At 42.4% G+C, this 143,824-nt stretch overlaps 7 protein-coding genes across 11 annotated transcripts in view; 1 reads left to right on the top strand and 6 right to left on the bottom strand.

The window, feature by feature from the left end:
• The window catches only part of LOC117963065 (acetoacetyl-CoA synthetase-like), a 29,141-nt gene extending 24,759 nt beyond the window's left edge, over positions 1-4,382 (bottom strand). Inside the window, exons 1-4 of the mRNA XM_059032784.1 lie at positions 4,114-4,382; positions 2,710-2,813; positions 1,968-2,088; positions 423-536 (exon numbers count right to left, since the gene is read on the bottom strand). Of these exons, the coding sequence (XP_058888767.1) occupies positions 423-536; positions 1,968-2,088; positions 2,710-2,813; positions 4,114-4,249 (475 nt within the window). The 5' untranslated portion in view covers positions 4,250-4,382. The remainder of the gene's footprint in view (positions 1-422; positions 537-1,967; positions 2,089-2,709; positions 2,814-4,113) is intronic.
• Positions 4,383-6,179: 1,797 nt separating this feature from the next.
• Positions 6,180-13,619, bottom strand: LOC117426950 (BRI3-binding protein-like). Its single transcript, XM_034902100.2, has 3 exons — positions 13,001-13,619; positions 11,522-11,624; positions 6,180-10,965 (listed from the first exon to the last, which is right to left on the bottom strand). The coding sequence occupies exons 1-3, from the start codon at positions 13,178-13,180 to the stop codon at positions 10,550-10,552; spliced, it is 699 nt and encodes a 232-aa protein (XP_034757991.2). The 5' UTR covers positions 13,181-13,619; the 3' UTR covers positions 6,180-10,549.
• A 195-nt stretch (positions 13,620-13,814) lies between these two features.
• On the top strand, positions 13,815-41,365 carry LOC131739351 (RING-type E3 ubiquitin-protein ligase PPIL2-like). Of its 3 annotated transcripts, none has more exons than XM_059032781.1 (20): positions 13,815-13,994; positions 14,203-14,252; positions 14,706-14,751; positions 15,263-15,325; positions 15,585-15,636; positions 18,815-18,866; positions 20,240-20,331; positions 20,541-20,630; positions 20,898-20,973; positions 21,104-21,264; positions 22,320-22,395; positions 22,792-22,898; positions 26,301-26,390; positions 27,349-27,382; positions 33,136-33,253; positions 33,605-33,661; positions 38,150-38,222; positions 38,668-38,730; positions 39,506-39,648; positions 40,264-41,365. In XM_059032781.1, the coding sequence occupies exons 1-20, from the start codon at positions 13,963-13,965 to the stop codon at positions 40,385-40,387; spliced, it is 1,599 nt and encodes a 532-aa protein (XP_058888764.1). In that variant the 5' UTR covers positions 13,815-13,962; the 3' UTR covers positions 40,388-41,365. The 3 variants fall into 3 exon arrangements, with proteins under 3 accessions (XP_058888764.1, XP_058888765.1, XP_058888766.1); XM_059032782.1 differs by having other exon boundaries at positions 38,668-38,732; positions 39,498-39,648; positions 40,264-40,404; XM_059032783.1 differs by lacking the exons at positions 13,815-13,994; positions 14,203-14,252; positions 14,706-14,751 and having other exon boundaries at positions 16,735-18,866.
• A 15,093-nt stretch (positions 41,366-56,458) lies between these two features.
• LOC117426862 (protein yippee-like 1) lies at positions 56,459-70,479 on the bottom strand. The gene is made up of 5 exons (XM_034045003.3): positions 69,738-70,479; positions 65,531-65,816; positions 61,607-61,650; positions 59,941-60,049; positions 56,459-59,460 (listed from the first exon to the last, which is right to left on the bottom strand). Exons 2-5 carry the CDS (start codon positions 65,645-65,647, stop codon positions 59,371-59,373), a joined length of 360 nt encoding a protein of 119 aa, XP_033900894.1. The 5' UTR covers positions 65,648-65,816; positions 69,738-70,479; the 3' UTR covers positions 56,459-59,370.
• A 6,501-nt stretch (positions 70,480-76,980) lies between these two features.
• LOC131739350 (mitogen-activated protein kinase 1) lies at positions 76,981-99,321 on the bottom strand. The gene is made up of 9 exons (XM_059032780.1): positions 98,860-99,321; positions 85,780-85,962; positions 84,021-84,210; positions 83,565-83,681; positions 82,928-83,042; positions 82,168-82,299; positions 81,353-81,462; positions 81,033-81,160; positions 76,981-80,508 (listed from the first exon to the last, which is right to left on the bottom strand). The coding sequence occupies exons 1-8, from the start codon at positions 98,991-98,993 to the stop codon at positions 81,044-81,046; spliced, it is 1,098 nt and encodes a 365-aa protein (XP_058888763.1). The 5' UTR covers positions 98,994-99,321; the 3' UTR covers positions 76,981-80,508; positions 81,033-81,043.
• A 2,333-nt stretch (positions 99,322-101,654) lies between these two features.
• On the bottom strand, positions 101,655-113,261 carry LOC117427651 (protein phosphatase 1F-like). Of its 2 annotated transcripts, none has more exons than XM_034045831.3 (8): positions 112,825-113,261; positions 112,047-112,290; positions 108,899-109,011; positions 107,196-107,398; positions 106,472-106,660; positions 106,193-106,336; positions 105,669-105,762; positions 101,655-105,563 (listed from the first exon to the last, which is right to left on the bottom strand). In XM_034045831.3, the coding sequence occupies exons 2-8, from the start codon at positions 112,217-112,219 to the stop codon at positions 105,256-105,258; spliced, it is 1,224 nt and encodes a 407-aa protein (XP_033901722.3). In that variant the 5' UTR covers positions 112,220-112,290; positions 112,825-113,261; the 3' UTR covers positions 101,655-105,255. The 2 variants fall into 2 exon arrangements, with proteins under 2 accessions (XP_033901722.3, XP_033901721.3); XM_034045830.3 differs by having other exon boundaries at positions 112,829-113,259.
• Positions 113,262-114,711: 1,450 nt separating this feature from the next.
• On the bottom strand, positions 114,712-131,104 carry LOC117427695 (DNA topoisomerase 3-beta-1). 2 transcript variants are annotated; one of them, XM_059032779.1, is made up of 18 exons: positions 131,086-131,104; positions 129,717-129,880; positions 122,620-122,751; positions 122,419-122,525; positions 121,858-121,932; positions 121,242-121,438; positions 120,432-120,588; positions 120,217-120,330; positions 119,927-120,017; positions 119,321-119,475; positions 119,056-119,161; positions 118,577-118,723; positions 117,935-118,108; positions 117,437-117,565; positions 116,835-116,984; positions 116,390-116,490; positions 115,393-115,594; positions 114,712-115,268 (listed from the first exon to the last, which is right to left on the bottom strand). In XM_059032779.1, exons 2-18 carry the CDS (start codon positions 129,784-129,786, stop codon positions 114,805-114,807), a joined length of 2,571 nt encoding a protein of 856 aa, XP_058888762.1. In that variant the 5' UTR covers positions 129,787-129,880; positions 131,086-131,104; the 3' UTR covers positions 114,712-114,804. The 2 variants fall into 2 exon arrangements, with proteins under 2 accessions (XP_058888762.1, XP_034758331.2); XM_034902440.2 differs by lacking the exon at positions 131,086-131,104 and adding an exon at positions 130,715-130,823.
• Positions 131,105-143,824: the final 12,720 nt, after the last annotated feature.

Below are 143,824 nucleotides of genomic sequence, written 5' to 3'. Positions count from 1 at the left end.
GCTGGGGGGACACTGCGCCAAAATACACAGCTCTGCTGAGGCTCTGTTATACAAGCACTTAACTCATGAACGGTTTAAAGTAAGTCTGTTTCAAATGATTAAATACAGTTTGGGAAGAGCTTTATATTGGAGCACATGAACCACTGTGTAAGTACATTGTAATAACTGGGTAATTATCAGTGTAATTGCATTGTAACAACCAGGTAATTATCAGTGTAGTTTCATTGTAATTACATAGACATGCACTTGTGAAAGGGGTCTTGTTACTTGGTGTAACAGCCATTTCCATGCTATACCACACACTTAATCCCCTGGTAGTTACCATGTAAGAACAGGAACTATTTCTAGTTTATACTTTGTTATGACATGGTTGTAAGTGCCCTGAGGTCATACTGTGTGAGGATAAAGAAGAGCTTCCTCACCGACCACTCTGTCCCCCGTCTTCACCCCCATTTTCCTCATGGCAGCAGCGTAGAGCGCGACGTCCCGCCTCAGCTCCCTGAACGTCACCTTGGTGATCTCCTCCTTCGCTTCCCCTGCGGGCCACAAAGAGGGGATCAGGACCAACAGCATGCCAGCACTGACAGCATCCAGTGCAGGGGCTGGAACTGCAGTGTACCAGCTAAACACTAACCTGTGTGGCATAGCCAGCTGGGCAAGCAATCGTCTTGCATTCGGAAATTGCTCTTTGCATATAACTTACACAGCCATATTGTGCAACACAAACAATTATAGAGTATCAAAGACTAGAAGTTTAGTCTATAGCATGAGCACACACGCACGCACGTGCACACACACACACACACACACACACACACACACTAATGACAATCCGAACGTACACCCAACAAATCTAAATAATACACAAATGATGCATTTTGCTTCATGACATGTCAGCAAACGTCTGATTAAAAAGTTCCACATGCCACATTCACCTGGAGTATTATTTTATAATCAATTTAGCATTACAGGGTCTGATTAAACCAGCTAACAGTCTGTAATATTCTGCTCCCCAGTAACAGTCTGGGTAAAATCAAGTTATGTTTAACTCCTGGAAAGCAGCGTAATTAAATCTGAGGCCCAGCTGCAGATACACTGCCAGCAGGAATGAGTAAGTCTGCACTAAAGCTTTAAATTGAATTCAAATTCAGTAGATTATCGTAAGTAATCTGGATACGCTGCAGTATTCTATTTAAAACCACACCATCTTGAGCACTGGCACTCTGCACAGTATGCACATGGAACTTATATTCATTTGCACCCATCTTAGCTATTTCCATTTAATCACTAATTAAAATGACTGCTATCTGCGCAATGTACTTTACTAGACGATACCACTGAATAATTGTTATAATCACATTGATGTTGTTTTTGCATTGAATGGGGAAAACAAGATAAACCATCAAACAAGCATGTCAAGGTACTGCCTTCGTATCATCTCAGAATAAATTTCCGCAGTGTTGTTCATTTGAAATAGCGAGTACATGTTATTTTCTTTTTACTGGCTGCTTTGCCTTTTTTATCAGATAATTGCATAGATGCTGAGTGGTTATCATTGTACTTTTTCATATATTGCAGGTGTGTGTTTTTACATAGGCTGTGCCAAGGTGCTTTGGGCTAAGTTTAGGAGCTGCTCTTCAGATGTAGTGTGGCTGGCAATTAGAACGGAGGAGCAGTTTCTGAACTCAGGTCAAAGACCCTTAAAGAAACAGAAGGGTTCAATTCATTGTTATAAAGAATCACTCAGAACCACAGAGAAGCATGTAATTTGAAGCTACTTACTCTTAAATACTTCAATATGTTAGGTAGAGTGGTTGTGAGCTTTGATGCCCCAGAGACTTTTGCTCTTGTAACTCAAAACAAATATGCTGCTGTGTTACTTTTGGAAGAAAATTTAAACAAATATATTGCAGAGAAGAGCCTTTCGTTGAGCTCTAACGTGATGGACTGTGATCCCACGCACTCACTTGCTGCATACAGAGCTATTTTGTCCTGATCCTTGTGCTTCAGAAGATTCTCGGCGTAGTTTAGCTGGCTGCCTCTGAACCATTCAGGAACGTCAGAGATTCTCTTTGTCCGGTCAACCACCTGTGAATAACAGAAGAGCCTGTGAGCTGCTGTCCTGGAAGGGAGGGTTAGAGGAGCGGAGGCAATGCCTTATCTTCACATCTCAACTCTGTGGCTTGCCTCTTGTGCACAGCCTTTAACATGGCATTCTCAAGCCTTGCCAGATCATTGTGCTGTAAATACAAAACTGGTCATTGGAACGTACAAGGCTGAGGAGATGGCCAGGATAAGTCACAGCTGGATTCAGGTTGATCAAACCAAGCCCTGACTGAAATATGTTCACAATGATGTGCCTAACTTTGATGCCCGTTTTTATCTTTTATGAAAAGATAAAAACGGGCATCAAAGCTAAAGAAATGCTGATACTCTTTCATGAACAGCATGAAATAGAGTCCATGGAATATCATGTCCTTGTGTGGGGTGGAAGACAAAGTCATTTCTACGTGGAGCGTGTTCAGGATGTTAACACACACGAGTGCTGACAGATGAAATAAGTTCCAGCGTCCTGATGAGTTGTGACAGTCAAGGCTCCGATATGATGGCTGCTGCCTATTTCTGAACAACCTTGCAATCTGACAGCCCATATAAAACTCTTCTCTAGGAAACCAAACTAGCAGTCTGTCTCACTGAAAACAGACTCACCTCCTCATACATGCGGGAGCACACAATGCCACAGAACCGCCACACCTCCGCCCAGAACTCAGGGTAGTTCTCCACAGACCACTGGTACAGCTCACTGTAGTTCGCTGGAACCACAAAACAAAGAGCATCAGGCTCAGAATTGGAGCAAGTCCACCATCCTCCTTTTCATTAAAGGTTTTGGAGAAAAATGTATTACAGTAAATGGGACAACAAAAATGTAAATACAGTTAGATCTTAATAAAAGTCCACAAATATCATCAAGGCTCTCCGGTGTACCAAAGAGTTCACAAGTGTATGGCAAGCTCTCTGTTCAGACTTACTGTAAATCCATCAGTATTTTGTTAACATGCAGTGTGTCAGCAGTATCTTGACAGTAACCAAGCTTGACTGTATCTTCAAGCTGCACACTAAAGGAATGTGTTACCCATTCATACACTCACTGATTTACAAGGCATGGAATGCCACTGTGTGACCAATTCACTTCATTTGCATACAGTAAGGAGTGTTTACACAGTCCCTGTCCTGTAGATCAGGCTTGGCTGATTGATCAGGAATAGCTGGCAGCTGCTGCACTGGAGTTATTCAGAAGAGTCTGCTCCAGACCAGTGCTGCTATTGCAAAGTCCTGGAGAGAGATATTACTCCACTGCAGCGCTGTGGTTTTACTCTGCTGTCTTATCATTTCCAATGGAAATTTATTATTATCAAGATTTATTTTAAACTGCAGAAGAAGCTTATCCTCAGGTATTGATGGCAAAGCCTGCAAGCTAAACTAATGGGGACATGTTTGTAAAATCGATTAGTTCAGTTTTATCAAATGAGAGTATTTATGTAAACCTGTTTATATGATCCTAATAATAAAAAAATGTTAAATCTTACGATTATGATTCTTATTATACTTGTACTTGCTTGAACCAAAGTTATTGTATTTATCTTGCTCTTAATTGTATTATTACTTGTACTGTGATTCTGAAATGTATTTGCTTACGATTGTAACTCGCCCTGGATAAGGGCGTCTGCTAAGAAATAAATAAATAAATAAATAAATAAATAAATAATAATAATAATAATAATAATAATAATAATAATAATAATAATACTATTATTAAATAATACTTTAATATTAATTTTGTTGCATGTTCATTTATTTGCAAAATTATATTTTTTAGATTCGACCTAATAACTCAGAAACATACAATACAGTACATTATTAACACTAAGATTATTAATGCATTAATACAGTCTCTAAACAAAAACAAAACAAAAAAAAACATGATCTCATTTAGCTTGCTTGTTTTCAAGAACCCAGGCACCAGACGACAATATAAGAATAAAGCGCCAGAGCTGACATCATTCATCGTGTGCTGTGCATGCTGACGCTACACTAGTATACTTCACCACTTACCCAGTTGCAATCCAAAATCTCTGTTCACCTCTGACCTGAATTTGTCCATCTGGGTATTCTTCTTGGAGTCTGGGTACCACATTACCTTGGACTCCATAATCTCCTCGCCCATTGTTGTCTTTGTGTCTCTGGACATGATGGCAGTAGCCCTGGAACCTGGATAAAACGTTTCTCTCGGGGTAGTATCAGCTCAGATCAGACCCAACACTCCCAGGTTCCTGAAAGAAATGTCACCGCACTTCCTTGACAAGCTCTCAATAACAGCCTCTGTGTGACAGCGCGCAGGCCCCGCCCCCGAACCGCCCCGCCCCGCCCCGTAGAGCGCAGAACCTCCACAAACACACGCTACCTCCGTGTCCCTCCCCATTGAGAAATAGACCGGTTTTATTTGTCTAAAATGTCTCACAGGGAGTTTATATAGCGAGCGTTTAACTAAAAGCACAGCAAGTTTTACATAAAATACAAGGGGGAAAATGACGGGGAATCCCAATAGACCTGTAACAAGTTAATGATACGACTACTGAAGCAACTATCGGTTATATGGACGGATAGATAAATGGATATAATTCTCATGGTGCCGACATGGTATTTGAACGTCACCATAACAGAAAGTAAGATTAGGAGTTGTGCAGTATTTATTGTAATAACGTGGCAGTATCTTTCTCGCACTTCCATCGGGTCCAGCAAGGAGAAGCTCTCTCAACACAGACCGAGCGCCTCAGCCTTGCCACACGAGCAGCGGAGCGGTACCGTTCAGCAGCGCACCACACTCACACGCTGTGCTGTGATTGGATGAAACAAACCTGGCTCCACATCAGCTGAGAGTTCTCGCCTTGGGGGGCGGGGCGAAGGAATCAGAATAAAATCTATCTCGGCCAATACAAATGGACGGATGCTGTGAATGCATTACCTAATTGTTCTAATAATCAGAGGGGGGGCGTGACCAATCAGAGTACAAGAATTGGCTAGACTTTAGGGGTGTGCCCAATCACGAGATACTGCTGCATTCGAATGGGCGTTCCTTGTTGCTTATCTTGCAGCTCCAGTCAGAAGAGGCCGATGACAGGGCGTGAGCCGTGAAATCAGAATGTTACGTGGAAGTAAGAGTCTCTGCACACCTGAATAGCCTTTAAAAAAAGTCGTAAAGAAGCACTACAAAATTAAACGAGGGATACATCAAATGAAATAGCAATACAGTGTCAGAATAAAAACAAAAATCTCATTTAGTCTTTTAAAAGCTCACCTTGAGCCCAATACCTGCTGTCATATCAAACTTGGACCTCACATGCGAGGCCGCTGTGAAAGCATTGTGAAAGGGGGTCTCGCCGAGCCAAAGCTCACAGTGCATTGCAACAGCAGTGGCAGTCCTAGATTAGTGCCAAAGCAGCCATTGAGTAATGCGTTATGCGTTATGCAAGAACTATTGGCACATTCTGAGCTCTACTCAAATGATCTAACCAGTGACAGATCTACATACATCTATAGAAGTAAAGTGACTTTAAAGAAGTATGAAACGCCATTCAACCCTTAACAACCTCAAACGTCTGCCACAACATACTGTACAAGGTGAAGGTTCTCTGAAGAAGTTGCAGTAGCCATGGTAAACGGGATTCATTTTGGCTTGCATGCCCTATTTCATTAAAACAGATTCTGCAAAGCTTAACACATTCCCAAGCTGGTGTGTTCCTTAACAACTAACTTGGAAGCATAGAGCTGTGAAAAACCTGGCTTTCACATTTCTAACATGGATATTATATTACATGGCTACATGTCACACAGGCTAGATCAACCAGTCCTACTTTTATTACTACAAAACCTGAACCAAATATATATTGTTTTACTTACCAAGTTGTTTTTACTAACTTACTTTCAAAACACAGCATAAAAATAAATGCCCATTTTAAGAAGACCTTCTTACAGGTGCCAACTTATTACCTTGTAACAGAAACCAACAATTCCCACAGAATGGGTCTTCTGTTTTTATTATTTGTTAAACCAAATATCATTATGCATGAATATCAAGTGAAAAGAACCATGCTTAAACTGAAATGAATATGGATGACCAGTTATGACGTTAAAATATTTTTATTTTGTACTTGGACCTTTCAGCTTTATTGTACAACAACGTCTTGAAGTAACTGAGCACGTCCAAACTAAAACAAAATCCACTCCAAAGAACTGCACCTGCACATCTACAAACAAAATCACTCAAGTTACAGAAAAGTATACACACACATATATATATCATCAAATTACCATAAAAAAAGAAATCACAGAAGTTAAAATCGACTGATGTTTTTCAGAACTGTTCAGACACCACATTTCAGAGCTTCTGTGAGGAAACAGAAAGCAAAGACTTCGGCCAGATTGAAATGAAATGTCCTCCACCAGCAAGTACATGATTCAGAGCTACGAAAACAAGTACACTGGCATTATTATTATTATTATTATTATAGAAACATGACATTAAATACACACGCTCTCATCCTGAATTGTGCTGAGAAATGTCTTCTAAAACACTACCCTAACTTGTGTTGGTAGCTGTGCAACTTCGGTATCATTTGTTTATAAAGAACATGTAGCTTTTAGGCAACTTGCACTAAAAAAAACAAAATAATAATCCATACACTATACACGCTACTCAAAAATACTGCTCATAATAAAACAATTCACTAGACAGGGTGATTGAGTGTAAAGCAATCCTTATTGGCAGCCCCACACATATCTATCTCTAATCTACCTGACAGTTTACTGACTGTGCTGTCATTACAACAGTATTGTTAAAGAAGAAGGGAGGGGATCATCTGCATGCTTCTTACTGGCATCATCCACAAAGTGTCAAATCGTTCATTGTGCATCTGTGCTTAAACTAGTAGCTGCTGCATGGAAGGGAAGCCGTTATCAAATGTATTGGTGGGGTCATCACACCTACACTGCAATACTGTTTGTGGTGTATGCATGTGATGCAACTTAGCCATGAAGCTGAAGTTGATGAAGAAATACTTAATGGTAAATCTTTTACATATTAATAAATGCACACTTGTGAATTCAAACCCTAGCACGTATTTAAGGCCAATGCTGTCTGTTGAAAAGGCCTGGGACGGACAGGCACGGTTTCCAGTGTCACGGGGACAGTGTTGAATTTGTTGCTTTGAGCGACACGCCTTGGGTTGTCATGAAGTGGCACCGACAGCTTTTAATGTCCCAACATCCTCTCTGCCAAGCCGCCCTGGACGGTTCTGACAGGTATGAAGGAAATAAACAATGCACTAATACCAGAAACACCCAAACAACATGAGGAACACAAGATCCTAAAGCCGTCTGCTCCGGAATCCATGCTCTGTAATCCCTTTAAACAAACTGAATCTGGGTTCTAAAGCTCTGGTTTGCTACAAGTGCATTAGCTGGTGATTCCAGTTCTTACCACAACTATAAACTTGATTAGCGTATTTATTTACTTTTAGTTTGTTACTAAATTATCTAATAAACATCCCCAATATCCTGTGATGTATGGAATGTGTGTCTAAAACATGAAACGTTATGTAAAACAACAACATATACGGCACGACCATGCAAAGAATGCTTGTGAATTACAGCCTTTAGGCAGATTACAGTAGTGGCTGGTTTCACATGTCCTGATTGGCATTAACATTACCTTAGGTAAGGTAGTCCAAGACTAGAGATAACAGGGGGCTGTGAAACTAACAATAGAAGTTTAAATATGACAGATTGCATCTTGAGTGGACCAGGACAAGGTTCTTACCAGTGCGCTCAATAGCTTCAGTTACTGTAGTCACGTTTCAGCGCTTTAAAACACACATCTTACCAGTGTACTGAGTACAATTATCAAGTCAAATCTGAGTACTGCATAAAGTGATCAGAATTCTTTCTTTAAAAAACAATACAAATGATACAGAGTACTAAAAACAGCTCCCCCCCCCCCCCCCCAAACTAAAAACTAAGCTAATTACGTCTTCAAGACGATTACAAAAGATGCAAACGATTGCTTTGTTAAAGGCAGCAATTAAACAGGAGGATGCCGCTGCTCTGAGAATGCACACACGTACATTTACAGGCATGCAAATAAATACCCAAGGGGTTGTAAATGCAGGACGCAAACAAATCTTTGTGCCTGTTCAAACTTCAGACACAGCCATCATCACCACCATTGTAACCGCGACGGTACTTCAGAGTTCGGAACATGCATTTCACAGGTTTAATGACGTGCCAGGGGAATTGATTGCTGTGTCAGTTCTAAAAGCAGTGGATCTTACCTGCTGTTCCCTTGCAAGTGCACTTTTCCAATGCGGCTCGTAATTCCATTCACGTTGATGAATTTGACTCTTTGCACGTGACCCAACTCCTACACCCCTGAGGGGTGAAAGTCAGGCTTGTGACTGTGCTCCTTTAGCTCCGGTGTGCATGAGAAGGTTCGTAGTCAAATGTAAAACAGACTCACATCTCAATGCAATGTCAGCTATACATCAAGATGCCCCTTATAAAACATGCCTTGTAAAAGTTTACCACAGTATTTCTGCAGTTCTTCCTCCATGCTTTTCCCATGACTAGACTATGCATTTACCACAGCTTACCCTGGTTTGCCACATTTGTTGATATTCTTTACCATACCTTGCTGGTCTTCACAATGCCTACCTATGCTTTTCCATGCACAGTGCTTTATTACGCTTTTACTGTGATAAACTTTTATAAGGGGTCTTCATCTGCACAAATTAAACACTGACCAGCTAAAGGAACAAAACATAGCTGCCCAAATAACAGAATACAGTAGATGCATGCTGTCAAACACATACACAACATCAAATTACAGACCACTCATCTCTCACGTTAAACCACCACAGAACAAGCACCCCAATTCTGAGACACACATCAACTCCTCTAAGGGACTCGGGCATCATGTTGGAAGGCAATGTCCTATTCTAACATGGACGGAACCCTAAATATCTATTGTTTTACCCCCCCCAATAGAGTGCCACCTATCTAGGGTTAAGTGATAATAAGATACACTGTGATTTGTATTTGTTTGTTTTTTTCTCCCTGAGATCAACTACTGTCTTCCAACATGGCTGCAAGATCCCTTCCCAAAGAGATATCTCTTCCTGATTCGAGAGATATTGCTATGCTGGGACAGCCACAGTCCAATCAGACTGGCGTTTCTCAGTAATTCCACATTGGTCACAATAAATAATATTTCAGACTACAGCGTTAGAAATCCAGTGTACGTTTCAAGCTTAAAATAATTGGATTCCGGTTTAGTCACTGGGAGATGTTATGGGTTTGATTATGCGGTGTGTGAGTCACCTGCTCCTTCAATTGATGTCTGCTTGAGAGCAGGCCTACACTGTAAAACCAATGCTTTGTGAACAGGAGGCAAGGTTATTTTCAGCTACATTGCATCTGGCTTCACAAAGTACCTTTTTGACCTCATCCAGGGGGGGAGCTGCTCTCCAATGACATCATAAAGAACCCCCCCAATTATAAATGTGTTGTGGGGACAGCATCCCCCTCAATTTTTTTTTTCTTTTTACATTTTACATTTAAAACAAGTACAAACTCTGCTTAAAAAGACCACATGACATGACATTCCAAAAATAAAAAGATACTATTTAGGACTCTATTGTTTGATTTGACAGAAATGCTTCAATACACCTAACACATGGCAGGCAGATGCTGGTGTGAAGGCTCTAGATACTAGTGTGCCAGTTTCAGACTCGGTAGCTAAATAGACAAGGACCTACACAACGAAGCGAGAACAGCATTTAAGAGGTTTGCAATACTGGTGTAGAAAATAAGACTCCCACTTGCATAGCCATCTGTGCCTTTCCATGTAATCCAAGAGCTAATAGTTTAAATAAGCTCGTCGTAAAACCTGGAACAGCTCAAATTTCAATACAAGGGGAGCTTTTTCTTCCATCCCTCTATTACAAAACATTGTGCCTTTTAATACCAAACACAAACATGTGCAATCAATCTTCCAGTTCTGGTTTCAGAAACAAGTGAAGCGGATATTTCTATGGACAGGATCTGTCTCTAAACCCAGCAGAGATACTATTTTACTGGAACGACTGGTGGACACTTACTCAAGGATTGCTCAGGTTTTCGTGTGCGCGAGTGTTTGAGTGTGCGTGTAGTCTATAGAAAATTCAATGTGCCGACATCTAGAAAAGTGTGCAAGCAATACAGAAATACTACTCTAAGAAAGAGGTTGTTTTTTCACATTACTGTACCTAGCAACTCCAGTGACTTAAATTGTACAGCCTTTACGAATCATGCACATGTGGTCTTTGTAACAACAACTATTAATGATCATTATAATAATACTACTACTAATACTGCGTGGCTTTGCTTGTGGCCGGGGGTCCACCTCACTTGTCTTGCTGGTGTCGGAGGGAGCAGAGACCCCCGCCCCGCTCCCTCATTACTGCTCGCTGGAGTGGTCCAGGCTCTCGATGACCCGGCTCAGCCGGATGTTGAGCAGGCGGATCTGGCTGTCCAGGTGGTCGATCTTGTCCTCCAGGGTGCTGCCCCCCTTCCTCCAGTAGGAGCCCATGGGGCCGGTCATGAAGTAGATGGCCATGACGAAGCAGAGCGGCAGCACGGCCCGCTCGGGGTCCCCCTCGAACTTCTGCAGGATGTAGAGGCAGGACAGGGCGAAGAGCGCCACGCGCACCAGCCAGAAGAATCGTCCGAAGGCCACGTGGAGGAGGTAGAAGAAGCAGCCCAGGAAGAGGGAGAGGAACCAGTAGGCGAGCAGGACCGCAGCCACCAGGAGGAGAGCCCTGGCTGGAGAGCTGGCCACCGAGGCGGGGCTGAAGTAGTGACTCAGGTTGGACGCTGGAACACAGAAACACACAGCCGTTACCTGAAGGAAGCACAGTCGTGACGTTGCACGATTTTACTGGCTCGCACGGGATGACATCATTGTACTGAAGCACGAACGTCCGTACGGTTAGGGGTCCAGGGACGGACTTAAAAAAGACAAGGTCAATCATCTACAGGTAACGACCCCTGTGAAGAAAGTTAGGCTATTACAAACATGTGTTTTTGGCTCCAAACTGTAACACATGTAAAGTGGAATGGGCCTTTTGGGTATGCATTGAGGTTCTATTTTGCCCAGAATCGCTCAGACTGATTGAAATGTATATTGCTGTTTAAGGCAGGTTTCAAGCTTGTAGCTTCGACAGCATCTATGTGTGGGATATTGACCTCTCTAGTGGGAACCTGATTGGTTGAGCCAGTCTCTGGGGTTTGAACACTGAGCTCGCTGCTCGTGCTTCACAGAGTGTATTAAAGTGGATTGCAACACAAGGTATCCCTGCTGCAGGGACTGAGGTGGAGCGAGGAAGGCTCTAGTGCCTGGAACAGGGCCGGCACAATCCACAAAACTTACAGTCGATCCCCAAGACGTCCAGGAGGTCAGTCCAGATTCTCCAGATGGTGTCCAGCAGCACGTCCACACCGTGCACAAACCGCTCCGTGGTCTTCGAGAAGAACTGAGGAGAACATGCAAGAGGGGGACTTGAAATTCAGAGTTCATTCTCGCGAGAGCCCGCGGGGCAGGCAATGCTCTATAACTAGGGCTTCTGTTTTTATGGTTTTATTCATTTCATTTTTCGCTGCTTACTTTTTAGCTATTTTCCAGTTAAATGGGGCTTTTGCTTTTTATATATTGTATGAAATGTTTGTTTTCATTTACTTTCATTTTTGCCACAATTTTCAATTCTGTTTTAAATTCCACGAGCGTGTAAATACTGTGTACTGTAATATAGCTTTAAATCTCATGAGCAAGAACATCTCGTTTTAAATCTCGCAAGCGTGTTCCAGTCCTCCAGTAGAAATGCCACTCAGTGCGAGATACATGTCAGGGACACTGCCCAGCTGCACTGGGAGATGATTTTTGTTCAGGTGTTATTTCACAGGGAAAGGGGTCACGTCAATGTGAATCGCGTTACCATGTCCAGTGTTTCCGGTGTGTTTATTTGATATACACCGACTTTTTTCTTATCTGGGGTGTTTTATCGGTTAAAACCGAAAATCAGAAGCCCTCATTATAACTCTGTATAATTTCATCTAGGGGAGCTGCAGGAGTATTTATGAATATTTCTCTGTCGGATTTGCTGCACGGTGCTAAAGCTGCAGTGCATGTCAGTGGGGTGTTATTAATTCAACTTCCAATAAAAAGCAGGAATGTGCTGGGGGGGGGGGTTAATACATTCTCACAGCTTAACTTTTTCTACTCAGACTCTTTTGGCTTACTTTTGTGCACTGTTCCATAGAACATCATCTAAATGATATACTGTATATTGTATGTCAGGATCATTTATATTTCCCAGAATATAGCTGTTGTTGTTGTTTGGTGACACAGTTGTTAATTCTGTGGTTTCCATAATAGAATACAGTGACATCGTGGTAACTCCTTTACCACAACACTCTCTCTCTCTCTCTCTCTCTCTCTCTCTCTCTCTATATATATATATATATATATATGTATATATAATTTTCTTTTTTAATACAATTTAATTAATTCGTACTTTATTGGTCTACCTCAGGCCAAATAATATAATAATGAAAAATAATAATACAAAAAAAATGATAATAATAATTAATACTAGTATTACAAATTGAAGATACATAAAACACACACACACACACACACACACACACACACACACACACACACATTTTTTAAATATATGTATTATTTCTCCGTATTTAATAAACGGCATGCATTTGGTCGCGCATTCTATGAATATCCATTTCCTGACTGTGTACAGACTGAAAACTGAAACACCCCGAATTGCAATGCTTGCAGGTCACCGGCGCACTGTTTACTGCTTTACTTCATTGTTACATACAGATGCACGTTTACCTTATGCAGTCCTCGGATATTGTCCTCTCCGAAGATGTTGCTTAGGGTTTGGTACATCCCGTTCGCCGCCCTCCGAAAACTGTTCTGTGAGCTGGAGCTGCGATGGCTCCTCGCCGCCTCCGCACAAAGCAAGCCGGTCAGCAGGACAGTGACCACCAGCAACAGCTTCACGCACTTCATGATTTGCAAGATGCACAATCAATTATTTTAGTTACAAGTTACGATAATTAGCTGGACCCAAGAGACTGCACAATGCTAACCCCGGAAGAACCTGCTCCCACTGTGGTTACTGGTACAGACACACAGCCTTCCGCCTTGCTTAAGAATCGAAACCCCTCTCTGCTGCCACCTGTCGACGACACCACACCTGTGATGGCACGGTGCAGGTGTGGAATAAGAGTACCTACCACAACAGCACCTTACCTATCACTCTGCGTCAAACTTCAAGACATCCAATCAGACCTCTACTCCAAACGCGTGTCACCGAATCTATGTAGTGTGTTACAGCAGTGCTTAATTTACAATATCATTTTACAGACAGTGGAAGCTGACATTCATCGCTTGCATCCGTATCAGTAAATGCAATTCATTATAAAACAACGACACCATTCAGTGCTATTCACAGCGCACACACATTGTAATAAATGAAGATGCTTGTGTTATGTCCGCGTTCATGAGTTGCTTGTGCTGCATTTGCAGTTCGAAATGTTCTCACCGTGTCCCCATCTACTGGTAAAAACGTTGCGGAACTCCTGTTTCATGTCCGAATATCAAGCCGGGTGGTTTCTTGTAACACATTGTTTTTTAAATGCACTCCGGAAGTTCCGTGTTGTGTCGGAGTGCTTGATTTTATTATCGTTATATTCCGAGTTTGTTTGGAGCAGTTCATCGCCTTGCAGTAGCGGGATAACCGTTCTGTTACAGTATATTCTGCCGAGGAGTGTATTTACGACGCCGGCAAAATGGGGAAAAGGCAGCACCAAAAAGATAAAATGTGAGTCTTCTTTGTTGACAAACGTGTTTTTAAATAACAGTACATCACGAAACGCTAATGTTATATAATTCCTATACATCTTTGTGTACGATAATATCGACAGATCAACACATGACATGCATTGTGTTAGACAGTCACACACCACGCTGTACTTGCACAGTGTTCCTGCGGTTCAAGTTTGTTGATGTAACTTCTGTTGTCTTTGCAGGTACATCACGTGTGCTGAGTACACTCATTTGTACGGGGGAAAGAAACCAGGTACAAAACGAAATGTGCTGAACTTGATCAGCTTTATTCACACCGGATATTATTAAGGCAGATGTTACTGCCAGTACGGAAGCGGATTCTGCCAGTAGCTGCACAAAACATTCTTAATAAAACCGCCCGTTTCACTTTCTCAAAACTCAAAGTCAATTAAATATGTGTCTGTCTTCCGTCCTGGTGTTAAGCTACTGGCAGCGGTCTTCTGGGGACTTCTTACTGGCAGTATGACTGTACTGGTAATAGTGCTACAGCTGTATTCTGTTTTCCTATACTTTTGTAAATACGTTTATAATTTTATTTTCCGCATTGTGTTGTCTTTATATTAATAAAGGTCAAGGATGAGAGATGTGGTAGAATTGTGTGTTTGTGAGTTAAGCGAACCCTACCCGCTGAATGAAGTGTTTTATTCCACTCACGATCCTTCATATTTTTTTTTGCCTCCTCCAGAAATTCCAAAATCCAATTTCAGACGTTTGCCTTTCGATCACTGCAGGTCAGTGAAGATTTATCACAACGCTTGTTGTGTCTTCCATACCTATATATCAATACTCCACCGCAAGATTAGTTTAAAATACTGAAATAAACGAGTACAATTCTCTAGCACACGTATTATTCTAATATTTCTGTACACATTAATATCTCATAGCTATCAGCAACTTTTTACTAGATGTTTATTGAAGTGCCGTTTTCAGTGATATGAATTCTTGGCTAAACCTGCTCTGTGTCACTTATGCAAATGAGTGCGTTAACAGGAGTGCTGCATATACATGCCGCACAGTACTTAATTAGCACCTGCCAAGGTCATTAATTGGCAGGGAGTAAAAAAGCATTTTGAATGAGTGGCAGGCAAATTAACATGCAGAATTGATTTCTATGAACAGCCATCAGTCTTTCTCATCCTTTCTGGTTTTATTTAAGTACATTTGCAGAGTTGAAGGTGGGATGTATTTCATTTGTTTTGTTGTCACAGTCTGTATGATCGTTGATCTCTCTCTACTCCTCAGTTTGTCTCTGCAGCCGTTTGAGTACCCCATGTGCACACCTGAAGGGCAAGTCTTTGACCTCCTGTAAGTGTCTTACCTTTAAGCTCGTGTGTGATCAGAGGAATACCTTTAGCAAGAAACTAGAGCATAGAAATGCAAAATGGGGAAAGCAGTGATCCACTAAAAGAGCTCTCAAAAAATAAAGAAATGCATGGGGAACTGTGCAGGAATGTATAGAGCAATCCAGAGTTTTGTATTGCTTGACACTGACTGCCAGTATGATCGCTGTAGAAAATGTGCTGGACACAAATTAATCTGATGGTTCCTTTCCTTTACTGTGCAGGAGTATAGTTCCATGGGTTAAGAAGTTTGGGACCAACCCAGCCTCCGGAGAGGTATGTTTTGCGAGCGGAACTTTAAAACGCTTCTTGCAATGAGTGAAGTAAAGCACTTCATTGATGCGTAAGAACCTATTGCACAAGGAGTCCTCGGTAATCTGAAATATGGATAAACACCCTCTTGTCCACTAGATGGCGTGGGATACCCTCAAATACACGCAGTAAAAGCCGTCAGATATGAGTGTTTGCAGTACCCTACAATGTCGTTTTCAGACTCCTCTGCAGCACCCCCTACAGCTGTACTAGCTGAAGGCACTGAAGGTTGTATTCTCCTTGAGTGTCTGCAGCTGCATGTTTGCGGCTGTGATTTTAGCTGTCAGGGTAAATCTTCCTCCCTCTCTGCAGCTGCATGACAGGGAAGGCCTCAAGGCCAGAGACAGACAGTAAACAACTGAAGCTTTTCAAGCACGTGACTGCTGTGCCAGGAGACGGTCCTTTACCATGTAGGTTACCTTGAAAACGACACCAACGCTCATCTTTCCTGCCTCTATTTTTGGACCTACTAACGGAGAAGAAAAAAAAAAAGAAACCTTTTTATTAGGATTTCTGCGCTAGCCAAACAAACATTTGATGCCATAAGGGACTACTCTCTTAACATTGTACTATGAAGGTAAAATAGCACCGGACAATGATGCCGTGAGGTATTCAACTGAGACCATGAAGGAGGGTCACAGTGTCTTGTAACAACTCAGAGGAGTGAACAGCTTATTATTTCTTTAGCTGATTGCACTGTGACTAACCTAGTAATAACAGCCATGCTTCAATGGCAGAGGGAGTGATGTGTCACCCCCCGGTCAGTTTCTTATTAGACCCGAGCGAATGTAATTGTGTGTAAGCTAGATTGTAAATTACGAGCGTCTAGAGCAAACCTCTGTCTGCAGTCTTGCAATGAGGTCAGCGCTGCAGGGCTGTATATACTGGGGCTAATCAGGCTTGTAGTAAAACCTGGAATGGGTGAAACTGCTATGCAATAGCAGTCTTATTTCCATCCCTGTTAGTTTAAGACTACCATTGCATAGCAGCAGAGCCAGTCCAGTGTGAGCCTGATTAGACACACCTGATCCTAGTCTGATGCACCATGCATCTTTTCTGCAGGTACCTTTCAGTGAAGACACACCGGAGAACATGGAATAGCTCAAACTGTCCCCTGCTGTCAATTGAAGAGATCTTGATAGTTATTGTTCTCTGTATTGTTTTTTGGGTGCTTTGGTGGCTCAGCTGCTGGTTTGAAAACACGAGGTAACACACAGTAGCATAAAAAGCGAGAAGAGGAGAAAGGTAGATGCCATCACAATGGCATGTGAGACTGGATTTGGACCAGACTCTGTACTCCAGGGTTCCCAGACCTGTGCCCTGCTATCACGTAAACCACGGGTTCATTTGAGACCAATAGTCTGTATCACGGAGTGCCAGCTGCTCTGTTCCACTAACCCCCGGGGCTCAGAACAATCCTGCTTTGTTTACCCGTGAAACACGACCACAGTCTCTGCAGGGGTGATATGTGCTGCAGGGCAGGCATGCCGCTCTAGATGTCTTGGCTTGATTAGGTGCTCTACAAGCCTAACTCTTGTTTTTGTTGTTGTTAATACTTGTTTAAGAGTGTGTTTGGGCCAGTGCCTGCCTATCACAATGTTTCCTGAGGCTGAGATGAAGAGGGCTCATGGGTACTGTGTGATTGAAGCCAGGCTGACACCTGCTGGCAGAGAGGAGTAGCCAATAGCAGAGACGAGAGGGTTCAGACACTTCTATCAGACTTGAACAGCTTCCATATCCCTCTGCCATCCTAAACGCATATATTATTCTACCCATAAAGATATTGTCTCCTTTATCTGTACAGTATTTGAACAATGCTGTGCTTTAAGCTGTGAAATATATATATATATGCATTTTAAATCAATATTTTTCTGTGTTCTGATCAATTAGAACCCCTGCTAAAGGTTCTGCTCACTGTTGCGTGTCCCTCGGTGCTGGGTTTACGTATGTTCTGGTTCCAGTTCTACCTTCTCCTGGTATTTAAAGACATTGCGGGGGTGATGCAGGTTACCAGCGCTGCTCTGCTGTAGTTTGATGCTAATCTGAGACCAGGAATGACGTTAAACTTTCCCTCCCTCCCTTCTGTGTGCGATTTTGCTGCATCACGGTTTCCATGGCAATTGAACAGAGTCATAATAACGGCTCTCTGGGTTGTTAAATGTTCTGTTTTTCAGTGAATCATTTATTTGTCCTTCATGGTAATCAAAAGCAACAGCTCTGAGTGCTGTGGAAGAGAAGTACTGGTATCAGTTGGAAGTTTTTGCTCTGTGGAAAGACTTGAAACCAGAACAACGTGTCCCTTCCAGTGTGCTAATTGTATATCAAATGCATACAGAAAGGAAGTTGGGTCCATTGCTAAGAGGGTAGTGTTGCTTTAGCAGGAGAGGCTAGTTATCTCCATGAACCCAAAACTGAACCACACACTGCCATGCCTCTCGGACATTGCCTGTATGTTAAATAGATGATGGTCTGTATAACCCTGCTGAGGTTAAGTCCCTCAAGTCCTTTTGAACTGTATGTTGTCTCCTTGTCAGAAGAGCATGACTAGGAGGGGTCACACTTTGGCTAGTGCATGGTATACAGGGCTGAATGCATCTAGTTAACTGAGACAAGGGGCATGATTTTTCCACAGGGGGGGCAAATTGCCCAAGTCGTACCTTTTCAGTTCGTCCATAGTGGAATAAATAGACCCTGGTTTTACTGAATGGATTTTTACAGCTGCTGACTGCAACAACACTTCTGAATCCGCTTAATTTGATCTTTGCACAGAATTCTCTGTTTGCTGTTCCTCAGATCATCTCCAGGTTTGTTTACAGCAGTGCCTGCAGCTTAATGTGAAGAAAAGTGGCTTCACACATCCAGCGTGGGCCTCGAGTCTCAGGAATAGGGTTCATCCAAGTACAATCCTGGGGCAGGTTGTTCTGAGGGAGCAGTGCATTTCATTGCTTTCATCCCAGAGATATTGTGTGATGGGAAAGCTCTGAAGTGCTGTGGGGGGAGGGGGATTTATTAGGGTTTCAATGTAATATGAATGTATTTCAAAGATTGGAGTAAATAATGCATCAGTAGCATTGTCATCTGCCTCATGAGAACTCGCAGTGTCATTATTAATATGCATGTGCTATATTTATTTATTTTTCAGAAACTGGAAGCAAAATCACTTATCAAACTGAACTTCTTCAAAAACAGTGAAGGTACCTTGTATATGTATCAGTCCCTCTTGGAATGGCATTTCTTTTAGTTTAGCGTGGTGGTTAAAACCATGCCCCTTAGCCTCCACCCACTGAATACTGAACTCTACAGATCCCTGTGTGTGCACTGAGAAACGGTTCTTCTGTGATTTACCAACCTTACAACAATAACTGCATTGTATCTGCATGCATGTGCCAGTGTAATACTTTGGAATCTGTACTGCACAGCGCAAATAAATTGTCAGTTCTAACGCTGACCAGATAATTTTTTGTATTACTATGTATTATATTATTATGACAATACAGAGTCTGTTGTATACAAGTGAACAAAAAAGACAGCAGGTTTCTGTGTGCAGCACACATGTTTCTCAGAATGACACAGTTTACATCACAGGTAAGTCAACAGCTCCAAACCCTTCACTGTTTCATCCTGGTCTAGTTTCTGTATTCATCATAAGTGTGAACACACACATACGCACTCCCGTTCTTCAGAGAAACCGAACATCTCAGCTCAACATCAGAGTAAACCCTGACAGTGAGGAGTACGGCCCGCAGTGGTGACCTGTGTGCCATCGCTGTAGCGGCTGTTCTGTACACATCTGAAGCGTTTCACTTCTCGTTCTCTCGTACTGAAATCCCTGTGGGTTAGCAGCTTTGCTTCTCGTGTCTCAATGGGATTCCTGCTTGTACAGCCGGCAGGGCTTCCACAGCTTCCACTTGCCCTGCACCAGATACAGCTTCAATTCAATTCTAGAAAAAGAAATCCAACCGAGCTAATGTAAGGTAGAAATAAGTAACTGGCGTGCGAGAGAGCCAGGCTGTGAATTATTATAAGCTGCAGTAGTTAATATGCAGTACAGGATTTTGTAACAGGTTGTTTTCAGGGTATGTATTTTGAGCCAGGTTTTGGTATGAATTAATTCGACACAGCTGAACTTGTGATCTGCTTCACTGTTTTAGGTGATACGCTGATACCAAATCCTGCAATGCGTTTGATTCTAGGTTGGCTTTTCTTAATGCCAGTAACATAGTAGTTAACTAGTTAGATATATCTGAATTCTCTCTTTTATTGTACCCGTCATTCTCCAGTATAGAGTACCCATGGGTGTGCTCTTTGAACCACACCCCGCTAATACAGAATGGTTAACAGATGGAAATAAGACTCCTATTTCATAGCAATGTGATCTATTCCTGCTTGTACTATGTTCAATAAGACACAGCTGAGAGTTTAAGACACAGCCAAGCTTGTTACCTGTACACTGTGGCAGTTATGACCTTGAATGGATGACTCTGCTGTGCAATAGGAGTCTTATTTCCATCCCTGTGGTTCCTTTGCTGGCTATTCACCAGATATTTTTTTTTGCATACATTTTTAGGAAAGTACCACTGCCCCGTCCTCTACACAGTGTTCACAGACAACTCTCACATCGTCACCAACAAGAAAACTGGAAATGTGTTTTCTCACGAGGTAATTAGTCTTTTTTTTTTTTTTTTTGGCATCTGTTGTGACACTAATCTAAAGTTTCAAGCGGCGTTTCTTATTTTATATATTAACTTTGATAATGTCGTGTTTCGTTCCTTTTTATATATTGTATCTTCCAAGTTCTGTTTGTTTTTGAATCCCCCTCTTATTGGAAAATTGGGATTTGAGAGCAGCGCTTTTGTTCTCGTTCTCAGGCGGTGGAACAGCTCAACATCAAAACCAAAACTTACAGGGACCTGCTGTCGGACGAACCCTTTGCAAGGAAGGATCTCATTACTTTGCAGGTGGGTGCTTTCAGATCTTCAGAACACCTTCACCTGCATCGTTGTAGCCCTGCTGTCACTTCTGGAGGTAGCAGGCTCTAGTTTAATGATCTAAACCATGGCACTTGTGAACACTCCTACTCTTTAACTGGTGCTTTCTCCCCAGGGTGATCTACTGAGTCTTTGTTTGTTTGAGGGAAAAAAAAAAAAAAACGACAAAACTTCACTGGTATTATTGAAAGAGAAAATGTATTGCTGAATGTGTTGTTTTTTGTTTATTTTTTACAGGATCCTACAAACCTGGACAAGTTCAACGTGTCAAACTTTTTCCACGTTCAAAACAATCTGAAAGTTACAGATCCAGGTAAGGTTTAATTCAGCGTGGCTCTTTTAGGAGCGCTGTTGAGTCGGTCTTAATGACCGAGCGGGACTCTGCACTTTGCTGACTCTACTAGGCTTCAAAGCCGCTGGTGATTTGCTTCTCTGTGTTGCAGATGAGGAGAAGGCCAAGCTGCACCCAGCGTACCACCTCAAAACCACCAATCTGGAGACCAGGGAGACTCTGGCTGAGCTCTATAAAGACTACAAAGGGGACGAGCTGCTGGCCTCCACCATGAAGCCTGCCGAGAAGAAGAACACCGACAAACTGAACGCGGTAAGAAGTCGTCTTGGACACGGTAAATAGATTTTTCTCTGTTGCTTTATATGGGGTGGCAGCGGCATCCTCATATGAGGTCTTCATGCGTTTGCGTATTGCTTATGATTTTGAGGCTGCTTGTGCACAAATTCAAAAAATAATAGACATGTTCCCTTGTAGAGGAATTGGAGCAGAAGGGCTGGATGTGAACAAGAAGAGATAACGGCTGGTCAGACTGTTTGCTTTAAAAAATATTGAAACCCATCAACAACAAAAAAAAAGAATTGATTTAGTGACAAATTTAGTGTAGTATACAAAACTACTCTTTTTAGTGGGAATGTTCATAGATCACCAGTTTAGTTTAATAAGCCTATTGTTCTTAGTGGCCCTTATGAATTTGGAAAGGATACACCCCCCCACACACACACACACACACACACACACTGTACACACTTGTATTACTAAAGGGAAAGCACAGACTCCAAGGATGGAACATACCCAATCTAGAATGTGTCTTCATGTGCAGTTGGCAGTCTCGGTGATTTACTGCATACTGAATCAGATGCTTGCATGGAGAGTGCAGGATTTCTAAAGCAGATGGATCACAAACCTTCATTTACAAGCTATAGACTGGGATGTGTCCAGTAGTGTGTGTGACTGATCTGGACTGACAGGTTGTTAAGTAATTGGACACCATGACCCCATGGCCAAAACCGCAGGTTTCTATATTTTCTGGAAAAGAAAACAAGACAGCATTTGACATGTGCTGATGAAGCGAATGCATTAGAATATTGTTTTCTCTTCTGCTTTTATATTATAATAATGGAAGTGACAGAGTTAATCAGAGGAGACACATCCTCTGGAGCCCCATGATGTTGTGTAGAAGCAGTGAGCAACCAGGGTTGGGGTCGATTCCTGCGTTTTCAATTCCATTTCCAATTCCTTTTTGGAATTAACAGGGACCTGGAATTGAAGACCAGGAATTGATCCCAACCCTGGTGGGGACTTACAGTAAATGAGACCGGCACTGAGTCTCTCTCTCTCTGTCTCTCTCTCCCTCCCTCCCCACACAGGCTCACTACTCCACAGGAAAAGTTTCAGCTTCCTTTACCTCCACCGCAATGACACCTGAAACAATCCAGGAAGCAGGTAATTAGCTTCGTTGGTTTAATGAACTGCGGCAGCCTCTTGCTGACAGCTAGTGACATCAGCCTTCATTTTAACCAGAGCTGTGCCGGCCTCGTTCTGGACTCTTGACTGCACTGTATGACACTTCACACAGCGCTGAAGCACAGGACAACAACCATTATGAATATTGGCTCAGTTTATGTTTTCCTAATAATAACTTTGAAACTGTATTCATTTACATGTCTAGTCCTCCAAACTTGTCTGTTATAGTTGACACTTTTGTTTACTCCTGTTGCATATCAGTATCAAAATGCTATGCAAAAGGAGTTAAGTAGGCATGGGTAAGAAATAGGAAAAATGTGACTTCCATTCTGCAGAATAAACTGTGATTTATATGATGCATGTATTTTCTTTAAGATGCTATTGCGGATGACACCGTGCGTTATCAGTATGTAAAGAAGAAAGGATACGTGCGGCTACACACCAATAAGGGGGACCTGAATTTGGAGCTACACTGCGACATGGTAAATGTATTCGTGTTGAAACTAAATAAATGTCATTTCTGGGCAAGTCTGTATGGAGAAAGTGAGTATGAACATCTGAAGTGGGGTAAAGGTAGTTCCCAATAGCAGAAGGACCCCTCCATATCCTCTCTAGGAATCTCATACAGCAGTGTGTGGAGGATCTGAGATCTAATGGACAGTGAAATTAACTCGGAATACAAAACCAAAGCCCTTTAATGGTATCTCATTAAAGATGATCACTGATAACTGTACTGCAGTGCTCACAAGCATGCCTTCAGTCTCAGTGTTGAGGATGTTGGGTTTCTCGAATGTCTCAATTAATAAAGCAGCTTTCGAGATTGAGGGCAGGAGATGGGAGGTATTTCAGCACTCTGTCCAGGGTGGGGAGTTGATGGCCTGTTCATCTCAAGACAATACTGACTTTCCCAGGAGGGCTGCATCACAGTCTGTAGCAGTCTATAAGCAAGAACTTCGCTGGCTGTGTTACTTGTGGAGACTGAGAAAGTTCTAATTAAGAAAAGAAGTAGAGCCAATGTTAGCCATTAATTCATCAATACATCAATCAATACACCAATACATCAATAAATCAATACACCAATAAATATCCTCCCAGGGGCAAATGGAGTCGAAGTGTCAGAAGTAATGGAATCCGTTAAGATCTTTTAAAATTAAACTTTGCAGGGCTGTTCTGGGTATTGGGGAAAAAAAAAATACTGATCAGAGATCCCCCTGCCATAAAGGCTCTCGCTCTCGCTCTCTCTGTTTTGTTTTTTAATTGAGTTTGATGTATAATTTATCTAGCAGCTATATGCAGCAGCGAGTGACGGTGTGTCTCAGTGACCCAGTTAGTTGGACCCCCTCTTCAGCCGAAAGCTGGGGCGGCACCCTCGCTTTCCTGGTGTTGTCTTTTCTAATCCATCAAAGTAATCTCAGCGATATTCTCAGTCGGGGGCCCATGCTGTTCCAATTTTTAATAAGCAATAAAACCGCTAAAGTCCATCTCTTCCAGAATTGCCAATAAGGTTAAATAAATGGATTGCTAAGCTTGGCATGCTGCGTCCTTGAAGTTGTGCACATTTTAACTGAGCATGTTTTAATGTGTTTTTTTTTTTTTTTTAGCAAAGCTGATGGGTTTTACTCTCAAGCCCATTTGATTGTCCATAAGCGGCTTGGTATTTGTTCGATGGCAGCACATGCAATTTGTTTGGTTTTGTGCAGTGCTGTTTTAACCTCATTATTCTTGTTTACTTGCCTAATTAGTTATTAATAACTCTGCAGCTCTGCATCACACACTGGAAACATGTCAGGCAGTGAAACTGTCATGATCTCTCCGAGCGTGTGGAGAAGCATTCCTAGGATCGGTGGCATCATGTGATCTCCTTATCTGCATGGGTAAATCCAGTGCCACAGCTGTCATTGCGTATTGTCTGTATCGAAGCAGGCCAGTGCCTTGAGGTTCAGAGCAGGCAGTGGTCCTTTCTGGCTTGCCTGCTCTCAATTTTCCTCCTCGTTCTTGATCTGCTTGCTACCCCCACATGCATCTTATTGCCCAGAACAAAGCTCTGAAGCCCAAGCGAGTCCCCGCTATGTAGAAACAGAACCACTTGTCAGTTTCTCTGCAAACGTGTGGGATGAGAACCCTTCTCCTGGATTAAAGCCGTGAATAATTAAGATCTGGGTTGAGTGCTCTGTTGTTTTCAACAATAAAGGACACAGTATTTGTAAAATGCAGTGATGCACCAGTCTCCCCCACCACCACATCTTGTTTAACAGTAATGAGATGTTGAATAATATACATCATTGTTTAAAAAGAGGCTGTATTGAAAAAGAAACCCAACAAAGCATAAAGCCTTTCTTGTGTGCTGGAGTCGGCTTGCCAGGACATGGCTTTAGTGTTTAAGGCAGTTGTATGTATTTCCATATGCAGTCTATTACTGTAACCTGTAAGGACGTGCTTTTGTTTTGAGACAGTAAAACCTTCCTTGCAACCATGGAAACGGCTTGAGCCTGTCTCCCCCCTTGTAACAGTGTGCAGGGTATTCATAGCCTTTGTTTTTTATTGGCTGCCTGGCTATCCAATCAGGAGGAAGAAAATGTCTTGGAGACTGTAGAATATCCCCCCCCAGCTGGGCTCATAATTGCCCTAGTATTCGAGGGGGTCTGTAAATTAATAATATTGTTATGATGTTAAACAGACCTGTGGCATTAGACCTTTGCTTTCTGCTTGGCATCAATTGAACGATTCCTTTGATTATAACTCTAACCTTAAGTTACAACTGTAATTTCTGAGCATTAAAAAAACGTATATGGGAACTGTTGATTTTATCCCAAAATCTGTTTTTAAATCTGCTGAGCGGGTGGGGGCTGTGCTTTAGTCCAGGAAACCTCTTAAAGATTTTATACCCATTTGTTTGACTTCACCGCATATCGAGCTGGTTTTTGATCTTGAGTGACTCAGAGTAGGCGTTTTGGTTATTTTATTCTGATTATCAGCTTTGTGCTGGAGGGCAGACTGTGAGATCAGAGACGTCTGGGACTAAATTAGCAGCAAAGCTTGGAACCGGGTCTTTTTTGAGGACTTTGCCTCTGTGCCTGTACTAAACAATGCCATTGAAATCCGCCGGCCCCAGACTAAAGGAGAACAAAGATACTGGCTTTCTGTAAAGGAAGAGCAAGCCAGCAGTGAAAATGTCATTGCTGCAACCAGGTGCTGCCACACCATGAATAGTTTCTAACAGAGGGCGGGTAATACGATCTTATCACTAGTAGTACAAAGCAATATCTGGAGTTACATGAAACTGGAAGATGATCATGGTCGGGTATGGAAGTATAACTCCTATTGCATAGCAGTTTCACCCATTCCAGATTTTAATACGTGCTTGATTAGCCCCAGTGTATAGGTAACGAGCTGAGGTGTCTCTTCTTAAACTCAATCAAACTGCTAAGCAATGGGGCTCTTATTATCAGGTGTACTTGGTGGTTCGGCATGTTTCTGAGAGTTGTGTTGAGGTTCACAGAGGCGATTCAAACTTTCAGACGTGATGTGATTACTGAAACAAACGTATACATCTTCAATCTACTACAGAGACGTGGCATAAGTACATAGCCACCTACGAACCATACATAGCACAGGCAAAATGAGTGGGGTTAATCCTGTGAGGTGCAGCCCTTTGTCTTACGCAAGGCAGCACCGTGCTTCCACATTGTGTGGACGAGCTGAGCTATCCTGGTGTGTGGGAGTGCAGCCCGTTCCAAATGTTTGTTTGGCTTCCAATGTAAGATTAATATTAATAATAACAATCCACAAAATGTCCTTGTGTGCGTTTGCATTGATTATGAAATGGTCGAGAAATGCAGTTGCTTTTTTTTTTTTAATTATTCATTTTTTTATTTTTATTTCAGGTACCAAAAGCATGTGAAAATTTCATTAAACTGTGCAAGAAAGAATACTACGATGGCACCGTCTTTCACAGATCCATCCGGAACTTTATGGTAAGATAAATAATAAAATAATCTCTGGAACCACACAGTGTTGTAGCCAAGCAATGGTACCTTCCAAGTGAGTAGAGTTTGTCAAAGGAGAAAAACAAACATGAATAACATTGAAATGTCTAATCCGCTTATGAAGCAGTTGAGAGAGCTCTATGGGAATTATAGTAACATGAGTGTGTTTTGTTTCATTTAGAATCATACTCCCTGTCTCAAAGCATGAGTGAAGCATAGCAATATGCTTTGCATTAGTCATGCAAATTCTACATAAGTTTTTCTGCACACCTGCTAAACAAAGAGAGGGCTGCTTTTGTGTAAGCGTCTTGATCAATGGAAACGGGTAATTCAAAACAGACTGCAAGCCCAGCGTCTGTGTGGTGTTTGTTGGGTGCACCATTTAAAACACACCAAGAATCTGCCCGTAGGCAAAACTTGAACAGTGACGTTAATCTCAGAGACAGACAGGAAGCCTTAAATTCCTTTGTTCTTTTACATTTGCATTAATTTAAGACTGACTTCACAAAGACCTGTTAACTGATATCAGAAGCCGTCTGCATCTTAACCAGGCACAACCATCAGCGACTATGCAGTGCGTGACTCTACACACTGCTGGAGCATAAAACATTGAAAGGCTGGTCTGAGGACATGATCTATAGAAATCTCCCTACTTATTCAATGATAGTGATCAACATGATCAATGGGACCTGGTTCCTCCTTACTGTGCTTGTGTTTTCCTATGGAAATGAAAAGCTGTTGTCCTTCAGCAGTGGACGCAGCTCGTAATAAAAGGCTTGACTGTATTTGGACAGGGGTTAGCAGCACAGTGGCATCGCTTCCTGAAGGTTAATTGAGTATTAAGTTAACACAACTAGGTGAAAACACATTGCTTCTGTGATGATGGCTTTGTGTCTGAGAGGCAGCCTGCCGCTCATCTGTAGTCATTTTATTCTGTATTCCCCAGATTCAAGGAGGGGATCCCACAGGAACAGGAACAGGTAAGACGGTTCGCTTTTCATCACAGCAGTTCTTTGTTCAGTGTCTCTTACCCATCCTTGCTGTTTATCGCACCTACAGACCAGACTACATGTGTATCGCTACGTGTTGAGAAGCAGTACTGTATGCGACAGCCTGCTGGTTTTCTAGATTGGATTTGCTCTATTCAATAGTTAACTAAATCCAGGCATGCTGTAAATTTAAAAGGCACGCTATCCTTTTATTTGCTTTTTTTTTTTTTTTATGCGTCTCAAATGTGTTTTTATGAGAAGGAAATATCCTACCCCCGCAAAGTTTACATTATTTTTTTGGAATAATTCACTTTCATTCTAACAACACTTTGTCTCATTAAAATGCTAGCATGCATTCCACCAGCTCAGTAATGCTAACTGTTTGCAACAGTTTGCAACATAAGACCACTGTACCTTCTCGTCAAACTTCATTAAATCTGTTCGAAATCACCTTTTATTTATTAGCGGTTAAAGACTTGATGCCAAGGATAATGTTGCTCAGGACGGGGTGGTTTAGATAAGTCTTTTTATCTTACAAATCTCTTATTGCTGCTTTTAGTTCTCGCTCTCATTTTTTCCTTCTAGTTTGACTGCTTTAGTGGCATGTTCCTTGATGGAGTCCATAGTAAAATCTTCAAGCACTCTGCTGAGCATCTTAAAGGACTGGAAGATCATACGTTCATTTTGTGAAGCTTGCAACGAATGCCGTGCAATCAGCAATGCTTGCCTAAATCTCTTGGCAATGAAAGGCATGTTTTTAGAATCCCTAATCAGCATTTGAACTTCCCCACCCAATTGCTGTGTCTCCCGTGAGTCACATGAGTAGGATTATGGGATTCCCACGTGATTCCAGAAACAACGAAATCACACGAGCAAAGCATGGGGCAGGCAGAAAGACGTTCCTCGTACGAAGCTGCTGTTTTTGTTGTTGTTTTTTCTGTAATATGATTACTGCGCTGGGTATTTGCATTTTATTTCATTCCAATCTGCACGATTATAACTGATGATACACTGTGGTCTTAAAAGCGTGGAACAGCAATTTGGATATTCCTCCAGAGTCATCCAAGGCAGTTTTCCAGTTCTGTTCACTTGGTTTAGCATAGTCAGATATTTGTATTGGTCTAGGCAGGGGTTACTGATGTGTTTTTTTATATATATAGATATTAATGAATATAGGGGAGTGAAAAGATCTGCAAACACCGCCGTGTTGCTATTTCCAGGGCTTACTAACCTAGGATCAGCTTACCTAGCCTTCAGTTTGAAAACAGATTTACATAATTAAGAGTGATGTAACGCTGGGGTTGATGGGGTATGCTACTGGAAAGAGTAGCCTAGATGCTGACACGCTGTATGCAGAGAGCCTTAGTGTGCAATACACAGAAATAATAATAAACAGGATGCATTTAGATCTGTGAATCATTTCAGCAGTGCACCTGTGCACTAGCACGGTATAGGAAAGGGAGAAGAATCAGAATTCAAAGTCTACCCATTCCCACAATGGCCTGTAACAAAGTTTTTTAACACTGTGCATCCTAATAACGTCCTAGTTGCTATTTCTCTCTTCTGCAACATTCACGCTAGAATTATTCAGCCACTGTTAAAATGAGTGAGTGAAATTTGCTTTGCTTTTGACATAATGCAACATAATGTTCCAGCAACAACATCTAAAGCACTAACACTTGTATTTGTAGCATACATGCGTATATTGGAAACGGTTGGGAACTCTGAAATGCTTTAAACTTTTAAAACTAAAGTTTGAGATTCAGGTCTTTTAAAGGAAATCCTTTGTATGAACAAAAAGGCTACATTTAGGGACCAAGAAAAGTGCAGCTTTCACAGACAAGCAGTCTAAAAATAGAGATGAATTTATATTAATGCATAATGGAAGCCACGCTGAAGTAGTCTCTACAGGCAGAGTTTGCTTAATTAAAAAACAAAACATCTTGTAATTGCACTTGTGCAGCTTAAGTGAAATCTACAGATAGAAGCGTCTGCAATCACTGTTTGTTTCCCAGGCTGGGAAGGTCAGAATGGTGGGCAGTCTGTGTGATGCTCTGCAGTGCTGGTGTCTGTCAGCAGGTTAATGCATCTCCTCACCTGTTAGAACGTCTGTCTGTGTGGGAGTGAAGTTCTCCAGCCAGTCACTCTCCAATTCTTGCACGAGGGAAGCAGGGTTGTATTGATGAGTCCAGGCTCCAGGCTTCAGCTGCAAGGTCTAATCTAGCAGTTCCACCTGGAGCGGTGTGTAAAGGCTTGACAAACATCCACACTCTGTGTAATAGAAGAATTCTGTGCTCTTTCCAGAAGCCATTTCATAGACTGTGTTACCTGCTGCTAGAGCATAAAAAAAAAACATCTGTCTTTAATATTCAGTTAAAAAGCGAGTTAATGGCCTATAAAAGACCATTTACTTCCTTGGGCACTGTTACAAGCTTCACGTTTTGATTGCACGGCTCTGACCTCAAGTGGCTGTTTTTTCTCGGACCGAACAAAGACGTAGTTTTGTTGCAAATTAATTTGTGCAGAAATTTTTGAACCTTAACTGCAGTGTTTGTTTTTGATTGATCAGTTACGCTTGTCTGCAGCCTCGCAATTTGAAGTTGCATAGCAGTTCTTTGTTTGGGCAACATTTAGAATAGACTAACCTATGCATGGGGCATTTGTTTATGAATTTAAGGCTAGGGAATTTTTTTGTGCCCCCTCCAGGCAGACAGACAGCCTGTTCCATAATAATCACATGCATCTAGGTTAAGTCAGCTGTGGCTTAGGCTGCTAAGGATATGCCTCCCAGCTGCTCTGTCCAGGGGGGCTCCACTTGGTTATAGCCAAGCCCTTTTTATCTCCACGGCTGATCTAATTATCTCAATGCATTGTATGGTAAGAGTAGCGGAGCCCTATCCCCGAGGTCGGTCCAGGACTTTTGGAGTCTCAGTATCAGTTAGAACTCCAGATACCCTGCTGCTTTTCAGTCTCTCTTGGCTGCTAAAGTCTTGGTTCTAGGAGTTTATTTTGTGTTATTCCCTTTTTGTTATGAAAGGTAACGTGCCAGTAGAAGTGATATTGGAGTCACGTTATCTGGCACTGATGGTGTTGGGCAAGCTTACTCGCCGATCAGCAGGCACAGTGTTAGCAGTCCATAAATAACATGGTTATCTGCATAGCTGTAAGCCTTCGAAGGTTAGGACTTGGATTCTGGACTTGCTTGGATTGGCCTAAATCTGATCGGTTCAGTCTGATCGGTTCATGCAGGGCTGTTCCAGATGGTCACAGTCTTAATCCTTTGGCTCAGAGAGTTTTATAAAATGCTTACAATTAGGGTAGTACCCATTGACATTTATCAATGAGTGAAACTGTTAATGTATCATTTCAATATAAACAATCTCTGCAGAACAAACCTGGTTATGCAAGTTGTGAAGCAGATGTTTTTTTATTCAATGGGGTGTGGCTTCGCAGTTGTTTTTGGTTCAGTAGGATCGGTGCCTTTCTTTTCAGGATTACTTTATCGGATCCTGGTCTTGCAAGTCACAACGTATCTTACATACATGCAGAGCAGTGATCCCTGAATGCCATTTTTCATTTTCTTGTTCCCCTTCCCAAGTAAGAAAGCATAAAGTCGCTGAGCTAAACATGGAAAATAATTTAACTTTGGAAAGTAGTAATCTATTCAGGTTTGGTGGCTTTTTAACTTGTGGTCCTTTCTTGATGGTCCTTGATGAACTGAATCACTTCAAACTGTTTAGATTTGCTGTGTCCAGAATAACTTAAAGATTTAATGAACCGAGGATGTTTCTAATTGCATGCAATTTGCATGCCAAAACGACAATAAATATTGCAGCACTTCAAAATGGAGATTATGGGGTAGCAAGACGAATGTAACGTGCTGGTTTTCTTTTCTGTGTGAATCCACCATTTCTGCCTGTTCATTCTCAAGCAGTATTTCCTCTGTGTCTCAAGGAGCCTAATGCTTTGGTTCTGTAGATGGGTTGGGTGTTATTATAGCAAGATGTTTGATACTGCCAAACTGCCCAGACTTGTACAAATATTTTTTTCCACCCAAGTTTACTGGGATCTTGGTTTCTCGTTAGAGTAGAACATTATGGGAGTGAGCCAACCTTTTCTTTTTCCTTCTGGTGTGAAAATGGGAAAATGTCAGGTTTGTCATAAATAATGCAGAAATGTCACGAGGGAGGTTTTATAGCGGCATGCTGCATTTAAAACTAAATTGCAAAGCTGTAAAATCTCACGCTGCGCGCTCTTCAGTTCGGAGAACCCTGCAATAAAGCTGGTTTTATCACCTCGCTCGTTTTACCAAGGCTGGCTTTATACACGTGGATTCTGGAGCTCACTAACCCTTTGTTGCATGCAGTCTGGTTTGCACAATCTGTTTGTACATCATGCCGTACCAGGGCTAGATGTTAACTGTAGTTGTAATTATTCACAATGGCTTGCAGCTTTGTGTACAACGTGCAACAAAGAGTTATACAGTGCTAAACTAACACATCTATGGTTTCAAGGTCTCCCTTTGCTGGACGAATATATTCAGTACTAAAAGTATAGATTCATTGAGCCCATGGTACAACCCAAAACTATTGAGCATATGCAGTGATTTGAAACAGAAGCTGCTAGTCTAGTAATTCTGTATCCAACCCCCCCCACCCCCCTCCCAAATAACCTTGCCATTTAAACTTCAGTCAAAGACTTAGGACTTGAGCCTTTATGCAAGCTACCACGTCATTGATTGCTAACCAGTGATTATTGATTCAGGAATTAAACCACTGACCATATGCCCAGTTCTCCACTGTACTTTGTGGATTGGACTGCACTGCCACTTTTCTGAATATCTTCTGTCACTTTCCATGTCACACTACTGTCTCCCAGATTAAATCTATCATAGCTTCGAGTGCCTGCTGGCACATAGCAAGATGCGTTATTCCTCTTGCTGATGTGACACGCGGTTCTTCATTTGGAACCTGTTCTAGAATTCGACGTTTACGGTAATTGAAAGAAATAGAAACAGTGTTTGTGCCGTCCCTGGGCACCCTAATGTGTTTTTGTGTTGAACCTCCCTGGTCTTACAGCAATGTGAGTTTGAACCCGTCCCTGCACCTCTATTGTGCAGAGAGCAGGGGGGACTTTAATACCTGCGGAGCAGCATGGAGGAGAGGACTGCTCTATATTGTGGCACCCTCAGAGATGATTGTGATGATAAAAAAGAACTAAACGTTGATGAGAGTGCAGTGAGGTGGATAGTGCAGCTAAGGAATTATAAAACCTTGGTCTCTGCAGTGTTAGAGCCGTCAACACTGCTGACTTCTCAAATCGGTCTAGAGGGGGCGAAAAAAAATCAAAACTCCACTCAACACAGCAGACAAGTCCTACTCTTGGACGTGCCTCTGTGTCATTTATTTTCAATCTTTTTCTTTTCTAACACTGAACTTAGGACGTTTTCTTTTTGTAAAGTTAACTAGTGCTGAAAGAGTTCAAATGGAATCCATGCAAGGACAGAAGAAAGGCATTGCAGTAACGTAGTGGGTTTGAAGGGCATTTTAAGGCATTGCAGTAATGTAGTGGGTTTGAAGGGCATTTTAAGGCATTGCAGTAACGTAGTGGGTTTGAAGGGCATTTTAAGGCATTGCAGTAACGTAGTGGGTTTGAAGGGCATTTTAAAGTTTGAATGCTTGTAAACTCGTCTCCTTGGCTCCCTCTCCAGCTGAATGCTTGTGTCTCTTGGTTATTGGTTTCAGGTGGGGAGTCGTTCTGGGGAAAACCTTTCAAAGATGAATTCAAACCCAACCTCTCGCACAAGGGCCGCGGGGTCCTCAGCATGGCAAACTCGGGGCCAAACACCAATAAATCTCAATTGTGAGTCTTTTTAAACCCAAACCCATCTTTTAAATCCATTGTTCTTGGCTTGGCCTCCCAGAGCACTGTGTTTGTGTAAGTGTCCCCCAGACTCCCTCAGCGTGCTATATCCAGCGTGGGAACCATTGCAAAATGCTCCTGCAGAGCTCAAGAAACAGTCCCAGAGCGATGCATGACAGTATTACTAATTCAAGTACTAGATCGTGTTAGCAAGATGGATGAACATAAAGCAATGTGGGACCCCCCCCTTAGCAGTGTGTTCAGATTATTTATTGCATGTGATTCGATGTTCATTTTTCCACGTGCATGTTGTGCAGCTTTATATTAACAGTAACGCTACTCTCTCCACAGCTTCATTACGTTTCGTTCTTGCACCTACCTGGACAGGAAGCACACGGTGTTTGGGAGGTAAGAATTCATTCACGTTTTATTTTTTTTTGTTCTGACGGATGAAGCAACAATAACTACTTTGAACCTGAATGAATGAAACAAAAAAAAGAAATACTACAATATGCTGAGAGAGATAAATCCATGTAGCATTATAAAGCTAAAAATCTTTACAATTCAAAATGTTCTGCATCAATCAGGTAAATAGTTAGTTTGTGATTTTGTTTGTGACAGACGTGGCTTGAATCAGAAATCGGTTACACCTACAGAAATATTCAGCACCACTGCGAAACACAGTAAAAACAAACTCCATTCAATTCTAATCTAGCCAAAACGATAACAAGTGCTGCTAGCTATATTTGAGTTTATTTGAGGATAAATAACCCTTCATTTTGAAGTGGGTTTTCTGTTTACTTCTGACCCCATAGTCTCTAGCGGTCTGTCTGACCCCATAGTCTCTAGCGGTCTGTCTGACCCCATAGTCCCTAGCGGTCTGTCTGACCCCATAGTCCCTAGCGGTCTGTCTGACCCCATAGTCTCTAGCGGTCTGTCTGACCCCATAGTCTCTAGAGGTCTGTCTGACCCCATAGTCTCTAGAGGTCTGTCTGACCCCATAGTCTCTAGCGGTCTGTCTGACCCCATAGTCTCTAGCGGTCTGTCTGACCCTATAGTCTCTAGCAGTCTGTCTGACCCCATAGTCTCTAGAGGTCTGTCTGACCCCATTGTTCTACATTGACTCATGCTGCTGGTATCTAGAAGAAAGAATTGGGTGGTTCTGTTTTGTGTTGCTGTGTTTACTCTGGGATTTCACACAATGCAGAGGATACTAGTTCTCTTTATCTGGAATAGGTTTGTTTGTTTAATGTATTCATCCAGGATATGCACCCCCATCGGATATGCATCTCATATAGGGTGCTCATGGAGTATTCACAGCATCGAGCTTGTTGGCTTATTTCAGTGCCATCATTGTCTGGATCCTAAATAAACCTCAGCAGCCAATGCTCCCCATGGGGAAATCTCTGCTGGACCTGTGTGGAGACTGACCAGTAGGGGTTGCTGAAGCATGATCATGTGGCCTGTCCATCAGGGCTTGAAACTGGCACTAGCAAAGAGCTTGTTGATCATGGGTGGATTATTATTATTATTATTATTATTATTTATTTCTTAGCAGACGCCCTTATCCAGGGCGACTTACAATTGTTACAAGATATCACATTATACATTATTTCACATACAATTACCCATTTATACAGTTGGGTTTTTACTGGAGCAATCTAGGTAAAGTACCTTGCTCAAGGGTACAACAGCAGTGTCCCCCCACCAGGGATTGAACCCACAACCCTCTGGTCAAGAGTCCAGAGCCCTAACCACTACTCCACACTGCTGCCCTCCACTTTGTTAACCCATCTTTTATTGAGAAGTGAAGCTGAGATGTCTATTACACAGTGCATGTGAAGTGCAGTCTAATCCTCCTGTTACACAGCATGGTATAGTTTAGATAAAGCAACATCACTAAGTGTTCGTTTACAGAGTAGCGGCAGCAGCCAGTCTTATTACATGGTCGTTTCTTAATAATAGTTGACAGTCCTCCTCAATAGTACCCTCATGGTCACTGGCCAAGCCACAGTCTCTCCTTGTTTAAATAGTGTAGATGTTGATTATTATGACTCTCAAGGCATACAGCAAAAACGGATTGCATTTTTGAATGAGGTGCAAGATTTCAGGCCAGCACGTACTGTACTGTACAGTCTGGGTGGATAAAGTACACACATGATCAGTTTCTTGAAAGCTGCGTCTCAAGTGAGCCAGGAGGTAGAATCTGGAGCAGCTGAGTATTTTATTTCTGTGGCTGCAGAGGCAAGACTGAGCATGGCCCTGGGTTTTTACACAGGGCCTGGGGCTGTGTGCTTGATAAACCTTCCAGCTCCTGTTTCTGTGCCCTAGTTTTTCATCTGACAAGAGTGTCAGAAAAGGCAGATGCATGAGAAAGAGCTAAAAGTGCTTGGGTAAGAAAAGCACTCCAGTAATGAAGATGTTTCCTTGAAATACATTGGATGCATGTTTTATTATGTATGTGTGTGTGTGTATATATATATATATATATATATATATATATATATATATATATATATATATATATATATATATATATATATATATATATATATATATATATATATCTATATATATATATATATATATATATATATATATATATATATATATATATATAATTATATATAATATATACCTCCAGGCCATGTGTTGTGTTTGTCCTGGCCCTGTGTTTCATTGCCAAGCTGTGTGATAACCAGATTTATGAGATTAAAACCTGTGTTTCTATTGGCAGGAGTCCAAAGCCACTTATAAAAGCAAAGACAAAAGGCTTTGGATCGTGATACATAGATTTGAGTCTAATTTGTCTCTCTTCTCTGGAGGCGGCTTTATTAAAATGATAGAAGTTGTGGGCTGATATTGCAAAGTACTTGCAGATTCAAGTTTTTTGTTTTTTTTATTAAATTATTCTGGGATAATCATTTATGAAGGTAAAACCTGAGGGCAAGAAACCCAAAGATACAAACTGCACCATTTTGAGTTGAAAAATTAACTGAAAATGAATGCTACAAAACTTTCTGCCTTTCTCTGGTCCTGGTGTCTGTGCTGCTCTTCATACGGTAGTAGTCTGGGGTTTGCTTTTAAAGGCTTCTGTCGTCTCCTCTAACCTTTTGTTCCAGGCTAAATCGCTTGTTCCCTTCACCTGTCTTACCAACCTCTTTAAAAGAAAACCTACCAAGCTCTCCTAGCTCTAAACTGTTGAGAGATCCCACAGAGCGGGAATCGTCAATTACAGGAACCATACCTAGAACAGACCACCCTGTATAGAGACCTCTGCTTCCTGGTTCAATTCGTTCATTTGTAATGTTGATTGACCTCTGTGTATATATATAAAAAAAACACTTTAACTGTGGGGTTAAAAGACAGATTTTACTATTGTAAAAATAAAAAAAAATAGATCTGCCGTGCCAAAAAGCATTGTGTGTAAAGCAGTGAGATAGATGGATAGTGTCTCAATGTTCACCCTCCTATAAAAGGACATGCCTCAGTATTGCCCCTTTAACAAAACAGTAGGATCGATGTTCCTGGGTGGGTGTGTGTGTGTTTTTTTTTTTCCCCCTCTCACTCCTGTTTGAAGTTATCATGTAGATGCTGGTTTTCAAGACATGCCCAATGCCTGTGATCCTTGTTTTGTTTTTTTTTATTTTACCATGCGATTATTCTACCCAGGAAGAGCCTGACCCTTCATTGAGTACGTTTTCGGATTCCAGAGGTTCGGCGTGAAATATTTTCTTACCCGGTGGTGGGCTGAGACGTGTTCTAACAGTCCAGTGAAATCCAGTGAAAGGATGTAACACCTAAATGATAGCTGAAGGGGTGGAATGGAAACACAGCTTCTGCAAGACTGTGGGTTAGCTTTAGCCTTTAGCTTTCAGTCCAGTACTGTGGCTCTTTCAAGCGGGTCCTGAATTATTCACTTGGAACAAGGCCTTGGACTTGATAAGCCACAAGTCAGTGCCTCTTACCGAGGTCCTTCACTGGCTTTACAATGTTGTTTTAAGAAGGGAGTCTGCAAACATATAGTTTAAACTCCTATGAATGGATACACGTTGTTTTAACTTCTGAACAGAAATAAAGGAGTGGCCAAAAGATTTAATCAATGGCCTGCTTTGCTGTGAGAAGGCAGTTGTATTAGATACACTCAAATACATCATGTACAAATGTATTACAGCGAGGATTTTTATACAATATAATGAATTAATGACATGGTGTAATCACTCGGTGCCATGTTAACAGGACTGCTCCGTGCCAGTTTGCTATTTCAGTGGCACAGAGGACCCCGCTGAGGGGGGGTCTTTATTCCTCTGGCGCTTCTATGCTCCAGGCAGTGTGGGAGTGGTAGAAGAGCAAGCCGGCTGTTCTGAAACAGACGTGCCTTTGTCTGACATCTGATAATTCTGCCTTGTCGCTAAATCGGGGGAGTGACTCTCGTAACTAGAATATTACAGAGCATTTAAAACGGTCAGCGATGTGGGATGGTCCGCTGAACCAGAAAGTCACGGCAGAATGTTGTACTGGCCAGCCATTTCAAAACAAGCCTGGTGGCACCACTGTTTGCTGGTGGCACAGAGGGGAGGCTGGGCAGGACTCAAATCTGAGACTTTGTTAACGGAAGTTTAATTTCTGACTTGCCAACGATTTAGAGGGGTGTGAAGTATGGGATTTATTCAAAGGCTATGTGCATGTTAAATCTCTTGTTTTAGTATTGTCTTGTCATGGCAATGCTCTGGTGTGATGGATATCTAAACTAAACATTTGGTAATAAAGATGATTTCAGTTGAAAGTTAAAACCCCATTATCTTTCCTGCAGCAAGAGAAATGGGGTACAACAAAGAAAGCGTGACATACAAACCCCTTGTTATAATGAATGTGATGTTTTGTGTTTTCTTGCAGAGTGGTTGGGGGTTTTGAAACAGTAACTGCATTGGAAAACGTGGAGAGTGACCCCAAAACAGACCGCCCAAAGGTATCAATCAAAACAATTGCAAAACCCTAATTAGAGGGGGGGGGGGGGGTCCTGGGAGAAATACTGATTCTTCCTTGTGTTGGACCGTCAGTCTTTAAGAAGCAGGCTCTCTCATGCACTCAGGCCACTTCACCAGTCTGCTGTTTGAGAAGCAGCTACAGTTCAGCCTTCTCCTTGCTGTGTCGATGTGGGGGAAGCCGGCGTGTCCGGGTGAGCTTCTGGAGATCCAGTACAGGCACAGTGTTTACAAACTGCAGCACCTCGCAGGGAAAATACATTGTGAGAAGAAAATATATTGTTGTTGCATTGACCGATTTAGAATTGTACAAACTTCCACCTTGGAGAGAGATCTTTTTTTTTTTTCCCCCCAGAGATTAAGTAAATCTCCACACTAATCCCTTAAGAGCATGTATAGATTGTGATTGATTGTTTTTTATCTTCCCAGTCGGAGATTAAACTTCTGAATGCGACCGTCTTCGTGGATCCTTATGAGGAGGCAGATGCCCAGGTTGGTGTTTTGATTTGCCTCCTGTGTTTCAAACATGCAGATACACAGAGAGAAAAACAAAGTCAGCTTCCCTTCAGCGCAGCTGGTAATGCAGTCCTGTTAACTTGACATGTCAGAAACTGTCCGAACATATGTGTGCATTGACCTATCACGCCGTGACTGGTTTCAGTAACACTGATATTCAGGGAGCAGCGTTGGTGCTGCATTTTTAAACAGGGTGCGTCGAGTCTCACAAGACCAGGTGCAGTGCCAAGCACCGGCCTAGACTGGCAGCAGCTTATCTGATCTGACAGACTGCCTGTTCCATTCGTGTGTTTGTATTGGGTGTTAGGAAGATTTTAGAAGCTCTTTAATATTATATAATGCCGGCTAGGACCTGTGCACGCGTGACATTTTGCGTAATTTTGTGATGAAACTAAGCATTAGTTATTATAATCTAGATCATGGTGACTTTTGCCTAAATTCTGGCGTCTGATGAGCTGAGCTGATCAAGTCTTAAGAGTTTGCAAAAATAAAAATGTCATTTGGAAATTCATGGACTCTGTCTTGGAAAGCACTTGTCTGATTTTGATGAAACAACGCCATAAAGAGTGCTATTGATATCCATGCTTACGTATTATATACTTGAAGGTAGATGACAGTTGTGTTAGACTGCAGGATTAAACATTCATGTAAGGTGTGCACACAGAAGAGATGAAGTTGTGCTTGTGCCACAGTTCTGATTGTGAAAGGCGCTATATCAATGTCATTTGTTTGGTGGTGTTGGTGTTGTCAGATTGCAGCCGACAGGGAGAAGACTCTCCAGGAGGAGGCGGAGGAGAAAGCCAAAGCGAACCCCGTCCTTCCAAAGAGCAAGGACAGCCTGGCCCCAAAGACCTACCGGCCCGGCGTGGGCAAATACATCAACACGGTTACAACGTAAGGAGCAGAAACGCAGGGGGGGAGGAGGAGAGAGCGGAATGAGAGGCTGCGTCATGGAACTGCATAGAGCTGCTCACCTCAAATCCTCCAGATTGCACTAGTCCAGCCCTTGCATGTGGTGTCAGCAGTGGGATGTCTTTCCCCATTCCGGATAGAGGATGCCAGTCAAAAGAATTGGGAAAGCAGTTTCCTTGTTGATGCTAAGAGATGTTTTGTCTCCAGTGTGTGTGTGTGTGTGTGTGTGTGACCTGCCAGTATACCTCGTTAAGGAAACAAACTCTTCTCTTGTGTACCGAGCTGATCATTGTGATAATGTGGGTCAGTTATGCTTCTGGTGCAAACACAGGATTGTTTCGCTGTTCTGTACACCCTCCCTGTTTTATGTTTTAGTTTCGTATCTACATTTTTCCGTTGCTGTTGTGTAAAAACCATGCAATGAAACTTTTTCAAGGTAACGATGAGAAAACAGGATTCAAGGGAAGGGGATATTTCTTGCACGGCAGCTTTGCAAAGTGGCTCTGATTTTTAGGAATGTCTTTCTAATTTAGATTTTTGAGCTACTCCTGTAGATGTTAAGGGCTTTGATTTTGTCGTTTTTGATTTGTTTCCTAGTAAGCGGACGGCCAGTTCAGAGGACGGTGGCCCCTCAACCAGCGGAGCCTCTGCCTCTGCAGCTGCTTCAGCAAGCAAGAAGCTGAAGGGAAAGACAGGCTTCGGGGACTTCAGCTCCTGGTAGAGCAGGGAGAGACGTCCCTGAAGCACAGTGGCACACAGGGAGCAGACTGCAACTCGGGGATAGAGGTGACCAGTGAGAGACCTTTTCTGTAGAATAAGGTCTAAGAAAATGTATTGCTATATATTTTTATTATTTTTTTATTCGTTATACATGGAAAGAGAATAGGATGTCTGTTATTAAAATTCACTTTTTCTGCTTGCAAACAGGTTTTTTTGTTTTTTTTTGATGAAAGATCTAATAAAAATGACATTTTGGAATTAGTTTCCAGCCACTGTGCTTGTTGAGTCAGACCATGTTAAATACAGGCCTCCTAAACCTTTCTGAGGCTGTGGTGGTTAAAGCTGCTGCGGGGAGTCCTGGGGGGGTGTCTGTGTCACTGCCGGGGTCACGGTGCAGCCCTGTTTACAGTGAGAGCTGGTGACAGGAGCGGGGAGTACCCAGCCCTGCCAGCACCCCAGGGGAGGGGTCTCTAACAAGGCATGAATACCAAGCAGCACTGCACAATGCAAGCCTTCTTTAAGACACTCGCTTTTAGTGTGTTTTTTTCACTGTGTTTTTTTTTTTTAAAAAACATCCAAGTATCTCATTTTGCTCTCATGATTTTAAGTCCTGTTTATTCAAAGAAAGCCCATTTGAAATCTGTGAGTTCAGGGTATGTCTGGGATATGAATTGAATTTGTTACGTTTGCAAAAAAAAAAAAAAACACCTCCCTTTTAGAACCTATGTAGATGTCAACAAGAATAGATCTTTTAACTGTTCAGTCGTCAAATACAAGGCGTTGGTTTAAGCCCCACATTTATGAATATATCTCTTTCCCCCCGCATATGTTTTTTGTATCCTAATAAATGTAAGAGTTCATTTATAATAATTTCTACAAACCTGTTTTGGTGTAAACTTGATCATTTGTATAGTTTTGATAGTCGGATCGTGTCATTTTTTGTTTTATTGTGTACTAGCAATAAAACATGTAAACCATCCTGTGTGTGTTTTTGGTTTTCTTTTATCCAACAGAAAGTACTTTAGCTCAAACTCGTCAGCCAGTGATTGTTTCCCTTCCTTCTGGAGAATGATTCAGCTCCTGTTCCTTTGTCTCCTGCTTTGCTTCACTTCATGTAATCGGGAGCTCTCAAACTCTGCTGCTGTCTGTGACTCAATTAAACTCTCATTACAAGAAGCAGCTCAACACTCTCTCTGTGGTTCTTTATTTCCATGTGTCACTTTAAGTTTAAGCTTCAGTGACATTGTAGCCTGTCCCTTTGATAAAAAGGATTGCATGAATGGTTAATAGCATGTGCCGCTGCCATGGTGCATAATTGATGAGAAAGCAAGTTAAGCTGCTTCCTCTTTGCAGTATTTGCATAGGAACAGCAGTACTGGAGAGTGAGACCATGGCTGGAAGTATCAGGTTATGAAGTTTGGAGAGGAGTCGCGAGAGACTGAACACAAGCCTTGAACCCAGTGATAGACAATCAGAATCGGGATTTTCTGGCTAAACCGCAGCGATCCCTCTTTTATTGAACAGGCTGATATTGCATGTATTAAAATAAAAGGCTTCTTATACAGTGAGGTACAATTCATCTTCAGTGCTGTCAACGTGACGGTGTTAATCATACTGCTGCATTTTAGACTCTCTGAAATGCATGCAGCGAAGTTCTAATGTGCCAGTTGAGTTGTGATGTTGCACCACAGCACTGGTGAAGGTTAAACTGAATGGATTGGATTCCCCCAGCCTTCAAACACCTGGTTTCACAAACACTGTTGCACCCACTGCATAGAGACGACACTTAAACAAACATCACTGTTTCCTTATCTGCACAGTGCAAATGTGATTGTTGAACGAAAAGAGAATATACCAGCATGGCACCCCTTTTGTTGTATTTTTTTGCATCACAGTAGTACATTGAAAGTTCAATACAGGCAGTTTTTTGTCCTGCTATTATTCGAGAGCTGTGGTAACTCGCTGATTGCTCGCTTTACTTGTTTGTGACCCCCGTATAACAATAGCCCGATTTGTTGTTGATGCAGAAGGAAGTTTCTAGTGGCGTAGGTCCGTTGGCGTCACTGGCATGGCCTTCATGAATTAATGCTGGGTGTTTGACACCAGCACAAGGGACACAGAGAGAGAGAGAGAAGGCTGCTGTCGACAGCAGCACTGCAGCTGAAGGCTTTTCTTTCCCGCCATACAAAAGGTTGTCTGGAAAAGCTGGCATCAGCTGCCGTGTGATGACTAATAGTAAAAAGCAATCTTTGTTACCAGTTTAGACGTGTGGAATATGATTTAAAGTGATGCAGAACTTTTTTTTTTTTGTTTTAAATATACCATTGCTTCCTTGTGCAGTTCATTTGAACTTTTTAAAGTTTCATTTTAAGTCTTTAACGGAAGTTTATGTGGTATGGTTCAGTTTCAAAAGCCTGGGGAAAATGCACATTCACTTTCTAAAGACTTGCTCTCTAGAAAGTCATAACTGTTTTACACAGTCCCAAACCCAGCAGGGTTTGATGTGAGATCATACAGATTTAGTTTTTTACATTTTTTTTATTTTTTTGTTAAGATGACAAGCCTTCGTTGCCAGTTGTATTCCTCTTCAAAGTGACCGCTTTGAGGGTTAGAGCAGAGTAATGCATCGATGAACATTAAAACACTGACTTGCTTTGAAAGGAAAAGTGCACATCAGGACAGCGATGCTTTGCAAATGAATCTGCCTATTCCAGTGTTCACTTTCTCAAGTCTCTTTCAATAGAACCCTATGCAGTTTGAGGCACCTCACTGCCAGCCTGGTCGGAGGGGTTTGACAGTCAAACTGCATTCCAGCAGAACTTTCTGTGCCGGCTAGAGATGTCAATCAAGAGCTCTGAATGGCAAGGGCAACGTGCTATTAGATCCATTGTTTCCATTATCTGCTAAAAAAAAGAGTTGTCCTCCTGACAAAGCAATGCACACCTTGAGCGGTTTCAGAAGATGTGTGCTTCATCTGGTGCGGCTGCTGTTGCTGAGGGGGAAAGCACATTAGAAAGTCCAGCTGCATCTGAAACACACACCCTAAATTCGAGCTTTGCACTTTCCTTCACGGAGACCCGACACCCAGTGCGCCTGCGTCTCTAACTTGCTTGTTTTTATAAAGCCTTTCTTTTGTGCTGAATTCAACATTTGTAAGAATCGGTGTGTGCCAAGCACAGCCTGAGTTTGTTTAATTTAATACTTTAAGGTTCACTCAACTGCCTGTTAATGAGGCAAATCATTACCAGCGCTTGCCATAGCCCAGCAAAAATTCCACATGGTCTGCGTCACAGTTTCCATCGGCTCGGTTTTCTAGTGTGGGTTCCGTCAGTGAGCTTTGAACCTGAATCAAGTCTAAAGATGTGGACAGGTCAGAGGTCAGTGCAGTGGGGAGTGGGTGCTTTCTACAGACGTGGCAGCAGTGTCTCCGATTCAGAGGAAGCGGGCACCCCGTGGCTGCTTGTGTGTGACGTTTGGTCTGGTCCAAGTCTGGGGTTGTGTTCGTTACACTGAGATCATGAAGAAGGGTGTTTTCCTTCTGCATGGTCACATACCCAGAGTGTCTATCAGGAGCGAGCGAGACAGGGCTGAGTCACAGCCTCGGTTCCAGTCGGGTGTGAGGAGTGTGGAGGCAGGCACACAGGCAGGCTCTGTGTTAAACTTGCCTTTCATATTTTCCAGCTCGCTGGTTTGCCAGCCTTGAGTGACACCTGGGTACATTAGTCACAGTTACAGCTCACTCAGTTTACAAAACTTTAAAAAGGTTTTGTTCAGGACATGTTTGCTAATTTAAATCAAGATTACAGCTGAAGAAATGTTTAGAGAAGGTTACAAGTTTCTTAGCATTTTTCAAAGATTCTTAACCCAAGAGAATGTGTAAAAACAATCTTCAACAACAGTTTTGAAAAAAACAACTCAGTCCTTTGTACTACTGTACGATAAATCTAATCCCTGACTGTCCTTAGAAAAGACCAAGGCTCACACCTGTTTGTGTTAGTTTTATGAAACAAAGCTGAATTTGGGATCCAGGTCCTCCAAGACAGTTTGGGACAATTCCTTCCACACATTCACATTTAAAGTCAGACATTATTGCCTAATATAAAAGAATTTTGGCAATGCAGAAAGTTCAAATTGAAATGATCATTTTAATATGCAGCTCCACCTCCTAACACACCATTAACATATGTAGAGACAATCGTACAATGAGGCAATTTCAGAATCAAAAACCTCTCGCTGTCAGGCTGGAGAAATGACTCCGATATATAGGAATGACAGGGGCTGAAAAGAATAGCTTTTGCTCCTACTAAGATTTCAGGGTTTTTATTTTTATTATTACTGTTATGTATTACTATTATTATAACCTGCACTGTAATTTAACCCTGTGCTTGTATTCAGGGGAGGTGTTGGGCTTCAATCTCTAGTTAAGTGTTTCTAATTTTCCACAAGCACTTCATCACTGGTCAGTTAATTGTCAGTTTATCTTTCCCAAGTCCTAAACATTTAATGCACAGGCCTGAGCGCCTGGATAAGCAGAAACCAAGCAAATCTAATGGAAAGCATCTGGCTCCCTTCATCTGCTGGGGTACCGAGTTCAAACGACGTAAAGCAGACCTGTGTGTGACTATTTCCAAGCTTTATAAATAGCCCAGACTGAGCTCCACATCTGAGGTAGTCAGTCGTCTCCATATTGACGGGGCTGTAGCCCCTGGCTTATCTCCAGTGCCCTATCACTGTGGCAACATCAGTGCACCCAAACACAGATGCGTATCTAATCTGAAGAGACAGGGATTGGATTTGGAGGTTCGTACACAAACTTGCAGTCAGGAATCTAGCTTACGAAAAATATCTATTCACACCAGGAACTTTTTTTTTTTTTTTTGCACGTTTAGCATGCTTGTGTGAGTAAGTAACACCTACAGTTCTCAGGTTACAGCACTGGACAGTTCTGTCCACAGGCTCCAAAACCTAAACACCCGAAGTCTGGTAGGATTTCTACCTCAGTTGGTGCAAAACGTACATTTTGAGCTACGTGGTCTGTGGAGAGGTGTGGTGGAACATGCAGGCTCTTGCTGGGCAGTGGCTGTTTTGAATGTGGGTTCAATCGCATTCAGAAGCTGCTCCCTGCACTGTGCATGCAAATAGCTTGCAGATGCTTCCGCCGTCAACAGAGAAATCCCTGAACTGTCCGAGGACTGGAAATTAAACTATTCTTACACAGCCCGGCGCCCACAATACCCAGCCCTCCACTGGGAGAGATTGACTGGGGCTGGGGCATTTGTTGCCTGTATTACCCCACTACTCAGACCCCTAGTTGTTTAAGTGTTGTTGCGTTCTTAAAACCGCTTGCATACATCTGATCACACAAATGTAAATTGCATCTGTTGGTCTACCTTGCATTACCCTTTCCCATTTGTTCCATTTCCAGTTGTATTCCTGTTGGAAGTCAAGGCTTGCATCTTCTCCTTGCATTCAGATGCGATTGTATCTGAGTCAGTTCCTGGGTAAGGTCGTTGCTGCTTTTCTTGGGTGACATCATCCTCCAGAAATAGAAGGCTGGTAATGGAACACTGCTGTGAAATCACACAGACACTCTCTGATTCCCAGCGACTTCTCTTCCAATGTGCCTGCAGTGCTGAGAACTTGGAGTCGTCTCCTATTGAGGGGGCCGCTGAGTGAAATTTATTTAACAATTCTTAAATCAGGGCTGCTCACAAGAAACAAAAACATACAGCTACGTTTGCCCCAGGGGGAGAAAGGAAGGGCGATCGCTATCGGCAATTAATACCCTTTGTCCTTGTTTCCAGGATCATTCACATTCCTGATTCCTGATTCATGTTTTCTTGTGTATTTCATGTCTACCAAGGATACATCAGATAGATTATTCTTAACAAGATCTGGGCAATCCAATCTAATCAGATTTAATGTTAAAAGTTTGCCTCAAGCTCAGTTACACAACTCAATCTCCTGCTTAAAGATCCCAGGTCATGCCCAGTCTTGAACAGCCAGAGTCAGTCAGACAAACAGACAATAGGGAGAAACAAAGATCCCAGCCACCCTCCCCTCCTATGAACTCAAGGATCTGGGCAGATCCCAGAGAGTGCGCAGCCACTGATTCATGACAGGAGAAGAGCTGTGGTGAGATGGATCTACACCCAGGGCTGTAGGTCCAGCTGAAACAAGCAGAGATAAGAGAAAACCCAATCTGACAGATATGGAGAATCAGTGGTGGGCTTGGGGACTTGGGTGAAGTTGGAATAGAGATTATTATGGTCTTACTTGCAATTGCATTATATTGGGAAATGCTGCATCTATTTATGGAGAGCTAGCAAAAGGAAAGGGTTGGGAAATAACTTCTTAGACGACTTGGAGCTCTGATATAATCTGCAATGCCAGCTTAGCCCAGTCTATTTGCAAGCAGCAATGCGACGGGTGTGGTTTCAGTTCTCTGCCCATGCAGCTGGAGAACATGAGTGGAAACACGTGTACAAAGTGACAGCCTGCCTGTATTTTTAAACATGCATCTGTGTACGCATTCCAGATTGACTCGTGTTCTGATCCCTTACCCCAGCTATGAACATAACAAATACCTCAAGCACCCAGATACCATGTACACTGGCAAGATAAAACATACGATGCATGATACTTAGGGAAAAAGCCATTGGGGAAGTAAAACTGTGAACCCCACGATACGTTTGCTCAAATGTGACCCCGACAAAAATGATTATCTTCATAAAGCATCTGTAGATGTTGTCACCACGTTAAATAGCAGTTAAATCCATAACGATTGTGGAAGTACAGTGATGATTGCTCAGTGTTACGACACCTCGTGCACTGACACTCATGTGTGGATTGGATGTGTGTTACTCATGTACAGAACTGTAACTGCTTGAACACTGAACTCGGTTGGCCATATGGATCCTGGCTCTTGCAGTGCATTCTGGTACTTGTAGTCCTGCATCAGATAAAAGCACAGGGAGCCCGCAGCCACATGGTCTCCTTGTATCTCTGACAGAGACAGAGAGATTCAATCTTAAAACACAAGCAGTGAAGGAATACTGTTTCTTACTAAATCAATGATCAAAGTCTTCTGGATATCACAGAGGCTGCTGTCTCACCCCAAAGCTAGAATAACCCATTGTTTAATGTTTACAACGGGAGCAAAGAGCCCACAAGGCCACTGCTGATTAGATCAGTGTGTTGACAAATTCCACTCACTTAACTGCCTGACAAAGGATGTGTTTCCAACTGCTTCCTGGCACAGATCACACACAGCACTGTTTGATAAACACACATTCAGAAACGGGATGGTGCTCCATCTCTCACTTGAAAGTGTAGCATCAGTCCTCCATAAGGAGCTGTTGCCTCTGTTGTATGGTGAACATGCATTCAGTCTGCGCAGTGTTTGTGTTTTAAACATACATTGTTAACCATGCTTTGCCACATTGCATGCATTTGGTGTAATCAGACAGACCTTTAGCATTAATTTTTGTTCTTTTTTAATACACAGCCCTGGGGTTTCAAATGCAAGGTTTGGATAAATGCCTTGGCTGAACCTTTGTTTTTCTGAAGGTGCAAGGCTGTCAGTGTTCCTTGTTTGTTAATAATGGTCATTAGAATTCCATTCCACTTGGAAACATATAGGAGCAGCTGAGTTTAATTAGATTGCAGTTCTTTTTTGTGTGTAACCTTGTTAGCGCTAGTACAGTACATGGCATACCAAAGCTGAAATAAGACTGCCAATGCAAAGCGGTTCCCAGGAGGCAGTCCACATCTTATTAGGAGCAGGCGACGTTTTATTTCAGGGGTGTCAGGACGCTGACTGGAGAGGTCAAAGTAAAACCTGGCAAGTGCAAAGCACGGGTGCAGTATACTGTTTTGACACCATATTACCATGAATCTAAAAGCATTTCACATTGTGCAGTTCCTTTACTGGTCTTCACTGTCCTCTGTTATTCAGGTCATGTGGTTTTACAGGTAGTCAGAATTGGGGAGAAGAGAGCAGCGGACACATAACTGTCCTGCTTTGAAACAAGCCAACTTCTAAAAGAGACTGACAGAAGGGTTCTGGATAGGCTTCACTGTGTCTTCTTAACATCTGACTGCCCTTTGGTGTCAGGCTGCAGGGGAGGCGTGTCATGTTTAAGAAAGATGTGTCTGTGTCGTAATTATACAGCGCTTTCCATCCGTGGGTAAAAGAATCTAGGTCAGAAAAACACGTCTCTCTGAATATAGAATGAGCCATTCCTACAGCCAGTCCTGTTATTTATAGCTCCGTCAGGATATCATTCATCCTTCTGTATTTGTAGGTCACTGGAGGGGTTCAGTTCACAGGGGAGGCACTGAAACAGGGAGACACCCATCCACTCCCTTCCTCAATAACAGTACCCCTTCCGTGTTCCAATCCACACCTAATATTGCATTTCTAACTTCCCTGACAGCATCCGCCCCTGTTATTAAAGTGTAGGGTGGGACACACAAACGTCCTGCACGGGAGCCTCTCATCACAGAGCGGTCTAGTTGTACAAGTCATTAAGCTCCCAGTGTAAGAGAAAGCCTGGATTTATTGCACACACACACTGTGAAACTACTCCTTCCAGATGCCAAGTACACTTCAGCCTCATTATACCTTGAATGCTCCCTGCGTCTACAATCCTGCAGTGAAAAGCTCTCAGTCACTTTCACCCCAATCATGCACACTGTACAGCGACCATGGGCACTGCTGCTGCTGGAGTGCTGGCAGGATTCATTGGCCTGGAGGGGGCCATTCAACAGCTCACAGTTTTTCTAAAATAAATCACCATTAACAGCATTCATCAGCTCAAACCCAATTGGTGGGCACCAAGTCACGTTAAACAGACCAGAAAGGACTCCCAAATCATTAGCAACTCGGGATGCAGAGTCATGGTGACTGTCAGGCCTCCAGAGTCCTTCATCATGACGTAATCTCTGGAGAACCTGTCTAGAACCTGTCTAAGCACAGTGATTCGTTTTGTGTACTAACTCATTCTATTCCTGCTAGATAACCATTCCGAGTAAGTGTATGGAATCCAGCTGGTGCTGTAAACGGCTCTAAAGGTTTGGTGCAGTATAAACCATTACAGTTTGCGTCTGAGAAGGTGGGATATCCTGTTTCTTTGTGAGCACCTAATAGCATTTAAAAGGTTTTTTTTTTTTTAATTTACAGCCCAATTCAATTCAACATTTAGCTGATTTTGTCACGAGTTCATGCAATAAACAAAGCACGTGTGACATTTCAATTCAATAAATATCATCCATTTGAAGGGGCTTGTTTTACTTCAGGTTCTGTTGCCCGTTGTTTGTTCCATTTAGAAAAGCACACACATTATTGTCATTTGCAAGGCTCTGTAATCTGCGAAGCAAGGCAAGGTCAGGTTCTCTTGAAAAGGTCAGGGTGTATTGACTGAAATGCCAGGGGAACTAAAACAGATGATCAGAAGTCTGGAGCAACAATTAAAAGAACTCACTTTTGTTCAGTGGATGAGGTCGGTATTCTGTATGCAACGCTAGCTATAGCCATCAATAGAGAGGCTTTATATTCGCAATACTGAAGACTTTACTGCTGTACTGTTCCTTAGAGACTCTAAATGCAATGTAATGCTTGATTCAGCATAAACTAACTCACTTTTCTACTTTACCATCTAAAGAAAAGCCTCTCTTAAAATGCTGAAAGCTGCCGTTATTTGCAAGGCGATGTCTAATTAGTTTTTATTTGAATGACTGTTTCATTATTTCATCAGGGTGAACTGCAAGGGACACGCTGTCTCCTTCAGCTTAGTCTCCAGACAGAAGGATACTTGCTTGTGGGTTAGCTTTTAGTTACCGTGGCAACCTCTCCAGCGCTCTCAGAGGTTAAATATATCTGTAATGCTTTTGTGTTTAACCTCTTCTGTAATGCAAGGCTGTGTGTGGTTGCTGAAACTGCTGCGAATCCTTCGTCCACTGGAATAGAGCTGTGCTTCATAGAAGCAAGGGTGTTCCCAAGAGGCCGTTCAAACTAAAGCTCCCTGTCTGATTGTGTGCTTATATCTATTCAGCAAGCACAGTGTGACTGGAAAGGGAGCGTTGCATCAGCGTGAGATATCAGTGTTTTGTTTTCTCAGTAAGCTCTAGTTGCACTGGATCAGATGAGCACGTTCTTGCTACCGTGAACACACATGAACCAGTGCCTGCTTTATTCTTGTGCACAGAGGGGACCAGTTCCCTGTCTCTCTTGGTCCCAAAGGCACGTACAGTAAAACAGACATAAGCTCCAGTTGTAATGCCTTAGCCTGTTTCTTTACACAGCTCAATGCAGACATTAAGGCGTGCTGGTGTAAAAGCAGGTTCCCCCCCTGGTCCCTGGGGCTGGTCCTTACAGAGACCTTCTCCGTGCCTCTATTGTCTGGAGGCTGAGCCTCACGTGCAGCAAGTCTCAACATGCGTAGCAGCAGCCTGCTTGTGTGCGCAGCTGGCTTTCCCAAACAGCAGTTGATAATGGGAAGCAGACGCTCCTGAAGCAATGAAACCCACACGGTGCCCATTGCAACATCACCGCCGAGCGGCCGGCAGGCTCGGGTTGCTAGGATACTTCATATTTTGAAATTAGGTATCCATTAAAAAAAAAAAAAAAACACATGCTAATCTTCCAGCCATATTGCTGTATCCGTGCAGCCTTCTGTTTGTCTGAGATTTAGAGGATTAGGCATTGCCAGATACCCGGCTGGGTGCCTTTTTTTTTCTTTTTCTGGGATAATAAAACACTTGATGAATTAGAAAGGGAAAGTCAAATCTAATTATCTGCATTAAGAAGAGGAGGTGCACGCTCTGCATTGTCGGTTCGAACGCGTCGTGAATGACTCTATATTATTATTATTATTTATTTCTTAGCAGACGCCCTTATCCAGGGCGACTTACAATTGTTACAACATATCACATTATACATTATTTCACATTATACAGATATCACATTATTTTTACATACAATTACCCATTTATACAGATAGGTTTTTACTGGAGCAATCTAGGTAAAGTACCTTGCTCAAGGATACAACAGCAGTGTCCCCCACTGGGGATTGAACCCACAACCCTCCGGTCAAGAGTCCAGAGCCCTAACCACTACTCCACACTGCTGCCCTTACAGGCAAAGCGTACCCCCAAACCTCTGAAAACCTACCTATTAATGCATCTAGAAACATAATCATTGCTGTGGTTTTCAGGCAAAACACCCTCTGAATTGTATTTCATAAGCTGCATATGGTTTCACGTAACCTGAAGTAAACTAGGCGTTGGCATGCCAACCACCTCAGGATATCTGCACTAAACAATGCACCTGCTTCCATTCAGAGGAAGCTTTCAAAATGAAAGTCAGTCATGAATATTATACACAACAGCAGAGTACTGACTCCCTAAATGGAAGCCTACTTATTTTAAAACACAGTCCTTCCAGCTGTGTATTTTTGACATAGTATTTTTTTTTTTTTTTGTGTTCCCTGAAAAAAAGGACAAGGGTTGGAACGGGCCAAAATGAAATAATCAGATATGCGTCACACTCTTTTAACCGTCACTGAAGTCAAAGTTTTATCGGGTCGGATATGTGAGTGCTGACTGTATTAATGTTGTATTTTAAACATACGCTGGCAGTGTGTAACAGTTACGTTTATTAGAATCGATTACGATGGGCTGCTGCGTTCTTTTTTCTGCTGGCTGCTGGAGAAAATGCTTGGGGTAAAACGTTAAGAAGATATGAAAAGAGGTGTCAGTCAGAATCGAATAATACGATTCTTCGACTGCAATAGACGGCATTAGGCCATGGGTTGCATACATGTTCGTTTTCAAAATGGCAGTCAATGTGTCTGCACTGAAGTGTATTTTTAGCCCTGCTATTTCAAAGTGATTTCCCGGTTCAGGTGGGTATTTTATTATGTATTTGTTCAACCTGTCAAAGATTTACACTGTGAGATAGCAATGCTGATCTCGTTTTCTGTGACGTTGTTATACTTTTATTGCACAATAAAGTCCTGCCAGCTGTAGATATTTTTGAAGGCAGTTCAAATTTGACCCTTATATATAAAATAGTGCACAATATTATCACAATGAAGAAGGCAACTGCTTGAATGCAATTCACTTTTCTTACACTGCTGGGTGCAATTACAACTTCAGTGCCAGATAAAAGTACCTGCAAGTGTTCCTGTAATCTGCTCAACAAACCAGTAACTGCGACAAAGGTTCCTGTATGCTAAAGACAATGCACAGTAATATCCGTGATTGATTATCAACCTTTTACAACGCAATGGAAAAGTAAATAAACTGGACACAATGCGAGGAATTAACAATAAATCCCTGAGACCTAAGGATCTGAACGAGTACAAAATAAATCTAATTTACCAAAATAAAGTAATTTAGTGAGCGATAACAGATTTTAAAAACGATGCAACTTACTAATTTCTACCCCACACTGTTCATGTCAGCCTGCATGGTTTAACAGCTGAAGGAAGCAAACCGTCTAGTCTTGAGCAAAGAAGGGTAAGTGAAGACTTGACAAGAGTGAGGGGGACTTGATCAGAGGATCGAAAGTGAGACACGGGGCAGGGAGAGTGATGAGGTTATGCCGAGCCCAACAGATGAATGCTCTGGGATGAATCGGCTACTAGGCACCGGAGCAGCATTGATGGATAAATGGCCTCATCGCATTCCTAACTTCTCTTGTGTTCTCTGGGAGACAGGCAGGTGAAACAATGATATAATATATGAATTCTCTTGATTGTTATATAGACGTGATCACAAAGCAGATAACTGGTCATGACTCATTTATCCCAAAGGGTTGGTGTAAAGCATGGTGCTGAAAATAGAACTGACAGGATGATTAGCTGCCAATGATCCAGGAGCTTGAAAACACCTGCTTGCACATCTCTGCAGCACCGGCATCATCAACCTCGGCAGCCACACTGAACTGCAATCTGAACCTATCCTAACACTAACACACAGGAGGGGATCCTAACCCTGACCCTGACCCTGACCCTGACCCTGACAAGAACATGGGCCAAACTCTTTTGAGCCAGAGCCTTTGTTCCCAGTGTGCTCAATAAGCCATAAGATTTCCCATCCCTTAGCAAATTACAAATTGGGCCTGCCCCCTGTGAAACCCAGTCTACTGCTCTACCTGCTCTGAATGAGCTGTCGATATAGAGCACTTCTGTATGGTCCTTTAAACAGGGGCAAAAATGAGCTTGGACTATACAGTACTTTATACTGACCATATGGAATTATTAATGCGGATAGACTTGGTGCATATGTTTCTTATATGGAGAATCCTGCTATATTCCATGCAGTGGGGAATATCCCCTTTACACTGTAAACAATGGAGAATGAAATCAAGTTAGTTTGTTTGTTTCACAAACCCACCCTGATTACAGAACTGCAAAGGGCAAATGTTTTGAGTCTGGTTTAGGGATTGCTGTGTTCCTGTCTGCTCCCAGTAGAGTTGTTCGGAATTGCTCTGTGCTGTAACACTTCCTGTAATTTAGTGGTGTTAGCCAATCCGTAAGAGAAGTGCAGTGTTTCCAGACAGGAGGTCACAGAGCGATCGCGGCTGTAAGCCTGGGTCATAGACAGGATGAAACACGCGGGGTCTTGTGGTGCAGCGTTTTAGAAACGATAGGCAAACACTGTCAGGGCTTCATTCTGCCTCTAACACCGAAGACAAATCCAATTTGCTAACACTCTGACCTCTGTTACTGCTACCCCATATTTGAATTTTTCACCAAGAAGAACCCACCCATCAGCATGTCTGGTCTGGTTATTCATTTACCAGGTACCCCTGAGGAAGAGGAAATCCAGAATTACAAAGCAGGTAGTGTCATCATAGCACATAGATACTGTACTGGGAGTTAACTGGGAGTCTCAGTCAACTGGGACCTGGTTGAAACAGTCCCGACGGGAATGCACTGGAATTGTTTTTGTTAATATACTTCATATCAGAAGCCCTCCCTTATAGCTCACAGTGCTACAAATATAATGTATATCAACAATAGACGATCACAGCCTCAATCCCTGGTGTGCTTGTGTGTTTAATGACATGAAAAGAATAAAGCAGATTAAAAAGCGCTGGATCTGTACTCCATCCTGCCACACCTCATCGGACGTGATAGATTTGTCGGGTACCGTAGTTAAGTCGCAGTTCTAACAGGAAGATGCAGATAAGTGTGCTCGCCTTTCCCCTGCGAGTGCTATGATGATGTCGTGATGATGTCATGATGACGTCATGATGATGTCCTGGCACTCGCACTGAGCCCCTGCTGTTTTTGTGTCTCAAGCAGCTTCAATAGGATTGTTTTTTCCCTGAGGGGGAATGCAGGTCTGGGTCTGTTAAATAAGTGGCTATTACTAACTGCAGCAGAAGAAACCCCCACATGGCTTTAAAAACAACAAGAGGAGCGGGCAGTGATTCTCAGCCCCTCCGAACAGAATGGTGGTCGCTGGAAATGGCTGGAATTTCAATTCTGATGTACTACTTCCCAGCACCGCTAATGAAAAAGTCAAATCATTGCCATTGAAGCCAATACCCTTAACTAGACGTGGAAAAGCCCTGGAAACACCACATGAATCTGCATGTCATTAAACCTCTTAAGCGAATCCCCTCCTCGCAAGCTGTCCTGTCTTGTTAATCCTGCTCTGTGCCGCTTCTCGTAGCGCTCCAGTCCAGTCAGTCTCTCTGGAATGGGAATGGGAGTGGGAGCTGTGACATGCTGGCTATTTTAGGAATTTCATTCCCCCCACAGCTGCAGCCCTGTTGGAGACCTGCCGTTGCTACCCTCCTGGTAAAAAAAAATGCAAGTAAAGTGACTGTCAGTATTTTTTCATTAGACAGCACTGTTAAATAAAACAATTCTTTGACTGGATGTCTAAAAGGCTGGACAGAACCATCCCACCCCACCCCACCCCACCCCACACCAACCATACACCACACCAATTAGCATCACAGTGACGAACCAGAGGCATGTAATGAAATTAGGGGCTGGAGATGAAGAAATGTGAAAAGCCTGTTCTGTTCTGTGACCCAGCAGATTTTTCACTTCCAGCATCTCAGTAATGCTGAGCAAGTGAGATCATCATAACCCTGTAAGGTGTCCTAGCACAGTGGAGAGACGTGTATAGCCGTGTTCGAATTGCTAAACGCAGTCTTCATAAAACGCTTGGCAGAAAAGCAGCTGTTTATTTTAAAAGAGGATTAAAGAAAAAATGAAAACAATGACCAGCCTCTATTTGAATGTAGTTGGAAAATGAATTCCATTCCAGTGTGTTCCAGTGGCATGAAGTATGAAGTGTCTGCTGTATGAAATATTAATGGTTTTCTGAAAATGGCAGGAGGTTTTAAAAACAATGTGGCTATAGTCTCTTATGAGGCTTGACAGTGCGGTAGGGACAGCTTTGCACAATTACTGCCACTAAAGGGCTCAATTGTTTTGGACCAAACTTGACCCAGAGAATAACAGAATAATGCTGTGGAGCAATTATAAAGCTAGTATCTCAAAGTGTGTATCATTTAGAAACCAAAACGTCAATCACACACACACATAATAAAGGTCATATGTAAAAGTGAAGGGGCCTAATAAACAAACAACTTGTAAAACAGAATCACGGGGTTGCTTAAAAACAGGCTTGTCTTACATTCAATGTTAGATAAGCTGGTTTTTTAACCTTTGTACACAAAAGGCTCTATTTAAACAAGCAGTGTTCAGATCTGCTGCCTTTTTAAATCAACTGAATATACCAAAGTAAAATCTGAACAAATCAGTCAGTTTTGGAGCAATTAACTCCTGTCCTGAGCTTTGCTAACCAACTCAAAAAAAGAAGCATCCCGATTTTCCTTATTCTTCTATTTTCATCTAGCAAAAACTTCTCAACTGAGCATTAAGCTTGTGGACTCGTTCATTTTATCACAGATCTGTGTTTGCGTGTGTTGTCGGGTGCCAGTCCCATAGTCTCCCACATTCAAGTGCCGTTTAAACCCCTGTCTGCATGCACACTGACGACTATTCAAACATTATTAGTGCAACTGAATTAAAATGCAGGATACCATTGAAAGACTTTATTGTGATATCTGAAATAGATACAATACAGTGAAAATATTGGACAAATGTGACATACATTTTTACTAAGACAGGTAGCATAGCAATGTAGCCAAAAAAAAAAAAATGAAAAGAAAAAGCATATTTATTTTTTGCATTTAAAAGAAAAGAAATCAGGCACGACTCAATATAATTATATAAATACAACATGCTTTAGACCTTATAATATGTTTAACAGTCCTATGAAAATAACACTCTTCAAACTTACAATCTTTTCCTTTGCATAAAACTGCATCTAAGGTTACCTTGTTCTAATTCTTTAGTGACATTTGCTATCCTGTACATGAGCAGATCTAAAGCTTCAGTCAGTGTCACTACACAACAATTAGAAGTGAATCCAGCTCACCTTCAAGTTACCCCATGTGAGAAACAGTGCTGCTTGCTAACAGATTCTTTACAGCCATGCTATGAAGCGCTAGATTTTCTTCTAATTGCAATTAGAAAGGGAATTTTGTAAAGCAATCAAGATTGTCAAAAATTCTATATGATATACATTTCACTGATGTATGCTTTTTTTTGTATTCACATATTTTAAATGCATGACCACGATACACATCATTTTGAATTCAGTCAAATTGTTTTACAATGACAATAGCTTGTCGATTTTTCCAGGACACTGTTTCCATATATGATTTGCTAGCACCCTCCAATTTACTGCCAATGAAAAAACCAGGAGAAACCAGCTCACGGAATGTTCATTTGGTTCAAGAAAGAGCCAGCTAATGCAATCTGAATTTCACCCAGGAAAAAGCCGGAAATCCCTGCGCTCACTATCAGCTCCGAAGAAAACAAAACCATAGTGTGATAGCAAACGAAAAAAAAGGTACAGTAACAAAAGTGCTTGAAGTTAGGGAAGTGAAGGAACTCGCCCAGTAGAAATAGGTATAAAACTTTAAATATGTTCTTATTATATGTACAAAACTCTTACAGGGAAAATGATTTTCAAAGTTTTTTTTTTTTTTTTTCTTCTTTTTCGTCTGTATATTTTTCAAGTAGTTTATTTGTTTGTTTGTTTTTATTTGTATTTATTTTATCTGTCCTGCTGATAAAGACCAAGTAACCAGACTGGCCATCCTATCCCTCAGCAGTCTGCAACACCCTTGTTTCAAATTCACCAAAAAACAGAATCAGTATTTCATCTCTGAAATAAAACATGCAGGCTTACTGGAACTACAAGCATGTGTCACACCATTAAATACACAATGCAATACATTTTACCCAACCCACCCCCGAACAAACACCACCCAATTAGAGAGGGGGACACACATTCCACTTGCGTTTAGTACTTTAGCAACTTTCAGCATGGTTATTAATAATGCTGAGGTTATTTAAGAGAGACATTTTTCAACATACTGTACGCGGTGTAGGTTTTGGTGAATGAGCCCCAAGAAAGTTGCCCTAAATCTTAAATTTCTCAGGACATACAGGTCATGCACTGCACAACAGGAGACAGGATCTTTTGAAGAGGCACGAGGTTCATGCTGGATAGAGGCAAACACAGAATTAACATTTACACAGAAATGACCATTCGAATACTCTGTTGAAACAGTAAAGTGCAGAAGAATAAAGTCAAGGTCGAGAAGAAGCTTTTTCTTTATACAAAAAAATATATAAATAGCAGCAGAAGTGTTGTAAATCTTCGAGATAATTAGTCACATTATGTTTTGTATTTGTATTTAGTGGCACAGAAACGCCTGCATGTTTCCAAATGAGGGAAAGGAGGCAACTTAGTGTTTAGTTTTTAAGAATGAAAAACCAGGCAATGCTTTAAAAGGGCAATAATGTGAAAATGTTCTATTCTACCAATGCTCTGCTCCTTCAGCATATTTAGCACAGTTTTAAAACTACAGGGAGATGATTTTTTCCAGCAACCAGTCAACCCATAATTTAGTTTTCTTACAATCATTCAATCATTAATGAAAAGGCAAATTGAGACACTGAAAAAGACTGACGGAGTCGGACAAAAGGGACAGACATTTGCCTCTAAACTCTCATGAAGTCATGACCTCAGCAAAGTGCAAAAGGAATAACTGCATTCAAGTATGCCGTTTCTGCACCGATGCAGGGAAATGCTTTACTGGGGAAAGCAGTTCAATCGGGTTCCCCTACTGTCCAGTGCATTTATTTTAACTAGTACTGCTGCTGCAACATGGAACCAGCCACAAATGCCATTGAAACAAGGTTAGTTGCCCAAGTACCCACTCCTGTTCATGTCACAATTATATAGGTGTTGTAATGTGTAGTACCAGGCGTGGCCACAGATTGCACAGTCAAGAAAATAAAGTAATACATGGTACACAGGGGATATCATTAATACAAATACCACATCACTGCAACCCCCTCCCCATCTATAAAATACTATCAAGTGCTACATATTACTGATCCCTCCCTAGCCAGCATCCGAGACGGCTGCTCAGCAAAATCCCATCATTACACTGCAAAGGAAGCATGCACAGCAACAGGTAGAGATACGACAGGAGTCAAAGGAGAAAAATGCTAACCAGTAACATCAGTCTGCCATCAGTAAGAGTCTCTCACAAGAAATGTAGACATTCACGCACTAAAACCACAAGGTATTGTTTGTGTCTGTTTTCTAGGAAAAAAAATGGTCATGTGACAATTGTTTTGTTTGAATAGTGGTTCAGATGTAACAGAATAGAATACACCAAAAGCTGTAACTGGGAAGAAAGAAGAAGAAGAAGAAGAAACCACAAGGGCTCAAGTGAGCCAACAGAAGAATCAGTTGTGAGGCTTTTCAAAGTTCTGCGCTGAGCCACCTGAACACATGTGTCTCTGTCCACTGGGTCTCTCTGAAGTCCTGGACCCAAGCAGTTCTCAAAAAGAAAAGGTCTCAGATTCACTCCCAGCCATTATCCTTGATCATGTGAGCCAATTCAATTATAAACTTTCCTTCCTTGTACTTCTGACTGCTCTCAAAGGCATGCTCCTGAGGATTCAAGACAAAACAAAGCATTATTTACAGGGGGTTTACAAATGGAGTCCACCTCTTAACACCTTTTTTTTTCATGCTTCCAAAACAAAACCTTTTAGTGAGTCTTTACTTGTACTCTCCCAAAGCTCATGTTACTACAACAAAGACTGTCCAAGCAAGTCCTGTTTGCTGGTAACCATTGTTTTATTTTCTTCTGAATAGTGGGTTGTTAAAGGGTGAACATACAGTCAGCTATTGTTTAACTACAGATCCATGACAAACATTATAGAGGCTGAATCAACCCAGGGTGGCAATTGAGCTTACAGGCTAAAATCAGCACTGAACAACTGAATACATGGCTACAGACTTGTAGTCCAAGCCTGGGGAAAAAAGAAACCACCCCAGAGATTTTGCAGTTTAATATTCATGACTAAACTGTCTGACATTAGAAATCAAACTGATTAATAACCATACAGTAGTACGAGGTGTACTTACATATTTCCAACCTAAAGTGGTTTTACAGTTTTCACAGTAGATGTCGGCTACAGCGTGTAACCCTGTTAGAAGGACTCTCTCTTCTGCTGGCCCACAGCCCACGTTCACCCTGCACATGAAAGAGGAACACTGTTAGGCTTGAAGAGATCCCACAGGGTAACTGGGTTACTGCAGCAATGAGCAGCACACAGCTAGTCAGACAACCTCTTCTGCCACTATGCATTGAATACTGCATTAGAGAAGGCTTCAAAAGCAAACCTTCAAATCACTGTTAAGACAATTCAACCACCAAGTTCAGGCCAGTGCAACATTCACTCTTAACACATCTGCTTTCTTTTATTTGCTGTGCTGGACCAAGCCTTTGTCATCGTATTGTCACGCGAGCTTTATTGAAATCCTGTGATCATTTTCAATTATAAACTAAAACACACTTGAACTCGGACACCTTTTCTTAATTTCCAAACTATACAAATGTAATCTAGTAATCATGTGCTCATATGACAGATATCTAGTATGTAAAGTATACTGGAGTGCAACACCCCCTACCCCCAGTTTAAAAAAGGGGACTTATCAAGCACTTGCACCCTAAGCGGTCATATTCAATTAATATTTAAGGCACAAGATTCAATAAATGGGTATTGGGTGGGAGCTAGATTAGTGAAGAATTGTTTTATCAATGTGTGATAGATTATATATACATTGAGATTATATATATATATATATATATATATATATATATATATATATATATATATATATAGCTAAACTAGAAGGTAATGAAAGTTTAGTGTGTTAGTTCTTGAAATACAAAATATTCTCTTACCAGGTTATTCACCCATCCTCCAGGTCTCTGTCGGTCCATCCCTTCATAATTATGTGTATATACTGTAAAACGCTAACCATGCAGAAAAGGAGATACAGTATTCAACACGACTAAAATGCACTACCATGGAGGTACTTTTAATTGAGTTCCCTCTCAAAACAGTTCTCTATCCAAAAACTGAAATAGATTGTAAATGAATTTAGCTCAGCCACTGACTCATTGTGTGACCCTGAGCAAGTCACTTAACCTCCTTCTGCTCCGTCTTTCGGGTGAGACGTAATTTAAGTGACTCTGCAGCTGATGCATAGTTCACACACCCGAGTCTCTGTAAGTTGCCTTGGATAAAGGCGTCTGCTAAATAAACAAATAATAATAATAATAATAATAATAGTTGAATATAAACAAAATCCTATCTTGAGTTCCCTAATTACAATTGCAAACCAGTGATCGGTCCAACCTCTTATTAAAAACTAGACAAAACTATTGGCAATAACTGCTAGACTGCATTCATTTTGCAAAAGCTGAATTAATGCTTGATTTGTATTTTGGATACAGCACACCTGTCTAAAATATGGCTATCCCCACTGTCAAAACAGTGAACAAAAAGCATAAAACCTAATGAGTCTTAAATTTCATTCAAAGAGAACAGATGTGGGAGTGTTCCTGAATCACTGGCCAGAACGAAATGCTTTATATGCAAGAAATAGAAATCTTCTGAAGCAAAGTTACTCAAATGAAAGTAATAATAATAATAATAATAATAATAATAATAATAATAATAATAATAATAATAATAATAATAATAATAATAATCAAATGAATGTCCAAATGAGTGATACGTACACAGAGTTGAAGAGGTAGGCTCGACCTTGGCTGCCCTGGAACGACTAGAAAAGGAAAGAATAGATCAATCAATCAATCAATCAATAAAGCACACAAACAACACGCTTCCATCACGCTTCCAGCATAGCAACACACAGCAGGCATTCTTTAAATGGACAGGAAGAAAATGCCAAAAAACTTACTAAAAGTACCAAATCCTTCCCTCAGATCAATCCAGCTCCTGGCTTAACAGTCCTTTAGACTGAATGTCACCTCTCCAAAACAAAAAGGGTTTTATAGCAACTTTGTAGCACTGTAGTCTGGAGATGGTAAGCAGCAGTGGCCTTGGTACAAGCAGCTGGCACTCTCGTTCAGTAACACGGTGTGCCGCTAGGACCCGGAGGAGCTGCACGGCACAGCCGAGGTTTGTTTTGGCTTCACTGCCTGGCTTCCTGCCAGCATGAGCATTACAGAAACGTGTGCCGTTCAGCATGTATGTAGGCTACATATTTACAGCAAACAGTCTTTCTAAAAACAGCCCGTGTCCGTTCAGCATTTTTCTTCTTCAGTTTGAGAGCTCTAAAGAGGGTCAGGCACCAGCTTTATTACCCAGTCAAGCGGCAGCTATATTTTAAAGTAATCATGGTTTACTTAAACCTCATGATTCAAATGCATTTCTACTATAGACAACAAATACAATATACTGATGACTGTAGTTAAATCAGGGAGGACATAGCAATATAATAATAATAATAATAATAATAATAATAATAATAATAATAATAATAATAATAATCACCCTTACGGTTATGACCTACACAAACAAACTTGTTTGGCATAAACCATCTTGAGGGATTAGCTGTATAAATGGCCTCCATCAGGAGTCTGAATCATCAATCTGATTTATAATGAGCACAGAGAAAGGAAGCACCTTCATAATCTGCTGTCAGATGCAGTTTCATCACCTAGACAAAAGGAAGTCTTTTTTTTTTTTTTTTTTTTTTTTTTTTTGCCAAATGGTTTTTGAAAGATTTCCAAATCAAACGGCTGTCTCAAAGCATGACCCTTACAATGAAAGGAGACTGAGAACAAAAAGAATATTTCTTTGCATATTTCATTTGATATTTCTAAATGTTAAATTAGTCCCAGGATCTACTGTCCACATTACTCATCTACTCTTCTCAAAAGGTAAGTTACAGACTGCAAGTACAGTACAAGGCACACTGATCTCTAAAGGTGTGTTTTAATTTGTGGTATCCAAAGTGTGACGGGTTGTAGCAGCAAACACCACAGAATACAGGGGGGAGTTTAACTGAAAGAAAGAAGCTAATGTGTTAACAAATAAGCCACTTAAAAAATGAAATTGCTTAGCTAAAACAGATTCATTGAATAGTGCACTATGAATTTGCTAAGTGGAGTACGTAACACTTTGTCACAGGGATTGGATTCTAAACTGGTTTTTATCCTTTGGTCACCATGACCCAAGCAAGCTAGCTTAAATCGGCTTTTGTAATCCACTACAAAATTAGCTTGAAGTAATGCTAATAAAGCAGACAGCAGCTCTGGTTATCCCGTGCCTTCTTAACCCTGTCAAAGGAGTGGCAAGAAGAGAAAAACTCTGACTACTTTGGAATGACCTTCAGTTTGAACCTTCACCACTGAACAACACAGGCCAGTCTCTCTGGGACACTGATTCAGTAGTACCGGGAGATTTGCTGCATCTGTAATATTGATTATGGATAACTGAACAACCGCACACGGACCTCTCCCCTGGGAGCGTCACCCCTAAAATCAATAGGTTTATAGAGAACTGCGTTCCATTAACTTGTTCATCAGGAGACGGAATAACACACCAGAAAAAGGACCCCTTCTTTAAATTTCCATTTGTCCTGAACTAGAACACAACTTTATTAACCAACTACCACTACGAGTAGTTAATGGGGTGAAATATACTCCATGGGGTTTTGATCAACAGAAATCAGAACGTGAAATATTACAAAAAACGATCATTGTGTGAACAATCCACACCCAGCCAGGGAGGAGATTAGAGTTTCATGCACAGAGGCAGGGTGTTCTTGTGTGACAGAACTCAGAAATAGCACTGTGACGCTTAGGAGAACAGAAACCTGTATTTCTAGATACTTCTGCATCTATTATTTGGCCTATACTGTTGAACTATAAACAGTAGTAGGTTCAAGAAAAACATTTTAAAAACCTACATACAGTCAAACTGACTGAAGATTTTTTTTTTATTGATTTAAAAGAAGGAGGGAAGCAGGAAAATGTTAATTAAATCATGTCGCTTTTATTTCCTGCTACACCTTTATCCTGGACCCCTGCTTAGGATTGTTTGAAAGGAACACAATTCTAATAATATGTCACCATTTCCTACGCTTTTGTTAATTCATCAAAAAAAAACAGCATGAGGTCACAACTTCAGGTTTCCTCTAATCAGAAGGGATGGATCTCAGCTATCTATCAAAAGAATCACCCGGGATTCTCACAGTAACAGAGCACATAGGGCCCTATACACAAAACTGTTTTAAAAACTGGGGTTTGTGATTACAAATATTTAACAGTGCTTGAAAAATGAGAATAAACTTCTGACTGCAAACTTCATTTAACAAAAAAAAAAACACACATTGCTTTCAGGAGTCCTTAAAGTCCTGTGCATATGACCCATATTGATTGTATTATTATTATTATTATTATTTATTTATTTCTTAGCAGACGCCCTTATCCAGGGCGACTTACAATTGTTACAAGATATCACATTATTTTTACATACAATTACCCATTTATACAGTTGGGTTTTTACTGGAGCAATTTAAGTAAAGTACCTTGCTCAAGGGTACAGCAGCAGTGTCCCCTACCAGGAATTGAACCCACAACCCTCCAGTCAAGAGTCCAGAGCCCTAACCACTACGCCACACTGCTGTATTACATCATTCAATGAGCCACACAGATCTATTAATAAAACATGAAATTCAAGACTTTGCAGACAGTGAAGGATCAACAAAGCTAAAGACACAAAGCCCTCTATCCGTGGCTGGCAGCTTGCCTTGAAGCTGTCCCAGGGTCTCAGTACTGGGTTAAAGGCTAATTCAGTCTGTATTTCCTGAGCTTGTGCTCTACTCTGTGGTGCCTTAGTGAACAGACTCACCAAGCACACTCAAGACATCACTAACCACTGTCCCAACCTTCAAACGGCTGTTTCAAATGAGTCTGTCAAACCCAGCCAGTGCACACCACCCCCAATCTGGCAGGATGATGGACCAATTGGATAGGTTCTAAAAACAATGTGTGCCACTTGCACGCATTGTTAAGAGAAAATAAAAAAGAATCTGTAAATTAGTTTCCAACATTTAAAGTCAATTTGCTGAAGCCAATTGGAATTGTTGTTATAAATGCATAACCTTTCCTGAGAAATAGTCAGCCTACAGTTTTATTTATAGGAGTATGTGTAATGACTATTTAGTATGAAGAGTAAATTCTCTGTGCAGTCAAAGTCAAAATGGACAACACCCAAGACATAACCTTGCAGCTGTGTCACGTTCATGCTTCAGACACCCGTTGCATTTGACTTGAAGCATGTCCAAGTACCTTTAACACAAACTGGATGTGAGGGTTACCAAGAAACTCAACTATCTTTCAAATGAAAACCTGCATAGACCAATCAATAGACTATTCATGCATAGAGTCAAGGGTGAAGTTCACTTTCCCTTGGATTCAGATGTTAGTGTGTATTATCCTCCTACCTGTAAGAAAGCTTGCTAACCCCAGAGTAGCATCACCATGCAAGGTGAGAGAGAAAGCCAGCAGCCCTACAATCCAAACTTACAAATCAGTAACATCAATTAGAAAGCCCTGGCTCACTAAGGGTCAGTTTCAGAGAATTAGCGTGCAATGCAGTTTGAAAAGATCAAAAACAAAAGCAATCCCTACCTTTGAGATGAGCTCATCGTGGTTTGCAAGATGTGCTCTGCAATGGATGCAGCTGTAGGTCCTGTGACAGTTTGGCAGGTACGCCTGAAAAGTCTTGGACTTTGTCATCTTCACCATTTCAGTGTGTGGCTGCTCCTCCTCGCTGAGCTCCGGGCTGGCACTCGAAGAGTTACAACTCTGCTGAACTTGCTGACAGAAAAAACACTGGAAAATGCAAGCAAAAGCCGTCGTTGTTCTGGAGTGGGTGTGTGGTACGGTCCACACAGACACCACAGGAGAAATAGACCTGCCAAAGAAAGCAAACAAAAAAAGAACGCAATTCATTCTTCTGCCATACAACAAACACTACATGCAAACATATACATATACATAATATACATATACATAATATACATATATATATATATATATATATATATATATATATATATATATATATATATATACACACATACCATTTCTGAAAATGTTTTTGAGCTATCCCTGGTTCAAATTGTGGATCAAAAGGAATAAAAAAAAAAAAAAAGTGAATTGTACTTTTGTATCTTGTTCTCCAGATAAAGAATAAGCCTATCAAGTGACAAATTGAGAAAATAAGAGGAGTCAGATGTTATTAAGCACAACTTGAATACTGTGTGTGTTTGTCTTTGAGCTGATCATGCTGTGAACAACATCTGCCAAGCCAGGGCACATTTTCTGAAGGACAAATCTCATGGTTAACCATGACAGTGTGCTACTAAAAAAAGATGCTATGAAATGCATGTAGATTTTTATGATGCACCACCCTAACTTTAATAAATAACAGCACAAAGGATTCCAGGTACATCTCCTAATGAAAAGCAAGCACATCAAGCAAACTCAATAATAAATCTGTCTAATCTTACAAGATTGGGGAAACACAGACGTAAATAGGAAACTCACACTAACAGCAAGTACATGTACAAGCTGATGTTCCACAGCACACAAGCTGACCTCTGCAGCAACATACTGTGAAAATGAGTAACATTTTACTGTTTCCTGCATAAATGTGCTACTTTGGTTTTCTTGCACTGCTTCACACTGAAACAGATCAAAGTCTTGAGCTCAGACACAGACCTCAGACAGGCTGCATTGACTTGCATTGTGCTCATCTTGCATTGCTTTGATAAACTACAGTAACTCCTACTATAAACAAACAAATGCACCTCTACCTTGCAACCTGCAGGTGTTTTTTTTAATTGCTCATGGTTTGTCAGAGGAGTGGGGGCCCTGTGAACACCCAACAGGAAACAAGTACAAAATACTTCTTATCAAGTGAAAATGACTGTCCCACTCAATATGTGGGTTACTTTCTAAAATGCAAAACAGGAAGCATGTCTGCAGACAACAGTCAGTCTACGCTGCAAACAATAACAAGTGAACTTCCGCACACAGAGCACAATGAGACGGAAGGCAAGCACTGCAGTGCAGATACAAGGTCCTGTCTCAATCTTCCCTGGTTAACAGCTCGGAAGGGATTTTAATTACCATTTTATCTTTTAATTAGCAACTCTGAAACATGTTTAAAGGATTTAAGCAGTTTGGCACAGATTGTTTTCTTACAAAGCACAAGTATTTTGATATAACTTGTTTAAGTAGGTGATTTCTTTACCACATCCTCATAAAAAGTCCCAAGGACCTCCCATTGCTCTGCACTGTAATGCACAGAAAGCTGTGAAGCAGCCATGCTATATCCTCTGACACCAGAATAACTTCCTCTGTGTGGCTCTGCCTCTTTCAGCAGTGACTTTGTCTTTGTGTATGTATATTATTTTAAAAGTGCTGCTGTTTATATCAGGACTCATGTCAGTCTACTTCCTCTTTACAAACACACCATACAAGGAAGCAGCCACACACAAAAACAAAGGCATGCATGGCGAATAATTGACAACAAATACATGGCTACAAAATACCAAAGACTCAGCCTGGTACACATGAGCGACCAAAGCACACATTACCACAGACAGCCATGTGGATTAGCAGGAATGACCTGACAAGTGAATGTCAAGTTAAACATTTTAATAGTAAGGGAAACCCAAATAAGCTATAGACCACAATAACTTTTTTTTCCCCAGTTGACCGATCTATCTATTTTAAAACTACTAACTCCCAACTTGGGTTACACCAGGTTATATTTACTCCTGCATCACTTCCAAATCCAGTTCCAGGCTTTCAACTAAACCAAGCAGGGCAGGTTGTTACTGTATTTGTGGGATACACAGATACAGAATGAATAAATCCCTGCTGGTGCTCTGATGAGGTCTCTGCTGTACACACACACTACCCTAGAATGTACTGTAATCCCTTCTGACTGCAATATCCTCCTTGAGGCCTACTGAGGAGCTGAACAATGCAAAAACTTCATCCCATGGACACTGTTACAAGCTGCGCCTGTCATTCCACACGAACGCACACCTGTCAATAGCACGTTCATTGCACACGCTGAAATTCACCGCACTGCTCGCTCAAGTGAAGTTTAATCATTGTCTCCGTGGTGTGAATATAATACTTTGTTGTTGTTGTTATTAAATCCTGCATATTTCCTAAAACTAAAATATTATGTTAACTATATTACCCTCTATACAGCATTTACCATCAATACCCGACACCTTTTGGTCATAACATTAACTTTTTAGTGTTCACGATGTCCACACACTGGTCACTTCTTCATAAGACAGGCTCACACTTACCGCTAGCAGTGATCCTGGTTTGGAGATGTAATTAGTTTTTTAAAACGGAACACTTTCACACATGAAATCGGATTGTTCTTTGTGGCGCTGCAGCTCAAATACAGCCCGCTGTATCGAGTATCTCCGGGTCCAAGCCTCGAGTCGTGATCCTGCTGGCTTGAGACACGCGAGCATGTCCTTTTCTGGTGCCTTTGTTGTTCCCTTCTTTGTGTCTGATTGCGCCTGGCCTGGATGCTAAGAGACTGACGTCACTATGGGGGACGGATCATTGCGTGATTGAGACGCAGATATCCAATCAAGTAACAGACGAGGCGGGATAATGCCTGCGATGGTCGCATACCCGGATATGTAAACAAATACAGATTGAAAGCATGATGATCTTGTGCAATAGAGCCGCGCAAGACAAGGCACAGCGCATGTAACCCTTACTGCAGTACGGGCTGGGATTGTGTCAACTAAAATACATTGTGTTTATACATACGTTACGCATTACGCAATGCGCCATTGTTTACAAGCTTTGCTGCGCGGTTTGTGGTCTCTCTTTTAAAATCCTCCTGTGTGTGTAGAATCCTTTTACAGGTCGTGGAAGTGTTGTTCGTCCTGGAAATACAAAGCTGCAAATCCTCCTCCACCGGATTATCTAGCTCGTCTGACATCTGCGTTGTTAACATGCCTAAGTACCGTTGCTGCAGTTGCACATGGAAACCGCGTATTTGTTTGCTGGGCACACAGTTACCAAGGCACCTACTGGCATTTACAATGGGCTCAAACGCGTTTTGTTTAAACACCAACAGAGGTGATACCCCGATCATGCTGTGTTTATTAACAGATACTGATGTGTTGGCCATTTTGCGATTGTCCGATTGTGTACAGTATTTATTACAATATAACCATGACAAATCTCCCGCATTTCAATAGGTCTCGTGTTTCTGATGCCACTGTATAACTAATTCAAACATATTGTACGCTTACCAGTTTATTCTGCATCTGGATGACTGGCTAAGTTGACTGATTAAACCTGCATGATCGAAAGACAGTGGATCGGATCAAGACGACGTCATGTGTTTGTATTGTGCGCGCTACCGCTGCTTTTATGACCTAGTTCACACAGCTACATAAAAACACTGCAGCCCGTTTCTCCAAACGGCTCATTTAAACCCCCCACCGCGCATACAGATCCAATCCCCATCTCATTACAAATATATCATCGCATTTCCTAAATTACTACACAATGAATGAAGACAACAAAGCAATTCGAGCTTCTCCGGAAAATCAAAACAGCGCTATAAGACACCAGGAATGTATAGCTACAAAGATACTTGACATGCTATCGACTTCACATTGATAAACACTTCAAAGTGTAAAGCGTCATAGCTTGTATGACGACCCCCTTTTTGTGACACCCCTTTACATTACTTACCAACGTCGTTTTTTTTTTAACCTCCCCGAAATGTGAGTTCTTGTCCAAACTTGTGCATATGTAGCAATGCTATACTTACGCTCAACAAATGTCCTCTTCCTAACCGGTTCCAGAGAATGCTTTCTCGCCTTTGTTTTGGGGTTTTTTCTCATTTGCGATGAGCAGTACTGCGGTCCCCAGCAGCAGAGATCCCCTCTGTAGCGAGCCTTCCTCAGTGTCTCTGATTACATTTCATACTTCTCCTTCTCCAGATCCCGACTCTTTGATTCATCCACGATGGTCTCGTTTATTCTTGCTGTTGTTTCCTCTCTGTCAGCTGCTGTCTCCACCTTTGGTTACTCTCATCTATCTAGCGTTTATATTTTTCCATTGGTCAAACCTCCTGCTCCCTAGCACTGCAGGCTATTCCTCTGATTTATTTATTTTTAAAAACAATGATCTAATCTTAATAAAAGCGAGGTTCCACTTTGAAAAAAACAAAGCCTCCAGAATTGCATTCAGTGAATAGTCTTATACACACGTTTATAATGTTCCCCTCGTATATTCCCCCCGTTTTCTGTTTTCCAAAGATATTTCATGAAAGAAATTGTTTTGTTTTTTTCTGCCCTTCCTTCGGGTCCTCTAAATCAGCCACGTCACCCAGCACCCCTGTGTATTTTATAATTAACTGGTCTCTAACACACGGTCGTCTGTTAGTCGTATTATGTGAGTTATATGAAGAGCGCCTCTCGCCTTGTCGTTTTGTTTTGTTTCTCTGCCGATCCGTTACATTCGAACTTGTTACAAAGAAGCAGACAGCGCGTGGTGGTCCGACCTACCCCCCAACCCGCAGCCAATAAGAACCGGAGTCATCTCCGAGGACCAATCGCACAGCCTGGAACTCTACTTCAGTTGAGCTCTACGACCAATGACGTGCGCTCTGCGGCCCGAGACAATGAATCCTTTGGCTTGTTTTTAGCGACGCGCGCTACCGAGTGAAAGACACGGGCTAATTCCCCGAGGGGCGGGGGCGCGCATTACGTGCGAACGTGGTTTGGGTAAACAACAGGCGCGCCACCGACACGCTCCAAATGACAACACAGTCTTTCAGTATTGTCCTAGGCTGCTGGACGCGCAGTCTTTCAGTATTGTCCTAGGCTGCTGGACGCGCAGTCTTTCAGTATTGTCCTAGGCTGCTGGACGCGCAGTCTTTCAGTATTGTCCTAGGCTGCTGGACGCGCAGTCTTTCAGTATTGTCCTAGGCTGCTGGACGCGCAGTCTTTCAGTATTGTCCTAGGCTGCTGGACGCGCAGTCTCTGCATTTTAACGGGAACCATTATGTAAAGCAGAGTGTATTTTAAAGGTTACATTCATGTTAATAGAGGTACCAGTATTTAATTCTGGTTCGTAATATATTTTTTAATATCATAAAGTAAAACTCATAAAAAAAAAGCCTGGTGAACAAACTATTTAAATTTAATTTAATGTATTTGACAAGAATACGTTGGTTAAGTCAGTTTAAAGACCCTTTACTGTAAAAAAAGAAAAATACTTAATAAAAGCTAACCACTGCTAACAACCACAAGTTAAAAATCAAATGGTCTAATTTATAGTCGGCTGTACAATGTTATATTATATGAATAGCTGTTTATTTGTCTGGTATTGCTAGCATTCGTAGGCCACTAGTTGTAGTACATTCAGGATGATTCAGAAAGATCCATTCCTATGGAATACCTGTGATACTCGTGATACCGGTGTTAAAAACAAAACCAAATTACAATCCCGGTGAATATAAGATGCAGAGAGAGACAGAGAGGACTCATCATGAAGCATTGATACCAGGATGAATTTCCTGAGGGGGTGGAGATTCACAAACTAACCTAATGTTCAGATGTTTCTGTGAATCACGGTTTACACCAATGAGCCTGCCTTGCCGCTCGCTGGCTGTCACTGGCACCCTGCTGCTGGGCTCATTATTTTGAGGGTTGAGATCTGCAGACTCTTCACAGGCAATTGTCATTCACTTCACTGGACGGCTGGCTTGACTGCGTCAGACATAAAGCAGCTGAATGAAAGCTCTCAGCTGAAAACAGTAACGCTGACAAAGCAGCCGGGCCGATGAGAAGGGTACTGAACGGCATGACAAGGACAGTGGAATGCGTGCACCTGTTTTAGTAAGCCCAGTTCCTCGATGCATGCTCACTTGTTTTTCGTTGCGAATGCTATCAGCTGCAGGTGTGCATTCATGCTGATCAGCGTGCTTCTCACAGGTGATGTTCTGAGGGTAATGCTTCAAGGAGCTTTCTCCGCATCACGGGATGCAGCAGCGCTGCTATTTCGGGAGCATTAGTCCAGGTGGCCGCATCACAACACACAGGGGATTTGACAGAGAGACGTGCTCTCACGAGGCTTTACAGCCAGTGCACAGGGAAGAGGCTGTTACTGTGCAGCACAGCAGCGCCTCCCAGTGTTCAGTGCGCAAAACGCACAGCAGGGTTTCCTCGGAATATTTGTTTTGTTTTGTTTAATATCCAAGATGAAGACATTGAGAAAGACCACAAATTGCTTTGCTTTTCAACACACACACACACACACACACACACACACACACACACACACACACACACACACACACAAACGGATAATTCTCAGTAGCTGTAAAAGTCCCACAAAATGTCACATTATTCTCAAAGGACATACAAAGAATCTGATCCAAGACTTCAGAAGAATCGATTTCAGATTACTTTACTAGGAAATGCATGCTTTAGGGGTTAGCAGACTCGATGCAGGTTTGCCATGTGTAGTGAGTGTTTCCAGCAGCAGAGGGCGCAGTTGCTCAGCTCTGTGATTTCTCAGTGTTCTGTCTTCATTGATACCAGTCTGTTTTTGATCTCATCTCAAGTGATGCAGTGTGTTCACATTTTGGAAGTGTAGACTCAAAGGTATTAAAATCCCATTTTCGTGCTCCTAATCAGGTGTAGTACCATTGTCACTACCACCCTTATCACTGTTTAGTACCACTGATGATAAAGGAAGCAGTAAAATGGCCCTGCAGGCAAAGTGCAAAACAAGAGATTTAAATCTAAATCTCCCAAAATATTATTGGACAGTTGAGCAAGAGACAGGACAGTGATCTTGGCAAGCTAGATTTTTTTTTTTTTTTTTTGCAGTTAGCTTTCCATTTTTCAGACTCAATAGCTAATGCACACAAGTGTGTCAAGATGGCAGTTACTAGATGGCAGCGGCTGGCATTATGCATAATGTTTTACTGACAGTAACCTGAGTGGCACTTAAAACATTACCTTGGGTGAATGCATTAGCTTGGGTCAATGCATGGGCCCGATGTTAACAGACAGACAGCAGCGTTGTATATAAAACTCTGTTCTTTATGATCTGTTTTTCTCTTGCACAGATCTGCTGTTCCCACAGGACAGATATTCGGTCATCTCGTACATGACACAATACATTCCCTCTGTCTTGTAATGTCATGAATGAATACCTATTGCATTGCTGAAGCACCCACAAGCACCTGGATAAGAAAAGCACAGTTGCTGCAGTGTGGGAAGCAGCGACTGCTCCGTTGCCCCAGCCTGGTGTGACTTACATCCTAGTTACTGAGACTGGGATTATTGCATGACATCCAGTGACACACACAAACTAATCCAGTCTTCTGCAGGAGTCTTGCAGAACACACATCTTAACTGGCACGAGGACACCTTTGTTAGCCTAAGAACTGGATGGACACAGACTGAAGGCAAGTGCTGAGGCTTCTTTGACCCCACAGAGAGTTAAACAGATTGGGTTCACGGTCCAGCGCTGCCTATACACAATATTTCATGCGCTGCTCATAGATACTATAAATAACCCATTCAATAACAAAACTTTCCAACATTCATCAATTTTCTTTTGAATGCACACTCAATGCATTTCCAATTGATATCTACACTCCAGGAGTGCTCAGTTGCCAGGGGGTCTGCAGACTGTTCCCTGAGTCCAGATTCCTGAACGTGGGGGACCTCCTCCGAGCTGTTCCTTGGAGTCACTTCTTCATCCTCACAGGCCAGCAAGGCTGTGGAGAGGCGTCTGGGTCCTCTCTGGAAAACCCCACTGTTTGGATTTGGAAGTGAATGAATGGCAGTTTGTTTGGGTCTGTAGAGTGTGTGAGCAGAATGGATAGGTTGAGCAGCTTGGGTGGGAGTCACGTTGTACTGCAATGGTTAACCTTGTAATGTCTGAGGTAAGCTGTCTGTCAGCCTACCGCACACATCTTTGGAAGTTAAGAGGAACTCTCCTGTGGCCAGTTGCATAAAACACATTAAGTTAAATCTGCCCCTTTAGTTTCCCCTTCAGTGTTCCGTGAGTTTAAGAGTGATGCAGAAAGCAGCTCAACACATTTCAGTGAACACAGAGTTAATGTATCCTTAAGTGTTCAAAGTGATATTTCAGGTGTTTTATTGCAACCAGCCCCTGGCTCTTACTTCTTAAAACACTGCTTCTTTCTTTCTTTCTATCTATCTATCTACACACACAGACAGCTGGAATTGATGGGCAGCTCCTGCACCCTACAAATCCATCATCTCACACACATTGCACTCTGGATCTCAGGAAGATGCTGAACTGTCACCGTTTTATTTTCTATTTATTATTATATTAATGAGTTTTAGTAACCCATTTCTCAGTGTAATGTTTCGCACGTCCCTTCATTCATGACAGCACTGCAGCCTGGCGCACGCTCTTCATTTTCACAGCTGTTTTTTGTATTTCAAGTGCTTTATTTTTCTGCTCCCTCTCCTCGCGGAAGGTCAGCCCTCACCTTTTCTCTCACTCTCTCTCTCGGTCGTGGTAGAGATCAAGAGGCGACGGCGCTGAAGCGACAAGAGCTCTCGAGCAGCGAGGCAGGCCGCTGCCTGGGGGTCATCAAGGACAGCCTGCTCCCACGGCAACCGCTCCTCAGACAGTCTTCTGCACAGGCAAATCAGTTTAACCTCAATTTCCTTTTCCTTCTCATTTTCCATTCATGACACCGAAAGCTCCACGGGCAGGGCTCCAGAGTTGCCTTGCCAACCGAGGGTTTTAAGGAAACAAAGTGGCAATGCTCGCTAATGTGTTTACACACACACTGAACTCTATCTGCGGCATTACAGGTTTTAAAAGCTTGGGAGCCTGTTGAGTTTGTATTCCTTTAATTTAGGGACAAGTCCCCCCCACACCTACCATCCCTATTTGCATCAAACCCAACCCTAGGGCCTTTTACTATGGTGTGGTGTGAATATGTTTCATGCAATACCTATGCCTATATGCTTGGGGCAGTGATGATATATAGATATAGATATGAATGTGCAGAAAACAAAACAAGCCTCCGATGAGTTAATTCTGGACACCATTAAAGACCCTGCGTAACTCAATCACCGGCAGAACAGTGTAATTATGCAGACAGCCTAAGTGCACAGAACAATGATAAATGGGAGATGAAACAAGCCCCTGTAATTAGGATGCTGCAGCTCCTCTGCCAGAGCCTGTATCACCGAGGGGAGCCCACTCCTGCAACAGCTAGCTCTGCAGTATATCAAGGGATGGGAGATGGCAACAAGCTGGGAATCTGAAAGCACTGTTACATAATCCGGAAGAAATGGAAAGTGGCTGCCAAACAACAGTGGTGTGGAAAATATTGACATCATGTGCAATATAAATTTACAAAGCACATCCAGGCGGGAGACTGTGTGTGTATTATTATTATTATTATTATTATTATTATTATTATTAACAGCAGCAGTTAATGACATGCAGGACAGAGATAACTGATTAAATGCCAAATGACAAGGGTCTGTAAGAAGGCAAAGTGGACTGCAAGCAGCAGCCAGATGTTTTTTATTCAACCTTTAATGGAACTACCACAGGTGACGCTCGCATTAGATGAAAAATAGGAAAAAAGAACACAGGACTCAATACACAACAAGACGACTGAGGCAAAGACAAGTTCATTACTGCAAGCAGACCCTGGGGTAGTTCCATTCAAGGTGTAGATCTTCCATAGGAAATATTACATTCCTGGTTGGCACCTGTAACTCCCATCTTATCCACCTTTGTCCTTTTATACACACTGCTGTCAGAGCTGAACAACTAGAACATGGTCTTCAACTGGCCCTCGGAGAGGCCTTTCGATTCAGGAGAAGATCCTCACGCCTCAGAGCACAATTACACCCGTGTGTGTTCGTCTTCCTAATGAGGAGCACGTCTTGAATGATGGCATCGGACTGTGTATCCAGCGTTACTACGCGGTTCACGCATCAAATAGCTGGGCTTGCTTCTCAAAGTAACGCGTGCATTGCGTGCAATGATATGGTAACTGCTTATCTTTTGGTTTCCTATGCACACAAAGTCTTCAGACAGCCGAGAAGACTTTAAATGAATTAAGAACATGTTAAAATGAACGGCTGGGAATCCTGCGTAGCTTAAGACAAACTGGAAAGTAAGCCTCAGGTTGACACAGAATCCCAGTTTGGGAATTCGGAAATCACCTGGCCAAAATGCATTCTTTCATCAGCAATATAGAAGGGATTCCACAAGCCAGGCAGTGTAGGTGTATCACTGGTCATGTCTCCACATTCTTTCAAGTGTGAAATGTCTTAAAGCAAAGAGGAATCAACCACCCACCCACCCACCCACTCACCCACTCACCCACTGCTCAATTTGGGCCTCTGATTTCAAAGGAGACCCTGGAGGAATTGTTTTAATTGTAAAAAAAAAAAAAAAAGTGTCAATTCTATTTTTTTTCTTTTTTTTTTTTTTTTTTTAAGAGACAGGTCTAAATGTCACCACAGCTCGTGCTGTCCAGCATGTCTCCTCGTATTACCACTGAGCCGGAGACCAGAGCCGTTTCTAGCAATCTGTTAGTGCGCTAATAATTCAAACTGCAAAAACATGCTGCAGGAAAGAATCACAATCTTAAAATGATTTCAATTCAAATCGTGCCGATTTGAACCCAGCTGGTTCTACGACAGTTTGAAGCGAAGGCTCATACCAGGTCCATTGCTTTTCTTTCTTAAAAATGGAAAAATGCACAAAGCACTATTGGGGTGCAGCGTCTTTATTCCGGGGTTCCTGGGTCGAACGTCATAGTAAAGTGGTGAAACAAACTATACTTTGAAACCAGCGAAAATGGCATTGAATGAAGGACTGCAGTGGGCCCAGCAGCTGGAAAGAATTTAAAAAGGTTACGCTTCAGTTGTTTAAAGTGTGAATTCATATCCCCCCCCCCCCCTTCATGTGTTCAACTTGGAATGTTAATCCACTCCAATAAGACACAACCACGAGCAGAAATCACAGACGCGAACGTCAGTTGCTTGTAGTGAATAAAATCTCTATTAGTTACATACTTATACAGTATTAATTTAATACATGAAAACAATTATTTTTCAAACAAGATTAATATGCACTAGAAACAGAACATTCATTGAATAATAAAAAAAAGGTTTACAGAAACATCCAAAAGAAATATTAAATTTAAAAAAAAACGCTCCATCTATTCTCCAGCAAGTTCTCAATATACCGTAGAACAGTCACATAGCTGTGGTAGTACACTTTTTATTGGTATTGTGAAAACAAAGACAGATTGAAGATAATTACTGCAATCAAAACTGATCTCCCACTAAATAATTAGCAGCGCTAGAAATCTCATAATATCAAGACTAATAAGAAGGCATCATGCAGACCAGTTAAACAAGGTAAGCCAGTTATTTCACAACAGAACTGGCAGAGCGCTTCAAGAAGATGCAGCACAACCCACCCTTTTCAGAACTGTAAACTCGTACATTATATATTAGCACTGTAAGACTAATCTCCAGTCAATGCTTGCTTACAAGTTTTTTTTATAAAGAAGCTGGGGTGCACTTTATCAAAATGTTAAAAAAAAAATATTTAGTGACAACATAGACCTTCCTTTAACCCTTGAGGTCCTGCCTTATCTTAGTGATGCTTGTTAACCTGCTGTCGGAAATCACGCTGGAACTTCATGGGACTCCTAGAATAATCACCGTCTGTCCTGTTCTCACGTGTGCTCAATAAAAAGGAGTTTATTCTTCAGCGCGACAAACATACATTTCGGGACTGAAACAGTTAAACAAAAAAGACAAAGCAAAAAGGGAAGTGTTAATGTCTTATGAATTTACCCAAGATTAAGTGGCAAATTCATTTTGTCTGGCACCGTATCAAAGAGAGTTTGATCTGCTTACTTTCAGGTAGTGGGATACTGCTTCACTTCAAGAATTAGCGTCCTGTGTGTAAAGTGTATCCGTGAATAGGGATGCAGAAGCAGCTGGTTGATTAATGGCAGAATAGGCATTGCAGTGGTGGGAACCTGCAGTACTCAGTAAAACAATATCATTTTCTAGAATGAAAATCCACGTTTACTGCAGCGTGTGTTTCTTTATGAACCTGCTCACGGGAAGTGCACAGCAGGTAAGATTTATGAAGTTACTTTGTCAGCTACACGTACACTGCCACCACTTTCAAGTCTGAACAATGCTGCGGGCGCTTGAGAACTGCAACACTGTATCTTCATGGGAAGCGTGTTTTCTTTGAAAGGGGGGGGGGTTCACAGGGAAAATCTTTTGGTCTATTTTAGTATTTGTTTATAACCCCTCCCTATAAAATACATTAGCTAGCCTACATGTCCATGTTTAAAATGGTTATTGTAAATCGCAGGCACTTTCGTAGTCACTCTCACACACACACACACACCAGCTTAAAGCAAAAATCAGGCAACCAATATGATTCAAGTCCAAAGAGTCCTTGGGATCGTATACCATGTTGTTTAATCTGTAACAGGTATTTTAATTACAACTTAGCTTTGACCGTGAAACTGTTGGAAAAAGCAAGAGAGCAGAAAAAAATGAATCTTTTTTTTTTTTTTTTTTTTAAACCAAAAAAAATATATAAAAAGGTAGTAATAAACGTCACTATTTTCACTAAAAGAGCACAGCATAGTCAAACACAAGTCAGAGTGGCTACAACAGGGTTACCCACGATGAGAGAGGAGTGTGGCACTTATACAATCTTTGTATAATAAGCTTTTAACAGTCATGCGAGGGCACAGTCCCTATATATATTTTTTTTTACAAGGCAAGAAAATTGACCACAAAGGGAGAGAGGAGGCACTACACTTGAAAGACTTTGAGAACAACAAGTCAAGTCCAACACTGTACAACCGCGTCCACAAATACTCAGCAGAATCCATAGCAAGAGAACAAGTTATTTCATTCATGATTTAGTGCTAGCGACGTGGCCGTTCTCCTTCAGCCTGAAAATAATCAAACTAAAATGTTGACTGCATATGACAGATGGAAGGAGACAGACTCATTGAAGCCTTACATATCACTGCGATGTGCGAAGAAAAAAATAAAAAAAATAATAATCTAGAAATGCAAGCAGAAATGAGCAGCTATGGGTGCTTGCTTTATTTATATATGGAAGTAATTTGGTTTTATTGATTCAAACTAAAAAGCCCCAGTTATGGATTTTGCATCCGAATATACAAATTGAAAAACTGCTGCTGGGTTACTTTGTGCCTAACGATTCCACAGACGATGAAAGTGAACTCTGCAAGACTATGAAGGAATCAGGGGCTAGCTGGAGTGCTCCATCCACATTCATCGAGTAGAACCTATTAAATCAATAGAACACTATTATTGTCTCTTAATAAGGGAAGTCGACAATTGTTTGGGCATTTGTACACCGACTGATAGGCTAAGGTGAGTGAGCATGTCCCCTTTACAAAATGATGATGATGATGATGATGATGATGATGATGATGATGATGATGATGACGACGATGATGATGATAGTCTTTATCTTTGCAATGACCAGAGTATTAAAGAAGTGCATGCACTGGGACTATCACAAAGCAGCATTTGATTACTAAAAAAAAAAAAAAAATTAAAAAAAGAACATTTTTCCACACCTAGACTAGGGAGTCTTACTGTGTTAAACATGTTTTGGGTTCAAAGGGAATTATTTATATTCCATCTCAAAACACACATCTGTATTATCAGTGTGTTTTTAGGTGACTATGAAAATCTGTTTAAAATAAGGGATATAAAGCATTTAGAAATGAGTTTAGCACTGCTGGCGTGGCGACGTGTGTTCAGCGTCTCACAGTACAGACACTGCTTTTAGAAATGAGTTCAGCACTGCTGGCGTGGCGACGTGTGTTCAGCGTCTCACAGTACAGACACTGCTTTTAGAAATGAGTTCAGCACTGCTGGCGTGGCGACGTGTGTTCAGCGTCTCACAGTACAGACACTGCTTTTCTTGTTTTAGGTAGGGACGGGCAATGTAAAAAATACTGTACATTATTTTAACAGTGCAGTGCTTATAAAGTCAAGTGCTTACAAAGTCAAATATTTCTATACCAATACTATTATTACCAACAGTTTTTAGAAAAAGTACAAATATAAATATAGTACAACTAAATGGGGCATCTTCGATCTGCTTGTTAAAAAAATCAGAATTCTTGTATGTATATTTTAGGGAACCTCTGAATACAGCTTTTTACTTGAAATATCTATCTTGTGTGACAGTGTTTTTTACTTTACTACACCCTAGAAATCCCCAGTGTAGACAGACAGACAGCCAGCCAGCCTGCTCTTCAGAGAATGCACTTCTTTAATATGACCGATGGTCATGCAGGGAGCGGATCTGTTTAGTGAATATGTATAGAGATCGGAGTAAGCGTTCGGAGACACAGCTACCAGAGACTGTCCTCCACAAACAGCTGATGGCACTGCCGGGGAGCCAAGACGAACCACAAGACACCACCGAGGAGAAGCTGGCAAGAGAAACAACAGCATCCGAACACGGCCAGGCCTGCAGCTCTGAGGACAAAACAGATTCATATTCATACAGACAAACAGAGATATATACATATAGATCCATCTCTATTCACAATGCCTCCGCAGAGTACTCCTGCTCTAGAGGGAACGCACAGGGGCTCAGCGGGCTTATTGTAATGTAGGGGACACTGACTCTGTAGAAATCAAAGGGATGCACATGCCCATTAAAGCATGGTGCCCTCTGGGCTGAAGCAGAGTACAGCATTTCCAGAGGCGTGCAGGTAAGCCAGATAAAGAATGAAGCCATGACCTCTAGAATTACTCTCCCTCATGCATCTTCAAATACAAATCATATATTAGTAGTAAAATATATTTTTTATACAATCATAAAATCGAGATTATGTTTATACAGCATGCCTAGCTAGGAATAAGCCATGCATCATGCACCAGGCTCGCCCCTCAATATCAGGCAGTGATTGAAGGGTGGCTGTGGGTTGGGGTGAGGAAAGTCAAAGCACTGTGGATGTGTCGTTGTACTTCTCAAACACAGCTCTGTTTGTATTCACCTGTAGAACAATTATGACCGATAGGCAGGCTGGAATCGCGCGGTTTCTTCAAATATCATTTCCTTCAGTTTTTCCTTGGGAAGATCGTCCAGCTCCATATCAAACTTAAACGGAGCCTCGGCCACAGGCTGAAGAGGAAGAGGAAGAGGAAGAAGAAGAGGATGATGAAGAAGATGAAGACGAAGGCTCAAAACAAGTCAAGAAACTGCTTCAGGGGTAATCCCCTAGCTGAGTAAAAAAATAATAATCTAGCAGTTCAGAGGAGGCTTCCCAGCAAGTCCAGGTGCAGCAACAGCACATGAAATGTGATAGTGAAGTACCTCATCTGTCGGGTCATAGTACTGCTCCAGGTAGGGATGGGCCAAAGCCGCTTCCACTTCAATCCTCTTGTGAGGGTTAAATGTCAGCATTTTGTCCAATAAATCCAAGGCTAGGATAGAGAACACGTTGGTGATGTTAATGGAGACAATTCCACTTTAACATGAAGGCAAGTGAGACCGTAAAAAACACCTTCGTCCTGAACTTGTCACGCCCTAACCTGAGTGAAACTAAACACATTTAAAGAAGTTTAATCCAGTGAGAAACGTCTTTGGTTTTACTCCTAATAAAAACACGTGTAGAAATGGAAACCTGGTTTCATTACAGGCAGGCTGTGACGGATGTTGCTTTTGGTTTTTTTTTTTTTTTTTTGTCGAACTTAAATTGAGAAGCCTTTTAAATTAATATAGCATTGTGCTTGTAATACAGATATACCTCATTGCTATAGTCCCACAATTTGCCGCTGCAATGTGGGGATTAATTATTATTATTATTAAGATACAAAGTTATTTCTGCCCAGTCTATAAATAAAAAATGAACACTGATAACATGAAAACTTAAGATGGACAGTCGGATTTGTAGAAATAAATACAACATTATGATGTACTTAAAGGACTGAAAACATAGGGGCCAAAAGAAGTTCAGAGATAATGGTTTTACACAGGAAATTAGCTATAGGTAATCTCTCTGATCTGGAACTTCCTGATACTGATCCACAGTATGACACACGCTCTGAGCGGATGCAAGTGAACAGCCCCAACACAAACGTCTTGATGAGGATAATGATAATGACAACAGGGACAATGATGAGACCCACCTTTCGGATCTGCATTTGGAAAGAGTCTGTTCCAGGGAACTTTGCTCCGCAGTGGCAGAGACAGCAGGTAATTTCTTGCTTTAATATTGATGATACAATTCAAGTCCTCCTGTGATGGGGAACCCAGAATACCTAAAAGGAACAGGATCATCATGAAAATACAAAAGAACTCGCACGCAACAAAACCGCAGCTGCCAAGCTGCTAGATTTAAACAAGCATGTTTATTTCAGTCACATAACTTGTACGCACAGAGCTTTCCTGTTCTGAATCTGTGAGTTTACTAATCATTCCGGCTCAGTGCATCAGCGTGGGCTGCTCAACCCTTTATGTACATTTTTCAAACAGGCTTTAAAATGATACTGACGTCACTTGTTTGGCTCATCCCCCACACACAGTCAGAGAAATGGGCATGTTCTCAAAATGTGGTGGGTACGAGTTACACAGCTCTTCTTTCGAATGCACTCTGGAACTCTTCTCTGTCTCACATGTGGTTTATGTTTTATCAACCACAAAACAGAGGAAGCACCTCCCTAGAAATGTCATCTGTGCAAGGTGGAATGACCCTAAAGGTCAGCTCTCTTGTCCTACCCTTCAATGCAAAGGGAAGGCATTCTATTCAGAACGTATTTGTGATGCATTTGAAAAATCAAGCACCGCCATGCCTGCTCAACAGCTCTTAGCAAAGCAGCATCATACCTGCAGTGCTCAAAACACACTAAAACCTCAAGATAGTATTGTATTAAATGTATCTTTCTTTACCGAGAATGTGGTTGAGCTGATCCAGATAGTGTTTTCCAGGGAAGATAGGTCTGTTTGACAGCATCTCAGCCAGAATACAGCCCACTGACCAGATATCAATTGATTTGGTATAACCCTGCAAGCAGACAAAGACCCATCACCCATCATAGAATATGACAAGACAACACCCCCCCTCTGGACTATAAACAGAAACACAGCAGCCAACTACAGTATACATGTATTTCCAACTTTCCTTCAGGCATCGCAATAAACAGCAAGGACTCCAGCTTCAGTTTGAGCACTGTGGGGTTTGACTGTGAGTTTAATCTACAGCAAGGACTCCAGCTTTAGTTTGAGCACTGTGGGGTTTGACTGAGTTTACTCTACAGCAAGGACTCCAGCTTCAGTTTGAGCACTGTGGGGTTTGACTGTGAGTTTAATCTACAGCAAGGACTCCAGCTTCAGTTTGAGCACTGTGGGGTTTGACTGTGAGTTTACTCTACAGCAAGGACTCCAGCTTCAGTTTGAGCACTGTGGGGTTTGAAAGCTTAGCTAACTCTGATTTAAGCTCCAAGTGAAAGGGCTCAAACTGTGACGTGACTTCAATCCCTCCTGCCGGCACCATGGGAAGCAGCAGTAGGAAAGCAGTGGGCCCTACCTTGGAGTTGAGCATGATCTCAGGAGCTCTGTACCAGCGTGTCGCCACGTACTCCGTCAGGAAACCAGTGTGATCGTGATCCGGATCAGCAACGCGGGCCAGTCCGAAGTCACAGATCTGAAAGGAAAACCCCTTTAGCCGGTCGCATCTAAAACCATTATTAAAACTTGCTGGAAACCTCACCCAGCTACTCAGCAAATCACTTTACATTTTCACAATCTTTGAACCCACCTTAAAACTGCAGGTTTCAAATCAGACTCGATCCTCAAAATACAGAAGAGTGGTAATGTCCTCACACAGCAGTAGTTACCTGCAGGTTAGTGATCTCATTTGCCTGTAGTCAGTTATCTAGTAGGTAATGACCGCTGCCTCGGACAATGCTTAAAACGAGACAAATAACGCAACAAAAGATGTCCCAATGGTAACACATTGTGAGTGAAGTATTGATTGACTGACCTTCAGATCACAGGTGGTGTTGAGCAGCAGGTTGGAAGGTTTAAGGTCCCTGTGCAAGACGTTGGCAGAGTGGATGTACTTCAGCCCTCGCAGGATCTGGTACAGGAAGTAGCAGATATGGTCATTGCTGAGATGTTGCGTCTTTAAGAGCTTGTAAAGATCTGTTTCCATCAAGTCCTGTACAATATATCTGAAGAAGAATCTCAGTCAAGCAAAAATGAGTTACTGAACATGTCGTCCCGTTTTGAAATTCCCACACCTATTATCTTTAACCATTCCCCCAGCACTGAAACGTCCAAGAGCAAGAGTTACAACAGATACTGCCACTGGCAGAGATACCCTTGTGATGTTTTACTGTGCTTTACAATTAGAAACCTCTTCATTAACACAAGTTGTACAGGATGATCAATATATTCTAAACATTTTTTTAAAATACATAATAAAATGGGGCTGTGGTGAGTTACTTTAGGTTATAATTGCATCTCAGGGTTCTGGAGATTGCATCATGAAGTATGATAACCTTGTAATACACTGCAGCCCACCTATTATTCTGTATGTAAATTATATGGATGTACACAGAGTTACAAGAAGCCTGATCTGCCTAATTAAAAAAAACAACTAGCAAATGAATCAAATAACAGATACAATAATCAAGACCACAAGCTTGAGTTAATGAAGCAATTTCCAGAATGTTTTTTCTAAATCCATTTCCTATCTTTTCAGACGTCCTTAAGGACTGTGGAAAAACCTTGGATATGGGTGTGGCGCACTTTGACCTATCAATGGTAGATCACTATTTAAACACTTTCCTTATAGCAGCCGTATAGACGTACCAAAACAACAAAAACTGTGACAAAGAGAATTCATGTTTTCATGGTTTTAAATGTATTTTAGCATAACATTTAAGGATTGCTATTATATTTATTATTTATGCAGGTTATTATTATTATTGTATTTATTATATGACACTTATATGTATTAAGCTGCTGTACAGACAGCTATGACAATTTAATAAAATAAAAACAGCATTGCAGTAGTTTAATTCAAAAGGTAGCACGCTTTCAATTTAGTGTTTTATGAAGAATACAGAAGCAGCAAGTAAATGAAGAAACTCTGGTACAAGAGCAATTGTGCTCTGTCCTTCCTTAACCTCTGTCTGAGCTGGCGAGCAAAGGCTTCATTATGATGCACGTCACAGGAACTTTGGAAAAACAAAAATGTGTGCAAGGATCCTGAGCCAAGTGTGACGCAGTAGCTGGAGACAAGGCCATGCAACTAAAATCTCCATTAAAAAAAAGACTTGTAATGAAATCGAGGGGGCAACTGTACACAAAACCCACGCTAAGCACAATGCAGCCTTTCCTTTCCTTTGACTGTTTAGTTGTTTAAAGTAGCAAGCTGTGTCTCGTCACAAAGCAAAACGTGTGTAGAGATCAATCTGAATTATTATTAATGGATACAGACGGGCAGTAAAAAGACCCAGATGTATTCTGGTTGGGTAACTCCTGTTAAGAGAATGATCAATGAGATTTCGCAGGAGCTGGAGAATTTTAGCAACAAGTGACAGCAAAGGGAGAATGCATGCGGGCAGGAATGTGCAAATTATAAAAAAGAAAAAATCACAACCGAGAGAAACCCTGAGAGGGGATCCTTGAGGGTCTGCATTGTAACTGCCTGTGCAGTTCCAACACCGCTCATCGTCTTTGGCTCCATTTAAAAGGAATTTCAGACTTTCAGTTCCGCTCCAGGAAAAGGATACACATCTTTCATCTGGTGGATGGAAGGCGTGCGGATGATGTCGTTGATTCCGATGATGTTCTCGTGCTTGAAGCGCAGCAGGATCTTGATCTCTCGCAGGGTGCGCTGGCAGTACGTCTGGTGCTCATAGGGGCTGATTTTCTTGATGGCTACTCGGACCTTGCTGTCCCTGTCATACGCAGAGCTACAAACAAAACGGAAAAATGAAAAACAAAATCAATCATGCATTTTGAAACAAAAGCATCCCCCCACGTACCTGTCCATGACAACCAGCGACATCAAATATCAAACTTAAAAAAAAAAAATTAGAGCAGCAGTGTGGAGTAGTGGTTAGGGCTCTGGACTCTTGACCGGAGGGTCGTGGGTTCAATCCCAGGTGGAGGACACTGCTGCTGTACCCTTGAGTAAGGTACTTTACCTAGATTGCTCCAGTAAAAACCCAACTGTATAAATGGGTAATTGTATGTAAAATAATGTGATATCTTGTAACAATTGTAAGTCGCCCTGGATAAGGGCGTCTGCTAAGAAATAAATAATAATAATAATAAATAATAAAATAAATAAATGGAATGCAATACAGGGATTGATTTTAGTTTTGAACCAGTTATATCTATTATTATTATTATTATTATTATTATGAAGCACACTATATTATGTTGTAACATTAACATACTTTTTGGATCGTCTTAAACTGAAACAGTACAATAAAAAGTAACAGAACAAGTTTGAGCCGGCAGATCAAGGCAATCACAGGCAGCGGCTTTGTGTTGTGACACGGCACGTCATTGATCTTGCAGTTCAAAAACTCCTAAATGTCACACACTAGATTCTGCTTGAAGTTTGCCATTTCATGTATTATTCAGCTCAATGAACTCTTCAAACATCCAAGTGATCCTTCTACATCTTCATGCAAGTATTAAATTGGAAGAAAAAAAAACACAGCAATTTCCTTTTTTTGTTAAATCAAATGCCATCTGTAGCCATGCAGAACGTGTCAGTTATATTGACATGCAGGATTGCATTTGATTTGGAAGTGTGCCCCCCACACCTTGAAATCCAGACAGCAATAACCCCTCCCGACTGCTGGATCTCTTTCAAGTGTCACGCGTCACTTTCCAGCATTGACGACAACTGGCTTCTTACAGGAACATTCAAGAAGAATTGAAATAAATGGATTCTGGGTTAGCGCAAAGTCTTTGGCTGCAGACGCCTCATAACTGGGAGAGCAGCCAATGTGTGCAGAGCAGCAGCAGCAGCACGAATGAGCCAAAGACAATGCAATCAGAGACAGGCCCCACCCTTACTGACAATCCTTTACTAAAGCTGCAGGGCAAGGAGACCCAAGCACAGCAAACTTCAGTTAATATTTAACACAGTGTACACACTGTAATTTCATCAGGCATGCTGCCCAGAAAATATCTACAGCAAACATTACAAGCAGCCTTTTGTGATTGGAGCTGAACATTTGTCCACATGTGAACATCTTCTGTATAGTTTATAATATACAAATGTATATAATGAATGATGACAGTTGATAGTATATGAGACATGATAGTGTAGGGTGCTTGTGTCTGTGTGTTTACACACACACACACACACACACACACACACACACAGTGCGATTGGGAAACTGTATTTGTGTTAGCTTTGGAAAACACTGACCTTAACAATTCACCCCCACCGACCACAACCTCCTTAACTCCCTGAGCTGAACTCGCAGTACAATTCTACCAACGGAAAATGTAATAATGTTTGTAATGCTAACACTAAACGCTCTGCAAAGCTCAAATCCTTTTTGGTCAAGTGCAGGTGAGAATGGGCGTGTCTCTGAATTTGAACAGCGTGCAAAACTGGCGGCTACCAACAGCACTGTTCACCTGCCACTGTCGACTTGCAGTACACCTGGAACCCACTGTATCAGTGAAACTGTAATCGAGGGGCTGCCAAGCACTGAGAATGAGGACACAAGTACTGTAGCAATGAAACGTGTAGATGTAGTGGTTAGTTCAATTCCTTTTGTGGATCCGTTTTTACCTTTATGGACCCTTCTATACTTTGTATCACAGACTCCTACTGATGTTTTGGATTGCATGTGGGTATAATCCGCTGAGCGGCTGGATTTCATACAGATCTTATCAGCGAGGGCTCTATGTGTGTGTGGTGCCTGCTCAGGGGTGCTCAGGTTCAAGCTGCAATGCTACTAGAATATGCTCTGTTAGTTTCCGAATTACATCTTGCTTGCTAAAACAAGGGCAACAAGTAAACAGTCTGTTGCTGAATCCTTATCAGTGTTGCATCATTAAACCACAATGATGACAAACAGATTCCTATCCGATCACGAAAAACATACGCAACCTCATTTATCTTTTAGTGCACTATAATTTATAATAACCTACTTAGTTTCTGTAGTATTTAGTCTAAGAAATAATGCCATTAAAATGGCTCATACAATCTATGACTGCAGTACTGCAATGTCTATGCTGTCGAAAGACAGTATTTGGCTCAAATGTTGTTTGTTGGACACTAGTTTTTTTGAAAACTTTTTAGAATCATTCTTGCAAACAATATTTGTTACCCACCCTGTGCTGGAATGATCAGAGGTATCTGGGTGGTGGAGGATTCGGCATCGCCCCACCCCAGCCCCACAGAGCAGCGCTATCCACTCCAGGGTTTACTATTCTGATTCGATTAGACTCTGCGTTATTGTAGACCTAGCTTCTTTATTACAGAGAGAATGATACATCAGGCTAGAGGACTGTCCACATCTGAAGCAGCCACACTAAATGGCAGCACTCTGGAGCACACTGTGATGCTATAATTAGTCTCTGTTATTGAAAGGTCTTCACACAGTGCGCTTTCGTCAGGACTGGTGTTTATTTTCACGTATATTGTTACCACCCGTGCTGCAACCTGCCTTTTACCATAGAAGAACCTGATGAGAGTCAATGCAATAGAGATTCAATGCTACTATATTCTTCTATACTGTAGTCTTCTGTGCCTGCTGCTACAGCCTCTCTGTGAGCCAACAGCGCATGCTTTAGCTATTACTTGCACTACAACATGGCTTCTCATAAACTCCTGAAGCAAAGCAGAAATTTAAAGGGGGATTGCCTTCCCTCTCCACTAACATTTGCAGAACTCTGTACAGTCGATTGCAGTGAAGCTTGAAGATTGCTGCCCGTTACTGCACACGTTGACACACGAAAGGAAATCACGACCACATGAATACCCGATGCACCCAAAGCAGACAGTGAACTTGAAAATAAAGACGTTAACACTGCCTCTTTACCTCACTGTAAATGAAATGAAAAGACTAGAGCTCTTACAGGGAGGTCTCTCCGCCTCGTCTGCGCTTCACAAAGATCACATCATGTATATTCAGGGGAGATGACGTGCAAGCCTTTGCAATCAGGTTACCTGCTTTTTTAGTTTTTTTTTAGTTTTTTTCCTGTGTACTTTTCAGTAGGAAGCCTGTTTAAATCAGTTTGGCAAATGCATTTTAATTTAGTTTCTTTTTTAAACCAAACAGAAGTACAAACACCAAAAAAACAATGTCAGTACAGTGCTAGGAAAGAAACACTACATTGTTGAGGGTTTGCCCCACACTCGCAAGTTAAAATACAGAAGGCAGTGTGCTCCAAAGAGTTTGGACAGAAATGTACTTTTATTATTATTTGTTTATTCAGCAGACACCTTTATCCAAGGCAACTTACAGAGACTCGGGAGTGTTAACTGTGCATCAGCTGCAGAGTCACTTACAACAACGTCTCACCCGAAAGACAGAGCACAAGGAGGTTAAGTGACTTGCTCAGGGTCACAGTCACAAGTAATTTCTATCCCAAAATAAAGGATTACAAAATCCGGATCACTGTAATCCAGGTTTTGAAAACCCAGCCCCAATGCTGTCATGCACTCACACAGGCACCCTGCAATTCACAGCAACAGCATTCAGTGAACTCCTCCACTGCTAACAGATTGACATCTTCAAGCACTGTTATTAAAATGCCATTTTTAGCACACAGGGATTTCAAGAGATCACCTTGTACAACAGTTTCTCTCTGTACTCCCTTCCCCCGGTACTTGATCACTGGGTATGTGCTTGTTCATTCGCTATTCATTCATAAAAGCTTCCGTCTAAAGGAACTATGGGGATGCAGAAATGGAAAGGCATCAAACTCTCCATACGTTTTTGCACAGCAGCAACCATACTGCACAGTACAGCAGCACAGGGTTGGCACTGCCAGGCACACATAAAAACTTCAGAAACAACAGCTGCTCCTCAGAGACGCAAATCACTTCAATCTCCACTCAATTCAAACATGCATTACACATCAAAACACAAATTAAAACAAGCCAGTCAAACAGAGAGCCACCAGTCATGTTTTCCAAACCTCAGTGTAACTGTTACGGTATGTTGCTGGCTTCCAGCAGCCCTTAGAAGGATGCAGGTCTGTCTACAGTACGCAGGCAGCCTTGAAGTACAGCCCAGAGCTGCACAATCGAGCCCTTTGAGCTGAAATGTTTTGGAGCTGCAAAAGTGTTTGGAAATCCTTGCAGTCTGCCTGCCTGTGATACTGCAGCAGTCTTCACAGCTCCACAATGGGTTACACAGACTGCACTGCGTAGGCGTTGATAGTAACATATTTACAATATTCACATTTACAGAAACCATTTAGAAAGTTTAGATTGCAGACTCCTGGTCTACCAAAGCTCTTCTGGCTGGAAAGGAAACATTCACAATCAACAAAGAAACATCTGGGAATGCTGTATATTTCAACACACACGACAGGAACACATTTTAGCTGCATTTAGCCTTAATTCACCACAGCTACGGCACAGAATCAAAGACGCAGGGGTATTGCAGATGCATTCAATTGTAACCTGCCTTCAGGGCACTACTGTAACTAGGTGAATTGTGGCAACCTTTAGAATCAAAACACATGAATAAAATCAACAGGCAGAAACAGCAACCGTCCTGTTGATCTTGAGCTCACAACAATCAGCTGCAATGCCAGCGTGCCGTGTACAGAGAGGATAAAAATCAATAACACTGCGGAGTGCAATGAGCTCGTTTCAATAACCATTGCGGTAAACATTCAATACAATAGACTGCAAGGACACGCACGCTCCTGTAGCACACTGTCCAGACCCTCTCCGCTGAACCGGGCGATGGCTCTGTGATGCAGCGTCAGCGTGGACACCTGTTCACCAAGCGCCAGGGTGAAACCTCCAAACCCACTTCATCTGTGAAACTGCATTGAACCCAGGCCTCCTGAGGTTACGCGCACAAGAGGCTGTGCCACCTACCTACTGCAGCCCCCCTGAATACAGAACACTGCCCTTAGATCCTGGTTGTCAAGGCAACATCAGCAAGAGATTGAGCTCCGAGTTCGGAGGCACAGCATTAAAAGCAAAGTGTGTCTATGAATAGCTGCAGTGCCAGCTGAAGGATCTGAAGCTGTTGGCACATAGTGCACTGTGAAACACTTGGATTTAATGCCTTTAATAGTCTGTACAGCATACAAATATTACCTGATGCATTCCTAAGGGCCATGTGGCAGTACATCTCTGCAACCTAACTTTGTATTGCTCATCAATCAAACTACAGTACAGTAACATCAAGGAGGTTATCTCTGCGCGCGCGTGTGTGATAGATATGTGTGTGTGTGTGTGTGAGAGAGTGAAAGGAGGTATAACTGCAGTGTACAAGAATGAAAAACATGAAACGGTTTTTAGCAGACCGCTTTGTGGAACATTTCCGAAGCATTGGAATCAGCACCGCTACATTTCAACAATGATAAAGAACACTGCTGAAGACGCATCACCATATGTGGGATCAGTCAGTGCTGTGGAACAAATACTGCTCAGAAACAAACACCTTGTTTCCACCATCACTATTTCCATACCGTGTCAGCACGGTACTTAAACAGCACAGTAATGGAAGCATGCCAAGTAGTCCCCGCGAAATATAGAAATCTGTGTAGATAACAGAAATGACGCTATATGTACAATGGAAGCCATGGTAACACGTGTGTGTGTGTGCGTGTGTGTCAGTGTGCGTGTGTGTGTGTGGGTGGGGGGGGGTGGTGCATGTGTGTGTGTGTAAATGACACACAATTTAACAATTTAAGAAAGCTTTATTGCATACAATAAAAGACTGATCCTTTTTTAATTCCTAGCACCAGGTTACTGGTACTCATGAAACCAGAGAGTGTGTTGAACAGTAACGTTTGACGACTTGGCTTGGTTTTCGATGCTTCCTTCTTCATCTTCCACTAATGTACTGTTCTTGAACCAAGAAACAGAATCCTGTATTGCAGTCACTGCAGTGGTGGCAGTTTGCAGAGACAGGAACAGCTTTGTTTCCGCGGAAACTGGCTTTAGAACTTGGCTTATTGCAGCAAGAAAGAGATATTACACAACATGCTGCAACGATGCCAATCCAATCACCCACCCCACCCCACCCTCCCTCCCTCGGCTGTAAAACAGGAGCGATCAGCATCGTGAAAAAAAAAGAAAAGCCATAAACTACATCCAGTGCTTTAGGAGCTACACCTGCACAGAGGTTATGACAGCGCCCCACCCCCCAGTTCATCTAGCACTCATCAAAAAGCAGATCAAGTACTGCTGCATTGGTCGAGCAAGCATGAAAGCAGAATATAAACTGAAAATACAGCTAGAATCTATTCCAGGGGGCGGGGCGGTTATGTCATGTATGGAGTTGTTTGGTTCTAGTTTTGTAAAGTTGCAGTAATGTGTATTAGGTCTATTTTGAGACTCTGACGTCAGTCATGCAATGGCTGCCATAGGAACGAGATCTGCGCTGGAAGGCTTGGGAGAAAGCCTGGGCATTGTAACACAGCCAAACACGAAGCAGTCAGCATTAGCAGCCAAATGTAAAAACCCACCAAAAAAAAAACAAAAGGAGGTTCAAGGGTCACAAGCTGTAAAGGTGCTCTTTGATACTGCGCATATAAATATACATGAAAGAGCTCTTTTATGTTGGCCAGGCCTGGGTACTCAAAGCTAGGCATTTCAAATGGCAGATATTATTTCTGATAACTCATCCCCCTGCCCATTGCTATAGTGGGTCAAACAGGATGACGTCTGGGACAGTGAGTGAGGTCAAGCTACAGTCCTGCTCCTAGTCGGTCATCTTAAACAGAGTTCGCATGCCAATAGAGTTTACAGAACCCATGCTGAATTCAATAGGGTGTGGACGGAGGAATCCGTGTTTTTAACATTCTCCAATCCCATTAAACCCAATTCCCAGCTCCAAACTGGGAAGAAAAAAAAAAGGATGTAAGGATGTGGGAATGGATTGCTCAAATACAGCAGGTAGCTTTTTTGAAAACTTGTTAATAATAATAATAATAATAATAATAATAATAATAATAATAATAATAATAATGTATATTGTGAAGACAGGGTGTTTACTGAACATGCTGTTACCTGCCACATACAGTCTGTTACTTGCAAATTCTGATTGTCCTGCCACTGAAGGAAACAAAGAGGAAACAGTACTTTCCTAACTATACCGTGCTAAAGAAACAACACCATCACAGCTACCTTGTAATGTCAGAGAATGTGGTTTCATCTAAACCGCCACTGAAATATTCTCACACGAAGCACTGTTATAAGCAAGTACAGTGCTGTGCGTTAGGGACGCAGGAACAAGCTTTGTTTAATAACTGGTTAACGGTTTGGAACAGAAGCTCCTGTAATAAAACCACAAAACAAAAAGAAGCTGTTTCAAACACACTCTCTCTCTCTCTCTGCACAATAGGTCATGCACTGCCACACAGCTTAGGGTCTGACAGTAACCCAGAAAGCACTGTCACACAACAGGTTACTGTGCCCTGCCGGCTTCTCCAAAGCTCATCACTTCCCAACCCTGCAGAAAAATATCAATCTGTGTATGTCGAGGAGTGACATCACAAGAGGTACTGCAGGCTACAGACTGCATTTCATGAATGTGGCACCTTTTATTCTTATTCTGCGTTGATTAGATAATACCCTGTGCTGCTGAAGAACTCAAGAGCAATAAATACAGCTCCCCAAACTAGAGAACCCATCAAATTATTTACTGTTCTAATCTGAGCAATGTGGCAACAGCCTGGAAGTGCACACACTGCGAAGTCTACAGCAGGCAAGCCTGGGAGAAACACTACTGTCCAATTCCCAGGCTAACAGGCCTTGCAGACCAGGAGGGGAAGAAAATAAATCCAGATCAAAAACAGGTCTGTCTGCTTACTTACTGCACCCGCTATTAAAGATGCTACGGACTGCATGAAAGCAAGCCAGCCAGGTCAACACTGAACAAATGATACTACTCGTCTCCTGGTAGCCTTTCCCAGCATGTCTTTACAAGAACCTACACTGCACTGCCCCACCCCCTCACTAAGCCATTCATGAAGCAACTGTTTATCCTAATTGATTTCTTACAGCAACAACAGAAAGGATCACCTAAGCCAGGTAGACTGGGGTCAGAAACAAAGCTGTCGACCCAGTTAATGTCACAAGCATCCTAGGTACCTACTGTAGGACAGAAAGCAAGTTTCCAGGGATAGGTGATCACTCTGCACTACGACCAGAAACCATCGACTCCCCATCACCTGCCCACAGCTGACACAGCTCTCAATTGAACCATTAGCGCATTGCTTATTCAACCTGCCTGGCTTCAATGGGCTGGACACAGAGTCACTGTGAACACATCTCACTGGAGGGAGGGGGTGGGGGAGGATAAACACCGAAAGGCATCTTACTGAAACTCTAGCAATTAACATGGGGAGTGAGGGAGAGGGGGGGGTCAAGATATTCAATCAGTAAACACTCGGGGGCGGGCAGAGGGCTTTCTTCACACAGAAGTGATTTATACTGTAGAAGCGACATGCAGAGAGGCGAGCCGGCTGATCCTGGCAGAAACGCTGCAGAGAGAAGAGGCTGGTTTTCAGCAAGACCTCGTCTCGGGTTTGCTCTATTAATATAACAACCTGTTTATTTTAATAATGGTTTATTGTATTGCATTCCTTTAGTGCAGTACAAGATCAGATCAGTTCACAGAAAGGGCTAGGCTGTTACAGGGACTCAAATAGCAATGCTGCGTCTGGTTATTACCAATACGACAATATACAGGCTAATGGTAGCTAACAATGCAAGTGTGCCATATGCATCTAACACTGTATGGTCCCATCTTCAGAAGAATCAAGTACTGAATAACTAAATGTGAAGGCGACATATACAACCTTATGCTCGCTTTTTTATTGACTGTTCAGTTTCAGAAATCTACTGGGAAACTACTAATTGAGCTTCCTGGTTTCACAAAAACAACACGTCCACCTTGAGTTACCGCGTGCCAAAGAAACAGGAGAAGAAAAGGCTGACCAAACACAAAAGAAGGGAGCATCTCCACTTTCAAAGGGCGACAGTGAAGTCATCTGCACGATCAATAACCCAATAACGCATAATGCAAACGCGCAGCATTTATTAAGGCAGAGTCACTTGCTCAGTCCATCTAGATCCCGTGGCAATTCACTTTGCAGACATCTCTAACCACCCCACCGATAAGCAGCCCTAACCCGTATGATAAAGGACTGAAGCATGAAGTGCCTCAAATTCTGTTGCAAAGGCTTTGTTTACAGCAACGCTGCATTTCAAAGTTAGATTTATCACAACTGTAAGTGACACATTTAAATATTTTTTGCTTTTTAACATTTACACAACTATTTAGAAAGTAAAAGAAACTTTTCAATGACAAATGTTTCGACTAGAAGTCTAGCACATTGAAAAAGACTTTGTCTTGCATGTTGAATTTATTCATTCGGTTTCTTTCAGTATTTCAACTGAAAAGCAAAATGCCTGTTTCACCAGCGAGATTCACTCCACAAAATGGATACAAGCTTAAACAAGATGAAATGAACGGAAGGCTGTTGCTATGAGCTCTGTTATGGGATGTCTGGCATTGTCCTGGCTGGTAGAAGCTTGCACAGGAATTCCAGAAGGGTTACTTTCACTTTGTCATTCCACTCACCCATGGAACAGACACCAGCCCGGGGAGCTCACAGTAACACATAGAAACATCAGCAAGGGCTCAACATGCTTTGAGATGGACCAGCAAGAAAGGAAACGCAGCATTTTAAATCAATGCATTTTTAACACTGTGCAAGCACACAGTCCACTGCAAACATTCACAGCACACACTGTCTAGAATAAAAAGGGACTGAACCAGGAGGAATGATCATTATGCATCCTTTTGCACACTCTATACAGCACCTAGGACTGCTACAGTACACGTGGTTTGTTTGCAAAGGCTATTACTGAATGTGCGTTTTCATGTTACATTTTAGAAAATGGTATTTAAAATAAACAGAGCTCGGGGTATATGGGTAAAGTACTGTAGAGTGGCGAGTGAAACGCCTTGGAGGCATCGTACAGTACAAGGCAATGTTAGCAATAGCACTACACTGCAGATACAAGCACCCTGAGCCTTCTTTGAACCAACCAAAAGCATGCAGTCTAAGGCTGCGAGCACGAGAAGGCACGACTTAATGAAGGAGATGTCTGGGCACAGAAATACGGCACCAATCACACTTTCTGGAATTAGTTTCATGCTGTCCTTTCACTCTTAAATTGCATGCATTTTTGAGCACAAGACTGCACTAAAACTCAAACCTAAGTGTCATTTTCAATTGATCTTAATAAAGAAAAGAGAAATATGCAGCCCCAGCGTACCTGGAGTAGATGCTAACAGGACTTCTGTTGGTCTGCTTATCATTAATAATATATTTCAATACAATTACAGCTATGCAAGGTCAACCTACATGTATTACTATTAACTAAACTCCCATGTAATAAAACACACTCTGCTGGCCATAAAGTGGCTCCAAGACCACTGTAAAGAAACCAGAGAAAAACCAACCCTTAATCCTGGCCCAAAAGACATCATGTGCGTAAGATGTCTGAACACAGCGGCATGCGTGACTGCTTTGAGCTCCCATTCAGACTCCAGGCAGCTAATAGCTCCCATTCCTCACATTAATAACTTGTTACATAATCACCATGTGCAGTACATGCACTCTACACTGCAATGTGCAATCTTTATAATATATAAATAGTGTTATTAAACTCCAATGTAAAACAAGAACAGGTGCGGCAGGAATGATTATAAAGATCAGCAATCACCTTGCACATTGTCATTTTTAATGACATGATCATTGCTCGCCGTTTCAAATCCATTCGATTTCATTTCACTTTGGAAATGGCAGCCTTAGTTACAGAAACACACTCATGTTCTTCATGACGGTGGGCTTGTGATAATAACCAGGCTGCTTCATCCCTGGAATATCGTATCACTGCCTCCACTCAAACTGCACAGTGATGAGAGGTTATCTGCTGTAATCCCAAACCGCCCGAATGTGTGCGTTCACCAACGCAAGATCAATACAAACGCTTCTTAAAAGGACTCCAAGCTTAGAAGTGAAAACACCCAATAACTGGCAAGCCAAATCAATAACAGACGATTTGTCTATTGAAAGAATCGATTTCATTGCACTGCTTATCTAGACAGTTCATTTACAGCTAGTGCTGATTGGTTGAACACTGAGTACTGGCAATTAATATAGTTAGAAGCCTTTTCTTTAGGTCAGACTAAAACTTCTTCCCCCAGTCTCTCTTCTTTAATTCCTGGCTGGGTCTTTCAGGGACTAGGCCTGCACAAATCACACTGAACTTCATCATGAGGGATTGAGATTCACTTGGAATGAGATAGCCAGTTCTAGCTGGCTTTACACCTGTCGCCTCTCCTAATGAACTCTACAGTGAAAGGGCGATTCCGCATTGAGATAAAGCAGCGTGTCTGAACCGGCTGTTGCCAATATCAACACACATGTGCAGGAAGGGTTCGAGTTATTATTTAAAGATCATTTTCATTTATATGCCATGGTAAATGGATGACGCACAGGCGGGGCTTTACTGTACAACACCAGGCATGAATGAAAAGACCCATCGTTCACTACCAAAATGCTCTGGAAATTAGTGGCTCTGTTTTTCCATTACTGTACTGGTACAGTAGTAGATGTCTGGACGCCTTACAGTGATTTGGGCTATTTAACCATTCAGTGTAACTGGCAATGCACGTTTCTGTATCAAATTCCTATATATATATACATACTTTATGGACAACAGACTTTTAAATCTGCACCATTCAGCTTGGTAAAAACCTACTCCAGGGCTTATTAACTCAAGCATGGGCAAGAAGATCAGCATTTGAGACATTCATCAATAATAATAATAATAATAATAATAATAATAATAATAATAATAATAATAATAATAATGTGTGGCTATGGTTTGCACAGCAGCAACATGTATGTAACATGTATGTAACATTGTATCTTAAGTGAATAGGCCTAATACATACATCACAGCTCATGTACACAGTTGTTCCATAAAGGAAAAAAAAAATTATCAGCAGTCGTTCTGAAAGTGACATTGGACTGTGGAAACAAACAATACAGACATTATGCAAACACAACACACCTCCTCGCCTGACAAACAGCCATTCCTTCAGAGTGGTGTGTGCCCCCCCCCCCCCCCCCTACAGGTAGTAACACAGCACTACCGAGTCGAGAGCCGACGGACTGAAGAAAAGGAGTGACCAGAGCAGCGCAAAAGACTGACTGCTCCATTTTAGTAAAATGAAAAAAAGAAACCAAGTTTTGACAATGCACAGGCAGCAATAGAAAGTGCATACAGTAACTAACAATGTGAGATGCGTACACAGTAATAATCAAGCAGCCGTGCAAATAGTCCACGTTCGTTCCGGTCTACTCTAACACCAGGCACACCGTGGCAAGGTAAACCAGCTGTAGGTGTAAAACACACCGCTGCGTGTTTTTCTTTCGTATAGCCAGCTCCTCTGCGCGATCAACAAGTTCTTACAGAAGAAGCATGCTCTGCGTCGCGCTGGGGAGGGGATGCAGCTACTCCCCCCCCCATCCACATCTGCTTTGGATCCTGAGCCGTCTGCATCTTAGTGCAAATTACACCAGTTCAGCTTCAGAAGAGCCATGAAATCACTTACCACACCATCCCGTAGGCCCCCTCCCCGATGTATGACAGGTTGCTGTACCGGGGACCGACGTCAAAGGGCTGTCCGCGTACCAGCTCTGCTCCGGAGCCGGGGTTGGGAGCGCCGCCCGCCGCAGCAGTCGCCATGTTCACTGGCTGCCTTCGCAAGTCCAACAACTAGCACTAACAGCACAGAAAAGCAGTGTGCGTTTTAGTGTAGAGACTTGAACTTCTACCGGAGCCCTTTTCGGTGAAGAAAAAAGACTTGGGAACACGAACGACGGTAGTTTGTTGTCTGCAGTTTCTTTGCAGCTGTACTTGTGAGTTGCGCTCAAACTGCAGGATTGCAAAGAGACAGAGAGAGACACTGCAGGAAATAACGGGGAGGGAGCGAAATGCAATCGAGAGTGAGGGAAGAAAAAAAAAGAGAAAAAAGTGACGGCCTGCGGTAAACCACGTGACGGGGATGCTGGAGGAAGGCGTGTGGCGCGGAATGAGCATGCGCGCTACTTCGGAACAGCGTTCACTTCAACAGTTTTTTTTGGGAAAATGAATTGAAATGACTGATTTGTTTTTTGGAAAACAACACATCACGCAACATGGCAAGAAACTAATAAAAGAAGCGTGTGATTGTGTTGGCAGATCTAGGAACACGATCAATTGGAATCAACGTGGGCACTGAAGTGCAGCTAAACACACATTTTTGACCAATTTTCCTTAACCTAATGTTATGTTTGAGAAAAAAAAAAAAATCTTAACATGCTTACCCATTTAAACTTACCGACAATGTATACTGAGAGCTGAAATGCGTTTCTTAATGATAGTTATGTATTTAATTGTGTTGCCTTTTTAGGTTTCCAGTGTTTATCAGGCGATGAAGAATACAGAAGCTGGCACCTCAATGCAATACACTACGGTTTTAAAATGCCACCCTTTATCACTGAGCTGAACTTTTCACATATAAGAGGTTTTTAAAACGTGTGTGAAGGACCAACACCACAGACTGCGGCCTCTCCTCTCTTGGGAGGGAAGCTTGGGAACTAGTACAGACCAGTACAGCCCCAGTAACCTCCCAGCAGTCTGTTTCATAAACACCATTGCAGCGTCTGCTATTCCAGCTATGCAGTCTGTGTATCGTTTGTATTGCGATACAAGACCAGCAGCACAACAGAGCTCGCGCAGTGACTCCGGGATGAAGAATACCTGCGTTTTATAGGTCGTGGGTGGTATCAATACACGCGTGGGCAACCTGCACATCGTGATACGTATCGTGACCCCCTCGGTGGCCACCAAACCTTTGACTTGTGAACTGCTAGAATTACTGAGTTAAAAAAAAGGCACACGCAGAATCAAACGCCTGGCCTGGAACAATGTCTTGAATAATAAACGCTGTTAATGCAGCGCTGTCAGATTTATTCGCGTGTTCACTAGACACCCCTCTGGGAAATGCAGCTTGCGTGGATGGTTGAGTGGTGGGCAGAAGGGAGAGTACAAATATAAGTGCTCCCCCCTTTTTTCTTGATACAATCCGAAAGGCTGCCATTTCTTTTTTCTCGGTTGGTATTTTTTCAGAACGGCATGTGCTGCTTCATGGTGTCACAGGAAACATGACTCGAATCTCCCACTGTCTGCCTGCAACACACTTCCTCTATGAGATCTGCATTCCAGCTGCTGCACACTCCTGTCATTCAGCCGAGAGGACAGGTCCTGGAAGGATGTCACTCTCTTCGGATACTGGCACTCAAAACCGCACATGGCAAAGGGTTACAATGCATGTTCCAGAGTTCTGCTGTATCTTCATTTAGGTCACTCTAGCAGTGCAGTCTAGGGTACACACGTGTCTGAAACAGCAAACTTCACCACCATATCAGTGTGTCACAGGGGTCCCAGCTGGTGCAAACCCAGCTAGCCACAGTGCTATACAGAAGCGCTTTTAAGGAAGGAGTTCCAAGCCAGTGCAGTCTATCTATCTCCCCTCGCAAGGAATGGCTGTCAAAGTATCAAACAAACCGAATCGGTGGTTCTGGAAGTACTTCTTTTAGATACACAGAAAAGCGGTCATAGAACATGTAATATATTTATAGCTCTTTCATAGTTAATCTTTCTGCGCATTTCAAATGTTTCTGCGTAAATGGGAAAGATCTTGGTCTTATTGAAAAAAAAAAATCTTCTGTTTCCCTCGTCTAAACTTAATTCCCCCGCTTCATCAAAGTCATAAACTCCATGTTATTTCTTGTTTAAAAACCATGAATAGGTTAATAATAATAATAATAATAATAATAATCTTAATGTCCGTGTGACTCCATCACTGCCACCTGCTGGTTCGTCTAGGCGTTGCATGTGTGTTCTGAGCTGCACTTGGTTTGGCGGCTGCCCTTGCTGAGAGAGCAGATGCTTTGTTTGAAGTTAGTGTGCTGGCAGGCTGCAACAACAGGATCTTTATTGATCCCATTCCCTCACTCTGCGGACACAGCAGCTGCCATGAAAATACAGAGACGTTATTTGTAGGTTTCTCTATTTCTATCTAAATCAATGTAAAGTATTCATAAAAATGTAGATTTATTGTTACTATGTAAAGATCCTGAGTTCTTCCACGAATAGAAACTGTATAAAACTGAATGTATGTATGTTAGATTTCTAAAGGTATACAGGCATGTTTATGATTTAATTAACAAGGAAAAACAACAACCCAGAGTTTAAAAAAAATTCTTATTTGACATTAATCTTACTTTAATGTTGAAAAAGAGGCAGAGGGGAAACGGTGGACTGTGCGTCAGAACGTAAAGGAAACAAGCCAACACAAACACGCTGTGTAAAGAACCCTTTAATAGAGCATTCACAAGCAACACTTTCACTGGTATAGGCAAGGCAGGCTGCTGCAACTTGGCAGTTTTTTGTTTAGTTTTTTTTTTTTAGTTAGAAATGTAAAAATGTTAAAACGTTTCCTGTATCTTTCAGATACTAAACTGGAAGTACAAAATAAAAACATTTTAAAAGTTAATCCAAGCATGTCAGAATCAGACATGTGATATTATCACGTTTGTCTCTAGGGAGAGGACTGCATCCTACAAACAGTACTCTGCCAAACCACGTCTTTACATTGATAACTAATACTAAAGGGTGTATAAATACAATGTTACAAAATATACTTCAATACAATTAAAAACATTTAAACACAGAACCAGTTCATCATTCTAGTTTCCATTGTGCACTAGAGTCTTACCCGACACAAGCAGTACGTACTGAATACACAGAACACATGTAACATGAACACAATTACTTTATGTTTAAGGCACTGAAAGGAAACCTCTATTTAAATGGATTGTAACACAAATCAGTCGATACTTGACAATGTTATATATAGATGTGTGTGTATATACTGTATATATACATAGATACATAGATAGATAGAGATACATAGGTAGATAGGTTAAAATAAAATTAAATTATATACTACCCTTTAAATATAGATATAAAAAATAAAAAGTATGTTACTGATATAGGCTTGATAAAACACATTTTGTTGCATTTTTGATAGAAGGCAATATATAATAATAAAAAAAACATATCATGTAAAAAGGTTAAGCAAGCATTATTATAAAGAATTACACACATACATTATATACAGTGCCTTGCGAAAGTATTCGGCCCCCTTGAACTTTGCGACCTTTTGCCACATTTCAGGCTTCAAACATAAAGATATGAAACTGTAATTTTTTGTGAAGAATCAACAACAAGTGGGACACAATCATGAAGTGGAACGAAATTTATTGGATATTTCAAACTTTTTTAACAAATAAAAAACTGAAAAATTGGGCGTGCAAAATTATTCAGCCCCCTTAAGTTAATACTTTGTAGCGCCACCTTTTGCTGCGATTACAGCTGTAAGTCGCTTGGGGTATGTCTCTATCAGTTTTGCACATCGAGAGACTGAAATTTTTGCCCATTCCTCCTTGCAAAACAGCTCGAGCTCAGTGAGGTTGGATGGAGAGCATTTGTGAACAGCAATTTTCAGTTCTTTCCACAGATTCTCGATTGGATTCAGGTCTGGACTTTGACTTGGCCATTCTAACACCTGGATATGTTTATTTGTGAACCATTCCATTGTAGATTTTGCTTTATGTTTTGGATCATTGTCTTGTTGGAAGACAAATCTCCGTCCCAGTCTCAGGTCTTTTGCAGACTCCATCAGGTTTTCTTCCAGAATGGTCCTGTATTTGGCTCCATCCATCTTCCCATCAATTTTAACCATCTTCCCTGTCCCTGCTGAAGAAAAGCAGGCCCAAACCATGATGCTGCCACCACCATGTTTGACAGTGGGGATGGTGTGTTCAGGGTGATGAGCTGTGTTGCTTTTACGCCAAACATAACGTTTTGCATTGTTGCCAAAAAGTTCGATTTTGGTTTCATCTGACCAGAGCACCTTCTTCCACATGTTTGGTGTGTCTCCCAGGTGGCTTGTGGCAAACTGTAAACGACACTTTTTATGGATATCTTTAAGAAATGGCTTTCTTCTTGCCACTCTTCCATAAAGGCCAGATTTGTGCAGTATACGACTAATTGTTGTCCTATGGACAGAGTCTCCCACCTCAGCTGTAGATCTCTGCAGTTCATCCAGAGTGATCATGGGCCTCTTGGCTGCATCTCTGATCAGTCTTCTCCTTGTATGAGCTGAAAGTTTAGAGGGACGGCCAGGTCTTGGTAGATTTGCAGTGGTCTGATACTCCTTCCATTTCAATATTATCGCTTGCACAGTGCTCCTTGGGATGTTTAAAGCTTGGGAAATCTTTCTGTATCCAAATCCGGCTTTAAACTTCTCCACAACAGTATCTCGGACCTGCCTGGTGTGTTCCTTGTTCTTCATGATGCTCTCTGCGCTTTAAACGGACCTCTGAGACTATCACAGTGCAGGTGCATTTATACGGAGACTTGATTACACACAGGTGGATTCTACTTATCATCATTAGTCATTTAGGTCAACATTGGATCATTCAGAGATCCTCACTGAACTTCTGGAGAGAGTTTGCTGCACTGAAAGTAAAGGGGCTGAATAATTTTGCACGCCCAATTTTTCAGTTTTTTATTTGTTAAAAAAGTTTGAAATATCCAATAAATTTCGTTCCACTTCATGATTGTGTCCCACTTGTTGTTGATTCTTCACAAAAAATTACAGTTTCATATCTTTATGTTTGAAGCCTGAAATGTGGCAAAAGGTCGCAAAGTTCAAGGGGGCCGAATACTTTCGCAAGGCACTGTATATATATATATATATATATATATATGATAATCCAAACAAGGGTGGAGCTGAACCCCACCGCTCTGAACAGCTAACTCTTTGCAATGAAGAGCTAAAAGCATCATTCGAATCAGATAATTCACCTCTCGAATGTCGATACTGCTGGAATTCAGGACCAAAACCCGAGGCGAACAATTTCAAGAATGAAACTGCAGTAAGAGGGCAGTGATCAAGTTACAACGAGTTATTAATTATTCCGCCAGCAGCCAGGATTTTCCTAGAGCCTCTCTGCTTTGATTCTCAAATCTCGTTCCCGACTTCCAGAAAGAATTAACCACTACCTACCTTTTTAAATTTATGATTCTTATTGCAAATCATAAAAGAGCTTTCAATTCTGTGTTCACTCCTACACCTGAAACCGCAAAACCTGCGAGCCGCTCACAGCAAAGTCTGTGTCTTTGGGTTCAGGTGCAGAGAGCCACAAGTTAATGGAAGCGCAGCAATAGGTCTTGTAGAATCCAGAGGTCTAACCAAGTGTCAGTACTGCACTGGGTTCCCTTCAGGCAAGCTTATCCATCTTACATAACACTGTTTATTGATGCCCATCCCTCCCTGAGACTGTGGAAGCTGGAAAGAGAGAAGTCTGTTTCCGAATACTGTTAGCGGTTTGGAATTGTATTTACTGTCTCTACAGCCTGAAGCCAATCTATATCAGTGTAGCCTGAAGCTAGTCTAGCTCACAGCTTGTCCTACTGTACCACTTTTCTCATATGAAACGTTCCTGTGCACTCAAAGCTTTTGAGACTGTAACTGTTAGTAGTTAATAAGTAACAGACAGCGACAGAACTCTTTAAAATCATAATGTCTCAAAGAAAGCTTTTAAAAAAAAAAAAAAAAAAATCCTTGTAAAACACACACAACACATCCAGACCCTGAGCACTGCAATATGCATTCTTTAGAAATCTGTAACAAGGGAGCAGTCCTTGTAAAGCACTACGTCTTGTGCAATGCCACGGGTAAAATAAATAGTGGGTGAGTGCTAATTTCTGTTCTGACGTCAGTTACGCAAAATCTGAGAAACCCCCCTGAAACAAACAGGTCCCTGTGACTGGAGATCCCTGGCCAGCAGCCTCAGTTTCAGGGTCTCATTGAGAGGGGCGGTGGGGGTACAGCCTACGAAGGGGCTGGGCTCTCTCCTGCCTCGCTCAGCAGCGTCCCGGGCTCCTTCAAAAACACCACCAGGACTGTGATGTTGTCGCTGGAGCCGTTGCTCTTGGCCTGGGAGACGAGCCTCTCTGCCACCCCGCTGCCCTCCCCCCGGCTCTCCCGCAGGTGCTCCAGAACCGTCCCCACTGCCTCCAGGGGCCTCACGGTGTCGAAGAAGCCGTCGCAGGCCAGGAGCAGGTAATCCTCGGAGCCGTGGAGCTGGAAGGAGGCGCCGTCGGCATCGCCCGAGATGTAGGGCTTCTGGTCAATGTCTCCTGGGAATCAAAGGGCTCCGGTTAAGAGATCCGATCCAGATAAAGAGAGTTGGCGTTAGCCGTTACAGATGTTTGGCAGCAAGCCGCCTGCACTCCAGCACTCACCGATTGCTCTCGAGACCGCGATGGTGCCGTTCACTCTCCAGCACCCCATGAATGCGACGCAGCCCCCCAGAGCCTCAATCCGCTCCTTCTCGTCCTAAAGTAAGAAGGCAATTAGAAGAATGTTTGCCCCAGTACAAGTTAAACCGCGCTTTCTGTTTGAGTATTTCGGGACACTACTGTAATGTTACGAAACAAGCTACTCAAATCTATTTTCTTGCCTCCTTTTCAGCACCAGCAATATTATCACTGGCCCCAAATTTGGAATATGCAGATATTTCAAAGTTTAGAAGTGGTTAATACTTCCTGGTACCTTTGTGCGTCCTAATTAACTAAAAAAACACACCACTCTCAGCACAGTAATCGACCAATAACAATGTTTATTGATAAGCCTTTAAAAGAGTGCTTCGGGATTACTGCTGTGAAACTACAGTGTTTCCACTGATCTATGCCCTGGACACACACACACACACACACAGGGATGTCGGTCACCCCTGACATGGGAGGACTGGGGAGTGGTCCCCTACCTCACGCTCTGGCTTGTGGGGCTCCATCAGGGAAACGACCTGCCCCTGTCTCACCAGCATGACCTGCGAGTCTCCGAGCCAGGCGACGTGCAGCCAGTCCCCGCAGAGCAGAGCGGCCACTCCTGTACTGCCACTGCGCAGCCGCTGAAACAGAGCACAGCACAGCCTTAGCTTGTGAAGAGGCCATTGTTAACCCCCCCAGGAGGAACCAGTGTAGATGCTACAGCGATCATCCTGTAAGAGATCAGAAAGAGCACATGTTGCTATGAAGCCAGCCACCTCTCTCTTTGCTTTCTGCAGAAACATGTCGTCCGTCTGCCTGAAGGATTTCTTCAGGGCCTCTCCGGGGCTGCTCAGGAGCTCCCCCTGCTGGGCAAGGTTGATGTGGAGGTGCGTTGCTGCGTACACCGCTGCGTCCACGCCTCCGTGACCGTCAAACACAGCGAAGTACCCTCGCTCCGTCTGGTCCTGAGGGGAGAGGAGAGAGGCACACTCTCACACTGCTCAAATACTGCATGCACGCGGTCGGGGCAAGAACTGGACTGGGGGAAACTGGGGAGGGGGTCTGTGACCAGAACAGTTATTAAGAACGTCACAAACACAGCTGAAATTCATTTAGCTCAAAACACAGCCTGGAGTTTAACTCCCTAGACAGAAACAAAGTGACTATCCCAATGAAGTGAACTAACAAGCAACAAGTGAGGTTTGAGGTAGTAACACAGGTGAGAGCAATAGGGCTTTTTGTGAAAGAGCTACCTTGGGCAGAATTGTGAGGTTTGATCAAATAGTTCACACACAGATCACCGCACATAGCGTCTGATGAACACACACCCCTCCTGGATATTACATTGCGACAGTGCTTCCTCTCTCTAATGCTGCAGTCAGGAGCCACACTTGAGAGACTGTTTGTGTTAACGCATTAGAATGAGAATGCAAGTGCTAGTGGGATGGCATTATGGGGCAGGGGGAGCCCTAACTGAGATCACTCGGCTCGGCTCGGCACCTCTAATCCACAGAGCTGGTTGAACTCTGCAATGGCGACGTGCCGGTCCTCCATCTTCCTCCGCGTGTTTCTGATGGCATGGGCCGAGGTCTGCAAGAAGCGTCGCGTTCCAGGCAGCTGGGGGGGCGGCTCCTCCAGCCAGGCACAGCACAGCTCCCGCAGCCTGTTGATGAAGAACCGCTGCAGGGGATCGGACTCCAGCACTGGAAAGCAAAGCAGGGACACCCACCGAGTGCAATTCAGTGTCCTGAGCAGCACGCGCCCTCCTATCATATACCTTGCTGTGCATCGCTTTAATGAAGTCTACATGATAGGTTGAGTTCTCAAAGACTGCTGTTGTTAATGACTGTGTTTGCTGTTATTTGGTGCTTTGTAAAAGCTTCTATAATGAAATTGCAAACCTAGAGGGCCTTCATTCAATCACCCGTTTGATTTATATATATATTCTGCAATATCAAGTTTAAACAGCAGGTGGCAGCAGATGAGTGGGAGCAGAATGTTCTGCAGACTGAGGAATGCGGATTTGAATAACTAATGACACCTTTTAATAGTGTTCACATAGCGTCTCAATGCACAGGCTTTGAATACCAAACAGGTTTCTATTCTTCAAATGAAACACAGAACTGAGAATGAAGAGAGGTCCTCACATTGGTTACTTATTTAAATGTCACAACGTAACTCAAAAGTAACATCTGTGAAAAAAATAAAAGTTACTGTACAGAAGCACAGACACTGAAACATGAAAGTCTGTTTCAAACAGCATGCTAGTAATCTACATCTCAGACACTGCCAAACACAAGACAGGAAGCAGACAAGTGCACCACACCCTAGAGCTAAATACAGCTGGGGATGATACAAGAGTCTTGCACAGCACACGCAGCGAAGAATACAACCCTGGGAAAGCTTTGCAAAGCTCAATTGCTGTACTTATCAGCCATAAGCGTGAGAAGATTGTTGGGCTGCATTTCCACCAGGCAGGCGTGCTGTGGCTCAAATGCAGGTGCTTAAAGATACAGTGATGACACATCCTGAAAGCAGACTGGCCTGTGCAAGAACATCACAACAACTGATGACTGATTTAGCTGTGGACGTCAAAACTGCTCATTTCTCAGAACTAGGTTTTTGTCGGTTACAATGTCCTTGCTCCGAGCCAAGTGAAATAGAAAAAGAAAAAAAAAATCTCACAGAATCGTGTTGAGCACCACAGGGTGCACAGTGTTGACAGGGTGCACAGTGTTGACAGGGTACAGAGCTGTCCAGCCAGTCTTACCAGACAATACATTCTGCATTGAAATCATGAGCTGGCCAAGCCTTCCTCAAAGCTCATTACTGGCTGCTCTGCACAATCCGCAACACAGCGCTTTTTTGTTCCGTCGTGGAAACGGTCTGGGTGAGGTGGAGTCTGGTTCTGCACTGACAGAGCTGAAGGGCTAATTATGTTAATTCCCTGAAGCTGTGCCAGCTGTGTGCCCTGTATATTATAAACACACGGGCGGTCTGTGCTGGTGCAGAATCTGTGTGGGAAGAGGCTGTGCAGCGTTGGCATTACCAGCCAGTCTTGTAACAACCACTGTCTGTGCCATGTCTCAAATGTTTTACTGCCTGAGCAGAGCCCCAGGGGTTTGAAACTGGATTTTGGTCTGATGAGAACAAATGTTCCTGCTAGCGCCCCGCAATGTAGAAGTGTTAAAGAAGGGACTTACAGACAGCTTCCTCCTCCGAGTCCTGCTTCTTGTGAAAAGCGGAGAGGTCGGACTGCAGGATCTCGCTCACAGCAGCTCTGGTCAGGGCCACGCTGAGGAGCTGGGGAGCGTTTCTGGAAAAGACGGAGAAAACAACATTCCTCACACATGAGTGTCTATTGTTTCATCATCACCGATTACAGACCGCAAACTGAAATTCTCACACCCAGAGGCTTTCACAAAGGTAGGTATATAAAGAAAATAAATGACAAATCTTGAGGTGTTGTAATACATTTGTACACTACTGAAGATAGAAAACTTGCTTTAGAGGAGTCATCAATGCACAGGAACACAAATGGAAATGAGAGCGCCTTCCTTCCTGAGGCATGGGTGGCGTTCCCTCCTGGTTCAAGCAGCCCTTTAATGTTAAACAGGAAGACAGATGGCAGCCAGAGGAAAGCAAGACCAGATGTCAAGCAGCTCCCCCTGGGACTAGACATGGCTGGGGGGAGGCATCACAAGAGCAGACCCTTTAGAGTATTCTTCATCATCAGCAGCACTACAATCATTCAATCTCAAGTGCCCAGTTTGCTCTATCGTAGCTTAGTTTCTTGCAAGGATAACTGGACCTGCCAAAGGCCAACAAGAATACATTGGCTACAAACTCAATTTACATTTCACTCTCTGTTCACCTAGAATGCAATAAATACAGAAACATTCTAGAATGTAGTACAAGTGCACAGGGGGGTTTGGTCTCTTCTGTGTCTTGCTTTTATTTATTTTCACTTAAAAAAAAACAAAACAAAACAAAAAAAAAAACATTGCATTAGTGCCGACAACCAAAAACGAGTGACGTTTCATTTTTTATTTTTCTCCCCTGAAACTGTAGAATACCTGCCAGGTAGAGCGGAGCTGCAGGTAGGCGCAGTCACGCTCCCAGTAGTGGCTCTTATTTGTCTGCTCTAAAAACGTGCCTCTGCCTTCTAACCCAGGGTGCAGAGTGAGATTGCACCAATCCGTTTAACTACAGGGGCTCCCGCTGCATGCCTTCCACTCAGACTGAAGCCAGCAGTGATTGCATTCCTGCCACTCCCCGCGGTGTGCTCTCCCTCACTGGGGCTCCAGCATGGCTCTCCTCTCCCACTGAGAGGCTGACAGCTGCTAGCTGCTAGCTGCTAGCTGGAGCACCTGTCTGCCATAAACTAAGCAGTGAAAGCAAGGAGCTCTGTGCAACAACGCACTCAAAGAACCCAGTCTAACTACGGGGGTGGAACACAATAGGAAAGTGGACAGATGGCCAGTGGTCCACTTGAAAGGCTTAACTACTAAAGCAAGGTTTGTTTGTTTTTTGTTTGTTTTTTTAAGTGGAAGACATACAAAGCAATGTGGCCTTCAAAAACAACATGGGTTTACTGTACACATTACAGCACATGTTCACCTGTTTCCACAGGATCACGATTCCACTGCATTCTAAACACGCACCAAAAGCTCTTTTTAGTCGTGGTTTGACCCACAAGTCAAATGTTTCTGTCTGGTCACACAGCCTGCCGCAGCCTGGTTTTTAAAAAACAGTTTTAGGCAGTTCTTGGCTTATTTAGTTTCGGTTTCAGAATAGTTTCAGGAATATCATGCTTTGAAAAAAAAACATTCTTTTAACATCTCATGAGCTTTATGAACAGAGCCCCCAACATCCCCTTATCTGGAGAAGTCCACGATGTAGGAATGTACTCCCTACACCACTCTTTCCTTGTCTCCCAGCTCTGCTAAGTGGCTTGGTCTCATTTCACATGGACTGGGCTCCAATCTCACTGCCGGTCACACCCTATCAGTCTGTGCACTCATTACCACTCTCACAACCCTGCAAGGGCTGACCACTCCAGCCTTCTTGAAGCTCTCAACCTGCGAGACTCCACCACTACAGCCAGACTATTTACAAACACATTCCTCATTTGCTGTTCTGTTTGTTTAACGCCTGTCCTTCTCGTTTTCAGTTGTTTGCAGTCAAAGATGAAGTCATGTGTGAGCTCCCATTGGCATAACCCTGCTGGTTTAGAGGCTGGGAGAGGAAATGGTTTGGAAAGGAGGAAGTCAGAGAACAATGGCCTGCTTACAGGAAGCGACAGCAGCATTCAGTTTCTCAACTGAACAGCATTGTACTGAATCACAGAAAAAAAAAAAAGACGTCAAAGCTAAAAAGAAATTCACGCAGAACAATCTGATGGAAGTACAAGCAGCAGCAACCTTTGTAAGTTCAGCGGCTGTTTAACAGAAACTCTTCTACCAGTTCGCCACACTAAATGACCATGTCCCCCCCCCATGGTTATACTGTGCATTTATCATAGTTTAACATGGCTTGCCATGTTTTATTATATGCGTTCCCTCTCTGTGCTTCACAATGCTTACCTATGCCTTTTATTATTATGCTCCTTAAAACATTTCACAGGAGAGCTACCTAAAATGGTAGCACAGTTATTGATTGCTGCTGGAGATAACAAGAGCTATCACTAATCAGTGTGAGCTCCCAGCAGCTCAGCTATGTGAGGAATGCAGAGCTCATGAAAGGCAGCGTTCTGCACCACAAGCCTGGAGCACCAGGTGGGCAGAGACTCTGTAAACACACAGAGCAACACTGCTGTTACTGCAGCACCAAGACCGCAGCTCTGCTGAGACCCAACGCTGCCGGCTTGGGTGCAGCCAGAATGGGGAATGGAAACTGGAGAAGAGGGCTTTAAGATCTTCACTTTATCAGGTAAAGCGATGTGCTAGTGCCACGGTGTGCAGAGTATTAAAGTGACTTTTCTGCAGTGTGTGTGGTGTTCTCAAGACTGACACACACATGAAGAAAGCTGTTAATCCTCGTGGTTTGATTTGGACAGACAGACAGACAGGGGTTTGCCCAGCACAGCCTCCCCCAGTCCTGTGAGTGTGTGCAGGGTTGCAATTAGCAGTATTCTGTTAAAATGAGCTTCTCACCATGGCAATACATTACCTAAGTTGAAGTCACTGTTATTAACTCAATCAACTCGGCTTCAAATGAAAACAAGTTGACCAATCAGAACAATTATTGTGTCGCTAAAATACAAATTCCAATTCCTTCGAAGGGAATTGATTTTAAAAAGCAACTGGAAATGAAGCAGGGTGTTCACCCCAGCCCTGTGTTTGTGCATACCTGTCCTGCAGTAACCTCAGCCCCAGCTCCAGGCTCTCCCCCTGCACCTCCTCCCGGCTCACAGCGCTGCTCAGGGGCCTCAGGGGCAGGGGGTCCTCGGGTCCCAGCGGGGTCGGGAACTCCTTGATAAACGAGTCCAGGAAGCGCCGCGCTTCCTCTGCTTGTGATCCCATGGCGCTACTTTCACTCACCCTTACTGCGGCCACCGCTGCGTCATGCTGTTCTTCAACAGGGAGTCTGAAAACTGGGTTCAGAGAAGAAAACAAACACGTGTAACACGCTGCCTTGAGACGCCGCACTCGATAGTAGCACTGTCATTCGAAAAGTAACACAACCACTGAACCGTACCGCGTTTAACTACGGAACGAGCGGATGATTTGAACAGCATTATTTGAACATGCAATTTTGCAATAGTGTTATTTACAGCATACCTCATTACGATTTATTAGAGTTGCATTTTGTGTTGCTGTTGTGTGTACGGCGCACGGTATTGATACAGCACTCCGCCGCGGTGTACTGTGCACAATAATGTCATGATCGCTTCATGGGACGGACACAAAGTAAAACATTAGAATGAACACACGCACACAGACATGCTCCCCGGTGCAGTAGTAACACTTGCAACACGCACTCCGTGTCCGGTAACCGCTGGAGACAGCGCAGTGCAGGGACCGCAACAAGCAGCGACACAAAACAGCACCTCGGCTGCGCTTCCTATTACAAACCAGGGAAATGCCGCTCGGCTATGCCCGGGCAGTCTTGATGCTACACAACTTACTTACAGTTCCCACTACAGGCCCGACTTCATACAGATGTCTGCTTCTGTCAAAAAGTCAAAAGCTCTTAGGGGTTGGTCTAGCGTTGACTCCGAACAGCTTACAGACAGCACAGCTTATTACTGAAAACATGTCGTGCAGGAAGATGAGTTCCCCTTTTCTAAATGCCTTTCTCTGCGGAATGCGCTGGCTTCGTTTGAGGCGCCGGGGAACCCGAGGACATTAAAGACACACAATCCAGTCCTTCGTTTTAGATCTCACGCCCTCGCAGCCCCTTCCTCTCGACACACTGAACCCCTTTGCACGGTGTGTGTGTGTGTGTGTGTGGTATTACTGACATGCGCTATTCAATCAGACCACCGCAGGAAAAGCACGCATGCGCACTCTCTGCTGCCCTCTGCTGGAAGTAAACAATTCTGCAACACCACAAAGTGACAGGTTCTATATCGGTGGAGACACTGGCGCGTCGTGTCTGAATCCCTGATCCAAGCCTGACCTGTAAACGTAAAGGGTTGTTGTGTTGACAAGCATCCGGCAGTTACCACCAGTGGATACCAAATGCTTTTTTTTTTTATTATTATCATCAAATGTGACACCCGCTTCCTGTTGTTAGCTTGTGGATCACTAATAAGCAGGGCTGCCGATTGCCCCTATAATTCCGGGGCACTAAGACAGGTCCGGTTAACTGATTGTATGGCACGTGTAAAGTGAGTGTGGATTGCGTGAGCTGTCGCTAAAGGAACTGAATTGTTTCACTAACGAGTTACTCAAAGCGCACACCTGTCCGGGCAGGAATTACTTCCTGTGAGCATCGTTTCCATCAATCAGACCGACACAGCTCTTTGACTTGCTGTGTTTGTCTGATTGGCCGGGACTGTGTGAAGCAGGAAGAAATAGTAAATACATAGAAACTTAAAACACAAGGTTCAACGGGAAAGGGTGCAACATTCCCTACAGCGACAGAATTGCACTATTTGAACAGATATTGTTTGCCATACAGTTTCAATACGATTTAAACATGTTATGTTATGACGCTCTCCCGATAGAATCGCCATCGCAATTCAACACATTTACTGAAGCCGCTCACGCAATCCACTCTCAATTTACTTGTAGATTTAAAATCGGTTCATTTGTGGTTTAGAGGCGAGTTAAAAAACAAACACTTCACCTGTCTTACAGTGTCCCCGAATTATGGGGCCAGTTGCAACCATAAGCAATAACAGATACAGTAATATTCTGTTGAACCGATCATGTGACAAATACACCCACAGTGATCATTGCTCAGTGCTATTATCCATGTGGAGATGTCCGTGGAGCATTCAGAGAGAAGAGCCGGCTTTCCAAAACATTAAGGCCAGCACTCCTAGGAAAATAGCCCCGGTTTATAACTGACATGCGTTACTCAATCAGACTACAGCAGTCAAAACACGGAAACTCCTCTACGCATGCTCACTGAGCAAGCCTACGTCTCAACCCACAATAGTTTCTGCTGCCCTCTGCTGGAACTAAACAATTCTGCAACAACACAAGTGAACAGGTACTATATTGGTGGAGATACTGGCGCTGCTTGTCAGAATCAGTGATCCCAAGCCTGACCTGTAAAAGTTCAGAGTTGTTTTGTGGATCACTACTTTGGAAAATAGCCCCGTTTTTACAATCGATAGCCCCTTGTTTGGAAATATAATTTTCTGGCATACCGATTTTATAAAAGAGTTTAAACCACTGTTTTGCCAAATCATTAGTCAATTCTTAAACTACAAATAAATATTCAGCATTCTAGCTAATTAATTGCTAATCCCATGCAATATTCCTGGACAAAGTGGATGGATAATGTCATAACAAAAAAACACACACAAGCAAAAATAATATTTAAAAAAATACAAACAACAAACAGGAGAAGGTTTATTATGATTCTCGCGATTACAAAAAATAAAATCCCAGCCAAACTGGAGCTTGGTCCTTAACCAGGACGCCCGTGTGTATTACACAAAGTACGCAGCCAGGGCCGCCATCTTGTCTTTGGGTTTCTTTGGGGCCGGTCTCCTGCCCCTTCCGCGGCCCTGTCTCCTGCCCGCCCCCCCGCGGTGCATGGGGTGCCTCATGGCTGCGTGCTTCAGCTCCACCAGGTCCTGGAAGACGGGGTCGCAGAACGCGCAGCCTGTGTGCTGGGTCTCGTCTCCCGGGAGAGGGGACCTGGCCTTGTTGAAGTCCACGATGACCAGCGACGCCTCGCATGACTCGCAGCTCTCCGAGGAGACCCGCACCTTGTGGGCGTTTTCAAAGAAGTGCACCACCACGTTGCACTTGTTGCACGCCATCCTCCACTTGGGCCCCGAGGTGGGGTCAAAGACCAGGACCCCGTTCTCGCACTCCACGCACTGGCCGATCCCCAGGCTGTTCAGGGAGTGCTGGCAGGTGGGGTGGGTGCACTCACTGCAGCCCATGCCTGAAAGCAGGAGACAGAAGATGCTCTTGTAAATGTATTGGCTTTGTTTTGCAGCTCACCCCCCTGTCTTTATATAACATGAGATCCCATTGCACTGTGCTGCGTCAGGGCCGGTGCTCTGTACCTTTCTTCATGTCTCTGAAGGGGGGGTTGCTGTAGCAGTATGGGCACAGCGGGTAGCTCTTTCCCCTGGACCCCGTGGACCACAGCACCAGCTCAAACTCGTCCAGCGGGCAGCGCAGCTCTTTGTACAGTTTAATGGCGCCGTTCTGGGGCAGGCTGTATGTCTCGTCACAATGGGAGCAGTGCAGTCTGCTCGGTTTAGCCTACAAGAGAGTTCAAATACAACACAACAAGCTCCCGCTGTATTACTCACAGGATGACAGCTGTATTAAACCTCTGCTTCACTACAGAAGTCATGTGATACAGGAAGCAATGAGCACTGTTTTAATACACATACTGTACACAGGTTTTGATTTCATTTATCTTAAAATATTTCCACAAGAGGGAGTAGTGTGTGCAAAAAACAGGACAGACCGTGTAGGTTTAATGGGTGGAATTCCTAGAATGAATTTTTTGGTGCATGAATTTGCAGCGAAGGGATCCTGACCATACGAAGTTACTCTACCCCGGTATAGCAGCTTACTTACAACCCTATGAGCACCCCAGTGTCCCGCACCCTCAAGGCTTTGCAGTGCTGGATTTGTGGAACTCCAGCTGTATTATATCATTGCCCTGCATGCAGGTGTGATCCTGATGGCAGAAAGCTGCAGGGGTGGTATGTGTAGGCAGGTAAAAGGAGCTTTTTTTAGTACAAGCATGTAAGGGTAGGTCTCCCAGTTCGATAACATTGGTTATCAGACCAGCACTAGGATACAGAGATATGGAACAACTATATCCCAGACAGGGGTGGCGAACCATCTTCAAATACTGTGTCATTTTCCAAAGGAAAAATGTATGTGATCCTGACTGAAATTTGGACCAGTGTATTATCTGTGAACCTTTTAACATGTGGGTCCCACAGACCATCAGCACTAATCCTGCACTAGCTAAAGTTAGGTAAGGTAGTCCAAGACGAGTGCTAATGAAAGCAGCTGGAAGTGTCTGATCCCTCCGTGTACCTGGATATACTTCATGAAACGGTGGCACTTGCCACAGCGGGAGAGAGGCTTCCCTGTGGCTGCGATCGGGGAGAAGGAAACTTCCATCAGCTCGTCCATGCCTGAGGGGAAAGGATCAAGGACACAATGATAGCGTGAGCAGCGCCTTCCTTCTAACAGTGTGGGCTTGTACTTGTTCTACTGCTCTACCTGCAGCCCAGGCAGATTCACAGCCTGTTTACTTACTCCTGCAATACAACAAACCCCAGTTATTTAAAATGACAAAAAAAAAGAAGCGAGACCAACAAAAAAAAGAATAATCAAACAGTGTCTGATTTTCATGCGGGTGCAATATGAATATTCTAAAAACCTTGGCTGCAGACAGGAAGAGTTCTCTTTCGTAAAACACAGCCGTCTGTGCACTAGCTTAACTCCGTGGACTTTAGGAAAAACAGCAGCAACTCACTAGCAATGGAATCTACAAAGTAATGAAACTTCCTCTTGAAGATATCCAGAGTGAACTGCAGGACCTGCTTGAAATTGGCTTTCCCCTGGGCAATCAGGTTCAGCTGCTTTTCCACAGCGCTGCGGATCGTGGGCAGCACCAGTTCAGCATCTTAAACACAAGACATGATTTATTAATGGTTTCAGATTCTTCTTCAGAACAGAAGCTGTCCTTCTAATGAGAAAACAAAAATGCATTGGCTGGGAAAGGCAAAGGGGTCTGTGCGATCCGGCTGCAGTGAGCAGGGACTGGTATCTGTGCAGGTCTGCCCCGTGCTGCAGTGACTAATGTCTAATCTGATTGTGGAATTACTGCCCAGCTTCCAGTGAAGTGCTCAGAAAGGCTGGAACAATCTGATGCTCTTCTGCAAGCAGCAGCAAGTTACACCTCTGGGAATTGTGCAATGAGACGGCACTCCCCTTTAAGGTGAAATTGACACCCTAAGGGGTTGTGTGGTTCTCCGTTACAACACATTGTACAAAGAGGAGCAGCAATCTGTGCTGCTCGTGATTCTCCACTGTGGGTTACTGTTTACCATCCACATTACAAAGTCATTCCTGTACCTGTCTTGTAATAGCCATGGACAAGAACAATCCCCAGGTTGGTCGGCTTAAGCCTGCGTCCGCTCTCCACAGTAACGTAATTCCTCTGGCAAATGTTATTAATGTGCACTGGGATACTGGCATCAGTCCCTGGAAAAAAAACAGAGTGGGCAATGCAAGGAGTCTGGGAACACCATGTCATTTAGTATGGCCTCAGGACACATCAGGATCGAATAATAATAATAATAATAATAATAATAATAATAATAATCCTAAATCAGAGTAATAAAATGCCTTAAAAGTGCAAAAGCATGATGCATGCAATTTCATATTGGAGGTGTAATTTACTGTGATCTGTGGATAGTGAGTGGGCTACAGCTTTAAATGCAAACCTAAATTTCAGCTGTTTCGGAACAATATTCAATATGGGGGAAATAAAATATAATGTGAAGCAATCTGAGCAGACACCTGGGGTGCCATTGGCAGCGGTGACTCATGACTAGTGGCTTGTGTTTTTACCAATGCCATGCTTTTCCATCAATGTGATGAGCTCTGCCTCAGTCAGGTAGTCCGGGGGGCTGGTGTGTTTCTCCAGGAGCTTCACTTCATCCACGGTGAACACGTCCCCTCTCTCACAGACAGGAAGGCTCTCCTCCTCCGGGATGCTCTGCCACGGCATCACTTCAGTAAAGCCTGCGCGTGGAACAAAGTCAAAATCAATGTCGACAATTCTGAGCCACCATACTGTCAGCCACAGGGAAACACGCGGAACACAATTGCTGCCTAACAGAATCAACCGTACTCAAATTGTGCCTTTCCTCTGCTAGGCAGCGAATATCAAGGTGGACAGAATTCCTTTCTTCGTGATCATTAATCAACATGACAGGAATTCCCACCCTTTGAACTGTGCCCAAAACTGGCACGTGGAAACATGCAGTCTTACATCCTCATTTGAAGTAGTCTCGTCTCGCCTTTTCCAAAAAAAACTGTAATCTTTTTTGCCCCCCCCCCCCAAAAAACCTGTAAATTGAGCTGCAGTTTTAAATATAGGATTTAAAAGATTTAAATGTTAAAAAACTGTTGAAATACTGTTCCTTAAAAAGAATGACTAAATCAAGGGGCAGCCTGTAACCAACGCCAGAAGGCAAGACTGATTCTTACCCGCAGATATGAGAGTCTTCCCTGTACATGTAAAGCTCTCTGTGCTGACGCTGAAGGCGATGGTGGTCTGCAGGTATTTGCAGTCATAGCTGAGGGTGGCAATGAAGTGTCTTGTGATGTAGTCAAAGAGTCGCCATCCATCACTTCCTGAAGGACAAACAGCAGCAGCAGCAGCAGCTTTACAGGGGTTTGCAATGACTCGAGTAAAACAAGCAAACCAGACACATGCATTTAAAAGGGTGCTGTGTATCATTTACTGAACCTAATATTTCATTCCTTACCTGTTTACATTTTCCCGTTATTGTTGTCGTTTTTGTTTAGATTATTATTTGCTGTGCTTGCTAACTATTCCAGAAGAAACTGCATCTGAAAACACTAATGGAGTTGCGCTGTGCACTGAAGCTTCGACAACTAAAGCTTGTGCAACACTGACGAGAGACCAGAATACCAGAAAGGAAAACTGAAAACAGGGTGGGTACCTAGCTCACTCTCCGAAGCAGATCTCATGGGTGTGATGGGGGGATGGTCTCCAGCATCATTCCCTTTTCTGGGGCGATTGATTCCTTCAGAAAGCAATGCTTTCACCTACAAGGGCAGAAACACAAAACTACACACAAAAACGCGGCTTAATCACCCCCATTCTCTATCTAGTCCCAACCACCGTATGCAAGCATTGTATAAAAGGGACAGCTTGAATCCCTGTATAAAATAGCTTCTGCTGCTTTACTATTCAAATCCACTCACTGAATCTGCCCAGAAAGGATTGCTTGCTTGCTGACGCAGAGCTCCTGTGAGGTCAAAGTTCTCAGGGTAATGGGTGGTCTCTGTTCGAGGGTAGCTGATGTACCCTTGTGTGTACAGTCTCTCCGCTATCTGCATTGTATGCTGAGGGCCCATCCCTGCAAGAACAAAAACGCGCTGGTAAAGAGATACAACTAATCAAACATGCCACAGGAACCCCTGACCCTTCTGAAAACATGCCACAGGAACCCCTGACCCTTCTGAAAACATGCCACAGGAACCCCTGACCCTTCTGAAAACATGCCACAGGAACCCCTGACCCTTCTGAAAACGTGCCACAGGAACCCCTGACCCTTCTGAAAACGTGCCACGGAACCCGACCCTTCTGAAAGGTTAATAAAGTACAGCATTGTAGAAGAGTGGCAAAGGGTAGTTAAGCTGTGTTCAGTGTCTTACTGCAGCACACCATGCAGTGTGATTCTTGAGCTTTTCCCAGAGTTTAGCTGAGCCCACCTAAACTCAATCCAGAAACGGGTTTTGTGTATGAATTGAAAACGGTGTAAAACTATTCCTTGCAAAACAGAAAACTGAGCTTTAAACAATACGTACCAAGGGCTGAACTTGCGACACGTAACATTTCAACAGTGTTTAAAGCCTGGGGTCTCTGCTTCGCCTTCTCCTTCTTGCTCACTGACTCTACCTACAAATAAAACAATTATACCAACACATATAATACAGTAAGCACCAAATCGAAGATGATATATATACTGTATATATATATATGTAATGCAATAATGGCTTTTCTTTTATACAAAAAGGGGTCCGTTTGGCGCCATCCGTTGGAAGAAAGTGTCGCTGCAACACAAGAGTTTCCCAACGCTGACTCTGAAATTCCTTACCCTGGCTTCCCGGGCGGTCTTCACAATGTTGAGAAACATCTGCGCCACCTCTCTGTCGAACACTCGCACCCTGTCCCAGTCCAGGGTCAGAGACACGTCTTTGCCTCTCGACACCTACCGGAGAGAACGAACGAACAAAAGAAAGACGATAAAACAGAGTGCACACATTAGGCACAGGCAAACAGCCCTCATAAAGAGAATCAGTATGAACAGACCTTGGTCTGAACGACCCAGTAGGGCTCTGGTTTGAAGGATGTGATCTTGTCGTGGCGCTCCACGCAGAAGCCCAGGGTTGGTGTCTGGCAGGGACCAAAAGAAACTAGAGCGCTGTCCAGGTTACCATACTTCCCTTGAAAATATTTGGTCTGAAATCTAAAAATAATAAGCGAAGAAAAAAAAAAAAAAAAAAACCCTTCAGTAACTAACCATGGAGTTCCGCTGGGAAAGCTGAGCGCAGATATCTCACATTAAACCTTAACAAATATGACCCTGTTACATTTCCCTGTAGAATTACTGCAACACTGCACCCCTGGACAGCTGTGGCCAAAAGTTTTGCATCAGCTTGAATTTTAGGACTGAGATGTAACAAAAAAAAAAATATATATATAAACTACATGAACATAATTTAGATCTTTTATTTAACATCATGTAATGAAAGAAACTTTAAAATGAGATTGCAAAAAGTCTACCGGAAGCCATAATAGTAGGACAGTATTTCATGTTAGATTTCGAAATGTCACATTTTTGTCAGTACAGTATATGGAAAACTACAAAGCGGTATGTAATTCAATATGTTAACATAACAATATTCAGCAGGATTAATTTGACTTTTATGAAGCAAAGTAAGTTAATTCTATAGGGCAATGCAACACTTTTGCTGTAAAACATGTCCGCACAAGACACTGAAACTCTCTGATCAGTTCCAGTGGGTCCCCTCTCTCATTGGTACCTGGTGATTGGGAATGTCCCTACAAGACACTGAAACTCTCTGATCAGTTCCAGTGGGTCCTCTCTCTCATTAGTACCTGGTGAAAGCACAGCCGATGCGGAGGTCCAGCTCTTGCCGAGCATCCACTGACAGGGCCTCGTTGCGGTTGGGCTCCCCCAGGTGGTTCATGGCGTTACAGATATCAGTGTCTGTGATGGAGCTGAACTTGGCTCGAAACACTGTGCTCTCATTGCAGTACGCTTTGTTCATTACAGGCTGGATTGCGTCGAGGACCTGTGGTGGAAACGCAGCATCAGGAGAGAGTTACAGCACCTCCAGGGCGATATTCAATCCAAAACATTTCAAAAGGTAGTATCTGCAGGGTTTATAGAAAGGTACCTTTGGGGTTCTGATGCATTTCTGCTAATGAAGTGACATGTACATGAATCATAGCACTGTTCAATAAATACAGGGGCTATTTCCATGATCATACAGCTAGTGATATATACATATTATTATTAAAACAGTGAGTTTCAGTTTATCAATGACTTATCTTCTTCATTTATATATATAATGGGTTGCTGAATCTGCCTATCCGTGGCTTGTGTAACCAGATATTTCATTGGAGTATTTCAACTCCAATGAAATATTACGGGAACATTGACAGCGTGCACGGGCACATCCCTAAGCAAGCTACTGTGAAAACAACATACCTCAAAGCAGATGTTTTCTCCTTCTTTGTCACAGTCCAGCCAGAGTACAACATAATCACATCCTCTGCCTTCAACCTATCAAAACACATGCTCTGCTGTCACTTACTAGTACCAGGGCAATGAAAGCAAGCATGTGGATTACAGAAATCCCCCCATCACAGCTTAAATAGTAAATGACACTTATCGGTGGCATGTTAAAACTGATCACCATGACCTACATACAGTACTGTACCTGCAAATGTAAACATGTGAGCTAGTGTGACGTGAGACTAATAATGTGTTCCTTCAGAATTACACGCAGCCCAGTAGAGCCTATAGTAGGATCTAACACAATGCCTTAATTTGAGCGCACATTGTATATAAAGACACACAGAGCAACTCTTTTTATCCCCAGGCATAATAGAGAGGCAGGGGTGCTCCCAAGCATAGAGAATAGTCATCAATCACAATGAAATGCAAAAGAAAACACATCTCTACATTCAGAGCTGATTCAGTGCTGACAGTATTTACTAAGAGCAGCCTGACCGGTGCGCAGCCCGTAGAAAGCGCGGAGGAGCTCACCTGTAGAAACTTGACCATGTTGAGTTTGGGGTTGGCTTCCTTCTTCTCCGTTGGAGCTGTGCTGAAAAGCTCCGCGGGGTCCACCTTGTCCCAGTTGTTGTACTTCCCTGGAAAACGAAAGACTTTCGGGTTAAGAGACGTGCGCGGTACGGGACGCGTCAACAGAGCAATCCTTCGAAGGCACACAAATAATGATCTGACCTATGAAATCCAGGCTCATCACATGTCCACACACCGAGGTCATCTTAAAACGCACGCTTTGTCCCATGAAGGAGCCGGTGTATTCATGCACAGAACATGCTCCGTTGAGGCCCTTGCGGCTGGAGCAGCTACCTAATGAAAAAAGAAAACAGGTTAAAAAAAAAAAGAATGAAATTGGCTTCCAACATGTCACCGATATTTGGCATGAGAGCAAGGGCTGAGAGAAGCCCTGGGACTGGAAACAGGAATGATGTGCTTGTGACTGTAGGAAGATGACATGCTTTCCCCTTGGCTCGGAGGGGAGAGCGAACCGATCGGCTTCCAAGGCTGGGAGCATCGATGCTTCACCCAGTGGGAACATAGGGTTTGAAAATGGAGGTCTGGGAAAGCAGGGCTGCCCCCTGGCTCAGGGTGAGACAGAACCAATCGGCTTCCAAGGCTGGGAACATGTGGCCTCGGCGCCCTCTACAAATGTATTGACCTGAAGACCATTTTGGCCTTGCCCTTTTTGTTAATAAATATATATATATATATATATATATATATATATATATACACACACACACACACACATAGTTTTAGTCATTGGGGTAGTCATACCCCAATGGAAATTTTGTAGCAAAAGTTTTGCTTTAGTAAATGAGGAAAAAAAAAAGTTACAAGAAATAGATTGCTATCAAGTGGATTGAATCATGACTCAAACTTGAATATCTTGAGGATAGGCTGTGGCTACTGGCATATTGAGATATGAGGCAATATAAACACATCAATGCATTTACTCAGGAAACAGATCTCTAGAGAGAAAAAAAAAACTACTTTTTTGTTTTTCGAACAGGCAGAAATGAAGAGAGAGAACCGAACGACTATTAACGCTCCAGTATCGCACAATGAGGTTGAATTTTGATTTTGGTATTGCTCAGAGGGGACTGTATTGCACTTTGTTTGGTAGTTTGCCTGTTCGCTGTGCACTGAAGCCTGCTTATCCAGGGGCTGTTTGGATACAAGTTTAAGCAGAACTCTTAAGGATACATTTTTCCTTAACTATGATATTAACTCTTAAATGTGTGAGCCACTTTCTGCAACACCCTTAGACTCAAGCAACACCGGGGTTTGAGATCTGACCTCTAAATCACAGCAGGGAGAAAAAAAAAAAAAAAGCATAACAAGTGCTCTGGCTGTTCTGTTCACTATCAGTGCACTAGAGCAGACATTTTGTAAAGAGCTTTGAAACAGACTTTAAAGTTATAAGTGTAAAAAGTTGTAAGATGTTAACAGTGAAAAGACAAATGACAGGTACGTTATTTAAACAGTTGTAGCAGCACGTGGGGACGTGGATCTTTTCGGAACCCCGCTACTTACTCTTTAAGGGGAAAACATTTATAAAAAATAATAATAATAATAAAATAAATAAAATAAAAAAAGGGAATCTCCCCCCACTCCCAAAATGAGCCGTCTCTTTATAACCACAAATGCTGGTATTTCTCTGAACCAGATTCTCCACGCAGAACAAACGCTGCGGGGATCAGTGCTAAAAAAGAAAAACAATACCAGCATCAACAGCACTATATTCCCATTGCTGTATTACACTGAAATGGAATACTGCAGAACAAGCACATTTCCAAACAAAGACGTTTTCCCAAAACTGTTAGACAGAGGTGGGTAGCATCATTCTTTAGTCACACTTCATGTGAAAAAAGGAAAGTGCTGGGAGTTTGCCACGCCTTGAATCTACTTCCACTAGAATGAGGCGTTCCCCTAACAGTCCACTGCTAGTCCGTGCCGACACAGATTCCTCAGTGTGCATGACTGGAAAGACTATTTGCATAAATATTTGCAGTACCTAGAAAGGCATTTCCCAGGAAGAAATCACCTGCAAGGTGTACTGTACTGTGAAGACTTTATTTCCCCGTGGACTGAACCTGGAAGACGATGCATGTATGTACAGCTTCCTTTCAGGGTTGAAACTCCAGCTCAGTGTCACAGTGTTCTTAGAACATTCATCTGGGAGTATTTCTACTGTGCTGTCTGAAGAAGACGGGGTTCATTTACTGATCTAAACCAGATCTTCTCAACTGTGGGCCTCAGACTGAAATGAAATGAGGTTTTGCGTGTTATTTTTCATTTTATGCATGTTATGTAAAAAATTGTTGTTTTATTATGAAGCTACTTTATAATAAAACTACTTAATCTCTACTTTAAATGTATATCTTTCAATAGAACAATTAGAGCACCACAATCACTGCACAGCACACCCCCGAGAGCACCACTATCACTGCACAGCACACCCCCAGAGCACTACAATCACTGCACAGCACACCCCCAGAGCACCACAATCACTGCACAGCACACCCCCCAGAGCACCACTATCACTGCACAGCACACCCCCCAGAGCACCACAATCACTGCACAGCACACCCCCGAGAGCACCACTATCACTGCACAGCACACCCCCCAGAGCACCACAATCACTGCACAGCACACCCCCCAGAGCACTACAATCACTGCACAGCACACCCCCAGAGCACCACTATCACTGCACAGCACACCCCCAGAGCACCACTATCACTGCACAGCACACCCCCCAGAGCACCACAATCACTGCCCAGCACACCCCCCAGAGCACTACAATCACTGCACAGCACACCCCCAGAGCACCACTATCACTGCACAGCACACCCCCCAGAGCACCACAATCACTGCCCAGCACCCCCCCCAGAGCACTACAATCACTGCACAGCACACCCCCGAGAGCACCACTATCACTGCACAGCACACCCCCCAGAGCACCACAATCACTGCACAGCACACCCCCCAGAGCACTACAATCACTGCACAGCACACCCCCAGAGCACCACTATCACTGCACAGCACACCCCCCAGAGCACCACAATCACTGCCCAGCACACCCCCCAGAGCACTACAATCACTGCACAGCACACCCCCGAGAGCACCACTATCACTGCACAGCACACTCCCCAGAGCACCACAATCACTGCACAGCACACCCCCCAGAGCACTACAATCACTGCACAGCACACCCCCAGAGCACCACTATCACTGCACAGCACACCCCCCAGAGCACCACAATCACTGCACAGCACACCCCCCAGAGCACCACAATCACTGCACAGCACACCCCCCAGAGCACCACTATCACTGCACAGCACACCCCCAGAGCACCACTATCACTGCACAGCACACCCCCCAGAGCACCACAATCACTGCCCAGCACACCCCCCAGAGCACTACAATCACTGCACAGCACACCCCCCAGAGCACCACTATCACTGCACAGCACACCCCCCAGAGCACCACTATCACTGCACAGCACACCCCCCAGAGCACCACAATCACTGCACAGCACACCCCCAGAGCACCACTATCACTGCACAGCACACCCCCCAGAGCACCACAATCACTGCCCAGCACACCCCCCAGAGCACTACAATCACTGCACAGCACACCCCCCAGAGCACCACTATCACTGCACAGCACACCCCCCAGAGCACCACTATCACTGCACAGCACACCCCCCAGAGCACCACTATCACTGCACAGCACATAACGTATATCCCCCGGTACCACTGCTGATAGAGGAGTGGAACTATTTGTATTAATTTTAATAAATACAGAAGTTTTGGGATCATTTGAACTGCTGTTTGGACGTCTGATTATTTCCACACCACTCACATCCTGAACCTAATCCTAAATGGTGCGGTACATATCTCCACAGGGACTGTGTGGAGACTCCACAGAGAGAATTTGACTGTTGCTCCATTTACAAATGTTTCTGATCATCATATCTTCAGAAAAGAGCGCTCTTATACTTAATCAGGTAAACCAGGATGAGATTTCCATCCTAACCTGGTGCTGCAAATCAGTACAGGAGCTGCCAGACCGACGCAGACTCAGAACCCATTTCTCAAGAGTCTACTCCTGCTCCCAGCATCAGATGAGTAAAATAACAATCCACTCTTTGAAACTGTCTCTCCTGAGCACGAAACTGATTTACCTTAATAAGTGTTTCAGTTTCCAGCCTCGTTTCTACCCACCAGGCATTAGAGCTACGTTTGGCGTGAAAGGACATGCTACCTAACAGCTTTCCTGGGGAAACATGACGTCTTTCAGAAGCACGCTCGTGGGTTTCTCATTCACACAATTTCTATATAAATATGAAGGATTCAAGGATGGGGAGCACAGAACTGGAGACTGCAACCCCATCAGGCTTCCTGCACTCAGAACCACTCCACCACAGCAGACATGATCCACCTCAAGGTAAGAGATTCTTTACATTCATTCACTCCTTTACGTCTTAGCAGTTATTTCTTTTTTTTTTTTAAAGATATAATGGGTGAATTATTTTTGGCATGTTGGCTGTACAATGAAATGTTTGCGAATAGGTGCTTAGCAACGTATGCAATGAATAAAAGCAAAGTTAGAGTTAGTAGGCTACCTCTAGGGTTAAAGTACTGCATTGAGTTCGGATCCTATTCAAGGTGACAGATGAACTTTAAAACAACACAACATGCTAGTCACACTGCATTATGGATGCAGTTAAAAAAAAAAAAATCTGTATCTTATTGAAATGCTAAATCTGCTCTGAACTGGTTGCAGTTATCACAGCAGGAGCACGACTCTCCGCAGTTTGCTATGGGGGAAGAAGCATGTGTTTAACGGTGCTGTGACTGTTCAAAATCCTGCCTCTTGATCACTAGCACAGAAGAACATTAGAATCATCAAGGGGAGGCAATTTGTCTCATCAGCGCTTGTCCGGTTCTTAGTAGCTAACTGATACCAGAACTTTTTCTACATGGTTGTTAATTAATCACAACACAAAAAAATCTGGCTACTTAGACCTCATTTTACAACAAAGTACTGTAGCTTACTTGAAGGAATTTTAATAAGTGGGATTCATCACGTAACATGCAATGAGAGAAACTCACTCGTAAAAGTTAAACTTGCATCCATTAAATGCAAGTCTATTTCATATAACTACTATTATTGTTAATTAGCTTCATTTATTTTTTTTCCAGACAATCCAAATCTACTGCTTTACAATGCTGCTCTTAAGCGAATGCAAAAGCATTCCGCAGAGCTCAATATTTACAGGAGACCCCGAGGGGTTCAACTACCAGCTCATTAACATCTTAGAAAACAAACTTCCATTAAACGAGAGAAGCCTGGCTCCCTGGACATATGAGTGAGTACAAACCCAACATGCACTCTGTTCATATGTAGAAAAGAGAAAAAGTAGCCAATGTTATACAACTGTGTTAAATCCTAGTTGTTGCCCTTGTAACAGTTTCCCACAGTAAAAGCATAGCAAAGTATAATAAAGCACTGTGAAATCAAGGCAAAGCATTGGAAAGCACTGTAAGGCCAACAGAGGTACGGTAAAACATATTAAAAGGCATGGCAAACCATGGAAAAGTAAGCTAAATGCATAGCATAACCACGGGAAACGCCTGGGAGCATGCAAAACTACTGTGCAAATTAAAATGCCTCATGGTAAACATTTTATACACAGGTACACTAGTGCAATGAGCAATATATCATTTTACAGCTCAATTTCTGGAAGTTCTGTGCTATGCAAAATGCACGTCATCTAGACTGGTTAGCTTAAAAAAAAACAGCAATATGTTCACAATTTCAAACAGCATCCTTTTCATATTGTGGACTTATTGTTTTTTCCAGGAAGAACGTTGACCTGAACAGGGTGCCTCAGGTGATCCAGCAGGCAAAATGCATTACTTCCCATCACTGCGTGATCAGGAATGGGGACCAGGAGGCGCTAATCCACAGCTTGGAAAGCATTCCTGTCTCCATCCGCATCCCAGTCCTGAGAAAAAACCAGCTTTCCGAGTACAACCTGGAACTTGAAACCATGCAGGTCGCCTGCATCTGCGCTACCTCCAGGAACTCTGATCCCAAGAAACTATCAGATATCATGAACTGCAAGGCATGAAAACCAGAGAACCCGTCCTGTGTGCTCTTTACACAGTGCTTGTCAAAACGACTCTACTAACTATAGCATCAGAAAAAGAATATTATTAATAATAACAATGCATTCAATGCCTATCCATTATAGAAGTTTCAGCGAGGGGTTGTAAAATTCACAAAGAATTCTTCCATTGGTTATTTAAAGAAAATGTAAATAATAACAATAATAATAATAATACAATCTTACTGGTATATGAAGAAAAGAGTTTATTATTTGTGACTAGTTCACTTGACATATAATGACTCAACTGCTAGTCTTTGTATTAGCAAAGTAGGACTAGTGAGAACATTGCAAGTCCTTTGGTTAGCACTAATAAAGCTGATGCAACATGAAGATACGTTTTCAGGAACAGTGGCTTGAAACCTGGTTTTAGGAGACCTAGTTTGAGGTATCTTTGCTGTATCAAACCCTAAGTCCCCCCTGGTGTGCCAGGCAGTACCCTGAAACCTAGTCTCCTGAAACCCAGTTCCAAGCCACAGTGGCTTTGTGTTCCCTCAGCTTTAAAGACCTGAGGATGGAGATGAGCTTAATCATGTCATGAAGGCACGGTCAGTGCAATACAGCTGACACAGTCGTTTGTGTATCTGCAATAATTGAGCAGAGAGACAGCTGACACTGTCGTTTGTGTATCTACAATAATTGAGCAGAGATGTGAAAAGGTATCTATCTTAGAAAAGGACACGATGCATTTTGTTCCCTTTGAAAATGACATTACCTGGACTTGTTATAAAAACAGCAAACCCTCCAGTTCAGCTCCTTAGTATTCACTTATGTTCCTTGTTTGTTTGAAGAATGTGCAGCATGTGTGAATAAAGTCATGATTTAAAAACCAAACGGAAGAGAATTGTGTTTTTCTGTGTCCATCCCGTACTCAACACACGGGATCAGGAGAATGTAAAGCAGTGGGAACCCGAGTCAAGTGGAGCGGACATGCCTCTGTCTCATGTGGTCACGGCAGTCTTCCAGTACAGGGGTGGAAACTCCCATTGCATAGCAGTTTGAGCCATACCTGTTTCCAGTTTAATAATCAGACACACCTGAGCTTGTTACCTGAACACTAGAGCTTGTAGCAAAACCCGGCAGTTTTTAAACCTACCTCTTGAAAGTATCTTGGCAATGGACTGAGCCAAAGAGGGCTTCTCTGCCACCATCAACACCGTCTTCATTTTAACAGTAGGGTTCAGTTTTCCTGTTCGAGACACTGGCTCTGGTCAGCGGGACGTAGTCCCAGTATTGCAATGAAACGGAGTACAGGCGTTCCTAATGAAACACAGAAAGACACACTCACTGTACTAATTAAAAAACAAGAATGTTTAGTCATGTTAAAGGACAAGGGCCACTTCTGCACTGATCTGTGAAAATCCAGTTGCACTGCAGCCAACACATCTCAACAACAGAGCTGTAAATAAATAAATAAATAAATAAATAAATCCATTGAGGCAGGGAAAATCTCCTTCCCCACTTTAGCTGTAATTTGCAACCGCAAACAATTGTGCTGGACACAGTATTTGACACCTAATTCTGCCAGGAGCACTATTTGGCAGTATTTGAAACAACACAACACGCTTGATAATTTGATCTACGGAGTGGTTTGAACCAGTATAAAATGTACAGTCTTTTTGGGGGTTCCCATTACCAGTACATATTCTACTACCAGTTAGAAGCCCCCGCAATAGTTCCACATCAGGACTGAAAGAGAGCAATCCTTCTATTTGATTGACTTTTAGTTTAGAGACAGTGAAACGGGTGGTTATATTAAGAATGTGTTTTGTGCAGCTATTGCAGCAGCGGGACTGAAATCCTGCTGATAGGAACGTCGATCTAATATCTACTATTATATTCGCCATCGGTAATCTCGTTTCAGTTTTTAATTTTTGCGAATTGTTGTTGTCCAAGCTTGATAGTATTGTCTCTTTCCAATACATTTTGGAGCATCAGTGTTTTGTGCTCAGACGGAGAAAAGACGAATGTATTGTTCTTGTACAAACGGAGGGGCGCATAAAGCATTACTACGTTATCTCTCTCTCTTGATTATATAAAATGCATATTTTTCTTTCAACCTGATCCCTCTAAAATGCATTTTGAGTTACTTACTGCGTTACAAATCTGCTCAGCTGTGTCCGCTGGGGGCTGCCATGACACACACACACTCTCACACGACGGATTAGCACATCTACTTCCGGGTCTCGTGTAAAAACAGTAAAGTATTCTGAGATGATTTTACTGTATTAATTTAGCTGTGCTTTCACTTGCAAATAACAGGTCTGATAACATTCCTCTCACACGCAAATGATATTATCTGACAGTGCTGTGAGTGAAATATGAAGCTATTGAACAAAAAAATAATAATTATGAGAAAAAATAAAGAAAAAACACGTTTTGAACAGTATGCTCATATGACTAATTGATATTAAAAACACCCCCCCCCCCCCCCCCCCCAGAAATGGACTGCAGTCTATGGTTACCTAAAATCACCTTGACATTCCGAATCACAGACACTTCCTTCTTTTTCTTAGAAGCCTCTATTTGAGGTAATTCTTCAGCGGAGTAATCAATGATCATGTGTTTATCAGAGCAGTTCTTTACCAGAAGACAGTCGGTTTGGTCTTCAGCCCACATTCTACCAGCATGTGCTTAGACTTCTAGAGCTTCCTTTCAGGGTGCTGTAGTTCCAGGAAAGATTGTGTTTATGTGTTTACAAGCACAGGCGTTGGTTACACACAGACAGGTTGGGAATTGTTTCATTGTCACTTTTCTAATCTCTTGCGATGACTTTTTGTGTCTATCCGTCACATAATCACCATAGATTATTTAGATTATTTTAGGCTGTAGATTATAAAGGAACACAGGTCTATTGACAAAACTTGAACTGTTTTTTAAATAACTTATTTTTTTTTAAAGAGTGTTTATCATTAAACATTGTTTTAAACGTCGCTTTGAAATAAACTAACAAACCCACCACATTTGAAAACGTTTTCATGATCATGCAAGCTTGATTAAAAAATGGAAGACCCTATGGCTTACTATGGCTAATTTGCATAGCTGACGTTTCTGTCACGGCCTTTTGACCTTTTCCAAAAATAGTATCAAAATGATGGTTAACAAGAATTCTAGGGTTTCCTTTTTTTTTCTCAAACATTGAGCAACCTTTTCACCCAGCTAAGCCAAGCCCCTCACTTTCCCTTGAGACTGATACAGTATATAAATGGATGAAGTGTGGAGTATATCACAAGCAATCTCCCTCAGAACATTGAAGACAACACAAGTGCAGACCCATCTGTGAAACAGAAATGAAGATTACAGTGGCTTCACAGACAAAGGTAAAAATAAACCCTAACAACCCTACTTTGGTGATGGTTGTGCTTGCTGTTTTGTTACTGCAAATTACAGGTGCAGTGGCAGTCTGCTGTGTGGCACAAAGGGTCTGTTTAGTTATCTAATGGCAATGCAGTAGTGTTGCAAATGATAAGGTAAGACTACACTGTACTACTGTAGTGAGAGACAACTGTAGCACGAGGGCAGCTAGTATTGGTAAGATGTTCATATTTTCATTCCAGTGGTATCGCAAACCAATGCAACCTGTATTTATTGCACTTCAGTTAAACCAGATACCCACATACTGTACTGATAAAGAGTGGCGTCCCTTGAAACCATGTTACCCGAGGCGTCTGATCGTGGAGCTGCTCTTGTTACTCTCTACCCTTTCACTTCGTCCTCTGCAGACTCTTCTGTGTTTGGGAGTAGTTCTGAGCTGCGTTGCTGATGCTGCTCACTTACACTCCGATCACACACTCACTGCTGACGGGTATTCCTTTTCCCTGAGCCAAGTAAGGGAGTGGATCAACGGGATCAACAGCAGAACTCCAATCGATGAGTCCAGGAGTCTGGCTGCATGGACTTACAGGTGAGTCCTGAACACACGCGTACATCGGAACAGCTTTGTGTTGTACCACTCTGTGCTGCCAACGCTTGTAACGCTGTGGTCCTCTGGAGGTTCTTCAGAGCAATACTGAGGTATGACACAGGCTTCCCTATGGGGTTCCTCTGACTTTCTGTAGTGGAAGTCCTGTGTATACAGATGAAGATGTGTTAGTGTGGGGACTTCATAAAGCATTGCTATTGTAAGTTTATTTCTGAAGAGGAGAGGTAGGTACATCGTGGAACCAAGATGCACAGACACTGACATGGCACAAACTCTTAGGGCTTTGTATTCCCAGAACCAAAACCGCTGTTACCAGAGGCAGGGATAGTTGCCTTCATCCAGCATTTCCTCCTTTTAACCAGACTGTGTCTTTGTCCTAGAGAAGGCTGTTGACTCATAAGAATCCCCCTGTTGTTTTGCAGAGACGATATGAATGCCAGGAGAATCCCTGCTTTGATCAGACATGCGCAGTGTCCTCGGCACTGTACCGTCGATGGGAAGGAGCGCCCTGCGATACCCGCCGCCGAGGTGAAAGTTAACATGCCTGTCATGTCCATGGTTGGCAACACACAGTACCTGCTGGAGTATAAGGAAGTGACAGTAGCTTGTGTATGTCTAAAGGCTAATTCTGTAGACAGTTGATAAAATGAACTGCACTGAAAAGCTAAGGTACTTGCCATGTATGTACTTGCCATGTCTACTTTGAAAGCAAGTTGCCTTTCAGTAATGCATTGTCTCATGTTGTGTGGGGGCTTGGGGACGCTTGTGATGTATCATTTAATGCCCAATTGATTGGTTATTTTTTTTAATTGCTGTATCCCTGTAAAGTAAACCTGTTTCTTGTATGTAGCATGTCCAATGTTGATACTCTTAAAGCAATTTATTTATTTCATGTATTTATATTATATTATATTATATTATATTATATTATATTATATTATATTATATTATATTATATTACAAAATGTATTTATTATCATGAAAAGTACTGAATGTGTTTCAAAATAAAAGTGGGATTTTGGGAAAGATTGTGCAGCTAAATCTTGATTTGTGTCTGGGGTTTCTATATATATATATTTATCTATAATTCTGCATGTGACAATTTTGCATTATTCTGCAAACATTCAGCAGTATGTTCATTTATGCCTGTTCCTATCTGATATTCTGAACACTGTTCATGAAATCCAGATATTATTTAAGAGTTTTTGATGTTAAGTACAGTTTCTTATTTACACGATTGTTTTATACCGTTTGGTAAAAAAAACAAATACAAAAACATCCACATGTGGTCTACAAACGTTTAAAGAATACCAAGACATACGTATCAAAGTGTGCTCACGGATAAACGACAGGGGGCTGATGTAAACAACCCAGGTGATTTGTGTAACATTCAGCCCAGGAGAATGACAACTACTTTCTGAACACGTGTGCAGATACAATGGCTTCTTAAATCTATCAGGTATTGGAAGCAACGCCTCATAGCACGCATGTTGAAAAGCTTTGTCTGTGAATGTGGGTTTCTGAAACGGGTAATTATTATCATATTTATACAAAATATAGACCGAGCATGGTGCATTTGCACAGTTGTTTGGTAATTTTCTGGTAAATTACCAGGCTTTCTATATGCGTTTACTATGCTTTACTTCACTACGCAGTTATTTTACCACAGTAAACTTCTATAAGAACAATCGAATCAACACTTTTTGTAGTGGAAATGATATCTGTAAAAGCGCGTCGCTTCGCATTGATACAGATTGCATAACGCTGTCTAGTTGACCAACCTGTGTTTTTTTCCTATGTTGAGCCGCTAATGTTCCTGCTCGTTGGAATAATTTGATCACCTGTCTCTTTCTCGCCGCTTGTGGAGGACCGGACCCACACAGGTAGACACGAGTTCTGGGTTTCTATATTAGCTACATGCTCTTCTTTCCAGCGGCACATTATATATGAATTAAAAAAAAAAAAACAATACGAGGGGATTCAAAATGCGACGAGCTGAGCGTGAAGCATTTTAAAACGAATCAGCGTGTCTCTGAATACAGTCATATGTATGTAACGTGACGCGTCGCTATTCATTTCTTTTTGAGGTACAGTGTACCTATTCGGTCCCAGGAGCTAAGGTATTCACTCTGAAGTTCCGTGATGACTGGTATTACGCGCTTCAATGACCTCACCATTGTGGTGAAATAGTCATGTTTTTTTCTTGCCAATTACAAAAGAACACTCTTAACAACGAGTGAATAATGTGGTGCGGTTTCTCTGGATTTGAGGCTGGGCTTTAGAAAAGGCATGCTTTTGTGGTTTAACTTTCCTTCTTGGTATTGATGACTGAGCGGATTTCATCGGCAGGATAATATTGCTTAACATCTGCGTATATTGATGATGAATTATGAAACATGAAGCCAGTCCCATTTCTTTCAGAATGTTTTCAAGCAGTTGGGAGTTACCTGCGCTGTGTGATGCATGTTACACTGTTTTCCACTAGGTGGCGGTAGACACTCTGGAATTGATAGGACTTGATCTGCTGTGAAAACACCGGGCCCTGTAATAAGGCCAGTAAACAAGGGATTCATCAAGAGGATAGCTTAGCCGGTGCCCTTGATTTAGGGAAGCTCCAGTATCTTGATCATTATAAAAAACAAACAAACAGAAACAACTACAGATTGTTTTTTCCCCAAAAAATGTTGGCAAATTGGTTTTGTGTTGCATTGTGTTTAATGAAGCCCGGGTTTTGTGTTGCATTGTGTTTAATGAAACCCGGGTTTTGTGTTGCATTGTGTTTAATGAAGCCCGGGTTTTGTGTTGCATTGTGTTTAATGAAGCCCGGGTTTTGTGTTGCATTGTGTTTAATGAAGCCCGGGTTTTGTGTTGCATTGTGTTTAATGAAGCCCAGGTTTTGTGTTGCATTGTGTTTAATGAAGCCCGGGTTTTGTGTTGCATTGTGTTTAATGAAGCCCGGGTTTTGTGTTGCATTGTGTTTAATGAAACCCGGGTTTTGTGTTGCATTGTGTTTAATGAAGCCCGGGTTTTGTGTTGCATTGTGTTTAATGAAGCCCGGGTTTTGTGTTGCATTGTGTTTAATGAAGCCCGGGTTTTGTGTTGCATTGTGTTTAATGAAGCCCGGGTTTTGTGTTGCATTGTGTTTAATGAAGCCCGGGTTTTGTGTTGCATTGTGTTTAATGAAACCCGGGTTTTGTGTTGCATTGTGTTTAATGAAGCCCGGGTTTTGTGTTGCATTGTGTTTAATGAAGCCCGGGTCTTGTGTTGCATTGTGTTTAATGAAGCCCGGGTTTTGTGTTGCATTGTGTTTAATGAAGCCCGGGTTTTGTGTTGCATTGTGTTTAATGAAGCCCGGGTTTTGTGTTGCATTGTGTTTAATGAAGCCCGGGTTTTGTGTTGCATTGTGTTTAATGAAACCTGGGTTTTGTGTTGCATTGTGTTTAATGAAGCCCGGGTTTTGTGTTGCATTGTGTTTAATGAAGCCCGGGTTTTGTGTTGCATTGTGTTTAATGAAGCCCGGGTTTTGTGTTGCATTGTGTTTAATGAAGCCCGGGTTTTGTGTTGCATTGTGTTTAATGAAGCCTGGGTTTTTTGTGTTGCATTGTGTTTAATGAAGCCTGGGTTTTGTGTTGCATTGTGTTTAATGAAACCTGGGTTTTGTGTTGCATTGTGTTTAATGAAGCCCGGGTTTTGTATTGCATTGTGTTTCCCATGTCCTGGGGTGTGTTTGCAATGAAATGTTCTATACTTTGAGCTTGAGTCTCTCAGGTCCACACTGTTGTGGATCTGGCAGGTGGGAGAAAGGGAATGCTGGGAAGGTTGTGACCGACAGCCAATCAGGAAAGCCGCTCCTGCAGTTCATTGCTGTCTGAAGAAGGCACAACATGGACCGGGCCATTCCTGGAGTAAATATTAGGAAGCAAGTGTTTTTTTCTTCAAATGACTTTACAATTGCTATTTTAAAAACAGTACTGCCACATTTCAGTGCCAATTTTGTTTAAAATAAATGCAATTTTTTCATGTGAAATGAAATCTAAAAAGCTACACCCTCCTGGTATGTTTTGGATTCCAATGGCGCTGAAGGTGATAAATACGGTGGCCTATCAAGGACAGTGGAAAATAAAAATAAACATTGTGCCGGGACCAGATCACGAGATAAATGATGTCATGATCCTGACATTCCAAACCGAGATCATTTATCTTGTGATTTTGGCATCACACCTGTTTCATTTGTATCCCCACCCCATGTCCTCAGTGAGCCACCGTAGATGAAGGAGGACACATGGATTTTGAAAGCTTCGAGGCAATGCCTTTCAGAGCACTTTCATTGAGGAGGGTTGGTGATAATTTAGTTTCCTCTCACAGTGACAATGTGACTAAACCAGTGTTTCCAGTACTCGACGGAAATAGAACTCATGGAACGTTTGCTATTTTGACTTGATTCCGCTCATGAACCGCTCTCTCGATGTTCTGTGCGCGCTTCCATTGGTAATTATTGTTAAAACTCCTTCTAAGGAACAATTTCAAGTGCTGCTGTGTATAAGAAACCCATCCATTTAAAACATCACATATCTCTTTAACTAAAGAGCTATACACACACACAGTACCGAACTTTAATCTTAAGAATCATGTTGCTGTAACAGTTAGGTCAATTGCTTAACCTTGCTTGGTAAGTACTTTAGAGAATGCCAAGCATGTTCATATTTCTATATATTTTTCTCTCAGTGTGATAACATGTTGTCATTTTACATAGTAGCGACCAGATACATTGTAGTTAGAAGTTCACACACACACAGACACCCACACACAGACACTAAAAAGCTTAATAGTCAGAAATGCAGCGAGGTCCTTGCTGCGGGATGCACTGCGATGCTTGTAGCGTAGTGAGTCATGGTCATGGTGTTGCTCCATGTGTATTGAGTTACGATGCTGCGACGGGCACAGCAGTGACTCACAGACCTGCCTTCTGAAAATGGATATTAAAGTAGCGTCAGGCCTCACCAGAACGCCCGGACTGTCAGGATCCTGTCCTGCCACTGCCCTGCTGCACAGGGCCAATGAATCATCTCTTTGATGTCTAATTATTCCTAACTATGTAATGTAAACCATCCTGAACACTTCATTCTGACTGCCTAAGGGGTCTCCTCTGAAAGGGCTCACAAGCCCCTTCAAGGTCACCGGAACGCACATAAAAACAAGATTGAGAAGCCTGCGCTCCAGCACGGCTGCAGTCCTGTTTCTTCAAGGAGAACCTGTTACTGCTGGAGAACACTGAAACAACAACCATTCCACAGGTTAATCCTTTCACAGAAAATACAGGGATTACCCACTGGTGCACAAACTTTCAAAAACACCCACCCACACAGAGAGACACACAGAGAGACACACACACAGAGAGCCACACACAGAAAGACACACACACACATACACAGAGACACACACACACACACACATACACAGAGTCACACAGAGACACACACACACACTTAGACACCCACACACACACAGAGACACCCACACACACATACACACACACACACACACACACATATATATATATAGCCCTTTTTATAACCTGTCTTGCTTTGTCTACAGTTTTTACCACTGCAATTAAAAACAATCCATGCAGCAAAAGTAATACATTTAAAAAAGCCATTCTAATCAATTTTTACACTTAGAAAGGTATTTAATTGATGTTTGTTTCCTAAGTTAATCTCTGTGCTTGAGCTGTAGGGACAAAGTCATCCTCACAGCCCAGGTAAGCAGCCTGTGACTGCTCTGACAGGAATGCCCGAGCTAGTGTGTCACAGACACTAACATGCAATGAATAATCTCATGCATTGGTGTTAGTGTCAGTGCATATAGATAGCCACGCCACGCGGGTTTATTTCAAATTGAAACTACAACAGTAAGAACGACCACACAAACAGCAGCAGGCAATGCGTTTACCACAGAGGCAAGCCCTCGTGCTTCTGTAGAGTTTTAATGTCTACAGTGTTTGCTTTGTGTTTCTGGGAGATTAAAACTGTCATAGAAGGTGATTAGGAGCAACTGAATGAACATTGTGAGTAGATAAGTATGCTGCATTCTTCAGAAGAAAGGGTTAGGTAATCCAGCCCTGGGTAATATCACACACAACCTGAGGTTATCTCCTATACAAGCCTGTCACGCTGGACCATCGCTTGCACAGCTTGGCCAAACCTTAACCAAGGCCTGTGACAAGATGGCCTCCTGTATGATCACCATGTGCTCTACTGCGTGCCATCCAGGACAAGATAGGCAAATCGAGCAGGCAGCGTAGGAATGCAGAGGCTTATCAGACTGTGACTGGGATAAAAAGAGGGAGACACTGCTGTGGGTCAGCCCCAGAGATCGGGGAGGCGAAGAGGATTCTTGTGTTATCAGAAAAAAACAAACGAGGAACTTAATTAACCAGGTCTGTTTATCCTGTGTGAAGCTCGTCTGTGGTTTTGGGTCTACAGAGGCTACGTGGACGACCCTCGCACACAGATAACGCAGCATGGATCAGGCCCAGGAGATTTCATTATGAATCCGGCTTGCTTTCAGCTGCTATTGGATGATAATTTAACACACTAAACCTTGAATTAGCCACGAGGCAATGGGAATCACGGCAGCCCCACGCAGATTATTTTCCTGGCAACATTCAAACTGCCATGACTGCTTACGACAGTGGTGGTTTGAGTTCGAGTTTACTTTGTAAAGTTTTTTTTTAACATTTCTATCCTAGCACTTCAGGGGCCTCTAAACAGGTTCATTAGAACATGCGCTGGGTTTTCTTTTATCAATAAAGATGGGAACTGTGAATTTCAATAGCAGTCAAAACTAAAATAGAAAGTGTCATTTTTCAGACAGCTCCCCATTCTAAGCATGTGTAGGGTTTAAGTTGGGTTTTGGTTTTCAGCAGAGCTCTGATGCTGCAGCACACAGGGATCCCAGACTAACATGCAGTAAAGCAGAAGCTATGCATACCATACCTCACAATAACTGTTAGCTTCTGGGCAAAATTCCACTGGGGCTGTTTGGATTGGAACATGTATTTGCAGAAGGGTGAATAAGAGTGCGGGTCATAACATAACAAAACACTATCCTGAACACAACCTTCTCTTTAGGTGGGCGGATTCCACTGCAGCTGGCTGAAGTATTGGTGAACTCTGCGTACCAGCGCAAGTAACGATTCAGACAGCTTCTTAACCCTTATTTAAAGAAAATGCATCTTATTTTTCAAACACTATGGGCTTGATTCTCAAAAGTATTTACTCCAAATCATCATTAGCACAATTCTTATCTGAAAGTAAAAAAACCAAAAAAAAAAAAAAACCAAAAAAAAAAAAAACGACATTACAATTTTAAAACGAATAAGCAACAACGTAAATCTAAGTCAAAAGTCAAAGTTGTTAATATTATATCAGGTCTGGTAATTTTCTCCTTTCTGAAAACAAATCCCTAATGACGATTTGAAGTAAATAGCTTTCAGAATGAAGCCCCGCATCATGTTTTAAAGGCACACTGAACTAGAGTACTGTTATTTTCTACATTGCATTAGTTTGCTTGAAAATAGCGCTGTTTTCAAACCTACTGCCCAGGACATTGTTTTAAACAAACGATCGGTCCAAACTTTTCAAATAAAATAAATACTCATTGCATCCTGCATTTGGAGACATACTAAGCAATGTTTAATGTAGGATTTCAAGGTGTACAATATTTAATCGTTTCATAAAGACCTAAAAACAAACATACCCACATGAACGAATACATATTTAGGAAGGGTGCGATTTCACTTCAGACTTGGGCGGGGGGTAAATATAATTAAAATATACCAAAGTGGCTTCAAAATACATATATTATTCAGCAGAAAAAAACAATTAAATCCACACAAATGCAAATCTCAATGGAAGATATTGCTCAGTTTAAGCTCTCTATTTTCACCCCTTCACTCCCAGTCCTCTCTGCCTTCAGCTCTTATCTCTGATAAATGGACAGCTCGCCAGACCTTTGCTTTTTCCCACAAACCTGGAATTCCAGGATTGTTTGAGCAAGGCCAGGTTGCCATGGGAATGGAATTGCCTCTGGCCAGATGACCTTTGACACTGTGTATTAGGTGTATGGACAGCAAAGCAAGGAATGTCTATGAAGACTGAAGAAGTATGTGCTTTAATTTAAAGCAGCTCTTTATTCTCCTTATACAGTGTGGATACACAAGAGCATTTAATATATCTACAGATACATGCACAGACTGATGATTGGCCATCACTGAAGATAGGAACCACACATTGTATTGAAATAAATGATTTTAAAACATCTTTCTTTCTTTCTTTCTTTCTTTCTTTCTTTCTTTCTTTCTTTCTTTCTTTCTTTCTCACATTTAAACTATGAAACCCTAAAGCCTTCAATTTTCCATCCATGGAATCCTCTATCCCCCAGTATATCAAAACAGCTCTGCACAGAACCTCAACAAAACAAGAGCTCTTTTATTGAAGCGCAACGTTGATTCCATACAAAAAGACTGAACAGATCTTTGGGCTTCCCCACTGCACTTCCTTTGTGAACATGCTCAATATTTTATCATGTAAAAGTTCCTGCAGTTCGGACTTTTTGTAGACAGAGCAATGATAGTAATCCATGTTTACAATCAGGAGTCAGTTTGAAGTTGAGCTGTTTTCCTTTATCCTGCTATTTCCCAATCCTCCCTGAAGATATATAAGTTAATTTGTAGCCCGCCTAACTGTTGAGTCCTCCTTGATAAGAGACACCTTTGTAATTCTGTATGGATGAGTAACTTGTTTATTAGCAGTAAGGTGTTATTTCCTAACAGGACAGTGTGCTACATACAGTCCAGAGCTCTCCAGTATAATTGCTGCTGAGCCATATATTCAGCTTCACTGATCTTCAGAAGTATCCAATTTAATTCCATGAATGGCTTTACAAGGACTATTAGTGTAGAAGGCACAGTCAAAATGAACCAAAATCGATTCTGTAATAAACTGTAATCACAAAGTATAAAGTGTGTCCTTAAAAGGTCACAATAATAATAATAATAATAATAATAATAATAATAATAATAATAATAATAATAATTAGTAGTAGTAGCAGTAGTCATAGTAGTATTTAAAGTTCATTAGAAAGTGCTTTATTCATAGAATTTAGTTTTGCACATGAATAGCAAACTCATTTAATTTCTTGAAATATTTTGCAGTTTGATCTTTGATCTTGAAATTATTAGTATTGTTGTTATGAAAACGGTCTCTCCATGTTTAAAAAGTTCACAAGTGGCACATTCCTGTAAGGTCTCTAACCTGGGACCAAAACAGAGTTTTCTTTATTATTATTATTATTATTATTATTATTATTATTATTATTATTATTATTATTCGTGCTGCTGCTACTACCACTAATACTACAACAACAACTAATAATAATAATAATAATAATAATAATAATAATAATAATAATAATAATAATAATAATAATAATAATAATAATAATGCAAAACTTAACACAAAAGAAACATCTAGGTTATGTATAAAAATATGAGCTGATGTATAAATTTAGGTTGTAAATATTTCATGACAAATAAGGAGAAACGGAAGCTAAAATAAAAACAGTGGTAAGACAATGCAATGATTGGTACTACAATGTTTTGTGCAATCGTTAACACACACACACACACACACACACACACACACACACACACACACACACACACACGGCATGCAGAACGGAATTCCTCCCCAGCCTGCCGGCCACACCCCCCGGGCTGCGGCACACAGTGAGAGAGGGAGGACTGAGCTCCACACAGACACTCCGCTAAAGAGCCATTCGCAAACTAGCCGTGCTTATGCGTCCAGGATCGAAGTGATACATGTCATACAATTTACTTCAACTCATCCGCTATTCATCTACAAGAAACCAAAACATTCTTCCAATAAAAAACCTGGTTTTCAATTACACACTGCCCTCAATATATCCGCCTCTCAATTAACTGCACAACACAGTCTCACTAGAGAAACGTTAACAGATTAACCGTTTCTGCATTTCTGCTTTATGGGGGGGGGGGGGGGGGGGGGGGGGAATTACGTTGGTAACGTTTTCACTTTCAACCACAATGCTTTGCGGCAGCTTTTGTCGAAATTCTCTTTTTATATTTAGTTTCTGTGAAAATTAGTGTTTGGATAATCTTGTTTGCTTTTAAACCAATTAAACAGCTCTCTATCCAAGGAGAATCAGGATTCTCGTTTTGGCTTTCGTCTTCTTCAGATAGCATGGTAGAAATATATATATATATATATATATATATATAAACAACCTCACAAATAAATAATAAACATATAATCCCTGAAGTACAGCCCAGCAATACAGGCTCACTCTGGAAGGCTGTGTGTGGATGTGATGGGGGTCTGGGTTGTGTGAACCTGTGTTTATTGGGTTTAATCTCAGGTATGTGCTGCTGCTTGGGGGGAGGTGTTCACATTGGCCCCTTCCAGGCCCTGGCGCCACTCTGCCTGGGAAACCTGAGAGTTTGTGTGCGTGCTTCTGAACAGGGACATCTGTGCATTCCATGGGTGCTGACCTCCGGGGTCACAGGTCACGTCGAGGTCAAGCAGTTTCCTCTTTCACCAGCAAGAGAGACCTTGACTGGGAGCAAAATATGTTGCAGTTTAAGGAAATAATTAGAAACACTCTTGTAATTATAATACATCGTGCTGTTTACATTTTAATCTTCAAACCTTCATCCGTCATCCCCTTTTAAGAAAAGGGAACGGTTGCTTTTGCAAAATGATCTGCTGATTGCCCACAACTAATCTGTTGTGTATCCCAGGTCTCGTGTATCAGAGGATACAGAATGATGGTATACCTAGTGCAGGAGATTCATGTTTGTGAATTTGTAAACACGGCTTTGAAAGGGAAAAAAGCTTTTAGGAGGTTTCCCCATGTGGCGGGGGAATGGAGCAGGGTTGGGAATTCTTGACACTGCCAGCGGTTCATGCATGGCTTTAGATTGTTGAACTGTAAACAAACCCTAATCAAACCATTCTCTTAAACACCAACAGAAAAAGCCACACGGTTCTGCTTCCCTTTGAGCTGTCATCACGTCCTGCTCCTACCCAACTGCACAGGGATGGACTCCAACAGCAGCAATGGAGTGCTACATGTTACAGGTACGACAATGGCAAGACACTAAATAAACCTTTCTACTTAAATAACTTTGCAGGTGTTTCAATCAAAGATTTTTTTTTAAATTTGGTAAAAACTTGGAAATGCAT

This window comes from Acipenser ruthenus, chromosome 11 (genome assembly GCF_902713425.1).
Source record: "Acipenser ruthenus chromosome 11, fAciRut3.2 maternal haplotype, whole genome shotgun sequence".
NCBI lineage: Eukaryota > Metazoa > Chordata > Actinopteri > Acipenseriformes > Acipenseridae > Acipenser > Acipenser ruthenus.
This window is presented reverse-complemented; position numbering and strand designations above follow the sequence as displayed.

Bases quoted from the DNA above. Each gene is read 5' to 3' on its own strand.
- LOC117427651 (XM_034045831.3), bottom strand. From the start codon at position 112,219: ATGGGATCACAAGCAGAGGAAGCGCGGCGCTTCCTGGACTCGTTTATC. The intron at 105,763-106,192 runs GTAGGGGACCAC...TTCTTACTTTAG, and splicing joins CCCACAAGCCAGAGCGTGAG to GACGAGAAGGAGCGGATTGA. The intron at 105,564-105,668 runs GTGAGTGCTGGA...TTTGATTCCCAG, and splicing joins CGCGGTCTCGAGAGCAATCG to GAGACATTGACCAGAAGCCC.
- LOC131739351 (XM_059032781.1), top strand. From the start codon at position 13,963: ATGGGGAAAAGGCAGCACCAAAAAGATAAAAT. The intron at 27,383-33,135 runs GTAAGACGGTTC...TATTGGTTTCAG, and splicing joins TCCCACAGGAACAGGAACAG to GTGGGGAGTCGTTCTGGGGA. The intron at 33,662-38,149 runs GTAAGAATTCAT...GTTTTCTTGCAG, and splicing joins AAGCACACGGTGTTTGGGAG to AGTGGTTGGGGGTTTTGAAA.
- LOC117426950 (XM_034902100.2), bottom strand. From the start codon at position 13,180: ATGAAGTGCGTGAAGCTGTTGCTGGTGGTCACTGTCCTGCTGACCGGC. The intron at 11,625-13,000 runs GTAAACGTGCAT...TGTTCTCCTCAG, and splicing joins ATATCCGAGGACTGCATAAG to TTCTTCTCGAAGACCACGGA. The intron at 10,966-11,521 runs GTAAGTTTTGTG...TCTGTGTTCCAG, and splicing joins GGACGTCTTGGGGATCGACT to CGTCCAACCTGAGTCACTAC.
- LOC117427695 (XM_059032779.1), bottom strand. From the start codon at position 129,786: ATGAAGACGGTGTTGATGGTGGCAGAGAAGCCCTCTTTGGCTCAGTCC. The intron at 118,724-119,055 runs GTACCCACCCTG...TTTGTCCTTCAG, and splicing joins TGCTTCGGAGAGTGAGCTAG to GAAGTGATGGATGGCGACTC. The intron at 116,985-117,436 runs GTACAGGAATGA...CTTGTGTTTAAG, and splicing joins CCATGGCTATTACAAGACAG to ATGCTGAACTGGTGCTGCCC.
- LOC131739350 (XM_059032780.1), bottom strand. From the start codon at position 98,993: ATGGCGACTGCTGCGGCGGGCGGCGCTCCCAACCCCGGCTCCGGAGCA. The intron at 82,300-82,927 runs GTAAAGAAAGAT...TGTTCCTTTTAG, and splicing joins TCAGCTCAACCACATTCTCG to GTATTCTGGGTTCCCCATCA. The intron at 81,463-82,167 runs GTGGGTCTCATC...TCTCTATCCTAG, and splicing joins TCCAAATGCAGATCCGAAAG to CCTTGGATTTATTGGACAAA.
- LOC117426862 (XM_034045003.3), bottom strand. From the start codon at position 65,647: ATGGTGAAGATGACAAAGTCCAAGACTTTTCAGGCGTACCTGCCAAAC. The intron at 61,651-65,530 runs GTAGGGATTGCT...TTCCTTTTCTAG, and splicing joins ACGATGAGCTCATCTCAAAG to TCGTTCCAGGGCAGCCAAGG. The intron at 59,461-59,940 runs GTAAGTACACCT...TTGAATCCTCAG, and splicing joins CCACTTTAGGTTGGAAATAT to GAGCATGCCTTTGAGAGCAG.